Genomic DNA, 129,860 nt, shown 5'->3' with positions numbered 1-129,860 from the left:
AGAGGAGTGCGATTGACAGCAAATGGAGGCAGGGGGTGAGTCCTTAAGCTTTGGTAGAACTAAAAGACAATCTGAGCTAAATTTCATGGAAAGGGAAGGACAAGCTAAGGAAGGTATAGGACCAATTATGGAAGGGCTAAGTTTAGAGGCTAACTCTAGTGTTAGCATAACCTTACGATCAGGTGTAAATTGTTCCCCCCACCCTTGCTCACATAGGGCAACTAATTTACTGATCCCAGCCAAGTATAAAAAGTCTTATTCTAGAACAGTTGCAATTAGGGATCTAATACTTGATGAACCCCAATGCAGTGATGAAAATTTGATGATGTATTCTGGTCTTATTACAGCCCGGTCATCATCAACTAAGGAATCACTAATTATTGATATGCACACAAGGACATGCCCTAGCCCAAATGTTGTTAGAACTGTAACTAAAGAGGGTGCGCAGACTACAGCTTGCTTGACTTCAATGGTGTCGTGGAATCTGGCTGGCATTGGGCCTAAGGCTGCCTCACCATGCTGGCTAGAGTTTATTAATAAATGTGATATTTGTCTCTTCCAGGAGACCTGGTCTGTTGAACCAGTCTTTAATCCAGGTTACTTGAACTTTATTGTCCCGGCAGTGAGAGGAAACAGGGGACGATTTTAACACAACTTTTGAACCGCTTGGTCTGGGAATTGTAAATATGTCGGAAGAGGAGGACATCAGATGGGGTGTTCCTAAACTGGAGGAAAGGCCTTCAGTTAAATGGACTGAGGCTGCATTGTATTTAAATGGGCTTTGCTTAGGTAATCAACTAAGGGCGGCAAATGGTCGGACATTGTCTGATAGCAAGCAAGTAAAAACTTATGACAACGGGATAAGGTCAAGTAATATTGACTATATACTCGTCCATTTGAAGCTCTGGCATACCCTAGTGGACATGGAAGTTAGGTCTCGTATTGAGAGTGATCATAACCCCCTCGTTGCATTGTTTAGGTTTGGGCAGGAGGGAATAGTGATTCCAAGTGAAGATTTACTTGCGCCCCAGTCCATCTTATCAAATGATGAGAGGCACCTTAAGTGGTGCAAAGTGAGCAGACAAGCTGACACACTATCTGCTATTAAAGCTCAGATAGATAAGGTATTACTTAAGATAGGAGATGATGTATACTCTGGGAGGAATCCCTGCCTATTTGAGGATGATCATAATGACTTGTTTATTAATCTCAAAGCCCACTTTTGTAAATCTGGTACCACTAAGATATTGGAGAGTAGAAAACCAGAGAGGTGGTATAATAAATCCTGCAGAGAAGCTCGGGCTGTACTGAGTTTAGCATTAAAATCAAGGAAACTAGAGATAATTAAAGCAGCCTGTTGCAACTACAAGAAAATAATCTGCGGGGCAAAAAGAGATTGGGATGACCAAGTATGGCAGAACCTCAAGGATGCATGTCTCTCAAAGAACCAGGCACTTTTTTGGGACATCTTTAAATGGGAAGGAGGTGGGCTTGTGGATAGACCTCAAAACAATGTGCTCCAGGGTTCTTGGGTTTAATTTTTTAAGCCTCAGTATGCGAACACTGAAGGCAATTTAAGTGGGTCGGCTCCCAATACTAAATTTTATGAAGGTATTGTTTTTAGTTTAGGGGATGTGGATAGGGCATTGAATACTGTAACTGCAGGGTGAGCACCAGGGATGGATTGTATACCTGCTGATTTATACCTTAGCGATAGAGAGAGATGGCGATTATATATTAACCATCTATCTAATGCAATTGTCCAGGGAATGGCCGTCCCTTATACATGGAAAGGAGCAGAAATTGTGCCGATTTATAAAAAAGGTGATAAATCTCTAGCAAGTAACTATAGGCCTATTAGAGCCTGAGCGACTCATTACAAAAAATAATGGGGCGAATGGTCCTGGGAAAGATCCAGGACTGGATGGATGAGGGGGATATCCTCAGCCCGTTTCAGGCTGGATTCCGCCCGAGGACTAGCACAATAGATCAGGTTTTGTAGATTTATTGTCCTATATTGGCGTGTTGTGATTTTGGGTAAAGGTGTATTATACGCAGTTTTTGTAGATTTAAGGGCAGCATTCGATCTTGTCCCGCGGGGGAAGCTCTGGCAAGTACTGGAGGATTTAGGTATGCCTCTGGAACGGTTAACCTTGATTGCACGCCTTCATGAGGATACTTATGCAAGGGTAAGATGGGGAAGTTACAGATGTCTTTCCGGTCAAAAGGGGAATGAGACAGGGTTGTGTGATGGCGCCTACCCTGTTCTCACTCTTTATAAATGGAGTGGTAAGATTCCTTTCCATGATTCCCACTGATGCCCCCGTGCCGGTACTTATGTTCGCCGATGACACTCTAATAATATCTAAAACCCCAAGTGGGTTGCAGAAGGCACTTCAGCGCTTTGTGGAGTTTTGCGACATGCGAGGGCTAGAAGTGAATAGTGAAAAAACAAAATTTATGGTCCTCACTGAACCGAGATGCCAAAAACAAGCAAAACGGTTTAAGGGAAGTATATATATGGGCAATTGTAGGCTAGAGCGGGTTGAAGCCTTTACTTACTTAGGGGTTAACCTCCAGAGTGATATGTGCTGGAATACGCAGTTAAATATAAGCACATTGAGGTTTAAACAACAAGTAGGCGCACTACTGAAAAGGTTTAAGCGTTCCTTCACCAAACCGATTAGATCTGTTTTAGAGATCTACGGAATGAAAGTATTGGGTTCTGTCCTGTACGGGGCTGAGTTGTGGGGATTTTCTAATATTAAGCAGTTGACAATTCTAGAAAATGAGTTTTTGAGGAAAGTCACCTATGCTCCTCAAAGTACGCCTATAGTTCCTCTGTTTTGCGATCTTGGCAAGAAGTTTGTGTATGATCTTGCCTTGCTGCGACCGGTTTTATACTGGCGCAGGATATGGACAACACAGGAACTTTCTCACTATGCAAGGGGTCTTAAGGAATTCATTGAGAAGGATTGCTTCCATAAAATTAAGTGGTTGAAATCAATTAGATCTCTTCTAGTGAGAATGGGGTTGAGGGATCTGTGGGATGACCCAATTAATACTGCTTTTCCTTCTAAGGCAGAAATTAAGAGGATATATTGGGAGATGATTTCTACCGAAAGGTGTTCTGTAAATGTTTCTGCACATCTCACAGAGCGTTTCCTCGAATTTAAATCCTACCCACTATTTGAACCCTACTGGGACGCAATTGAGAAACCACTAGATCGGAAGCTTTACTTTCAATTTAGGATAGGAACCCTTCCTCTTAGGGCATTCACGGCTAGTTGGGCGGGAAACAATGATGGTGACAAATGCCCCAAATGCAAGGATAAGAAAGAAACTATGAGCCACTTTTTGTTTTTTTGCCCATTATATGCAGCACCAAGAAATAAGTGGGTTAAACCACTATGCCGCCTCATTGGCCTAAGGAGACACGAGGAGGCATTAAGAATACTATGCACTGATCCTTGCCGCCCAATAGCACTAGCCATGGCAAAATTTTTGAAATGGGCATGGTTGCTTCGAGCTAAGGAAGATGGCTAGGTATACGAAATCTGACCTGAACTAGGATATGGAGGTAATCCAAAATGGTCGCACACTGCTGACCTACCTGCGTGTTACCCCAAAGAACTGTGGTCCCTGTAGTCAGCGTCGGCGAGTACACCTATGCTCGTGTCGTGAGTGCAAGTGTGAATAGCGTGTACCATCCCTGGACACGTGTTTCGAGGTTGTTGCCTCTCGTCAGCAGGGAGTAGGAAAGAGTGCAGGGTTGCTGTGTAGGCTGCTAAAAACATTATCAGGTATGTACCTCTCGTAGCAATGCAGGTGCGTAACCTAAGCCCGTCGGCTTCCCGGCTCAAAGAGCCACTAAATAACTAATCCAAAATGGTCGCACACTGCTGACCTACCTGCGTGTTACCCCAAAGAACTGTGGTCCCTGTAGTCAGCGTCGGCGAGTACACCTATGCTCGTGTCGTGAGTGCAAGTATGAATAGCGTGTGCCATCCCTGGACACGTGTTTCGAGATTGTTGCCTCTCGTCAGCAGGGAGTAGGAAAGAGTGCAGGGTTGCTATGTAGGCTGCTAAAAACATTATCAGGTATGTACCTCTCGTAGCAACGCAGGTGCGTAACCTAAGCCCGTCGGCTTCCCGGCTCAAAGAGCCACTAAATAACTAATCCAAAATGGTTGCACACTGCTGACCTACCTGCGTGTTACCCCAAAGAACTGTGGTCCCTGTAGTCAGCGTCGGCGAGTACACCTATGCTCGTGTCGTGAGTGCAAGTGTGAATAGCGTGTGCCATCCCTGGACACGTGTTTCGAGGTTGTTGCCTCTCGTCAGCAGGGAGTAGGAAAGAGTGCAGGGTTGCTGTGTAGGCTGCTAAAAACATTATCAGGTATGTACCTCTCGTAGCAACGCAGGTGCGTAACCTAAGCCCGTCGGCTTCCCGGCTCAAAGAGCCACTAAATAACTAATCCAAAATGGTCGCACACTGCTGACCTACCTGCGTGTTACCCCAAAGAACTGTGGTCCCTGTAGTCAGCGTCGGCGAGTACACCTATGCTCGTGTCGTGAGTGCAAGTGTGAATAGCGTGTGCCATCCCTGGACACGTGTTTCGAGGTTGTTGCCTCCCGTCAGCAGGGAGTAGGAAAGAGTGCAGGGTTGCTGTGTAGGCTGCTAAAAACATTATCAGGTATGTACCTCTCGTAGCAACGCAGGTGCGTAACCTAAGCCCGTCGGCTTCCCGGCTCAAAGAGCCACTAAATAACTAATCCAAAATGGTCGCACACTGCTGACCTACCTGCGTGTTACCCCAAAGAACTGTGGTCCCTGTAGTCAGCGTCGGCGAGTACACCTATGCTCGTGTCGCGAGTGCAAGTGTGAATAGCGTGTGCCATCCCTGGACACGTGTTTCGAGGTTGTTGCCTCTCGTCAGCAGGGAGTAGGAAAGAGTGCAGGGTTGCTGTGTAGGCTGCTAAAAACATTATCAGGTATGTACCTCTCGTAGCAACGCAGGTGCGTAACCTAAGCCCGTCGGCTTCCCGGCTCAAAGAGCCACTAAATAACTAATCCAAAATGGTCGCACACTGCTGACCTACCTGCGTGTTACCCCAAAGAACTGTGGTCCCTGTAGTCAGCGTCGGCGAGTACACCTATGCTCGTGTCGTGAGTGCAAGTGTGAATAGCGTGTGCCATCCCTGGACACGTGTTTCGAGGTTGTTGCCTCTCGTCAGCAGGGAGTAGGAAAGAGTGCAGGGTTGCTGTGTAGGCTGCTAAAAACATTATCAGGTATGTACCTCTCGTAGCAACGCAGGTGCGTAACCTAAGCCCGTCGGCTTCCCGGCTCAAAGAGCCACTAAATAACTAATCCAAAATGGTCGCACACTGCTGACCTACCTGCGTGTTACCCCAAAGAACTTTGTTTAGGATATGGAGGTATTGCCCTAGGTTTATAAACTGAGTCATGGTGATCTTCCTTCCATCCCTACTTTTATGAAATATACCTTATTCGACGATAATTATGTGTAGTTTAATCGCTTTTTATGATTTTAGCTATTTATAAACTTGTTTTTATTGATATGTAACATGTTTAATGTATATATGTGATACTTTTATGACTTTTTGTCGAATAAAGTTTATGAAATGAAATGAAAACTACTACAGTTCTGCGTTGCTTTGCAAAGAGACTTGGCAGGAAACCTCCCAAGGAGCTGCTTATTATTTATAAAGCAAAGTGTATGTCAACTGCCATATATAGGGAGGGTGTGTAGGGGCAATACAACTGTCAAGCCTTGCAATTGGTGGAGAACGCCTTTTTACTGTATCTCTTCTCAGTACCCAACAGTGGTTCTTCTAATGTATGCCATGCTGAGATAGGGTTATCCTTTTTGACAAATACAGCTAAGATTCATGCAATTTTACTCTGGCATAAGATTTGGTCCACTGAGCAAACTACTCTTATTCATGAGATCATCACAGACTGCCTCAAATTCCTTTCTTCCCTTCCAATCCAGCGGCTAAACTATATAAAAAAAATGTATGGGTGATCTGGGGCACCCTAATTTTTTCTACCTGCTCGAAACCCTAGAAGGAAGCTTAAAGTGGATTGTTTTAATTTCTTGAGGAATTGAGATTGTCTACCGAACTGTTGAAGCCTAGCGTACTCAAAAAGCAAATGACGTTGGTCATATATGACACGCAACCATATTTAAAATTTGTCCACAATGCTCAACACAGGTTTTCTTAAACTCGTTTCAGGCTGGATACATTTCATTGACTGACTAGTTTTCCTAAGATAAATGATTGGTCGACAAACGTAGCGAATTTTCCTTGTGATCATAAAGTTGTAACACAGAGCACAACACTCATTGTTTATTTTTGTAAATTTTATAACAATCAGATGAACTGCTTGATTTTACAATTGCTGAGACTTGTGTCTTCATACTATACCGACCTGCATACTTGTTTTTACAGTCTCTACCTACTGTCTATATTTGTAATATCATGTCAAGGTTTTTAGGGGCTTTGAGCAAGCGTAGAAAGACTCTGAAAGTCTAATAATGTATCTGACATGAAGTGCTCATTTAAAATTTTTGATGTATAATATGCTTTTTAATGTATGCGTTTAATATTTTGCTGTACATTCTTTCATGATTTTTAAATGAAATCCAATAAAGCTGATTTTGACTGACTTTGAATACTACTGTTATTCACTTGGTAAATTTGTCTGCAAAAAGTGGCAGTAGTGAACAGGCATTAGAACTCAAGTACAGTGTGGCATGGAAATCATACTCGATAAGCTTAGTGTATGAACAAGTTATACCTTTTTCGGATGGCCTGAAGTAGCAAAGGAGTTCAGAATGAAACCTCCAAAACGGCACTCAAATTCATTGCCCGCCTCCTTCCCAAAACACCTCAATGCCTCTGCATGTGCACTGGCTCTATGTGATAAAGTATACTCTAAAAGAGGAACAGAAAGTAGACTACCCTGCAGACAGCTGATATGTGCATTACAAGACAACGTTGTACTAAGGCAGCTCAGTGGGATAATGCACCTGCTAATAAATCTAACTTTAAACTGCAGAATACAGTTTCCAGTCAGTGCAAGATACACCATATGGCTAAGTCCCATGCTACTCAAACCCTTGAATAAAAAGTGATGTTTAAATCTGGAAATTCACCATATTTCATCAGTTGTTTATGAATTTCAAGACTTGCACTTTTCACAAGGGTAAACATACATTTTTGACTAAACCAAAAGGTCAGTTTAGGAGGCATTCACTAGTATAGTTCGTCATCTTAATTATTAGATTCAAGTGCATACATACAAATTCATGCTTCTATGTTTTGAATAATGCTTACATCCAAAGATTTGCAGTTTCATAGAGCTACAAATAAGTGTTTGCGGTTACCAGACCTGGGAGTTATCATTTTATCGACTATAGAAAAACAAAACCTAAGATACCTAGAAAGCAAGAATTCGCAAAGCCAATTGCTTTCACCTTTTTGCTTTTCCAGTGCAGACCTATTGGCTTTGCCAGGGCTTTTTGCCACTGGTGTTCAGTATCAGTAAAAGAAAACAAGCACTGGGAAAGGCAATAGGTTTCACCTGCAGGACGAGAGCTATTGGCTCTTGTCAATGTTTAGGCATATTGTACAACAGTGCAGCTGCCATACAGCATGGCTGAAAGTTTAATTCAATAAAAGGAAGAAGCTATGACACAGCTAGCTTTGGCTGCATTACAGCTCTCTTTTTAAATTGCTGGGAGTGAGGTGGGGTGGTATGCAATATGGAGAGAGGGAGTAGCCAACATGGGCAGCAAAGTGGGGAAGAAAAGTGCTATGATGCAGCCTCGACCCAGTAATTTTTTGTTAGGTGGGAAAGTAATAACACAGGTTGGATGATGAGCAGGAGCAAGCAACAACACAGAAAGGGAGGGAGGGCGAGTGGGGGCAATCAACAACACAAGTGAGGAAGGGCAGATGGGTTCAAGCTAAAAGACGGACAATGAGAGCAAGCAACAACACAGACAAGGGGAGGGGAGAAGTACACAAGGGTGCCAGCTTAAAAAGATGCAATCTGCTACAGTGCTTAAACACAAATAAAAAAGTAGCAACTACAAAATAGGTTGGAAAGGACATAAGTAATGCGTCCATGCTCTAGGTGAGGTACAGACACACGAAGATGAAGGAAGCCTACTGCAGCTGACCAATAAGAAGCAAGCAAAGGAGAGTGGCAATGAAGCCAACCAATGGTAAACAATGGGCAGAGTCTAAGCCCGTTGATAGAAAACAAAAGTTCTCAAAGACACACCACATGTGCTTTGTGGGCAAGACCTAAAAACTGCTAGTTTGCAACTGCCAAACAATTTCTGCAAAAAAACGAAAGAAATAAGTCGATGATGTGTAAACGCACATGCGTCATCAAGCACAGGTGTTTATGCTTTATGATGCTAAAGTGATCCGCCCAGGGAAGGCTTTGTTTCTGGGCTCAGGGAGCGAAGGCTCCCACCCCAAGGGTCCAGAAACATGTCTCGTGATGGCATGCTGGTGTTTACTAGTCAGGGAACCCACCAGAGGCTGGTTGTTTTTTCAGGGGATATTTCTAAGATGCCCTCCGAGTGCCTTGTATAATAAATCCCACACTGGCATCAGCGTGGGTTTATTATGCTGAGAAGTTTGCCCAGAATTTAGTAAAGCCATTATGGTGCTGTGGAGTTCACAATGACGAACTCCCAGACCATAAACTCTTTTATGGCTTTACTGCACTTACAATGTCTAAGAATGGACTTAGACACTGTAGGGGTACAGTGCTCATGCAACTGAACCCTTACCAGTGGTATAGTGCACCTAGCTAGAGGGGTGTCTTACCTATACCATAGTCAGTGGGTAGCATGCATGGCACACACGTATGTGTGCCAAATCTCCCCTACTCTACACAGGTATGTGTGCCATGTCAACTCTTCACTTTTCTCTGCACCAAAACACGCAGCCTGATATGGCAGTGTGTGTGTGTGTGTGTGTGTTAAGGTACTGGACCTCTAAGGGTGGCACAATATGTTCAGCAGCCCTTAGAGGCATTCCCTGGTCACAGTGCCCTTGGTACCCCTGGTACCTTTTACAAGGCACTTACATTTGGCCAGAGAGGTGCCAAGTGGGGTTACAAAGGTACAGTTTTGGGGAAAGAACACAGGCCCTGGAACCTGATTGGCAGATCCGGGGCACATCAAGTCAAAGTGGATCTGAAATCTGTCAAAAAGTGGGGGGTTGCTGCAACAGAAACCCAGGTTCCTACAGGCAATGAATCCCACAAAAAAGGAACAATGTTTCCTTCCTTCATAACGGTCTCCTTGTATATGGTCGGTCAGAAAGTGACATCACAGAAAAAATCCCATACTTTTGGATTCCCAGAAAAAAAATAAAAACACACTGGCCACCATTTTGGAAAGGGTTCACTCAGGAAATCATGGTATTGACCCAGTGAACAAAGAAGCCCAAGTTTGACATCTTCCTTCCTTCCAGCATTCCATTCTGTGTTACAGCTGCTGCCCCAAGTGCAGGAACACCCCTCAGGATAGCCATGAGCATTAAGACATCAGAAGAGTTCTGACTGTGTATGCTCTCAGACACAATCTGAGCATAACCTCATCAGCCTTGCCACTGACATTCATTCATCTTCATCCATCATAGGGCAATTAAGAAGCTTTTAGTTTTAATCCCAGCACAATGCTAGCAAAGTTATTGAAGGATGCCGTAGAACAAGATTGGATCAACGACAGACTAAATTATTTCTCACTACCACAAATTCCCGAAGACCCAAACTATACATGATTCCGAAGACACATAAGGACGCTTTGAATCCACCTTTTTGACCTATAGTATCAGGTTGTGGCTTTATTTTTGATACTATTGTTACATTTTTGGATCATTATTTACAACAATTTCTTCAGGGATGGTGTTCATATCTCAAAGACACCACACATTTTTTGCAGAAATAGGCAATGATCGAAGTAGAGAGTATTGAATCAGCCGTATTATGCACCATAGATGTTACAGCACTATATACATTTATACCTCATGCAGCAGGTTTAGAGGCTGTTGAGTGGGCACTATTCCGAATGGACGACGTTGACAAGATCTTCGTCTTACAACTGTTGAAAATTTGTTTGCATAATAGCTATTTTGAATGGCAAGGAGTTTTGACGGGGACCTCCATGGGATTTCCGGGGGCCCCAGCTTATGCAAACACATTTATGGCCCAGTTTGAGCAGGACAACATCATGTCGAATCCAACCTGGTGGCAAAAGATTATCTTGTACTGCTGGTACATCGATGACATTTTTTTAATATGGACTGATACTGAACAAGCCTTAGTAACTATGATTGAGTCATTGAATAATGTCAACCGGCCAATACAACTGACCTATAACATACAAGACAAATACATACATTGTCTTGATGTACTAGTGAACAAATCTTCAGGGAATAGCAACTTTGATACAGCAATCTACAGCAAACCTACAGATTGGAATAACGCTTTGGTGTAAACTAGTTTTCACCCTAAAAGCTTGATAAACAATTTGCCTTATTCTCAGTTCATACGTATTCGAAGAATTTGTTCTGATCCCAACACAAGTACACAGAATCTACAAGAGTATAAACAACTTTATCAAGCACGGTGCAAGCAAGTCCTCTGGCTTGTATTCATTTAGGTGTATGCCCTCAGACACAATCTGAGCATGACCTCATCAGCCATGTCACTTGCCATTGACATTCGTTCTTCTTCATCTTCATCCATCATAGGGCAATTAAGAAGGTTTTAGTTTTAATCTTAGCACAAATGTAACATTTAAGCCTCTGGTTGACTGGGAGGGTTGCAATATTTGATAGAGAATTAGGACCATGGGTCACTGGAGTCTTTGTGAGCTTTGAAGGACACTTGATTGGGAGACAGTCGGCAGATTTCTTTGCTGGTGTAAGCGCGAAAACAGATGAATTGTTCCTATGAAAAGCCTTGGGCCTCGAGGTTTGATACGAGTTTTTGTGGCAAGTCCAGGGTCAGTGCCGTCTTAATGCATAGGCACGCTGGGTAGTTGCCTGGGGGCCCCACGAGCATAGGGGCCCCATGCAGACCAGAAGTTAACACTAATTTTCCATTAAGCATTTTTATTCCTGTGAGTTGGTGTGTAGGCCGGGCCCAGTTCACTGCTTTGCCGAGGGGCCTATAATGCTGGTAAGACGGTCTTGAGTCCAGCATGGAGACTGTATAGGAAAATACAGAGACCAGGTCAATCTTTGCAGGGAACGAGTAGATGGAGATTCCCCTGATGGATTCACAGAAAATAAAAGATATACTACACAGTGTTCAGACAGTACTGCCAAGCATATCACCTCGAAAAATTATCCTATTTTACAGAGATAAGTACAATATTAGCAAAACATTTACCTCTGGTTTCCCTCTGCCTGCCTGGCAGTGGTAATTGATTGCATAGTTAGCAATAAATTAACACAGACAAGGCAGAAAGGAGGATTGTCAAGAAGCTAGAGCCCAGAGGAGAGCCCATCGTGACTTCTCGTCTTTATTTTGGTTCTTGGTGAATTCAATACAGAATGTGGAATTTCATGAAGGACATCAAATCTAGATCCATGCCAGTTTAGTGATATAACTCAATAAGATGAGCTCTACTCCAGATATCTGTGAGTAACCTGCATTTCTGTACACCTGGCAGAGCAAAGGGATATCCAACTGAACTGAGTGGTTGGAGACGTGCACATACCTTAAGCTTTTGTGCTAAGGACAGCTGGGACACTGTGCCCAACTTTTGCAGGTATCACCGGTGGATTCATCAACTTGCTACTTCTGGATCACTGGTCTAGTATTATATTCAATCTACTGGCATATTTGGCATTGTTGCCCTTTTTTCTTTTCACAAATTGCAGACACTAAACACACAGCAGTAGCTTTCCTAAAGATCCTGAAGAAAGCCTCGACACTTACTAGGTCGTAGGCTGAAACATGTTGATCTAAGCTGTGTATGATCTGATCTAATGGTTCCGGTCATACTTCTTATCTCTTGCTGTTTTTAATCCTAGCACAAGGCAGCCAGAATAAAATGATATGGTAAACCTTGTAGCTAGTTTTAAGTCAATTCCACAAGCACTGCACCCCTCACCATGCTGAACTAGCTCACATTGGGTCTTAGTGAGAACGCCTCTCAAAACAAAACATCCCAAGCTCCTCCCTTGCAGCGAGGGGGTTGTAGCCTGCACCATGACTAGGCATCAGGGTGCGAGGAGGATTCCCTATGATAAAGCATGCCACCTCCAGTGGGTGAGGGAAACTGTTCTTTAAAGGGACACAATTTTTCTAGTCAGCCTCTTCTGCCTTTCTCTTCTTTCTTAACGGACCCAAGGGCTCTTGTGATGTGTGGGAATAGCCAGCTAGTCACATGTTTGACTTCTGTGCAAAGGCTGACTCAGTTATTCATATTTCTCAATTCAGTAAAATCAATACCCTTGAGTAAAGTAACAAACTGGATTTTTAGACAACAATTCAGACTGTGCAGTGCGTTACATAAACATGAATATTACACTTGTAAAAGCACCTTATCTTGTTCTCCAAAATCCCCTTTTAACTATGACTTAAGTTTTGTTCATCAGAACTGAGAAATATTTCTCTCGAATCACTTGCAAGCGAGACAACTGAAAAACAGCGGTCTTATGCGCAACAGGCCACTAGAAAATGGTTTGTCCCAGTGGGAAACACAGATGAAACATTTAATGTCAATATATGGTAGAACAAAAGGATCCTGGGAATTGGTGGTTGCACACATGTTCAGTAATACCACATGTCCAGCTTCAAGCTGTTTTCCCCAAATGCCTCCCCTGTTCAGGTCTGCTTGTAAATTCAATTCAGAATTTGGTCTAAATTTAGAATGGCAAGTCCCAGCTTCTTCTCGTGGTCCCCCGAATAGCTGTCCTTCCTCTGCAGAGGGAATCTTTATTTTTGTCTAGCACGAAGCATTTCGATTCACAGTGATCTGTTACGATTAAATACATTGTATTATAAAATCCAACTATACTCATTTACCTGATGAAAGCTCCATGCATAATTTTGCAAATAAGATAAACCATTGATGCACTGTAAGAGGGGGTCAAAAGTCAAATTAACTTTAACTTATTAAAAAAAGGAGACCTTCGGTCATTACAAAGACTGATTTTAAATGTTTCCCCACTTTCTTCTCACTAAATATGGAATACTTTGTTGGTCACTTTCATTTCTCCTACTTGGCGATCTTAACTCTATCTTTCATATATTTCGGTTTGGATTATCTACGAATTTTGTATCTGAATACTACTGACAAAACACAGCAATAAACTGGGGAGTCCATATAATAATTAGCTTGAGGTTTTTCAGTGATCGAACATCTACAGATTTATTTCATTGGGGAGACCAGACCTCTTTTTTCCCCCGGAATATTGGGGAGACCAGACCTCTTTTTTTCCCCCGGAATCAATAACTGGTAAAGACATTGGTTTGATCAAAGGTATGATGGGAGATTTGTTAAGACTTCAAAGGGAACAAGTAGAACTGGAGAAGTATCATTCTGAGCACACATGTTGGCCCTGAATTATATTTAACTATTGTAAATAAACCTTTTCACCGTTTTCTCTTAACCTGTTTTCGGTTTAACCTGATCCATCTAACCCTTGGTCATTTCCCAACCTGGTGCACTCCCGAAAATGCAATACCGTGTAAATGTGATAATTTTTCGATCCAGAACACATTGCACTTTTTGATGTTCTGTGATCACTTCACGGCATTAAGAAAGAAATACTTGATTCCGATTTTAAAGGATGCTGGGTTTAATCAGGTTAAACCTGCACTTCTGTTTTTACAGCTATTGCAGACCCCTAGGATTATGTTCCATGTTGCTAGCTTTCTAGTGGGTGCTGTTAGGGTTAAGAAGAGGAAGTTGGCTATTAATCCAACTAATATGGTTTTATGAATGGCTAAATTTTTATTTTTCCATATGAAATGGTCCCTCTGTGAAATTAAGAGAATATAAATGTAATATGCTAATGATGTGTTTAGATTTTTTTTAATTAACTGACCTCTTTTAAACATTTTAGTAAGTATGAATTATTGATTGTGTGAAATCATATTGTATTGTTCCTATGTCTTTTTATGATATTTATTTATCGAAATAAAGTATTTTGACTGACTGACTGACTATTTAAATCTTATTATAGCATTAATGTCAAAATAATCAGCATTAGTAAGGCCTGTCGGTCTTGGTTACCTTTACATACATGCGTGGCCGATTGGCATTGCCGTGTTTGTTTAAACAAGTCTTCAGTGTCTGCCAAAATCAATGTTGTATTTCACTTTTCTGTTGCAGTTTTCATAGTGATCACTAGGTGGCAATGAAAGGCTGCAAACTGGTACTTAAACATTGCTTTGTTTGATTTGCTGCATTCAAGCGTGTGTGGGTGGGGGGGGGAGGGGGTAGAGGTGGCTGACTCACCAAGTTGGGCAGGACGGGTGTGACAGCACTGTGCGAGACGTCACAGGAAGCGACATCAGTGTGTGTGACATCACAGTAAGTGACAGCATGGCATCAAAGGAAGTGGCATAATAACCCAAGACCTCACAGAAAGTGCCATTTGATCTTAAGACCTCACATAGGTTTAGCAGGTCTATCATGAGTACATTTGAGTGCATTACAATATTTAACAAATTAGATATTGCATTGGGCTTGTGCCAAAATATTGATGCAACCCAGACACAAAATCTGGACCTCAACTTATACATTTACATTTTTTTAAACCCTGTGACAAAGAAATTGGCAACAAGGAGAAATGTGGCAGTAAATCTTTTCTGCTTAATTGATTGCAATGTCTGTATTTTAAAATATCTTAGAGGGTTAAGGCACCTGATGCAGAGATCTTTGTGTGCCAGCTAAATCTCAGGGAATAATGTTAAGATAACTCCTGAGGATAACGTATTTGCTGGAGAGATCTGTGTTTTGCCTAGTCATAGTTTTAAATCAAATTAGACTCGAGGGTTACTACGTCTCCTGCAAAGCGCAGATGAAAGATTTGTATTTTATGTACATGGGTAACTGGGTTACTACTTTTAAGACAGAAATCCTTTTGTTACTTGGAGTTCATAAATTGTAATCCTTCTCATATAGTACGGAAAGGTATGACGGACATGTGGCTCCCACACCTTGAAACCCTCACTGTCTTATGTAACATCCTTTATATTGATGTACACATATATGATTTATTGTGAATGTATCATCTGTCCGTGTAATGTTAAGCGCGCTGACATCCTGCATTAGGCTGAGTAGTGGCACTGCTTATTCCAGTGCACGGTGTCAGAACGGTTTACATCACACGTACACAAATAATTTAAATAGCACTATTTTGTTTTCTTTTATAGCTCTTTAGCACTACTGTAGTGCTAAAGCGCTATAAAAGAAAAAAAACAAAATCGTGGTATTTAAATTACTTTTGTAAATACTCGGGCGGCCAACATTGCTGACATTCTTACAGTGCATGCATATCTCTTATAAACAGTGACTGCACAAAGTCAAAAGCATGCCTCTCTTAAGTACCTATGTAGTGATCAGCTGTGTGCCTTTGTTTCCCCTCCATTGCATCTAGGTGTGAGGCTCTCAATAGCTCTCAGCCTTAATACTTCAACAAAAAGAGGCCCAATAGCCCATTAACTTCGGCCTTTGTTATGGGCCCAGCTTGCATGTGATAAGCCCCTTCCCCGCCAGCACGTTGGTCAGAACAAAATCAGACAACGTGCAGGCGCTGTTGAAAGGGTCTCAGTGTCAGAAAATTGAACCAGGATGAGTTCAGCATATTTTTGTGTGGCCCAACCTCTTTCTTTTGGAAGGGTAGACAGAGTCTGAACATAGTGGGTAAACGACGTCCATGCTCGACGCGAGCCCTAAATACTGACCCCATGCAGACAGCTAGAACAGTCTGTAGCTATACGGCAACAGAGACCATTTTCACATTTGATTGCCGGTTAACAAGCAGATAACCAATAATACCCAGTGGGTGACCATTACCTCTGCTTGTTAAATTTACAATAAATGTGTGAACTACTTTTGCCTTTGGGACAATCCTTTCTTTTTCATAGTATTTCTTTTCCTGGTCCTAGCCAAGTTATTGGGTTGACTCACTACTGCTGAAATACATCAATACAGGGCAGCTTCAGTTGCCATAGAGAACCTTTAAAACACTGGAAATTATCTTCCTCTAGGCTGCCAAAATTTTTTTCACTTTATAAGCAAACACAACACACATTTCTTTAAAGGGATTTAACAACAAATCCATTTAATTGTCATATAAAACTTGAAACCTTGTAAAAATCATAGCAGGTTCATTGTATTTTGTTGACATTTTTTCTAGTCATATTCTTGCCCACACATACAAATGCCAGTCTCTTTTGTAGGAAGTCGCTATATTTAAGTACGGATACATGTTTATGCGCTGTTAACTACACATTGAGAACACTTCTAAACGTGCAAGATGGCAGGAAGGAAAAAAGGGTAGAGACTCTGATTATTTCAGTTTATCGCGTTGTCTTTGTTCTCTTTAGGTGCTTTCAACAGGACTGATGAGCCATTTGCAAGACACAGAAAGAGCTGCTTGCATTAAAGTCACAGGTTCTATGGGAAAACCATCTTCCGCATTATGTTCTGGCTACTATGGGTCATATAGGTTGTTGGTGGCTTGTCCTCATCAATCATTTTGATGAAAGCATCTGGGACTCTTTTAATGCTCTAGTATGACAAGATCATATTGTAGAATCTTTATCTGTCACATTCTAATGAGTTCATCTAAGAATTGTTCCTGTCCAATAAGACCACATTAAAGAAACCATTTCAGTTTGCTGAGGTTTCATGTGAAAATCTATAAAGGTCTCAGTCTGATATGATCATCTGATGAAGTTATCTGAGAATCTCTTTTTGACAAATTTTGAGAACATGACATTTTATAATTTTCAACTACTCCACTCTGGATTTGGCTGAGGCACTTCAGTTGTTTCAGTCTCTGGAAGTCTCAAATTTTCTCAATCCTATTGATTTTATCTGGAAATCTGGACTACAAGCAGGTGAGTTCAATACTTAGAATTTTTCGTTTTCCTGGTCTGATTAGGTAGCATCCGAGATTCTGTGTTGCAGTAGAATATATTCAGATTTATGAATCTTTGTTTTCATATGATGAAGTTCCATTTGACAATCTTGAATTGTCTCGGCCGAGTAGGTCACTTAAATGTTCACAAATGACACAAGTTAATGAGATCTTCAAGGGAATATGCAGTTCTCTCAAACTGATGTAATTACCGAGGTCCCTTTATTTACTAGATACCTAGTGTGTCAATATAAAATCTCCAGGCACTCCCATCTCTTTGTCACTCTGCCTGATTGTTCTGCTGTAGTCAGGCTAGAACGCACAATAAACACATTCCCCTGGAGAAAATACAACTGATCGCCAGTGTGAGACAACTGATAGCACAGGCAAACAATAGGAAATTCAGAAAAAGAACAAAGTTAAAAAATAAAAATTTGAAAAGAGAAAACACACATTTAAAAAAAAAAAAGTTTTCAAAGATCTTCCAATACATAGATTTTCATCTACAAGCATCCCAGAAATATCTTGGTCTCTGTAAGGTAAACATCTCTACGCTAATGCACATTTTTCTTATAAAGTGCAGCATTATACCTAAAATCTAAAAATATAAGTCTTGGGAAAGACTGTATGATCCAGACTTTTGTGAGGTTACTGAAGAATCAAAATGACAAACCGCATGTGCAAACATCAATTTTGTAAAGAATAGCACTTGAAGTATCTGCTTAGCAGCTGTTGTCGGATTACATTAAAATCTGCACACTCTGGATGATCCTTTTGAATTAGAATATGACCGATTGCTTGAATTTTTTCCATTATTCCTCCAACTTTATTTCCACAGACTTGCACTTTCTTGCTTCAAGCCTGAACATCAAAGTCTTGCTTTTTCACTGAGAACTCAAGCTAACATTGCATTTATCAAAGCGATCAACGGACTTGGAAAGTTAAAAACTACTTCTCATTACATCTGAAATTGACTGATATATCGGATTTTCATCCGAAAGAGGATTAGAACAGTCGTATCTACATAAAAGCATAACATTTTATCCACATTTTCTTGTTGTGGCTGTAGTGTAATCAGCACCTTAAAAAAATGGCCGATGCTTTAAATATCCTAGGTAACAGGTATACCAGAGAGCAGGTAGGTCTCATTTGTCATTCATGATTTAAGAGCAATGTCATGGAATCCTCTTCAGTGTCTAGGATGTTGGAGATGACTTGAATGATCAGTTCATCTTGGTACCACGCACAGCTAGGCGAATGATTTCCAAAGCTGGGGGCATCAGTGCCCATGTAACAATCTAAGGACCAAGTTGTATGGCTAGCTGAGGAATGGTAAGGATGGCATACACTTATTCATAATGACCAGCCTTGAGCCCACTTTCCATTATTTGACTACAGTCTGAAGGCCAGTTCTCATCGAAGACCATATCTGTAAAGTCAACAAGAAAAGAGTTAGTTATTGCAGCTAATGATGGAAGCAGGTAAGAAAATCGCAAATTAACAACCCCGCAAGACATTGCTCAGGCAGCAACTTCTGAAGTGCTGACCTAATCTTTAATTATAGGCCAAGCCCAAAGTGTGCAATATGAATGGATAAGTGCATAGAACCATAGAATAAAAGCCTAGTGCTTTAATATCCTCACCCACGCACACAAAGCACTCCACAACACCGGACCAGCTGAACAGCAGACTCCACTTCTACACCCCCGCCCGCCAGCTCCGCTCCTCCAGCCTCACCCCTGCCGCCGTCCCACGCATCCAACGCACAACCTCTGGCGGAAGATCCTTCTCCTTCCTCGCCGCCAAAACCTCGAACACCCTCTCCACCCATCTGCAACAGACCCAGGACCTGCTCACCTTCAGAACGCTCCTCAAAACCTGGCTCTTCGAACAGTAGCAGCACTCCCCCCCCCCCCCCCCCGCCCCCTCCTCAGCGCCTTGAGACCCTCACGGGTAAGTAGCACGCTCTAAAAATACACTGATTGATTAACTGCCCACATATAAGACAAGGCTGTAAGTCAGAAAGCAGCTTTAACTTGAGTCATGATTGATTTTTACTGTTCTTGAACACCTATGAAATAATTGTGAGAAAATGTTAATGTACATAAAGAACATGCTCTGAAGAACGCTAACACAGAGTTAAAAATTACTGGAGACTTTCGACCAATGATTGCGGGTGACAAGGAATGAGACCATGGAGCTCCAATACATGGCCGTACACATGGTCCGTTACTTTTTATGTGCGTGGGTGCTGTGCCCCTCCCATATTTTCAGCTTTCTGTTTTGTTCAATCAAAAAAATGATCTGTCACTTTGACCCTCAGTCTATGCGAGTGTCAGGCAGCATCAGGGAACTATTTGACATGCAGTACAGCGAGTGTGCTGTGTCGTATATTTTTCATGGCTTGCCTTCTTTCCGCCTTGGACTATGTCACCTCTTAGGACTGTAGGGCGACTACCCTCCGTGACGCGGGGCACCCTCACTGAGGTTTAAGCCCTGTGCTGTATGATACTTAGTAAGGGAGAACAAGGGTACCCCAATATTAGAACCTGGGGTTAACATATGTTTGTGAAAAACAATGGTTCAAAAATGGCCACAGTGGGTCCAGTGTAAGAGGTGAGATCCTCAAGGGGATTCTCGGAGTTAATTATACTCAAAACAGTTTGTCATACTGGGAAGGAAGAGTAGGGTAGCATATGTGTTGTAAAATGAACAGTTTATTTTACACAAGTAATACTTCGTACTGTAAATAGTTTTCAGGCGCTCACAAAAAGTGAAAGGTGGGCGTGTCGTGACAAGGTGATAGTGAAATTAAAAACAAAACATCGCATTGACAACAAGGAATAGAACTCCACAATGGCTTTTTACAATGAAAGGAGTTCTTGTTGTGGGGGTCGACGGCGTTTTGATCTTTACAAAATTAAGATCATCAGCACATATAGTGAGCAACCTGAAACTGAATGGGAAACATTGGAATGTTATGATATGAACCCTACAATATCTAGTAATCATGGTGACTTAGTGCTCCCAGTGTGTATAAATTAAGACTCTATTCACTCAAAAAGGTACAACCAATCAAGAAAGGAGTTTATAACAACCCATGTGAGGCGGGGCGCGCAGGGTGTTGGGTAATCATTTATGAGGATGTATTTAGTAGCGATACCGGGGTGTAGGGAGCACAGCAGTTAATTCACTGAAACGTACTCCCTTTTGATGGTGGGCGGCACTGGACATGAGGTGACGATGTCTACCGGGTTAGAAGAGGATTGCGAGGCTGAGTCTGTCTTGAGTCTGCAAGGATTAGAAAAATCAGGGCTTGCCGGCACATAGGAGGAGGTTATATGTAATGAAGTGCCAAGGGATACTCACTGATAGTGGCCGCTATCCAGAAAGGGACTTAGTGGGACTTTAAGGGCAGGACTGTCGGCTGACAATTACAGCGGTGTGCATCTCACGTGTCGCGTGGTGTGAATAAGTCCTGTTAGAGAACAAACGTTGACAATTACCGGTAAAAGGGTGAAATTGCTGGCAGAAGGATTTAATTAGCAGCATCGTGCAACTCACACATGTGATTAATTAGGAGAGCAGGTCTGTGGATTACCAGTTCCTGCGCTACGGCTACACGTGTTGCTCAGACCGAACGTTCTTTCTGTTAAGGATCAATAATTTCAATAAACAATTTGCAGGTAAAAAACTGGAGATACATATGTCGCGCCGTGTAACTTACACTTAGCTATTGGGCTCACGGCTGAGACGTGGTTAAGGACAAGGTTAATATTTGCAGCCTACGGGAAGGAAAAACAACCAAATACGGGAGTGCTGCAGGCATGGTATTAGCCATAAGGTGAAGCGGAGTACTCACAGTCAGGAAATGTAGGTCTCTTCAGATTCTTTTTTCTACAAAATAACGAAGGCAGGTGATAAGTGTGGTGCCTTGCAAGTCTCGCGGCTAGTGGCGGAAAAGGAGGGCAACGGTGGGGTGGGGGGAAGGGGGGTTGGGCTCACACTAACTTACTATTTAGTAGATCATGGGGTGGGAATGAAACACCTTCCTGGTGGCCGAGCAGCAACTGAATGAGCTGGAACGCACGCTGTTCGGCATAGGGGACGTGGTAAAAAAACCTAGGCTCAGGTGAGGACGCAGTCTACCCAGCTTGGAAGGGCGTGTGCTAATGTGTCGATTGAAACCGGTGTGGGGGTGATTAAGCGCGAACCTTGTTCATAACAGGGAACACATACATATTGAGCGCTGCCGATACCGCCACAGTATTTGTGTGCCTGATTTTCATATTAAAAGTGTCATATCCATATTAAGCATGAAGACTTTACACAACAGGGATCACATTCACAAATTAAGCGCTACAGTTGCAGGTAGTGCAAGAATATTTCCGTGCAAAATATACATATTTAAAAATGACATGACCAGGTTTTAGTTTCAGATAAAGGTACTGGTGAAGGTCAGATACAGGTATTCCATTCATCAATGGAATTTAGTCAGTTTGATAGTCTTGCAGTTGTAAATCCATTTACACTCCAGTCGGTTGAGTATAGTCTGCTGGTCACCTCCCTTTTCGTTGGGATGGAGGCTTTCAACCACTTGCCATAAAATGGCGTTCTCACGGTGTCCGTGCTGTAAAAAATGTTTCACCAGTGGTGCAGTCATCACCTTGCAGCGGATTCTGCTTTTGTGCTGGGAAATCCTGGTCTTGATTTTTCGAGTTGTTTGGCCAATGTAGCACAATTTACACTGACATTCAATGCAGTATATCACATTTTGTGAATTACAGTTAGTGAATGATTTTAAAACATGCTTAGAATTTCCATATTCAAAAACTTTGGTGTTTGCAGTCGATTCGCATGACATGCAGTGGTTGCATTTGAAGTGTCCTAGTACAGGTGGTAGGTTGAAAAAAGGTTGGATTGAATTGTCCTTTCTAATGGGTTGTGTGCCCTCACTAAGTGGTCCTTGATGTACGGCCACGTTTAAATGAGAATAGTGGGGTCCCTACTGTGAAGTTCAGGGAATCAAGTACTGACCAGTGTTTTTTAACTACTTTTGTTAGTTTGTTACTCACTGAGCAGAATGTGGTGACACATGTAATTCTGGAGAGTGGTGTCCTTTCTCTGGACTGCAAGAGATATTCACGGTGTCAGTACCAGGCGCGTTTCATGGCCCGTTTTACTACACGTTTAGGATATCCTCTAGCCATAAGTTTTTTACAGCCTCTTGGAAGAAATCTTCCTTGAATTTACAATTACGCCTTATTCGAAGAAACTGGCCATATGGTAGGCCATCTCTGAGGGCCCTGGGATGAGCGCTCTTATATTGTAGGAGGGTGTTCCTCTCAGTGTGCTATCTTGAGAGGGTGGTATATAGCTCCCCATTCTGATTTTTTATAGTGACGTCTAGGTAATCTATTTGTGCATTGTCGTAGTTGAACGTGAATCTTAAATCTGGCTGTGTGTTGTTAAGCCAGTTACAGAAGATCTTTAGTTCATCTTGATCACCACCCCAGATCATAAGTACATCATCGTTGTATCTTCGCCAAAGGCAGATTTTACTGAGATGTGGATTCTTTGTATGGAGGATGGTGTTAGTCTCCAAGTCGTCAACGAAAAGGATAGCAAAATTTAGAGAAAAAATGGCCCCCATAGAGGTGCCTTTGCACTGCCTGTAGTATTTTTCCTGGAACAGGAAATATTTCTTTGTGAGTGCAATTTCAAGCAGTCCGATAATAAATTCTGTCGGTACTTGGTGGGGGGCCTGATGGTTGTTTAAATGTTTCTTGATGACCTCTATATCTTTCTCTTGGGGGATGTTGGTGTACAGAGACTATGTCAAGAGTGACAATGAGTTCTGTATTCGGGTCAAATGGTTGTAAGTTAATCAAGTGGGTCGTTTCCTTGACATAGGCTAGGGTGTCTAGTACTAAGTCTTTTATGAAAAAGTCGATATATCTTCCCAGGGGCTCTAAAATAAAGCCACAGCCGGAGAGAATTGGTCTGCCTGGTGGGGCTTCTGCATTTTTGTGCACCTTGGGTAATGTATACAGGACAGGTGTGCGTGGTGTTTGTTGTTCAGGAATTCAAATTCTTTTTTACTGATGAAGCCATTTTCTAGGCCATCTTTGGTAATAGCCAGAATCTGGTCACTAATGCCTCGAAACGGATTGTTAGTTAGGAGCTCATAGTGTGAGGTATTGCTTAGTTGTCAGAGAATCTCTGCATTATAAGTGGTTTTGTCCTGTAGGACTATTCCTCCTCCTCTGTCACATGGTTTGATAACAAAGTCGTTTAGCTCTTTGAGGTTTTTAAGGCTATTTTTCTCCTCTAGACTGCCATTGAAGGGGGTGAATCTGTAGTAGTCTTTGAGCTTGGTAAGGTCTCTAAGTACAAGATGTTCAAATGTAGTGATTTCAGGTGGCATAGAGCTACTTGGGGGATTGACTGCTGATACAGGATGAAGTCTAGTGGTGTCAGTCTTTTTGGTTGTTTCTTTGTCCTGAAAGAAGGCATGTAATCTCACTTTTCTAAAACACTGGAAGATGTCAGCTTGTATATTAAACCAGTTGGGTTTTTCTGTAATGACAAAGGAGAGGTCTCTGCTCAATAGAGCGATGTCAGTTGAAGCTAGTTGGTGTTGGGACAGATTGAAGATTGGTATTTGTTCCATGTCTGGGATGGGATGGGTAATGTCAGTGTCGAGTAGTTGTTGTAACCCCACTGGTAGAATCTGTTCCTCGTTTGTCGTTCCCCTGGAGGGAAGTTGTACCTCGCTTTCCCTCTCCCTTTCGGTCTCTCTGTTCCGAATGTCAGCAAGGGTGCACCTCCTAAGTCGTCAAAGGCTGGGTGGGATCCAGAGGCGGCCGGCATGGATGGGGCGGGTTGGGGTTTGAGGAAGAAGGGGAATGTGAAAAACCAACAATAACACCACTTACCTTGTCCCCTCGTTACACATCTCTGCTCAGTCTCTTTTCCGTGGGACTCCTGCTGAACAGGAAGCACACCCAGGCTCCCCTGACTAATCAGAATGCTGCAATGCAGCGTTATGATTGGTAAGCACCCAGGCTCCCCTGATCAATCACATTGTTGCAATGCAGCGTTGTGATTGGTCTGAGCGCTGTGGTTCAGCACTCAGCCAGGGAATGGGGGCCTGGGCATGTTCCATGCAGGCTGTGATGCAGCCGGTCTAGAAAACATGCAAAGTGCACATGAATGCTTGGATGGCCCTCTCGGGCCAGCCAAGCACTCATTCGCACTTGGAGTGGGCAAACCACTCCTCCCGTGCTGTGAGAGTAGAGCAGCCACACCTGCAAAGCAGCTAGAAACAATAAAATGATAATAAAAAGTTATTCTAATTTTTTTTCTTCACACTGCTGAAAAGCAGTGGGGCGATGCTCCTCCGCCTTAGCGGAGGAGCCGCCACTGGTGGGACCAGATTATCCCACGCCAGCCTGTGACAAGTTGGCAAAGAGGGAAGGAGAGAAGGCAGGAGGGCAAACCACAGTGCATGCAACAGGCGTCATTAGTGACAAATGGTCGCACGTTTTAACAAAATGAGTTTGGTATGCTGGTGTTTGGCAAGCTGGCCTGGATTTACTGGTCAAGATCGCGTAGCCAGTTCCTTGGGTGAGTAATGTAGGTGGATCTCATGTAAAGCACTCCAATACCTTCAGGTCGATTTCACACTATATAAAAAAAATATAAAACAATAGGGTACTCCTCTGAAAATGCCCTGATAACTAACTATTCTGAGTGGCTGTGAGCTGGTTAGGGCTTGCAACGAGACCTTCGGGCAGTGAATGGTGCTCTGAACGAGCCGTTATTTCCAATCTCAGCCTTACAAGTTACAAAGCACAGTGTTTGCTCCCCATGACCTGCTGCCTGCCACAGAAACAGCTAATTTGTTATGCTATATTATGTCATTCAGGATATCAAGCTCAAAACATAACCCATAAGAAGTTATGAATCAAGGTGATCTATACAGGGAAGACCAGATATTCACAGTTCGCTGTGCAGGTTAGTTTCTATCATTATAGCAGCGGAAAAATGTGTTTTTCTGCTGCAGTTGATCCCAGGAGTCCGGCAGTTGGAACATCTGAGGTAGGAAGAATTACAGTGAGAGAGACAAAGGGGCGGAAGAAGGTAAGAAGCGGGGGAAGTAGACTGGGGGAGCGATAGCAGCTTAAGGCAGTTGCCTTGCGAAGGAAATGCATACCTAGTAAAAAGAGGAAGAAGTGCAGGTAGGTTGAAAAGGGATCCGAAGAAAGAACCAGAAGGAAATTGTAGACAGCGGAGGGCCAGAGAGCTAAAGATCTACCAAGTGACAAGTGCAGGTAATTCACCAGGTTTTACTTTGCCTTCTGGTATATGTTGTATTCCTTTTTCAACTGTACACCAAAAACTACAAGTAATGGAATGTAAAGAAAATAGGAAGTGATGAACTGCTTACACCTCACATGTGGCCATTTGAAACCACTGAAGTGAGAGATTCAATGGGAAAGAGCCAGAAGATTAGAGACCAGAAGAGGCAGAGGGAAGTAGAGAGAGAAGGATAGAGACAAAGTGGGATAAAGGAATACAGAGGATGTACTGAAGGTTAGAAAGAAGAGAGGCAGGTATCTAAAAAGTTTTGTCAAATCTGGTGCAAGAAGCTCAAACGCTACAGTTGTTTTTGTCCTTGAATTTTGGCATTTGAGGTTTTGCCTTCTAAACATAAATTCACTGCAGACGTGGGATAACTTGAAATTTTGAGGAAAGAGGATTGGAAAAACAACTGGTAAAGGCAAGGCAGAGAGACTGGGTGCAAGAAGGAACATACTGGACAAGGAAAATGGAGGAAATGGAGATGCATGTGGCTGGAGAGGAAAAGGAATGGAATTAACTACAAGGGACATGCCTGGGCGCATAAATTGGCGTTAAGAGACTAATCCTGATCAATACCTTAGTAGAAATGTGGTGTGAAGAGGGGACACCACCACTTGAAGACAGATGGGTTTCAGTTTAATGAAAATATGTTTTTTAGTACAGCCGAGCGGCGAGGTTCAATGGCAGCCTACCACAAACTGATTCCGGAAGGTAAAAGATAACGGGTAACATGGTTGGATGCAAATACCACTCCTCTAGGACACCTCAAGGGTGGTTACTATTTGGCCTTGTTGCAATGCTTATCTTGTTTAATGCAGGTTTTGTAGGAGGGGAACTCTTGCTCTATAATTGCTAATAGAAGGGAGGTAGGAGAAGGAATATTCCAAGATTATGTCCCTCAATGTGAAGAGCCTAAACTCGGCCAATAAACAGCACAGAATGTGGACCCACAAGAGTAGAAAATCTCTAGATTTTTTACGAGAGATGCATTTGGGTATGAAAAACATATTCCAAATGAGTCGTAAGTCTTACCTATACATTTCTGGCAAAATACACGCTACTTGCAGGCGACTATTGCTAAGGTTAAAAATAAATATATAAAAAAAAGGATCTGGAAAGGAGGTTCATCTTGGTCCACTGGACGCGGGAGCCAGGAAGATAATGCTCAACCTCTCCGACCCAAACACAGTGCTATATTGTTTTTTCAATGTCCTTACTGACCTCTTGACAGACTTCTCAGGGAGTTGGTGGTGGGATGCAACGTTAAGTCAAGAAGGGATAATCACAACTCCAATCCGCTCTAACAGTGGGTTTGAAGGTGAATAGCCTCCTAAGGAGCTGGAGCTTATACACACGTCTGTTTCCGCACCCAGAGAGGAGAAACGTTACTTCCTACTATCATGTCTGCTGATTCTTTACATGAATAGATTATCCGTTCATTGATCAGCAATATTTGGGGACCCTGCACACATGCTATATCAGACATTTCCACCTCCGACGATGCTTACATCACAAAATAATAGAGTGGTGGGATTAGCGAGGTGACAGATCCCATTATGACAGAGATTGCAACCAGACCTCTTAAGGGATTCTACACCTGGGAGAGAAACAGGAGAAAGCATAAGAGATGTTTGCAATATCACAGGTGATACAGCCTGGAACACTATTGGGATGCACTAAAAGCATCAGTTAGGGTAGTACATATGGCCCTGACAGGTAGAGGGAAGAGAGATTGGTAGAAGACCATTTAACAAAATAACTTACTTCTCTCCAGCCACCCAAAATAAAGGAATTTTCGTGAAATAGACAGACTAGACTACTAAACACAGAGGCCAACTCATCAGACTGTGAATGTGGGGGGTTCTAAGACATTCAACAAACCTTTGACGAGAAGGGGGACCGGGCTGATATGCTTTGCGGCTCCGTTCTGTTTCCAAAGCAGTTCAAAACATTCATAGCCCAATTTTTTTGTTTTAAGGAACACCTTGTGATTGATTAAGCAAGCAAACAGCAGCTTTTCTGCTCCATCAAAACTTACAAAAATTGGCGATGGAGACCACCACGCCCAGTAATGGTAACATGGCTTGTATGCTTGCTGCTGAGGGCACACAATATCAATACATGTACAGAATACTGAGTTTAGGCTCAATGGGGCCTTACATTGTGGGCAACTTACAAAGGCCAATTAAAAGGTTTCCTTTTTTCTTAAAGATTTTGGCAACAACCAGATCTACCCCCTTCTATTTTGAACACCTAGAAGAAACTACTGGGACAGAGTGGGTAAGGGTCATACCCAGAACAAGCAACCTACACCAGATAAATAAGGCCTGAAATCGAAGGTGCAGGTGTACTGAAACGAGGATCTATGTTACCGCAAGGTTCATGGTGAATATGCCCCTTAAAACGTTCCTTTTAAGCAGGGAATTTCTGAATCGACTGGGAGCCCAGATGGTGACCACATACCCTGTGGACTCAGTAAAGTAAGGGCTAAAGGAAATGCATGGGTGTGATCCAGTTCCCTCACGGAAAGGAATAAGGGACCCAATTGGCCCTAGTGTCAAGTACTCCAAACCCCCAGACCATCACAGGGTCATCTGTTTTCTGAGAGGTGCTTCTGCGCCACCCAGATGACTTGTTGAATATTTATGGTTGCTCACCAAACCATCACCTGCCAGGATCAAGCTGCATAGTTTTTGTAACCACCCAAAGGCTTCCCATTATTTGTAGCCATGTGAAGATTTTTTTTTAAAGGCTCCTCCTCTTACATATATGGATGGATGAATGAATGAATACACTTTCCAGGAAAACACTGATGCGTATTGGAAATTGCGGCCTCAGTAACCCGTAGCAGTTTACTGGTTTTTTTTGTGTAAACTCGCCTCATGAGTTTGTTGAGGCAGTTTGCACTAAAAATACAAATATTTCTATATAAAAAGTGTTACTCCAAATTGCTGTGAAATCTCCGAGATCTGTGATGCCAAAGGTAAGACGACAGCATAAGGGCAGACGCTATGAGCTGTCTGCGTGCATAAGCACAAGGTGGCATTAAACAGCAGAACGTGGATGGCTTTTGCAACAAATGTTTCAGTTTCCCTAAATTTAGGACGCCATTTTAAAAAAAATAATAATCTATACATATTTTTCTAACAACAGCGCTCTCGTCTGCAGCCAGAGCCAGGCACACCCAAACCACGCGTATATCATTAGGTCTTTGTTTAACTCAGCACCTCCTCTGTGACCCAAAGCCCCCATTGCGTCCCTGCAGGAAAAACGCCTGTAATCTGTACGTCCATTCTTCGACTGTCCTTTCATCATGCTTTCCTATCACAACCACAATGGAATTTTACAATAATTAACCTTAAACCTATTTATTTTACGAGATGGATTCAAGGGGCATCAACACAAAGTGATGCCACGAAGCCGGTGTCTTTACTGTTCGAGGAATAAGAGGCGATACGTACCTGTAGAGACTCCGACACGGGAAACACATTAAGAATAGCAGGACAACTTTATAAAACGTGTAATTTGTATTGTGAAGTACCAACAAGAACTGATATTAGCATGGAACAATATAAAGCGGAGTATTTTTATCATTCGATCAAAGTCTAACGTCACGTGGCAGGCGTTGCTGCAACTGCTCTCCAGCGCGTGCCGCTGGCCTCTCTCGCGCCCTTCTGTCGCCAGCCTCTTCCATCCCGAGGGAGCGTGGGGGAGGCACTCAGGTGAGCTCAGGAACTGATAAGCGGGCAAGGTGGAAATCAGGGTGCCACTCACCAGTCCCACAACATATATTTAGTACATGCTTAATTAGTCCATAATGGGCTTTCGGGAGGCCTGACGTTCCAGCGAGGACCACTGGAGACACTAGAGGGAATAGGCGAAGGACTGGCTGAGGAGAATGAGAAGAGCTATGATAAAGAATGAGCTAGTCGCATGGACGTCATTTAGGGGCCATCAGGGTTCGCAGTCGGGACTCTTGCACTGCCTTTACCACCCCTGCCCTGAGAGCAGGCAAAATCAGTGCCAGGAACACAGAGGTGGCTCTGCATTCCTCATTTTCCCCATACCTGCCAACTCACATGGTGCCACCTCGTGACAAACTATATCGGCTCTCGTGACAAACTATATCGGCTCCCATCACATGGACTCCTGGTGAACAGCCGATATCACACAGCGGCAGTGAAAACCACTGTCAATAGAGGTTTTCCATCTCGTTTTCTGAGGCTTTGGACTGCAGACGCCCATTATGAGGTGTTAAAACACCAAAGATCATCGGCAGCAGCCTCAGCACATTTTTTTGGTGGGGGGGGATGGGGCTTGGGGGCGGGGTGACATTGAAAAGTGCCTCGAAGTGGGGCAAATGTAAGTCGTTGTTCTACATTCTGTCCATCAATTGTTCTTTTCACATTTGTCACCCTGAGTGGGACAGGTATGTCCAGACGTGGGTCCCGTGCTCTCTATGCCACTGTAGTCAAGCTATCCTGGATGATGAGGGGTGAAACAACGAAACCGGGCCTAGGAGGCTTGTTTCCAGTCCAGGGAGGACCTGGCCTGGCAGTTCGGGCTGGACTGTTCCCACTGGGCGCATGATCAAGATTGATTTGCATATGGCTGGGTTCAAACTGTAATGGTATTGAGAGTAAAAAAGAAGATGGATTTAGGCCCAGATCTCTGTACTGGGGTGAATGTAAGACATTGTTCTGCATTCTGTCCATCAATTGTTCTTTTTGCATTCGTAGGTACTTCTCAGCACAAGGCCTCAACACCTCCTCACACAGTGAGATTGTTCTTCAAGTAGGCAGGTATCTTCTCCCCTTTTTTTCAATATACTAATAGTGAAGAATATTTTATGAATCATGACACTGCAGCAGCCATTTTTTAAGTTTAACATTCCAAGATGGTGGGATATCCATCTTGGGGCAATAAATAATAATTAAAAAAATGGTATATATTTGATCAAGAAAAGAGTAGTCCGTGATAAACTGCTGCTGTTGGGCTCTCCAAACAAGAAAACTAACAATGCAATGGAAAAGGGTGCGGGACAAACAGAGGAGGGGGTTTGGCGGTTGAGCAACTCAAGGCTACCAACCGCCAGGAGTAACGGGGGAGCTTCTGAATAATTGGGGGAGAGTAAGGAAGGAGGAGCAGTAGGAAAAAAAAGCCAAGTGTGACAAGAAGGACAGCAACAACCAAGGTGGGGAGGTAACATGGACAGTGCAGGTGCAGCAATGAGAAAGGCAAGCAGCACACAGGAGATAAAGCAGATGCACACGCACTCTTATGAAGTGCTGAAAACCAAAGAAGAAATTAGTTCTCCGAGGTTAGCCCTGGATGGATAAAAATCATCAAAATCAAAAGAATGGTATAGAAACTATGCTCGAGGATGGGAAAATACAAGAAGAAGAAAAGTTATCAAAAAAAGAAGCAAATGAAATGAAGAAAGCCAACCAATTATAAGCAAGGGCTGACCCAAAGCCCACTTTAAGTATTGTTATTGTACACAAGATTAATTTTAACAACTGACAGCTCAAAACAGTCTGAAGGCAAAACCTAAGGACAGGATTTCTTTCTAGACCGAGAACTATGCTTGATCTTTGTATAAAAAACTTGTCACTGAGTCAGAGGAAATATGTTTTTTGAGAGTCAACACCAAGAGTGAGGATGTAGATGTACAAAAACAAATACATTCAGGTTCTTTTTAGCATTAGATATGAATAATAACACTGTTTTTAAATAGCTCTTCACACTTGTTTGTAAGTGCTGTAAATAACCTGTGTTACTAATATTTCATGGCACGCAATTCACTAACCTCGGGAGGGTGAGTTGGCTTTGCCAGTGCTCACGAGCAGAAAGTCACAAAATGTCTACACTGAGCATTAACTTAATTGGCCATGTTGTCAAAATGAAGGAGTAGTATTTGGTTAGGTGTGGCTGTGATTCTTCAATATTACTAAAGGTAAAGAAATTCAGAATTATTTTTCCCTGAGTGTTCATCTAAAGTTTGCACTGTGTGAGATATCAGAAAACAGATGAGATGCAAAATGGAGCATTGCTCTTCAATAAGTGCCATCCCATGGTACCAGATACACATAGTCTGCACCTGAGACCCAAGGGAGGCTGATAAGAGGTTACTGGAGGAAAGTTAGTGTTACAGAGTAAGTGGTATACCCAGACTTGGCCCCATGCTCCCTATGCCACCGGATTCAATCTAGCTTGGCTGATGAAGGGTGACACCCCAAAACCAGTACTAGGATGCTAGTTTCTGGTCCAGGGAGGACCTCGTCTGGCAGTTTGCTGGACTGTTCGCACGGGGAGCAGGGTCAAGACTGATTTGCATATGGCTGGGCCCAAACTGGAATTTAACCCAGATCTGTGACTGCGGGTTAATGTTTGATGTGTTCAGCATTCTGTCCATCATCTGTTCTTTTTGCAATTTTTAACCTAAGTGGGAAGGGTATACCCAGACATGGGTCCCATGCTCACTATGCAACCAGATTCAAGCTGGCCTGGCTGATGAGGGGTGATACCCTGAAACTGGTCCGTGCTGGTTTCTGGTCCAGAGAGGACCTGGCCTGGCAGTTTGGGTGGACTGTTCCCATGAGGAGTAAGGTCAAGACTGTGTCCATATGGCTGTGTCCAGACTGGAATGGCGTGGTGGGCAAAAAAACATTGGATTTAACCCTGGTCTGTGACTGTGGGAAAACAGTTGATTTGTTCATTATTCTGTCCGTCGTATGTACTTTTTGCAGCAGGCTTTATGTAAAGGCGTGGGATCGCAGTCTTGGTTTCCTACCAAAACATTCAGGTGATGCACCAGTGGCGCTGTATAGAGAGTCTCTAACCATAGAGTTTGACAAAGGATCTCAGATATGGGTGATTGAGTGGCCTATGCAATTTGGAATGCATCAGTTAGCATAGATATTTCTGTCTCAACTATTTACTTGGGGCTAAAAAGGCATTATCTTCCGGCATTCAAAGCTTAGGCACATTGCAAAAAATCACTGAATTAACTCCTATTGAATGTGTATCCAGTGTCCAGTTTCATCAGTGAAGATGTGGCAAATGTGGAAAAGACCTTAAGAACGAGGGTAACCACATTGACCGTGGTATTGGAGACAGTAGCAGCTCCTTGAAAAGATGAGCAGTCATTTATTACAAGCAGATGCTGTCCATGGAAATAGACCCAAAGAATACAATTGCTCCTTCATCCAAGATGTGTTTTGGAAGTTCCAACATCTGTTGTTTTTCCGGAGTATTATTTTTCCCCAGCGCTTGACAAACATGGCACTCTCCCACCATCTTTTAAATAGGAGTCAAGGGGAAAGGAACCCGACATTTCGACAAAGTAACTAGTGGATACTGTACCAAATAAGCCAGGCTCACTACTTGATTTTGCAGAGCACAAGGAATGACTTAAACTCCCCCAAGTATGAGCCCTGTACATGTCACAATGGTCTTTTACATGGCTGTCCCTGTGCATCTTGTTACCGTGTTCCGAAGTCTTTACACCTTTGGGGACCATGAGATCAGATATTGCATTTCGAGTGGGGTCCTGGAGAGACAGATAGACAGACAGACAGACAGACACCTTCAACCAGCGTTGGCTTTCATTCACAGGAAGCAATGAGAAACCTGGAGACAAAGTCAGTACACCAGCCTAGGAGTGACCAAACCCATGCTATTTTCAATTTGTGGTGCTGTAAGCAGAGACCTCATGATTCAGGGAACCATTTTGCCTTTGAATGGCCAAAGATGATGAGCAAAGCTGATGATCCGAATAATAGTAGCTGGCTTTCAATAACGAAGACATGGAAGTGGTCTCAGTCACACACAACTCCCAGGTTTGGCTTTTCTGCCAGTACGCAGGCCTGCTCAGTGCTACTTAGACACTACTTGTAATAGAAAAATGCGCAGTCAATTGAATAGGGATAATGAGTGAGTTGTGAATGAAAAAACTCCTAGGTATGCGAGGGTCCTTCTGAGCGGTCATGTTATATCTAGCATAATGTAGTTCCGTTGATGTAGTTGTATTACTTTAAATGTATGGAAGTTAGTGTAGAATGGTATCGTGGTACCTAAAAACAGCACAAAGATTCTATGTAGATCACGTGTTGTCCGACAGATTCTGGTGTTGTGCGTCCTAACTTGTGCCATCTACTACACATCATCAACTTCTTCTGAGCTAGTATTCCAGTTGTGTCTAGGATAGCAGTGATGGGATCACATCACGATATAACTTCGAATGTCGGCAGGAAACAGTTACCACAGGATGAACATAAAAGCCTTGATTACCAGATGTACCAAAGTCATGTATGACGGAATCCTGCATGCGTTTAGCGTGCATGGCTTCACTATGCCGGCATTAAAACAAACAAATCATTACGAAGCATTCCTTTAACACAAATGTCGTTACAAGGACTTACTTGGGGGCGCTGGACTTTGGAATAGCATCATTTACTCCAACTCCAGTCTGCACAACAGTAGGGAAGGTGTTGGACGTAAAATCCAACACCACTCCCACCCACACCCCTAAAGCAAGTCGTAACGACTTGCATGCTAAACGAATGCGTTAAAACAACCCGTTCATTCTATTGCCGGAGCTGTAATGGCACAGCTTGATTCCGGCTTCATTTTAAAGGATGTTTCCCGTAACAAATTAGTCCGATCTTCACCCTGACCCGATTGCCACCTATCACGTTCACACCAACAAGCCGTTGACAAGGTGGAAATCTATTGATTCCAGTTTGAGAGCTGGCAGTGACTGCACATTCAACAGAGATAGACAGGCCAGTGGAGACTGAGCCTGTCTGAAAAATAGTGCCATTCACTGCACCAGGCATCAACCCAGTGCCAGGAAGTACAACACTTGAGCTGCAATAAAGCTGTCAGGCAGTAAAGAAAATTGGTCTGCATAATTGTTACACGAAGCATCAAAAAGTACACGCTGATGCTAGATTGAACTCAGTTATGGTGAGGAGGTAGTTCTTCCTAAACTCAAATTATTACTTTTGAAACACGACTTAGGAGTGGGAAGGCAGGAATTTACACTTAGCAGAGAAAATAAGGAGAATGAAGATCATTATGGCCTGCATAGACATGTACGCCATGTGTGCTCTAGAAGAAAATTATAAAGCTAAAGTAACTTTAGTGGTGGAACATCACAGGTTTTTCTCCGCAGATCCCCAATTTGCAGAAATAATTGAGAAGTATGTATCAGTCCTATGCACTCCTGCCTCCACCAGTACATTCATGGACAAGCATGAGGAGATCAGCAGGGACCTACTTATTAATAATAGAAGTAATCTTACAATCAAGAGAAATTAAGTGGTATTAGTATTGGTTTGTGTGTGTGAACGAAGAAAATGTGTGTAATGAGACAGCAGCATATTGTCAACTGAACTTAAACATAAGAGTATTAGAAGTTGAATTAGAAATATGGCCAGATTCCGGTTTGCCCTAGTGCATAATTTATTAAACTACTTTGTGTAATCTGTTTGGTATGATGCTGGTATGCATTAAGATAACCCTAGAGGGAAAACTGTGCAGTACAACCTTAATTAGTGGATGTTCTGGGGCTAAATTAGGGTATAAAGAGAAAGACGCCTCTGAAGAAAACAGGTAAGTATATTTGTATTTTCTCTAATGCAGTAATGTTATCCTATGGAGGACGGACAAACTGCATACTTAGCAGCGACCTACAGACCAAACTTCTAGAGTTATAGTATGTACAGGGCAAGATCCAAGGCAGCACCAACAAGTCACCTCCGGAGGCTTTGGGGCGTCTGGGTAAAGAGGTGCTTTTTGGCACTGGGTGCCCCAGTGATTTCAATGGGAAACGGTCTTGGGACAAAGAGACTGTATGTAGGGACTGAAGGGCCAGTCGGGCTAAACCAACAGAGGGGCTCAGGTCGTACAATGTTTTGGAATGAAGGGACACCGTCGGTCTACTTCTCCTTGGGCTGAAGGGCTCGGGTGCAGTGCTGTCTTGAGGCATTGGGTTTTCAATACCAGAGACACTGGCAGTAGAGGCGGCCTGCACAAAGAGGCTGCAGGCGGGAACTGGGCGTCTTGTCTGGGCAGACCCAAGGTGGGGTTTGACTTTGGAGGGTCTCTGGACCTTGCTTGCACCGTTGGCCCACTTCGACTAGGGCTAGGGGGCACTGGTGGCTTTTTTTGAAGTACTGGCAGTCCTCCCAGGCTTTTGGAGGCAGAGCAGCCGCAGGACGAGTAGTCTTTGGTACAATTGTTATGGATAGCAGCCAGGCCAGCAGGGTTGGCGCTAAGTAAGTTGCGGCTCCCGAGTTCTTGCTATTCGCTGCTCTTCAGTGTCCTTCACTTCAGGTTGGTAGAATCTGCTTTCCTGGTGCCAGGAGCTTCCCCAAATAGAACATTTAGGGGCATTAAGGGGAGGGAGGAGTGGTAGTCAATGGGCTACTTACCCTTGGAGTCACTACACCCCCTATATGACCTTGTCCTGTGGGAAGTGGGCATAACCCTGTCCCACAGTTGCTAATTCTGCCATCATAAAGATAGCGGAATTTCCCTCAAGTTGGGCACATCAGGCAGCTCTCGGTGGGGGTGTGACTGTCCTCGTAGTGCACCACGCCTTCCTGCATATCTAATTTCTCACCTGTCCTGGTGCCTAAAGGGCCCAGGGCAGAGGGTTAGCATTTCCCCCGTCTGGGGAAGTCGTATCATATATCAAAGGGAGCAGAGGCCTTTGAAGCCACCTGCCATGATATGCTGATTACTGAGCCATCCTGCTTGGAGGAGGTGACAACCTCTAGTTAAGGCAGGCATTGTTTCTGCCCTCAGAGCGTGTAGGCTCACCTGCAGGTGATCAGAAACCGGTCTATGATGGCAGGCTGGTCTACACCAGTCAGCTAGCACAGTAAGAGGATGTTAGTTTTTCAGGCAGCACCTCTAAGGTGCATGCATTAATACATCCACTACTGTAATCAGTGTGGGTTTACTAATACAAGGTGCTCGATACCAAAGTAAAGTAATCATGTAGCTGGGGAACTCTTTTTTTACCAGTGTCCAGCACATGTACTACAAACGGCTTCCCTGTTCACTTGTGACATCTAAGAATTGGTTGACACATCAAAGGGGCATATCTGCTCATGCAGATATGTCCATTCATGCGGTATAGTTCACCCTGTCTTGGGGTTGTAAGGCCTGCTGTAGGCGTGATATACCTACACTGCATGCAGTGTCTGTTGGCATGGCACACAGGGATGTCTGCCATGACGTGTTTTCACGTTTATCTGCACCAAGGCTTGCATGCTTGAAATAGCAGTCTGCATGGGTTAGGTGGGTGACCCTTAGGGTGGCACAATAAATGCTACAGCCCTTTGGCACCCTTTTTAGTACACATGCCGTTGGTACTCACTGTACCATTTACTAGGGACTTACAGGGGTGCTAAAGTTATGGCAATTGGGGGAACAATTGTACAGTTTTAGGGAAAGCTCTGGCACTGGGTACCTGGATAGCAGGAACCCAGTGCACTTTGTCAAAATTGCATCAAATAAAACGCAAAAAGTGGGGGTGACCATGTCAAAAGGGGCACTTCCCTACAACCCCACCTATATAAGATGCAGCATCACAATATAAAGGGGTGCAATTGTAAATAAGGCTTTCCCGTGGAGTCACCACATTAATAAAATCAGCCCCGAATCATGTTTAAACTTGACACCATCATTTAAATCAATAGAAACAATATTAACAGTCATGAGCATTCATTATAGTGGTGAATATTCATTGTTCACTATCCAGGTTGTCAATAAAGCATGTGAATTCAAAACACGTGTAAGACTCACTATCAACAGCCCATAAAATACAATCATAGGACCAACCATAGAGAGTACCCACACACCAGAGACAAAGAGTAAAACATCCAGTTCTACGAGTGCTTGCAAATGTTGTTCTTCCATGGGGCCCTGCAGAGAAACAATGCACATTGTCACCCCCCTCACTGAGCATTATGGGACCCTCATCCCCACATTCTTGAATATTTTATGAGCAGGTTTCCTCCCCACTTTTTCCAGCCTGCAGCCTCATGCCAAGTGACTTTGGCTGTTTTTTCCTTTCCTTTTGTAGACGTGTGCCCCGATCCCACCCAGAGCACTCACTGGCAGTCTGCCTGGTTAGGTCTCGCCTGACCCAGCGCATGCGCTGGTCTGGCGAGACTTATTGAGAGGGCTCCAAAAAGTGCTACCAGGCCAGCCTAGAGCTACAGTGCATGTGCTCGCGCGCCACTTTTACCGGGATTACTTTCACTTTAGCGGCCGCAGGGCCGCTTTGATGTTTGATCGCTATCGCGATCACTTTCACTTTTGCAGCCCCACGGCCGCTTGGCATAGCCAATAGGTCTCGCTTTTGGGACCTTATAAGTGTTTAGTTATGCAACTGTTGCATGGCTAAACACTTATAAGGTCCCAAAGGCGAGACCTATTGGCTATGCCAATGCTTGTGTTTATTTTGTTAAGGCCAATGCGTGGAGCCCACTTTAGCACTGCCGACCTGGCTCTTCTGCCCCTCCCCACGCTCTCTCCTTCTCCAGCGGGAGGGGAGGACCTTGTGAACGTTCACCACCCGATGCTGCACCTGCAGGCCCTCAGCTCCCTCACCCCCAGAGAGATACGGGGGGGGGGGATGGAAAAGATAGCCGACCTTGCTTTCAGAGTTTTGGCCTCCCTGGGAGACAAATGAAGAGCGTGGCAGTGCACCAATGCTGGCCACCATTGTTCTCTGTGTCCCAGGAGGATGGAGTCCCCCGGGACGCCATAAATTGTGCCAGGAACTGGGGATCAGGTCCCGAGGGCTGTACGAGAATTTGACGGGGCACCCCCCAAGCACATCCCTCACCCCTGGTATGAAATAATGCTGCACTGACCTGCCTGGGTCCTGGCCCACCTTGAGATTTTCAAAGCAATCGACGGAGCGCCACATGCTAATTTTCCTAGTTCTTTTTTAAAAGGCCGATCTTTAAAGTGGCATATCACTGGCCCTGTTGGAATGATTCTCTTCATCTGTCGCTCATTTTGCTCTTGGTGGCCAGGACACCTGGCCTATAAACAAGCACATTTTGAGGAGAGCTGGATTTTATGGCTCCCAGCACCATCCGTTTCTTCCTTCTGGATCCCGGTGCTCCTCTCCTGATGCTGGTGATATCTTGTACAGCCCCTCTACAACCAGCCAGCATAACACCTTTCTTGCCACACTCAGTGGCAGCTTCTCTGCTAAGGCGGAGGACGGTCGCTCCACTGAATGCAGGAGTGAAATAAAGAAAACATAAAATGATAACTTATTATAATTTTATGTTTTCCTGCTGAGATAGCTTTGTGGGCGGGCGGGGATGCTCTGCTTACAGGTGGACTCCCAACCTCCGCATGAATGTTCTCCATTCAGGCTGCATTACATCCGGCATGGAGAACATGCCCAGGTCCCATCCCCTAGCTGAACGCCAATCCACAGCACTCAGACCAATCACAACGCTGCATTGCAGCACTATGATTGGCTCAGGGGTGCCTGGGAGCCGGGTGGTTCCTGCTTCCCTGTTCCGGCTGGAGGGACCACAGAGGGACGGTAATCAGTTCAGTTTTGTTCTTATTTTTAACCCCTTCACACCTCTCTCGGCTGCCACTGGCCACACTCCCCTGTTCCCAGACCCTCAAAACCTCTTGAGTTCCGCCTGGGTGGCAGTGGAGTCCAGGTCCTTTCCCCATATGCTCTTGAGGAGGCCATAAAGGGTCCTGCACCACAGGCCCTGAAGAGAGTAGCTCTGGACCTTGGGGTTAGCTGGTGTCCATCCTTGCAAGTAATCCGGGGTCTTCTCCTTCCAGCTGGGCATCCTGTTGTCCATCAACGCCTCCAAGCAAAGAGTCGTCTCAAAAGACTCTGTGTTGTGCAAGGGTTTTTAAGTGGGAGTGGAAGGTTTTTGGGGCCAGGCCATCATGGCCAATCCTAGGATGCCACATCATCCCTCCACCACCGTTCCAACTTTTCTGCACAGCATTCTGGGCCAATCCAAAATTGGGACTTCAAATTTTCTCTGGTAAGAGCGCCACTTAGTGCCCCAGCTCTACCTCTAGTACATACCATGGCCTGATCCCTTAAGACCAAAACTTCAAAGGGGAGCCCCTCCTTTGTTGGCTCTAGAAGTCTGGGCTGTCCAGCCCAGGTGCTGCGTGACAAGCTAATTATCAGGTGCAGAGTATCGCCCTATCCCTTCCTTTCCCAGGAACTGAGTCAATCACGGTTGATTGTCATTTTGTTAGGGGAAGCCTTTGATCCAGCAGCAGGGGAGCAAAGCAATTAATCTGGCACAGTAGGGCGGGGGGGGGGGGAACACAAAGGTCTGAAATCAGATTAGGAGCTGGGCCAGAGAAAACAACAAATCCTGAAGTATACCAGAATGTAAATGTGGGTTATTGGGTACTGCAAATTTGGTGTCTTGCTGGATCCTGTAGGCCAAAGTGGGGCTAAACTCACTTTAGCACAGATTTAGTCTATATGTGCAATACAGTCAAAACACCACTGTAGGCACTGTAGGCACTACAGACCTACACTACGAATGCACACTCATATTATAAGGGCTACCGCTGGTCAGCACTAATCCTTGAAGAGTACCTTCTTTGACAGGCTATCTGCACAGATACCAGGTGGCACATGACCGTAGTCTCACACATAGAACCCAAACACGTGTGTGCTCACATGTAACCAGACCCTTGCCTCTTACAATAGCTGTGCAAAAGCAGCCTTATCTTAAAATGTGGACACTGACTTAACACGCTCAGTCCGATTACCATGAATTTACAGTAAGACTCACTCACAGTAAAAAAGAACAAGCATTGGCATAGCCAATAGGTCTCGCCTTTGGGGACTTATAAGTGTTTAGGCAGAGATATTGACTTTGCCAATGTGTTTAAGCTGTGCTGTAGAGAAGTGTGGCTGCTGAGCAGCATGCTGAAAAGTTGTAATAGAAAAAGTTCCAGAAGCATTTTTGTTACCTTATATATGACCAAGAAGGCATTATGTCCAACAGAATGACCATATTAAAAATGTATGTACAATAAAAAGTTTCCTCATTTTTCTTTTGTTCTTGCAATGCTTGTAAAAGTTTTTTTTTGAGGGGGCATAAACAATTGGAGGTTGAAGGTTGTGAACTAGTACATATATTATAACACTAGCAGCGGCCAGATGCTAGGGGAGAATCAACAGATGGCAGATTCCGAGAGCAGGCTGAGGTGGTGTTGAGGTGGTAGTGGTGGCGACTGGTGCCGAGACGATGCTGAGGTGATGCTGACTGATACTTCGATCTTGCTGAGTGATGATGATGATGTGGTGGTGTACTATTGCAAAGGCAATGCGGAGTGACGCTGTGGTGGCGCTGAGTGACGCTGTGGTGGCGCTGAGTCAGTGAGAGTGAGTGTGAGTGTGAGTCAGTGAGAGTGAGTGTGAGTGTGAGTCAGTGAGAGTGAGTGTGAGTGTGAGTCAGTGAGAGTGAGTGTGAGTGTGAGTCAGTGAGAGTGAGTGTGAGTGTGAGTCAGTGAGAGCGAGTGTGAGTGTGAGTCAGTGAGAGCGAGTGTGAGTGTGAGTCAGTGAGAGCGAGTGTGAGTGTGAGTCAGTGAGCGAGTGTGAGTGTGAGTCAGTGAGAGCGAGTGTGAGTGTGAGTCAGTGAGCGAGTGTGAGTGTGAGTCAGTGAGAGCGAGTGTGAGTGTGAGTCAGTGAGAGCGAGTGTGAGTGTGAGTCAGTGAGAGCGAGTGTGAGTGTGAGTCAGTGAGAGCGAGTGTGAGTGTGAGTCAGTGAGAGCGAGTGTGAGTGTGAGTCTGTGAGTCTGAGTCTGTGAGTCTGAGTCTGTGAGTCTGAGTCTGTGAGTCTGAGTCTGTGAGTGTGAGTCTGTGAGTGTGAGTCTGTGAGTCTGAGTCTGTGAGTCTGAGTCTGTGAGTCTGAGTCTGTGAGTCTGAGTCTGTGAGTCTGAGTCTGTGAGTCTGAGTCTGTGAGTCTGTGAGTCTGAGTCTGTGAGTCTGAGTCTGTGAGTCTGTGAGTCTGAGTCTGTGAGTCTGAGTCTGTGAGTCTGAGTCTGTGAGTCTGAGTCTGTGAGTGTGAGTCTGTGAGTGTGAGTCTGTGAGTGTGAGTCTGTGAGTGTGAGTCTGTGAGTGTGAGTCTGTGAGTGTGAGTCTGTGAGTGTGAGTGTGAGTGTGTGAGTCTGTGAGTGTGAGTGTGTGAGTGTGAGTGTGAGTCTGTGAGTGTGAGTCTGTGAGTGTGAGTCTGTGAGTGTGAGTCTGTGAGTGTGAGTCTGTGAGTGTGAGTCTGTGAGTGTGAGTCTGTGAGTGTGAGTCTGTGAGTCTGAGTCTGTGAGTCTGAGTCTGTGAGTCTGAGTCTGTGAGTCTGAGTCTGTGAGTGTGAGTCTGTGAGTCTGAGTCTGTGAGTCTGAGTCTGTGAGTCTGAGTCTGTGAGTCTGAGTCTGTGAGTCTGAGTCTGTGAGTCTGAGTCTGTGAGTCTGTGAGTCTGAGTCTGTGAGTCTGAGTCTGTGAGTCTGTGAGTCTGAGTCTGTGAGTCTGAGTCTGTGAGTCTGAGTCTGTGAGTCTGAGTCTGTGAGTCTGAGTCTGTGAGTGTGAGTCTGTGAGTGTGAGTCTGTGAGTGTGAGTCTGTGAGTGTGAGTCTGTGAGTGTGAGTCTGTGAGTGTGAGTCTGTGAGTGTGAGTGTGAGTGTGTGAGTCTGTGAGTGTGAGTGTGAGAGTGTGAGTGTGAGTCTGAGTGTGAGTCTGAGTGTGAGTCTGAGTGTGAGTCTGAGTGTGAGTGTGAGTGTGTCTGTGAGTGTGAGTCTGTGAGTGTGAGTCTGTGAGTGTGAGTCTGTGAGTGTGAGTCTGTGAGTCTGAGTCTGAGTCTGAGTGTGAGTCTGAGTGTGAGTCTGAGTGTGAGTCTGAGTGTGAGTCTGAGTGTGAGTCTGAGTGTGAGTCTGAGTGTGAGTCTGAGTGTGAGTCTGAGTGTGAGTCTGAGTCTGAGTCTGAGTCTGAGTGTGAGTCTGAGTGTGAGTCTGAGTGTGAGTCTGAGTGTGAGTGTGAGTGTGTCTGTGAGTGTGAGTCTGTGAGTGTGAGTCTGTGAGTGTGAGTCTGTGAGTGTGAGTCTGTGAGTGTGAGTCTGTGAGTGTGAGTCTGTGTCTGAGTCTGAGTCTGAGTCTGAGTCTGAGTCTGAGTCTGAGTCTGAGTCTGAGTCTGAGTCTGAGTCTGAGTCTGAGTCTGAGTCTGAGTCTGAGTCTGAGTCTGAGTCTGAGTCTGAGTCTGAGTCTGAGTCTGAGTCTGAGTCTGAGTCTGAGTCTGAGTCTGAGTCTGAGTCTGAGTGTGAGTCTGAGTCTGAGTCTGAGTCTGAGTCTGAGTCTGAGTCTGAGTGTGAGTGTGAGTCTGAGTGTGAGTCTGAGTCTGAGTCTGAGTGTGAGTCTGAGTGTGAGTGTGAGTCTGAGTGTGAGTCTGAGTCTGAGTGTGAGTGTGAGTGTGAGTCTGAGTCTGAGTGTGAGTCTGAGTCTGAGTCTGAGTCTGAGTCTGAGTCTGAGTCTGAGTCTGAGTGTGAGTGTGAGTGTGAGTGTGAGTCTGAGTGTGAGTGTGAGTCTGAGTCTGAGTGTGAGTCTGAGTGTGAGTGTGAGTGTGAGTGTGAGTCTGAGTCTGAGTGTGAGTGTGAGTGTGAGTGTGAGTGTGAGTGTGAGTGTGAGTGTGAGTGTGAGTGTGAGTGTGAGTCTGAGTCTGAGTCTGAGTCTGAGTCTGAGTCTGAGTCTGAGTCTGAGTCTGAGTGTGAGTCTGAGTGTGAGTCTGAGTGTGAGTCTGAGTGTGAGTCTGAGTGTGAGTCTGAGTGTGAGTGTGAGTCTGAGTCTGAGTGTGAGTGTGAGTCTGAGTCTGAGTCTGAGTCTGAGTGTGAGTCTGAGTGTGAGTCTGAGTCTGAGTCTGAGTGTGAGTCTGAGTCTGAGTCTGAGTGTGAGTCTGAGTGTGAGTCTGAGTGTGAGTCTGAGTGTGAGTCTGAGTGTGAGTGTGAGTGTGAGTGTGAGTGTGAGTGTGAGTGTGAGTCTGAGTGTGAGTGTGAGTCTGAGTGTGAGTCTGAGTGTGAGTCTGAGTGTGAGTCTGAGTGTGAGTCTGAGTGTGAGTCTGAGTGTGAGTCTGAGTGTGAGTCTGAGTGTGAGTCTGAGTGTGAGTCTGAGTGTGAGTCTGAGTGTGAGTCTGAGTGTGAGTCTGAGTGTGAGTCTGAGTGTGAGTCTGAGTGTGAGTCTGAGTGTGAGTCTGAGTGTGAGTCTGAGTGTGAGTCTGAGTGTGAGTCTGAGTGTGAGTCTGAGTGTGAGTCTGAGTGTGAGTCTGAGTGTGAGTCTGAGTGTGAGTCTGAGTGTGAGTCTGAGTGTGAGTCTGAGTGTGAGTCTGAGTGTGAGTCTGAGTGTGAGTCTGAGTGTGAGTCTGAGTGTGAGTCTGAGTGTGAGTCTGAGTGTGAGTCTGAGTGTGAGTCTGAGTGTGAGTCTGAGTGTGAGTCTGAGTGTGAGTCTGAGTGTGAGTGTGAGTGTGAGTGTGAGTGTGAGTGTGAGTCTGAGTGTGAGTGTGAGTGTGAGTGTGAGTGTGAGTCTGAGTGTGAGTGTGAGTGTGAGTGTGAGTCTGAGTCTGAGTCTGAGTGTGAGTCTGAGTCTGAGTCTGAGTCTGAGTCTGAGTCTGAGTGTGAGTGTGAGTGTGAGTCTGAGTGTGAGTGTGAGTGTGAGTGTGAGTGTGAGTGTGAGTCTGAGTGTGAGTCTGAGTGTGAGTCTGAGTGTGAGTCTGAGTGTGAGTGTGAGTGTGAGTGTGAGTGTGAGTGTGAGTCTGAGTCTGAGTCTGAGTCTGAGTCTGAGTCTGAGTCTGAGTCTGAGTCTGAGTCTGAGTCTGAGTCTGAGTCTGAGTCTGAGTGTGAGTGTGAGTGTGAGTGTGAGTGTGAGTGTGAGTCTGAGTGTGAGTCTGAGTGTGAGTCTGAGTGTGAGTGTGAGTGTGAGTGTGAGTGTGAGTGTGAGTGTGAGTGTGAGTGTGAGTGTGAGTCTGAGTGTGAGTCTGAGTGTGAGTGTGAGTGTGAGTGTGAGTGTGAGTCTGAGTCTGAGTCTGAGTCTGAGTCTGAGTGTGAGTGTGAGTGTGAGTGTGAGTGTGAGTGTGAGTGTGAGTCTGAGTGTGAGTGTGAGTGTGAGTCTGAGTGTGAGTGTGAGTCTGAGTGTGAGTCTGAGTGTGAGTCTGAGTGTGAGTCTGAGTGTGAGTCTGAGTGTGAGTCTGAGTCTGAGTCTGAGTCTGAGTCTGAGTCTGAGTGTGAGTCTGAGTCTGAGTCTGAGTCTGAGTCTGAGTCTGAGTCTGAGTCTGAGTCTGAGTCTGAGTCTGAGTGTGAGTCTGAGTGTGAGTGTGAGTGTGAGTGTGAGTCTGAGTGTGAGTCTGAGTGTGAGTCTGAGTGTGAGTCTGAGTGTGAGTCTGAGTCTGAGTGTGAGTCTGAGTCTGAGTGTGAGTGTGAGTCTGAGTCTGAGTGTGAGTCTGAGTGTGAGTCTGAGTGTGAGTCTGAGTGTGAGTCTGAGTCTGAGAGTGAGAGTGAGTGAGAGTGAGTGAGAGTGAGTGAGTGAGAGTGAGTGAGAGTGAGTGAGTGAGAGTGTGAGAGTGAGAGTGAGTGAGAGTGAGTGAGTGAGAGTGAGTAAGTGAGAGTGAGTAAGTGAGAGTGAGTGAGTGAGAGTGAGTGAGTGAGAGTGAGTAAGTGAGAGTGAGTGAGTGAGAGTGAGTGAGTGAGAGTGAGTAAGTGAGAGTGAGTGAGTGAGAGTGAGTGAGAGTGTGAGAGTGAGTGAGTGAGAGTGAGTGAGAGTGAGTGAGTGAGAGTGAGTGACTGAGAGTGAGTGAGTGACTGAGAGTGAGTGACTGAGAGTGAGTGAGTGAGAGTGAGTGAGTGAGAGTGAGTGAGAGTGAGTGAGTGAGAGTGAGTGAGTGAGAGTGAGTGAGTGAGTGTGAGTGAGTGTGAGTGAGTCTGTGAGTGAGTGTGAGTGAGTCTGTGAGTGAGTGTGAGTGAGTGTGAGTGAGTCTGTGAGTGAGTCTGTGAGTGTGAGTGTGTCTGTGAGTGAGAGTGTGTCTGTGAGTGAGTGCGCGTGAGTGAGTGCGCGTGAGTGTGCGCGTGAGTGAGTGCGCGTGAGTGAGTGCGCGTGAGTGAGTGCGCGTGAGTGAGTGCGCGTGAGTGAGTGCGCGTGAGTGAGTGCGCGTGAGTGAGTGCGCGTGAGTGAGTGCGCGTGAGTGAGTGCGCGTGAGTGAGTGCGCGTGAGTGAGTGTCTGTGTGAGTGAGTGTCTGTGTGAGTGAGTGTCTGTGTGAGTGAGTGTCTGTGTGAGTGAGTGTCTGTGTGAGTGAGTGTCTGTGTGAGTGAGTGTCTGTGTGAGAGAGTGTCTGTGAGAGAGTGTCTGTGAGAGAGTGTCTGTGAGAGAGTGTCTGTGAGAGAGTGTCTGTGAGAGAGTGTCTGTGAGAGAGTGTCTGTGAGAGAGTGTCTGTGAGAGAGTGTCTGTGAGAGAGTGTCTGTGAGAGAGTGAGTGTCTGTGAGAGAGTGAGTGTCTGTGAGAGAGTGAGTGTCTGTGAGAGAGTGAGTGTCTGTGAGAGAGTGAGTGTCTGTGAGAGAGTGAGTGTCTGTGAGAGAGTGTCTGTGAGAGAGTGTCTGTGAGAGAGTGTCTGTGAGAGGTGCCTGTGAGAGGTGCCTGTGAGTGAGTGCCTGTGAGTGAGTGCCTGTGAGTGAGTGCCTGTGAGTGAGTGCCTGTGAGTGCCTGTGAGTGAGTGCCTGTGAGTGAGTGCCTGTGAGTGAGCGCCTGTGAGTGAGCGCCTGTGAGTGAGTGTCTGTGTGAGTGAGTGTCTGTGTGAGTGAGTGTCTGTGTGAGTGAGTGTCTGTGTGAGTGAGTGTGTGTGAGTGAGAGTGTGTGAGACAGAGTGTGAGAGTCTGAGTGTGTGAGAGTCTGAGTGAGTGAGTGTCTGAGTGAGTGAGTGTCTGAGTGAGTGAGTGTCTGAGTAAGTGTCTTTGAGAGAGTATGAGTGTGTGAGAGAGTGTGAGTGTCTGAGTGAGTGTCTGAGAGAGAGAGTGTTTGAGAGAGTGTGTGTGAGAGAGTCTGTGAGAGAGTGTGAGAGTGTCTGAGTGAGTGTCTGAGTGAGTGTCTGTGAGCGAGTGTCTGAGTGAGTGTCTGAGAGAGTGTCTGAGAGAGTGTCTGAGTGAGTGTCTGAGAGAGTGTCTGAGAGAGTGTCTGAGAGAGTGTCTGAGAGAGTGTCTGTGAGAGTGTCTGTGAGAGAGTGAAAGAGTCTGTGAGAGTGTGAAAGAGTCTGTGAGAGAGTGGTTGAGAGTCTGTGAGAGAGTGTCTGTGAGAGAGTATCTGTGAGAGAGTGAAAGAGTCTGTGAGAGTGTGAAAGTCTGTGAGAGAGTGGTTGAGAGTCTGTGAGAGAGTGTCTGTGAGAGAGTGTCAGAGAGGGTCTGTGAGAGAGGGTTTGTGAGAGAGGGTTTGTGAGAGAGGGTCTGTGAGAGAGGGTCTGTGAGAGAGAGTGTCTGTGAGACAGAGTGTCTGTGAGACAGAGTGTCCGTGAGACAGAGTGTCCGTGAGACAGAGTGTCCGTGAGACAGAGTGTCCGTGAGACAGAGTGTCCGTGAGACAGAGTGTCCGTGAGAGAGAGTGTCCGTGAGAGAGAGTGTCCGAGAGACAGAGTATCCGTGAGACAGAGTATCCGTGAGAGAGAGTGTCCGTGAGAGAGTGTCCGTGAGAGAGTGTCCGTGAGAGAGTGTCCGTGAGAGAGTGTCCGTGAGAGAGTGTCCGTGAGAGAGTGTCCATGAGAGAGTGTCCATGAGAGAGTGTCCGTGAGAGAGAGTGTCCGTGAGAGAGAGTGTCCGTGAGAGAGTGTCCGTGAGAGAGTGTCCATGAGTCTGTGAAAGTGTCCGTGAGAGACAGTCTGTGAGAGAGTGTCTGCAAGTCTGTGAGAGAGTGTGAGAGTCTGTGAGAGAGTGTGAGAGTCTGTGAGAGAGTGTCTGTGAGAGAGTCTGTGAGAGTCTGTGAGAGAGTGTCTGTGAGAGAGTGTAAGAGAGTGGGGTAAAGAGAGGTAGAGAGGTAGTGTAGCGGTAGAGCGGTAGAAGAGAGGTAGGGATATATAGGCAAATGAAAAGGAAGCTATCGACTTCAGGAATGTGAAAGAAAGCTCTCCTATCTTGAAAGCTGATTACAAGCATCTCCTGAGAAACGCGGCGAAACTTTCAAACCACGGAGTCGTTTGAAAGTTTCGCCGCGTTTCTCAGGAGATGCTTGTAAACACGAATAACCGGATTCATTTAATTTAACAGTTGGCTCCGCCCAGGATTGCTTAGTAACATAAATGACAAGGAAGCTATCGACTTCGGGAATGTGAAAGAAAGCTCTCGTATCTTGAAAGCTGATGACCCATGACGAGAGAGGAAAGCCATATGGCGCCTCTGCTCGTAAGCACGCGCCCGCGCATGTAACCGCAAGCTCTAGGCCACAGTGGTAGCATTTTCTGAAGCCCTTACTAAAAGTCTCGCCAGACCTAAAAACGGGTAATCAATTGTGAAAAATCCTGGTGGACTCACTGGGCAGAACCCAATTGCTACACTTAACACCAAATTAAGTTGCACCTTTCATCCAAACATCATCTGACATAATAAAAGAAGTTAGGAGTGTATAGATGCACTGAGAATGCCATTTCAGCTTCCACCCGTTTCTGCATTATTTCAACTAGTAATCCCAAAGTTGATTGGCAGGATGAGACCAGTCACAGATTTTCAAGACGATATCCTGGTGTGCTTTAGGATTCGAACGGATGACTATGAGGAAGTTTCAGATATTTTATGCAAGGCAGGATTGACCATTTGCTTTAACAAAAATTCCTTTGTGGTGGAGGAAGTTAAGTTGTTATCAGGAAAGGGAATTAGACCCAAGCTCAAGCTAGTGAGAGTCATCGAAGAAGCACCATGTCCAAGAAATAAAGAAATTCTGCTCGTGCAGGACTGAATATCACATGAGGTAGCCAACCGATGAGGCTAAATTTGTGTGCCGTTCTGGATCTAGATCCGCTGATTGAACCATTTTGACAAGGCAAATATTTTTCCTCAGCATACAGAATTGATACAAGGGGCCCGAGGCTAAATTTATACCCGAATGAAAGAAAGAATACATATGATGCAGATAGTCATAATGATACGTATGTTACACATTGAACTTAAAGTTTTTCTGTGGAATTTAAGCTGAAGTTGGAACATGTTCCGTGTCAAATGAGGCTTTGCTCCTTCCTACATTCAAAGCCTACTCACACTTTATGTTCCGGCATGAGAGCTGCGCTCATCCAGCCTTTCATTGTTTTCAGTTCCCAGGTTTTTGCTGGTCCGTATGAGGGGTCGCTCCTTCTCCTGTCTTGGCCACTGGCTCTGGAATGCCCTTCCGATGGACCTTAGGAACTGTCAGTCCTTGTTGGCCTTCCGTAAGAACTTAAAGTCGTTGCTGTTTAGTGACTCGCTCTGATCTCTCTTTTTCTTCCTCTAGATTTCCACCCTTTTATCTCTGCTCAGCTGTTTTGGCCCCCACATGTCCAGTGTCGGGAGACCCTGTCGGGCAGCTGTGAGCTTTATAAATGTAAATACCAATAGTTTTTTCCAACTCTGAGTAAGCTGGTGGTCATCCTCGTGAAACATGTATTGGCTTGTACAATGAATTTACACGACATGGAGAAGTATTGTTTCAATATGCATGAAGATTTGGAATTTGAGTGAGTTTAACACTAAGAGGATTTTGAGACCAGTGACAAAACTGACAGTCCCAGTGAAATCATGAAACATGGTGATGTAGTTTAACTATTCATAAAGGTTTAAGCAAGAGGATTTTGGAACCCTCAAGTAAATTAATGAAGTGGATTATGAGAAAAAACTTTCAAACATTCTGGATGGATTCTCAATAATATGAACAATCATTTTAATCAACAATAAGATGTTTATGAATGTGTATGCATATTTGAGGTATTGTTTAAATAAATGGTGTTATAGAAAATAATTATTTGTGTTAAATGCTAAGTTTTAAACAACATAATGTAGGTCTAGCTCTCTGCCACACAACGTGCTGAGTGACACAAAATGAATAATAAATGTGTGAAGTTTAATACATTTCAGACTGGACACAGGAATGGAGAGCATTGACGAAGTAGGACACTAGTTTATGTAGACTGTTGGGAGAAAGCTTTTCAACAGACCAAGAAGCGCATAATTGAAGCATTATGCTTGAAACCATATAATGTGAGGGAAACCCAATCATAATCACTAAAGCTAGCGCATATGTCTTAGGGGCATATTGATTTATTTAGAGGGTGAAGTTGAAAGGGTTGTGGCACTTGCATCATATAACTTTAACCCCTTCCCTGCTCATGACGGAACCACTCCGTCATGAGCCACAGGTGCCGTGTGCTCATGACGGAGTGGTTCCGTCATGCTGGGGCCGTTGGCGGCCGCTCCGCCCACGCGGCGCTAATTCCCCACCTGTGCGGGCGATTAGCACCGTGGGCGGAGTCATGACGGAACCACTCCGTCATGAGCACAGCTCAACCGTGACTCATGATGGAGTGGTTCCGTCATGAGCACGGCGCCACCGCAGTGCCCCCAAACCCCCCCCCAGCACCGCGGCGGAATTCCCGCCGCGGCGAAGGGGTTAAGCGTGTGGAGTGATCATACAGAACAAAGAAAAAGGAACATCAGCATGCTGGTGGGCTGTAAAGCATGAAGACATTTGTGTGGGGGTAAGACCTTCGAGTTACGGACTGATCACAAACTGCTGATGGACATATTTTCAACAATGTGCAGTGGAAAAACTATGCCACATTTAGCTAAATGGGTGCACTAAATGCAGGAGTTTTCATTTAACAAAATATGTGCATGGTTGTCACATGCCAATGCTGACTGTTTATGCCATTCATCGCTGGACAGCAGGAGACTGAGGAGAAGTTGGACCAAGAAGTCTGGTTGATAGGCAGCGTGGATGACTGTTCTAAAGGGAGCCATCAGAGAATATGAGTGGAGAACAAATGCAGAAGATGAAGAACTTAAAGGGGGATATAGATTGCATTTGGTGGGTTGGCCCAAAGGACAAGAAAGTGTTTTGGAGCTACAAAAAAAATGAAATAACACAACTGACTGTACTAAATGGAATAGCATTACAAGGAACTAAATAAGTGGTCATTAGTGGGGTGAAGAAAAGCCTTAAGGAACTTTCATGTGAAGGTCATGATGGTATTTCAGCCAAGAATCAAAAGGCCTGATGGGAATTTTGGTAGCTGGGGATGGATTGACAATTAGAGGTGTTTATCTGTAATTCTTTACCTTATTACCATTAGCAAAATTGTAGTGTAGTTCCTATATCCCTGATAGGCTCTGCGCATTGGAATAACATACTGTGGGAGCCAGCCTCGTGGCGTGGTCCTGTTTCCCCGCGCTAAGCCGCACGAGGTCCCATGCACCTCGGGGCTCCTCCATTTTGGACTATACGTCACTCCACGTGACCACCTGTGTGACCCCGCTTCACCCGGCCTCTGTCCCAGCGAGGCCCGACATCGAGGCGCCAACCCCTGGTCCGGGGGATACCACGTGAACCCTTCCCACTCCCGGCGGAGGGCAGTATCGATGGGACCCCCAACCGTCCTTCCACACCTAGGTGCGATCGCCCCACAGCTCTCTGGGGCCTGGCGCCTCTCCTGCTGGGCGTCTGGCCGCTCCCTACCCGGCCTTTCCGCCCCCTCCGGGTGCAAGGGTCCGGACATCAAAGGGCTCCAGTCCTATATCTGGGGCGACCCGACAACAGGACAGTAGTTGTATCCTGGAGTCAAGAGCCCTGATGATCGGATCGCGGCTGACCCTACGGAAGAAGACTCATCCTGAACCCCCACTCTGAGCCCTGCTGACGACGTCGTGGCTCCACCGTGCTTAAAGACCTTCACGAACCTTTGGGGCCCTGCTGACGCTGTCGCGGCCCGACCTTGTTGAACCTTACCATCAGAGCCCAGCTGACCACGTCGCGGCTCGACCGAAGCGGACCTACTACCGGAGCCCTGCTGACTGTGTCGCGGCTCGACCCAAGCGGAACTACCACCCGAGCCCTGCAGACGCCGTCGCGGCTCCCCACGTCCGAGCTGCTCTGAGATCAGCACTCAAGGTCGGGCGCAGAGCCCTCCCGTACCTGGTTGGTACTAAGACTGTCCCGCTGCCCTATCCCTCTAACCGACATTGAGACTCTTACTGGATCCCTCGATCCCACTGTAAATATTGAACGTACTACTTCTGATAAAGAACCAGTCAAGCAACTGATATTGAGTCCTGTGTGGTGGTGTTACTGGGCCTAGTACGATCCTAGGAGAAGGACCTCCCCGAAGGGGGCTTCTCAGCGGCGCTCGGCTATACTTTTGCGGTAGGAAGGTGCCCCGGAATAGTCTCCCCGACTCCCCGGTGGTACTCCCTCCAACACATACACTATAGATTTGACATAGAACTAAGGTCAGTATGTCTCTATCGAGTATATTAAACTTAATTACGTGTGTGCGCCAGCTAACTCAGAGGTCACTAGAAACTTTTCGAATATACAAGAAGGGATTAGTTTCTGACAACCGCATAAACATGACAACTTTGTTTCCTTTTAGAATCGTAACAGTCTCAGAATCATGGAAACAATAGATAACAGTCTCACTCACTCAATCGTGCATGCTTCGTTTCTACAGAGTTGCACAGAAATAGAGAGACGGGCATTTCAATAAAAGGGTTTATTGAACAGTCTTATTTCTCATGCAAGAGATATGAATTGCTACAATCATATGACAGACTGCGAAGTTCAATATGTAAGTTAGTGGTAAGATAAAATAATACTGCAATAGCATGGTTTGTAGCTGTGACATATATTAATCAAAATACATACATAAATAACATAAGCTAAAATGTGATACTCATCTGATGCTTCTAAATTGTTCTACCCCAGTCTACCTAACCTAAGTGCAGTACGAGGTTTGAAGTAGTTGCCATTTCTAAAGTATAGCTAGCTATATTTTAGTTTAGCCAAGAGTTGCCAAAAGTTTCTCCAAGTTCTAGTCAGCTCCATACCTTGGAATGAGAGAGGTTGGTATCTCTTTTCTGGACTCGATAGTCTAACCCCCCACAGGGGAAGTCAGAGAGCACTGGAGCTGGATTCTCTGCGAGGAGGATGGCAGCGTCAGGTCAGTGCATCAGGCTGGAACTCGATCTCCTTCTGAACTTGCCGTGGCGAACCGCGAATCCTCCGGGAACCGCAATTTGCCAGGGCAAGTGCTGGTATATTTATACCTTGAAGGTGTCTAGGAACGCCAGTATTGACGTAAAAGTCGGGCAGAGGAATGTCATGAATGAACCCCTAAGGAATAGATGTTCATGTATACTTAATGAGTTCTTGGAGAAATCAATATTCAAGCTGAGGGAAATTCCTAAAGGCTTAAGGAACTGGTTTTCCAATAATTCGTTGAGACGTGGATGGACGCATGGAGGTGGCCATGCCTGTATTTGTTTTGAACGGACAAAGTCTAAATAAGGGCCGGATTTCTATGTCCAAATAAGGGAATGTGAATTGCACCTATACAAGGGCATAAATCGGAAAACCTATATACGGAATCTAAATCTGCACACAACACCCATTCCAGTTTCGTATGAATGACGTTACTAAATCCTAAACGTTCTAAACATATCTTAAAACAGAGTATCGCATGGGTTTGCTAAAAGCAGCTAAAAACATATCTAAAACATATGTTCTAAAAATAGATTACAAAACCATTGCTATGCATAAAGTGTTGTACATATTAAAGGCAATGTTCCATTCTAAGCATAGGATCACATTGGAATGCTAAATGAATGAACCAAAATATATACATGTGATGAAATGGCTCGTAATTACAGAAGAAAAAAGGGGCCGAAACCATTTCATATCAGGTTACAAAAGTCAATTGTTATTCATGACAAGGTGGCATACTGTCCCTGGAAGTGTTATCAAAGAATTCTGTTCTCTATGAATAGTTCTACTATAAGCAGATTACTGTGCCAAAAAATGAAAATTACGATTTTGGGACGGGAAGAAGAAAAAATATAACCATAGAAACAAGTTCCAAAGTCAGTATTACGTTTGAAAAAGAATGAAGGCAAAATTCAGAGTCTCTCCAGAATACTGTGTGCTTGAATCAAAAGTCAGTGTGTGGGGATGGAGAAAACATAACATTTTCTACTCCTGTAGACAACAAGTCATCTACCGTTGTGGGTGAGAGTTGGAATACCTTGTGGTAGAAGATCAACAGCACATAGATGCTAACTATCGCCTTCAGCATGAGAAGCATCAGCAATGTCCGGATTGGATGTTACCTGCGCGCCTGGTGTTTCCTCTCGTACCTCAGCAGTAGCATGTTGAGTCTGTGAGATCTCAATGAATGCCGCCATCAGGATTGGTAGCCGCTGGGGACAACACATAGCATGGGCCGTTATTGGGTCCAGCAGAGTATCGATATCCATAGGCATGACTGATGGGAGTGTCAGACAAATGTCCAGCACGCATTCTTCACCACATAGCAGGCAGTGTAGAACAGGTAAGATGCAATCTTGCCAGATTGGTCGGAATGACAGAAACCAAGTGGTGTTTAATTCTCGTATACTAGGTAAACCCAGAATTTGGACGATGCGCTCACGACACTTCATCTTCAATAGAGTTCTTTCCATGGTGAACAGGGTGTCGCTGGTGATTTGGCTTGCCTTATCGTACCAGTAGGAGCAAAAATAGTATCCCTGCAACGAGTGCTAAAAGGAGCGGCAGTCCGCCAAACACAGGGTGCACGAAGTTTGGAAACATTTCGAGGACTGCTTGAAAAGGTGCTAACAGTCCTGCACACGCGGTCTTAAATACATGTACAATACCGCTCGTATCAGACATGTTTAAGATACGACCAAACATTTCTGAGAAATGCGCAAGCCAGTTTGTATACAAAAGGGTATGTATCTCCGCAGAAGTCCTTGCGACTCGGAGATCATAGGTTTCTTTGGCAGAGGTCAAAAGCACAATTTTTTGTAAAAGAATGGCTTTCATTCTGCTTAGAGTATCAATTCGCATAGAAGAGATATTCAGTGAAGGCCATAAAGGCGACTCCCTGACTATGACTATTTGTGGAAACAAGACTTGCATACAGCAAGTGACCCTGGATGTAACCGTTACTAGATATGGGATACCTGGCAGCATGCCACAGCAGCTGTGATCATTCAACATAATGTAACTCCCATTTGAAAGTTGACCAAAGATTGGATTAATCACTGCTGCCGGTGAACCGTGCAGGTAGCAGGATAAGTTTGTATTGCAACCATCACAGGCCCCGTGTAAGTTAATATCCTGACAAAGGAGAGAACCGCTTAGTGCGTGTTCACAGTTTTCACCGCTAAGAAACAATTCACGTCCCCCACTCCAACATCTGTATGTGTAAGGTAAATCCCAGGATGTCTTCATGTATTCTTTACCCAACCTTTCATATTTGCCTGCTGGTATATTTTTTAGGCAATACTGAAAATGGAAAGTCGTAACAGGTAGAGTAATCTTACCATGTATGATCCACTAAGTAGCTGGTTTTTTTGCCACTGTGAATGGTAATTTTTTTAGTTTTTCAATGCTCAGCACCGTATAGTCTGCTCCCCTTTGTGCTATTTTGTTCTGTCTATCAGTGAGATTGAATTCTGCAAACAGTGACTTAGTATTGATTAAAAGCCAAGGCACATAGCCAGAACACAGGTTTTGAAGCGTCCAGCCTAAGAGCATGATAGAACGTAGCTGTGACTGACCATGTTGCAACATGACCAAGCCTTGTTCCATGATGTCTATGACAGAGGATACAATGCTGTCCAAAGAATATATCCTGAACGACAGAGTCGTTAACCCATTGTCTACTACAGAGAGTGATTTCTCTAAATTAATAAGATCAATTTCACGAATTCATTCTGCAGTCTCTGCTTGGGTGACCTTCCATGCTTCATTATAAGCAGCGTAGATACCAGCATTTATGAAATATTTTTGATGCGGTTTTCTTGGTCCTAGCAAGAATTCCCCAAGGTCTGCGTCTTCTTGAAGTAAAGTTAAGTGTTGTTTTACATCCTCTAGTGTAGCTTTCTGTAGCCAATCAAGGCAAAGTTTCCCTACACTAAGTTGTTACTACCCCCGGAAGCTGTCTTTAGACAAAACATGGGTCTGGCCTATGAAAGGTAAAACCTTGTGTTTTGTTCAGGAATCTATCTTGAGAGTTGTTTGTGTCTAAGGGCCAGAGTAACCATTTTTTCCATTCAGGATCTGATCTGTTATTTTTCAAAATAGTATGTACGTCGACCTACCCCTGTGTAGTGCTTTCACTTGTAGGTGCAGGTATAGATGGAGTGTTCATGTCTTATCTTGGCTGATCCGAGGCATGATGTTTGTTGGACAGTGTTGTTCAAAAACATAATTTGCTCAGGGATGATACAGGCTCTAAACAAAGCTTCTATTCCCTGTACTTGCCAATCTTTAGTACCCCAGACAGTTTTCGTCTCAATGTTGTCTTTCTAAAAGTCATAACCCTGTCTAGACAGTTGGGCAATAAAGGCTGTAGAATAAATCTGTTTGGTATTCGTTAACATATTTTTCATTCCTGTCTTGTTGACATTCTTAAAGTAAAATGTCTCTGCATTCGGGATATTAAACCCTGAAAAATACGGAAATTTCATTGCTAATGCTTTCGAGCTACCCTTTGGTGATGTAGGACAATGTTTCCATTGGTTATACATAAATACATTTCTAGGTGTTGCAGATTTATGCAAGAAATGATCACCATAGTGGTTATAACAATGCAGTTGTTCATAGTCTGATGAACCTTGTAAATATTCATTATTAGTGAATGCAGTTGACCTCTCTAGATCAGACGCGAAGTCCCAATCATCAGAAAAGGTAATGGAGGTAATAAAGTCACTTAATGAAATTTTAAATAAGTGTGGAATCTTCAAAAGCTCCGACGGCCAAGAATGTCATATTCGGTTTTGTCCCAAACTATACCATCAGGTATAGGAATCGCTGTGATGTTCACTGCTGACAAGTCTTTTGGTTCACAATGGGATGATTTGTGTGGCTGGAGAAGTAAGTTCACTCTTTTACTTGCTGTGTCCATTTGAATATATCTTCCATTAATCAGCATACCCAGAGTTATTACAAGAACTAACCAAAGTAGAAAGAAGAATATTGCCAAAACAATCCATAGTTCGGTCCATGGTGAAACCAGATAAGTTTTTTCTAGTAGATGAAAAAAGTCTGTTGCTTGTTCTTTGAAAGTTCTTTGTACTGGCGTCGTTTCAGGCTCGCTGGGATCCTCAGAAAACGTATCAAAGTTCATGAAATAGCCAGAAGCAGTTCTGTCAATGGTTGGAATTGCATCCGTATTTGATGAAATTGCTGGAACCAGTTGATCACTTGTTACTTCGTGGTAAACAGGTGTATCTGAACGAACTGTTATTTGGGTCTCATGAGGTACAAGGTCCATAGCATTGTTGCTTAGTCCTCTATTTCTTACTGTCGAATCTTCAAAGGTGATGAGTCTCTCAGTTTGAACCTCTTGGATTGTAGCTAGAGGAGTGCATCTGCTACATTGGCAGAGTCCACTTGGCCTACTGTTCAGTATCGGCCACATAGTGTGGTCTGATCAGGTCGATAGACACAAATCTCTCCTTTCTACCAGCAAGGGGCGGCAAAAGTACGGTTCTAGATCCGTGGATTGCTAGGACAGGTACTGGTTGTCTGTATGAAGGCCCAAATTCCTTCTTATCCACGATCTTTTCTCTGACTAGATCCCCAAGCTTTGGGATCCAGACAGGCCTTGTTGGGCCGGCCGGATTTTTCTCAGTGGTGGTTGGCTTCAGGACTACGTTGCTTTGTTGCTTTCTTAATTCATTTAAGTCCTGTAAAACAGCCAAATGATCTTTTATATCAAATTGTTTGTTATCCACCACTGTGCCTTTCATATCTAAGTCCAGAACCAACATTCTAGTCCCAAACAGGACCTCATATGGAGTGACACCCCCTACAGAACTTCTTGGCAAGTTGTTTATTGCGCGCTGGACCCCATATAAATGTTTGACCCACCCATCACCCGAACCGAATACCGAAGCTGTTATAGACTGCTTTTTGTCCCGGGGTTTTCTTTCCACAACAGAATTTCCCTCAGGATGGAATGGAGAAGAATACCGCAATGCTACGCCCAGACTGGCCATGGCTTCTTTGTAAGCCCTGGAGCTAAACGCAGGACCCTGGTCAGAATGTAGTGTGCTTATTGCTTATGTGCCGATAAAGACTCGCAAATCTTTTATAACAGTTCGAGCATCAACCAAGCACTGAGGCCACATCCATAGGAACCTAGACTTAGTGTTTCTGAGATTGCATTCGTCCAAGAGGCCTAATGCTGTCTAATAATGGTGTCTGTACTGGGCAGGCTATGTTGTAGTCAGGTATATGGTGAAGTTCTGTACTGCGATCTCTATTGCTGTCTTTGCAGTTATTAATGAAAATATGAATGAAAGTATTCATCCCTGGCCACCAGTACATCTCTTTTAGTTCTAAAATTGTCTTTGAGATCCCCCTATGTATCAGTCCCTCTCCCAGATGCGCTTCATAAACCAAAGCAGCTCTACATTCCCTGTTTGGAATTACTCTATCCCCCACTCCAGGGATTCGAGCAAACGGAACGCCATTCACATCAATTATATATGAGTATTTGAGTGGAAACCTTTTAGGTACTGCCGCACCGCTGCCTTTGCTCGATGCATTGACAGACAGCATTATTTTGCGGTCTATTTTCTTTTTTGAACGAGTGATTGCACCTACGGATGCCGTTTGCACAGCCCCTTTCGCGGCTTCATCAGCCAATGAATTCCCCTCAATGTGAACGCCATCACGTTGGTGACTCAGCGTGTGTATCACATGTGTGTTCTGTAGTCAGTTTTGCAACAGATCTACTTGTTCCCAAAGCAATTTGTGCTGGATTGTGCCAACTTTTGCATCTTTGAAACCTTTTTGAATCCAATATTGTAAATATTCATTGTAAGATTGAACACAGAAAAAAGAATCGCACACTATCAGTGTGGGGAATTCGCGATCTGTATTTTCAAGTGCCATCTTAAATGCTTGTAGTTCAGCTCGCTGAGCTGTACAATCTCATAGAAATTGGGTTTTTGTGACCATTGGTCTGAATTTGCCATCTCGCATGCGACCTTTAACGATACCACACGCTGCACTGAAAACTTGTTTACTCCCCATAGCGGGTTGCGCAGATCCGTCAGTATAAATTATAAATTCGTACTGGTCAAGAGGGAGAATTTCAGTAGGCAGAGAACATTCATGTTCATATTGCAGGAATGCTTGTGTTTTTAAATATGGATCAAAAACGTATTCAACATCAGTTGCAACAAGAGAATTAACCCATTGTATCCATCTCGGATGCAAAGCTTTTGCATTTGGAATGCTAGCCTTTGTAACTGCCTCTAGGGCTGGTACAGGAGTCACAACCATAATGCGCTTTCCCTGTGCCAGGGCTCTTTCTTTTGCTACAGCGGTTTGAACTGCTGGCAGAATTTTTTCTGTAGAAGTGAATTTCATTTCTGCTTGTGTATACAAGTGGGATTTGTATGCAATTGGTACTTTTTCACCTTCGTTAAAAGTTAAGTAGGTGAATCCGCATTGACCAGGAATTATTCGGATCACTAAGTTGCGTACGTTTACGCGGGTTTGCAAGTATTTTGTTGCTAACATGTCTGTTTTGAGTGAACGCAAAATTTGTGTGTTTGTGTCCAATGTGTGATTTTAAAATCAGGCTTGATTAATTCGTATAGAGGTTTAACCCTTTCTGCGTAATTTAGAATGTAAGTTCTTCCAAAATTCAGGAAACCTAGAATCGACTGTACATTTTTCAGCGTTTTCGACGGTTGGAGCAGCGCACACTTTTCTAAAAAGTTGGCTGCCAGGCTTTTGCCTTCACTTGATAGTTCATATCCTAGGAAAAGGACGTTGAGGTGGGCAATTCTTGACTTTTGAAAGTTGAATTTGTAACCCTCTGAGGCGAAGCCCAATATTATGCTGCTCACCCTGTTCAAGTGCCTATCCAGGTCATCGTCGGTCAGATATACATCATCGACATATGACAATGCCTCGTCATCATAAGTTTGTAGTAACTCCGTTACCCTTGCTGAGAATAACCACGGGCTGTTTTTGAATCCCTGGGGCAGTCAACAACATTGACGCTGGGTCCCCATTATTGAGAAAGCGGTGAAATATCTGCTTTTTGGTGCAATATTTTGACAAAAGAAACCATTTGAAATGTCTAATGTGGTTTTATATTTTTTACGCACAATGTTATTCATTATTGATGTACTGTGTGCCTTTTGCACTGCAAATGTTTTGCAACAAGAATTTAAAGTGTCTGTAATCCAAAACTAGACAATATGTATTGTCTGGTTTGGAGACAGGAAACAAAGGATTGTTCATTGATGAGGTGCATGTTTCAATCACCCCCTGATATTCAAGTTGATTTAAAATCTCCCTGACCTGTTTTTAGGTCGAGGGACCGTCCGGTCTGCCGAAGGCAGAACCGGAAGTCCGGAGATCTTAGGATTCTTAGAGTGGCTATTTAGCCCGCCTCTCTTTTTGCCTCTCCTCCATTGGCTGGCTTCCTAAACGGAGGCCAGCCATTGGAGGAGAGAGCCGTCGCTCCAAATAGGCTGAGTCTTTTTCAGATTCGGGGGCGTGTTCCGTGCACTTCTTTCCACTTTTTAGCCACGCCCTTTTTTAGGCGTGTTTTTCTCTCCTCCAGCCAATGGCAAGAGGAGAGAAAAGAAAAACACGCCCCCGAATCTGAAACCGGCGCTGCGTTTCTCCGAGGCATTGCTGCTTCACCTCGGAGAAAGGCAGTGGTTTTAATGGCGTCCTCTCCCCCTGCTCTTGGCTCCCGTGTTCGGCACATATCTTGTTTAATCCATTTGCATGTAGTCAGGCTGAACCGCTGCCCCAGGGATGAATGAGGTCTGGCTGTCTGAAACCTGAGCCCCACTCAGCCTGGCATTGAGGGAGGAAGGCTTTGCCGCTACCTGTGCGTGACTCGCTCCTGTGCTGGCAGCATGGACCGAGCTGTGTGGGTCCCCCTGCTGCTGCTCGCCTGCCTCCAGCTACCGGGCACCGGCTCCGTCCCTAAAGGTAACGTAACCTGGGCAATGCACCGGAGATATAGAAAGCGTATAATACTAGTGTTGCAACCGGTTTCCTCTGTCTCCCTTGTTTTGCGTACGTGGGAGCTAAAGCCCACAGTGAGAAAGCCATTTGCCCAGGATCACACAGTGCATAGCCTGGATTACAACCCATGTAAACTGGTTCTACATCGATCTGTTAGGCAGTTTGCTTTGACCTACTCGCGCGCTGCGAATGATTGTTTTAGTGTTTTATAGAGAACGATGTACACTTAGCGGTTTTTAGCTGCCATAGGAGTAAAGTAAATGATTTACGTTATTTATTTTGCATAGAGCTAAACAGGGCTGGAAGACGTGTCAAAGCACTTTCTGGGCGTGGCAGCGCCGAGAGAACAAATACACGGATACATATTTTGAGGTGAATGCGTATATCTTCCTTGGTTGCAGAGTAATTTATTCGAGCAAAACATTGTATTTTTTATTAAAAGGAATACTGCTATTTCGACCAGTAAGTTTCCAACAAACAACATTATTATCGGCAATCTCTAGAGAGGGGCCTGTAACTTTAACTCCCGAGGAGGAGAGAGCGACACCTGGTTCCTGCATGCGGTGCCCACTGGTTCCTGCAGTTGTGCATTCCATCCCTTCACTTCTGCACCCAGGCTCCCTGCTTCTCAGCATCCTGCGCCCCTGCCCCCACATCACTCTGTGTTCGAGGTGTCTAACTCGGTCCTTGGTCCCTGCATGGGGGCCCCAGTGGTCCCTGCAGCTGTGCATCCCGTCCCTGCACTTATGCAACCCCGGCTCCCTGCTTCTCAGCATTCTCACACACACACTCTGCTTTCGAGCTGTTCAACTCGGTCCTTGCTCCCTGCATGGGGTGCCCACTAGTTTCTGCAGCACCCCTGCACTTTGCAAACACGCCCTCTGGTCCCGTTTGCTTCCCCCTCCCACTGCCTTGGTTTCGAGGTGTCCCCACCGTCTCTTGGTCCTTGCATGGGGTGCCCACTGGTTCCGGCAGCATTGAACCCCTGCCCTCTTCACCCACGCCTCCTGGTTCCTCTGCCACCCGTTACCCCTCCGGTCCTGCTTGTTTCCGCTTCTAGCTCCCCGTTTTCGATGTGATCTAGTCCTTGCTCCCTGCATGGGGTGCCCACTGGTTCCTGCAGCATTGAACCCCTGCCCCCACTTCCCCTGGTCCTTCCTGCTCTCCCTCCCTTGTTTTCGAGGTGCCCTGCTCGCCCCCCCTCCACCTGCACTTCCGAAGGGGCTGAGTCCACCCCTTCCCCTCGGCCAGTTGGCCGGTGCCCCGAGGCTGGCTTGGCTGCACTTGGAGGGGGTGAGGCGGTGTGTGCCTTCCAGCGCCCTCCGGATCCCTGGACTGCGGGTCTCACTCACGTGTTGTCTGTCTCCGGGGAGGGGGTGGCGGTGGCTCCCGAACGACGGGGGCTAGGGGGTGTGTCTGTGGACGACTAGGATTTGGGGGTGAGTACCGGGATCCCCCGCTGGTGTCATTTAACCAAAAAGACTCGGATTACAGGATGTTTTAAAGGCTGAACCGGGGAGTCCCTCTACCCTTTAAACATATTTTAGAAATCTCTGGTTAGTAAATAACAGCCCTTTACATTGTCCCTCCGCTGGCTAAGAGGGTTGGAAGAACTTCAAACAAACAAATCTGAGCATTTGGCGTTATATGGTCTGTAAAGCTTGCGTGATCTGTCTTCACCAAAATGCATCACGATCTGCAACAAAATAATCACCTAACCCCACCCCCACACTCTGGGATTTTTGTATCCGAACTGTGCTTTTTTGTTAATTGCGTACTACCTTCATCATAGGAAGTCGCAAGGTTTTCTTTGGTTGTACTATTTGTTGCCATATTTTTGCAGTTGGTGTTGGTAGCTCTATTTTGAATGCTGTGTTAGTTATTGACTGTCTGTCGCCTATAATACAGAAACAGTGTTTCCCTCACCCCCTAATATCTGTGTGTATGTGGCTCTGTGTATTTATGTGTGGCTCTGTGTGTGTGGCTCTGTGTGTGTGTGGGTGGCTCTGTGTGTGTGTGGGTGGCTCTGTGTGTGTGTGTGGGTGGCTGTGTGTGTGTGTGGGAGGCTCCATGTATGTGTGTGCCTCTGTGTGTGCCCCTCTGTGTGTGTGGCTTTTTGTAGGTGGCCCTATGCGTGGGTGGCTCTGTCTGTCTGTGGGTAACTCTGTGTGTGTGTAGGTTGCTCTGTGTGGGTGGCTCTGTGGGTGGCTTTGTGTGTGTGGCTCTGTGTGTGGGTGCAAATGCAATAGGTCTCGCATTTGAGAGATTAAGCTATTGACATTGTAAATAACAATGCTGTTTCTTTAAATGTTTAAAAAACAAAAACAAAAATAATGTCATGAGCAATGCCAATAGCTCTAACTTTAACAATGCCGAGACCATTGCATTGTAAATGCTTGTTTAGCTTCTTTCTTAACTGGGTACTGCCTTTGTGAAGTCGGTTGATTTTTTAACTGGATTTTATGTTTTATGGTGAGGTGAGTCCTCATCCCATCCTACATTATTTTTATGCAGTGCTGGGGCTTGGGCTACTGCCCATTTCCTGGCTAGTGTGCATTTTAAATGAACTGCATCATGGTTGGAGAAGGCAGGCATAATGATGGCCTCGCCATGTGGGCACTCCCTGACGAATTTTGGTGGCCAGTCCTGTTCTGCTAGAAGTATATCATAACCCCTTGAAATATGCTCCCAAAAGAGTGCTTTCACTTTTCTTGGTATGTCTCCCTCCATCCGAAGTGTTATTTCATATAACCTATGTGGAGAACTAACCCTGGTGTCTACAGTCTCAACTTGTATGCCTTCATTCAAGTCCACTGTCTCCAGAAGTCCCTTCAGGTTCTGGCGAGCTATTGTAACTTCTGCTGCACTGTCCAGCATTGTCTGGGCCCATTCTCCGTTGGGTTCTCAGTATTCTCGGCATGTCTGATCTTCAGACCTGCTACCTTTCTCTTGGTGAATTGAGATTTTGCTTTATTTTTCTGAACGTGTTGATAGTCTTTGGATTTCATGCGTTCTTCCTTGTTTTCTGACCGTCCTCTTCTTTCGGATGTCTGTGACGATATATGAAAGGTACGAGAGGAACGTGCATCATCTTGATATCTGTCAGGTTTTCTCAAATTATCCCTATTCCTGAGGTTGTACTTCCTTTCAGAGGGCTCCTTCTGTGGAGGAGACCTGCCTCTGGAATGAGAACGCTTCTCTTTGGAATTCTGTTTGCTATTTTCCCACTTCTTTTTAGAAGAGGTAGGAGTGTTTTTAGGAAAGACCTTATCAGGAATTTCAGACAGTTGTGGTTTAACTGTATATTTCTATTAGCTTTTGTATGTTATTAAGTAATTCCTCGTCCGACATTGATTCAATGTCAGGGTCAGGTGTGTAGCCGGCTAAAATCCACCATGCTGCTCCTGGTCTACCTAGTGGACCGAGCCTGGTAATGTGATTGTAATGTTTTAGGGCACCTTTAAACCAGAGCTCATGCTCCTGGTATGCGAGTGGAATTTCAATATCCTCGAAAGGAATATATTCCTCAGGTGGTTCATCTTCTTTGTAGAAGTGAAACATATGTGTTACTGGATTTGATTCTGGGAATACTATCCATAGATAGAATACCTCTGTCTGGTGAGATTCATGTGCCTCTATCACAAAAACTGCTCTACCACCTCTTGGTGTCAGACCATGTTTTATAAGTTTTAGAGTGATGGCTCTCCTTAAATTTGGTGGGATGTGTATAACACCCACCTAGTCTTCATTAAGACCTGTAAGGTCAGCCGCAGCTGTACCGTTGTCGACGACAACATCTCCGTGGGCGGACATTATTTAATGAGAAATTGCAGAGCAAGTTTCAAGGAAACAAAGATAAGGTGCACAATATTTTGGAACACAGTATTCTTCAACGTTGAACAAAATCAAACAGCTAATACATAGGACATTCATCCTACTCAGCTACGGCAGATATTATCCCTACCCACTCCAGACGTCTTATGGAGTTTTAGGAGTAGAGGGTCTCTGAGAAAATCATGACTGAGTTACTTCAGTATCTAGCGTTAAATTAGTGCCTTACCAAACCGTCGGGCACCATGTAGTGTAGTTCCTATATCCCGGATAGGCTCTGCGCATTGGAATAACATACACTATAGATTTGACATAGGACTAAGGTCAGTATGACTCTCGAGTATATTAAACTTAATTACTTGTGTGTGCCAGCTAACTCAGAGGTCACTAGAAACTTCTCAAATATACAAGAGGGGATTAGTCTCTGACAACTGCATAAACAGGACAACTTGGTTTCCTTTTAGAATCGGAAGAGTCTCGGAATCGTGGAAACAATAGATAACAGTTTCACTCAGTCAATCGTGAATGCTTCATTTCTACAGAGTTGCACAGAAATAGAGAGACGAGCGTTTCAATAAAAAGGGTTTATTGAACAGTCTTATTTCTCATGCAAGAGATATGAATTGCTACAATCGTAAGACAGACTGAAGTACAATATGTACGAGGTTAGCAGGAAGATAAAATAATACTGCAATATCATGGTTTGTAGCTATGACATATTAATCAAAATACATACGTAAATAACAAACTAAAATGCGATACTCATCTGATGCTTCTAAATTGTTCTACCCCAGTGTACCTAACCTAAGTGCAGTACGAGGTTTGAAGTAGGTGCCATTTCTAAAGTATAGTTAGCTATATTTTAGTTTAGCCAAGAGTTGCCAAAAGTTTCTCAGTTCTAGTCCGCTCCATACCTTGGAATGAGAGAGGGTGGAATCTCTTTTCTGGACTCTATAGTCTAACCCCCCACAAGGGAAGTCAGAGAGCACTGGAGCTGGATTCTCTGCGAGGAGGATGGCAGCGTCAGGTCAGTGCATCAGGCTGGAACTCGATCTCCTTCCGAACTTGCCGTGGCGAACCGCGTATGCTGGGTTGAATCGAATCCTCCAAGAACCGCAATTTGCCAGGGCAAGTGCTGGTATATTTATACCTTGAAGGTGTCCAGGAATGCCAGTATTGACGTAAAAGTCGGGCAGAGGAACGTCATGAACGAACCCCTAAGGAATAGATGTTCATGCATTCTTGGAGTGCATGCATGAGTTCTTGGAGAAATCAATATTCAAGCTGAGGGATATTCCTAAAGGCTTAAGGGTCTGGTTTTCCAAGAATTCGTTGCGACCCGGATGGACGGATGTAGGTGGCCATGCCTGTATTTGGTTTGTACGGACAATGTCTAAATAAGGGCCAGATTTCTATGTCCAAATAAGGGCAATGTGAATTGTACCTATACAAGGGCATAAATCTGGAAACCTATATACGGATTCTAAATCTGCACACAACCATTTACAAAATGTTGCATTGGGTACAAAAAGTACCAATTGTTCCCAGTCAACCTTTTACGGATGCCTGGAAAAGGGTTGGAGTAGATATATGTGGTTCATTTTTGGAGACAGGACTAGTAGAAAGATTTACCATCATCATAGTTGGCCTTTGCTCGAAGTGGCCAGAGGTAAAGTTACACAAAAGATTAGGTCTGTGAAGCAATTAATCATGTTTTTTTTTGTTAGAGAAGGTTGTACTGAAGAAGCACTGATGGATAATGGTCCTCACTTTATTACATGTCAGATACAGTCATAAAAGATTACACACCAACTTACTTCTTTGTATCATTCTCAAGCAAAGGGTTTCGTGGAGAGGTTCAATCAACTTCTGGGTGAAAGTGGGCAAATGATAACACAGAGCGGGTTTGAGTCGAGAGACACAAGGAATAGGATTTTGTGGAACTTTAGGAATACCCCACATTCAACTACAGGTAATGTTCTATTTATGTTGCCATGCAGAATAATTTGGTATCTATGTATGCCCTAGATAAAATGGCAAGAAATGGTGACAACAGTGTAATATAAAGTGGATAAAGGACAAAGTGAGTCGGATGCCCTAGTTCAGTAGCAGCAAGGTGGCCACTCCTTGAACGTGGTTGAGAATTGGCGAGTAAATCAGGTGCCACCAAAGCAGTAGAGGGAGCATTTTGTAATCCCTCATGTGGAAATCGCTCTGGATCAGACTTGCTCTCCAACACAGGGTTCCTTGTCACAAAACAAAGCTGAAGGAAGCAGACTCTTTACATGATATTCCAAAATGAGATATATCATGTAGAGTGTCCAGGAGTTCGATTTCAGATTGGACAGGGGTATGCTATGGCAATCCCAATGTCTGCTAGGGTGTAGTGTGGTTGAGCAGCCCATTCTTAACACGGGAGTGTAAGACATCTGAAAATGCACACAATGGTCAATAAATTAGACACGACTCAAAAAGGAGATTCAAACCAATTTATAAAAAATAGCAAGTATCTGGATATAGGTGTAGGCATCGGCATCAGAAGGAAATCGTTCAGGTAAGTATGTTTTTAAATAGGAATTCTTTTAAGTTCAAAAAGTCAGCAGTGTCATTTCTGGAGGCTGCAATGTCATCCTTTGGCGGATTGGGAGTCTGCAGATTCCTTTCTGTGGAGTTTCTGCAGGATGCAGGGAACAGTTCCGCTGTTCAATGGGAGATCTTGGTTCTTTTTTTAAGGCAGGCAGTCCGCTTAAGTTTTTGGGGCACAACAGCAGCAGGACAAGATGCGTTTGGCGCAGTTTCGATGAGGAACCACAGATGGGCCCAGCCCTGCTGGCCTCAAGTCAGTTGATCTCTTCATTCTTCTGCTTTAGCGGCTGTTCAGTGTCCTTCTTCGTAGGTCAATAGGATCTGCTCTTCTGGTGCTAGGGGCTCCCCTAAATACTGAATGTAGCTGTATTAAGAGAGTGTAGGGTAGTAGCCAATGGATCACTGACCCTTAGGGTCACTGTGCCCCCCTATATGCTCACTACCTGTTGGAAGGGAGCATAGCCCGGTCCCAGAATTCCTACGTATTCCATCATAAAGATGGCTACTTCTGAAAAATCATGTTCACCTCAGTTTAGCCCTCCTTATGGCTGTTACTAGCCTGAGGGTGACAAGCCTACTTGACTAGCTAATTTTACCCTAGGAGGTCTGGTGTGCAGGGGACGGTGTGGATGACATGCCGTGGTTATAGAGCATTGACGGAGCGAGTGGAAGGCAGGAGACAGTTGGGATCGATGGTCTGATTCTGGGCTCTTTATGGATATGTTTAAAGCTTGTCTTGGAAAACTTTAATAATTGAGGTATTCTACAATGAATCTGTTGACACATATGTTACCGTTTAAAAAAATGTTGGAGTCTTACTGTGATTTTGAAAATTTCACATCACAGCTTATTAGGGATCAGATTGTGGCCAAATGTAGTTCCATGAAGATCTAGGCTATTAGCGTGCAATCATCCAACATTAGATGAAGCAGTTGACATAGCCAAGAGTATGGAGTCTTCTCATGAGGATTCAAAATGATTGGACACCAATACTCAACAGATTGCCAGTGTAAATAAATCAGGGTACTAGTAAAGGACATACCAACAAAGGTCAACAGTTTGGCAGTGCAAAGAAATGGCAAGGTATGTCCAAGACTTCAGGTGTGGTTCACAATACCATGTATCGTCTTTTAAAAATTGTCCAGCTGCATCACAAGAGTTTTGGATGTGCAACAGAATAGGGCATTTTGGTAAGGTATGTAGGGCTAGGAGACTTTTTGCTAGCAATAGAGGTAATTCAAGAGGGAAGCAGATTCAGGCTGCACAGAACCAGGATCCAGAGGATGACTTTCAACACAGAGAAAAGAAGTTTAAAGAATTAGTTTTGGTTGTGAATGTGGTGGAAACGAAAGGGGAAGATCATACGAAGTGTTATAGTGATCCGTTGGTGGAATTTACCATCAATGGTTCACCTATTTCCTTACTGGTTGATTCAGGAGCTAGAATAACAAATTACTGACGTTTCTAAATTCAATGCAAAATGGTCTAATCAGGTGTTGTTACCTCCTGATGTAGTCACCTCCTGATGTAGTCACTACTGCTTTTGAAGGTAGTAGGATATGTTTGGGCAACTATTGCGTTTTCCAACAAAACCATCAAGGGAAAGCTTTAGTAACAAAAAAAAGGTATCAATGTATTGGAATGGTGGCTCCAAGCTGATTTTGGCAGTGTCATAAGACCAGGAGAAGAACCACCTTTCATGCTTGAGGAACGTAATTTTAAAGGAAACTGTTCATTGGTTGTAAGGATTTCCGAAAGTTTTTAAGGATGAGGTGGGTCAAATTAAGGGTTTCAAACATATCATTAAACTCAAAGATGGATGTGTACCTATCAAGCACACATTACTTACAGTTCCTCTCAGTGTGAGAGGTGATTTAAATAAAGGTTTGATTCAAATGCATCAGGATGACATTATTGAACCAGTGGATTTCACCTTATGTTATCTCCAGTGATTTTAGCTAAGAAGAGCTCAGGTGAGATACGACTTTGTATTAACTTAAGAAGTGTAAATAGTGCCATCTGGGTAGAAACTTTTCCGCTGCACATGTAGAGGATTTGATCTCAATGGTTAGGTTTTCCACATGGTATACTAAGTTGGATTTTAACAGAGCATATCACCAGGTGTTATTAGATGCTGAGCCATGTCATCTTATGGCCTTTGCTACACCTGATGTGCTTTCCAGTTCTGTAGAAGGCCTGGCGTCTGCTGCTTCTGTTTTTCAGAAGATTATGAGAAGGATGTTTCAAGGGATCAAGAATGTTTTGGCATTCCAAGATGATATTCTTATGTTTGCCAAGACTTTGGCGGAACAGGACAGCACTCTCAGAAGGGTATTGAATGCATTGTGTGAGAATGTATCACTTTAAGGAAAAGTAAATGTGTCTTTGCAGTCAAGGAGATAGAATATGACCAAGGTATTCTTTCTTCTGAAGGGGTCAAACCAAACCCAAGGATAAGGATCAACTAAGGTCTTCAGTTCTATTCTAAATTTGTCAGGAATTATTCCGATTTAACTTAGCGCTTCAGACACTTGTTAAAGAAGAATACAGATTGCACTTGGTCAACTGTTTGTCAAAGAAATGTTGATATGATCAAAGAACGAATGGTATCAGCACCTGCACTACAATCATATGTGGCTGGCCATAGGACTTGTGTACTGTGGATGCAAGTGCATATGGATTTAGAGCTGTACTTTCGCAGCATGATGGGGCAACAAAATCCAACATAGGTTTTGCATCTAAAAGATTATCAACTGTAGAGACTAGATACTCTGTGATCGAAAAAGATGTTGGCCTGTACTTGGGGATTTGAAAAATTCATGCTATGTTTGTGGGGAAGATCATTTTATCTTCAAACTGACCATCGCCCTTTAGTGGATATTCTCAATGCGCACAAGGTTAAAAAAGCTACTGCTAAACTTGCCAAGCTATCAGTCAAATTGCTGGAGTTCAATTTTGACGTGTTATATATTCCTGGTGGCAAGTACTGTAAAGCGGACTGTTTGTCAAGACTACCTGTGGTTGGCCAAGGGGAATCTAAAGAGGAAGAAGAAACTGAAGAGTGCATAATAGCAATGATTGAGGATCATGTGGTTTGTGGCAGTGTGCAGGAATGGTGTGGTGCAGTCAATAAGGATGCAAATCTTATAGCTGTGATAAAATATGTATTCGAAGGCTAGACTAAGGAAAAAAAGTTTTAAATCTTCTTTACAACCATATTGGAAAGTGTCTGATGAATAGTCCATCGAGAGTAGTGTTCTGATCAGAGGATAAAAATTGATTCCTTAGGGAAATATTAGAAATACGATTATTGAAATGGCACATGCTGGTCATTTTGGCATGACAACTACCAAAAGATGCATTAGATTAATAGACTGGTGGCCATCCATGGACAGAAGTTGATGAGGTTGTTAGGGATTGTGTTCAGTGTTGTATCAGTGATAAGCATTTGGTGACTTAAATTCCTGAACCTAGGTTGGTCTTGAGTCGGACAGAGTTTGGAAGAAAGTGTTGATTGATTTTCTGTGTCCTTTCCTACCTTTACAGATGAGATATTTCATTTTGTTGACAGACCAGTTATCCAGATGGGTTGAGTCAAATGTGTGGCCAAGCCCAACACTGCCAGTGTTCTTCAAGGAGGTATTTTACAGAGAAAGGATGCTAGCAGAGGTTTTATTGGATAACGAGATACAATTTACTACAACATCCATGCAGGTATTATTTTCTAAAAATGGCATTAAACATGTTCGTACACCATTGTATTGTCCTAAATTTAGCAGAAAAGTTGAAAGGTTTAACACAGTATTGGTGGAGTGCATGCAAAGCGCACTTGTGTCTGGATTGGATTGTGCTGATGTGATTAGGGACACTATTTGGGCATGTCACACTACACCACACTTGGTTACGGGTCAGGGCCCCTTCGAATTGATGAGAAGAAGTCATCTCAGCTCTGGACTATGTCCGGATTGGATCTCTGGAGTGACTAGCAAAGATGTGGATGTAAAGATATTGGCTGAAAAAGCCAGAGCAGCAGGTGAGGACGCTAGTAGGGTTAAGGTGAATGAAATGGAGGACATGAGAAACGCAGAAATGCTGTAGTGGTGCAGGTTGGTGATTGGGTTTCGTATCAAGGACCCTCTACTAGTGAGAAAGGGTTTGTCTTCTGAATTTAGAGAACTCATTCAGGTAAAAAGAGTGTCTGGGAATTCTTTACCGATTGCCAATGGACAGTGATGGAGCTTGTCTTGTGTGGGGAGAGTGGATAAGAACATGGAGGAGGTTGGTGGTGAAAACTTTGCCCTTGAGGAAACTGGAGGATCCAAGAGGGTTTTCAATATGAGCAAGAACTTGGTTGTTATACCTAGGAGGAGTTCTCGCATCAAGAGGTTGCCTAGGAGGTTTATTGACTAAGTGTTGTTGTTATTGTGTGTGTGTGTGTGTCACTTTTGTTTGTTTACATTTTGAATGTTTGGGATGAGGAAGATATGTGGCGTAGTCTGGTCTGGTCTGCAGATGACTGTGTGGATGACATGCCGTGGTTCTAGAGTGTTGACAGAATAAGGAGCGAGAAGAAGGCAGGAGACGGTTGGGAATGATGGTCTACTTTTTGGCTCTTTATGGATATGTTTAAAGCCTGTTTTGGAGAACTTTAATAAAGAGGCTTAGTTAAATGAAGTTCGACATCTCAGTTTTCTACTTTACAGAGCCTGATATATAGGAAGACATTTACCAAAGATGAGATTGCACAAGCTATAGCAGATTTATTTGCATGCAAGTCGCCAGGAGAAGACAGTTACCTCAGAGAAGTTTATAAAACGGGAAAAGATTTGTTGGTACTTCTACTGTATGAGGCATTCAAAGAAGCGGACGTATATATAACAATTCAATCATAGTTCTTATCCCAAAAGAGTGAAAAGATCCACTAGAATGCATCAGCATCTACTGAGAAATCTCTGGCCTCTGAATGGACATCAAAATCCTGACTAATGTAGTAGTCACAAGACTAAGCAGTGTTATACCAAACTTGGTGTATGAATCAGAAGTAGGCTTTTTACCGGGCTGAACATCTAGGAACCATTTGAGGGCACTGGCACACCTATTGTGGCAAACAGAGAAAAGCCCATGGGCAACACATGTGGTCTTCCCTAGATGCTGGGAAGGTGTTACACGGAGTAGAATGGGACAATCTCTTCTGTATCCCAGACTGAATGGGCTAGAAAAGGACTATATTAAAAGTCAATTGGCAATACACAAATCCAACTACACAGGTCTGTTGTGGAGGGTTTTGGTCTGAAACATAACAGATTACAGCGCTTAGCTGCTGCAACGCTCCCAAACGCATGTATGCGCCATTGATGGATGTGAAGCCCTGATGCCGCCACCACATTCAGTCCCAAGTGTGGAGAAGGCAGTAAGCCTTGTTCTGGATCTGAAGCGTGAGCCAGCCAAAAGTCAGGATCAGATTAATTGAATACTACAGTATCCACCAGTGTTTAGTCTGGGTGAGAGATCTGTATACCCCAATCCCACCCACAAAAAAGCTGAAATAGTGCGTTCAGGAGAGAACATATTTGGATTAAAGGATCATCATTTCAAATTTAAATATATTTCAAATTCAGGGTTAGTATGGAGGATCAAGTTAGCTTTGCAATTACAATAAGGGCTGTGTTTTCTAGTCGGTTAAGGGGTTAAGTACGGGGCTCGGGTACAACGGAGGCTTAAGATTATCTTTTGTGTTCGAGTTATGCTAAAGGTTAGATTTAGGGCTATGGCTTGGGTTAGTACAAGGGTTATGGCTGCGTTATGGCACATGGTCATAGATAGGACCAGGTTTGTTGGGTCAGGGAGTTTCATCATTTTGGCATTCTTAATGGTTTCTTCATAATAATCATCACTACAGTGTAAATGCATTTTATTTGGTGCTTATTTTGTAATACAGAATGAATGCAGGGGCTCAAAACTCTGCTCAGAAACCCGCTGCTGGTGCTTTTAAGTGTTGGCGCACCGATAGGGCTGCATATGTTTGAATTGCCCTCATGGCTCTTTCATCCACTATCAGACGCTCCCTTCCCCTTTATCTCGCTCACACAGGTTCCTGGTTTCTCCTTTTGTGACAGTTTTTCCATCTTTCTCTTCCTAGTTCTTTCCCCTATGTGTTTTTTCTTCCCTTGCTCTCAGTCAATGTCTGATGAGGAAAAATAAGGATCGGTCCTCAAAAGTGAGTGAGGATGGGCACTACCAGCAACAATTAAGCACTCATTTTACTTACATAATGGGTCCTTCATAATCAATTTGCCATAAATGTAGTTTATCATTTTCTATTTATCCTTATGCAACAGACCACCCTGTGCCTCCAGCTTGTTACACGTTTTAATTTGAGTAAAATTGCTCAGAGAGTTCAGGACCTGCTGCAGAGAGATGTGTTCATCATCATCAAAAAAGAAAGAGAAGAAAACAGAGCTGTGTAAGCCCAGTGTGCATAGGTACATTGTGTTAAAAACTGTACCAACCACTGAACCATATCTTTTAGGGCTTAAAAGCATTCATTATCACTTTTTATTGAATAGATTTCGGCTTGATCTTTTCCACTATCTCCTGGCACAACCAAGTGGCGCTCATGGAGGTCAGTGCCTCATGCCCTGTGGCTGTGACGGTCAGTCTTCTCAGGACATAATGCACTTTTTAATGTTTTGTAGTTTTTACGTGGCTCCCAGAAAGTTATTATCCCTATTCTTAAAAAGGCTTGTTTTAGGAGGGTAATACCAGCTTTTATCTTTTTACAACTCCTCTCTAATGATACCATTTTGTACACGGTTAACTTTTTACAGGTTGCTGTTAGACTCCGGTCAAGTTGTGATTAATCTTGGCATTGGGATTCATCAATCTCTACCCTGTAATTAGACTACCCTGGTTGAACTGTATTGCGAATTTGTAATCTGGTGACGTTTTATTGATGGTTGTATAACTTTTTGGTTTTATTTGTAATACCGAAAATAGCCTTTGGTGATGAGAGGGATGTGTTCATATCTCGCTAGTTTCAATACTAATAAAATAATAATGCACCATTGTTAGAAATGGGATTTTTGGTAGGCTAGGGCATGTGCCAAAGCCAGGCAGAAACCACAACTCTAGTCAGGATAAGGGAGTTACTCTCCTAAAATAACCCTTGCTCACCCCCCTTGGTAGCTTGGCAGGAGCAGTCAGGCTTATCTTAGAGGCAGTGTGTAAAGCATTTGCACATAACCAACAGTAATACAGTGTAAGCACTATAAAAGGACACCACACAAGTTAAAAAAAAATATCCAATATTTTTATATACTTAAGACAAGACCAAAAACGATAAAACTCCACAACACAGTACTTAAAAATCTTTGGTTATCAAAATATGCTTGAAAGACAGTTCCTGGATGTCGATAGCTCCGTCCGGGGCTATCACAGCGTCATGAGCAAACAGATCCAAACAGTTCTGGCTGACCGCAGTGTTGCGTGCCAGCTACGGTGTCAGGAAGACCCGCAAACAGGACCTTTTAGAAATGCAGGGCATCGACGGCCACTCATTGAGCTTCTGAAAGCACAGCGTCCGCAGGAGTCTGTTCTGGTGGTTGGTGCAAAAATCATCAGGGCCCTCAAGATCCCACGTGTTGCAGATCGAACGCCTCTATGTTGAAGTCAGAAGCACTGGCGTCAGCAGGCGTCGGGTGCTGCGGTGCGGCGTGCGGTGCGAGCAACGGCTCGGTGGCGGCGTCAGATGGCGTCGGTGAGACCAGGGTCACAGTGCGAAGTTAATGCAGTGCTAGTCGAGGTGCTGGCAGGTCGCGGTGCAAGCTGAGGTGTGTTCGTTGCTGAAGCGCTGTTGTCTGAGTCGATGGCGCCGGTGTTGGTAGGCCAAGGTTGCGGTGCGGGATGAGGGTGGTGTGTCATGTAACTTTACGAGCGGTGCCCCCGAACCACGGTGCAAGCAGTGGTGTAGATTTTGGCGTGGAGCGTCGTTGTCTGGGATACCAAAGAGTCGTCGAGAAGCGAGGCGGTGCAGAGTGCAGTGCCCACAGGCTGCAGTGTGAGCAGCAGCTCGGTGGCGGCGTCAGCAGATGTCGGTGAGACTAGGGTCGCGGTGCGGCATTGCGGTGGTGCCCTCTGCAGTGCCTTCAGGACACGAAGTCGGCAGCGTCGTCGTAGACGGCGTTGGGTTGCTTTTTCTCCTGTTGCAGCACAAAACACAGAGTCCCCAGGGCTGAGGGCAGAAGAGCTTGAAGTCTTTGCTGTTCCTGAGACTTCTTGAACAGGGGGCAAGCTCTACCTCAAGCCCTTGAAGAAACTCAAAAGTAGATTGCAGAATGTTCAGTCCAGTCGTTTCACTGCCCAAGACAGAAGCAGCCACTGCCGGCCAACACAACAAAGCACACAGCAAAGTGGTAGTTCCTCCTCACAGCTTCTCCAGCTCTTCTTCTTGGCAGTCCTTCTTGGTCCAAAAGAGTTCTAAAGTTCATGGGTCTGGGCCCCAGTATTTATATCCCAAAACCCTTTGATCTCTTAGGCAGAGAGTGTCTGTGCCCAGCCAGAACCAGTTCTGCCTTCTCTGGTGTGACTTCCTGGCAGGAGGTGGAGAGGGCATGGTCAGAGGCAGACGAGGCCCTTTGAAGTGCAAGGAAATCTCCTCCCCCTTCGCCAATTGCAGCTCAGGTCTATTCAGCCCTTTCCCGACTCACCTATACTATCTGGAGCCACTCCTGCTCCCCAGCCTTTTGTCATCCAAAACCCAGACAGGCAATCCACATTCCAGCAGAGGCACACAGGATGACTGAGCAAGAAAATATCTACTTTCTAAAATGGTATTTTCAAACACAGAATGCAAAAATCACCTTCACTTAAAGATGCATCTTTAGATTCGGAGTTAATGCATACTAAACTTTATTTTCCTAACTAGCTTCCCAGGCCAATTATGTTTATAAGAGGTTATAAACAAACTCCCCATTCTGTCCTGTGGGGAACAGGTAGCCTTGCAATAGCGAAAAACGAAATTGGACGTAATTCACTATCAGGACATGCCACACACACCAGGGCATGTCCTACCTTTCACATACACTGCACCAGGCCCACAGGGGTACCTTGGGCCTACCTTTACCTTAGGGGTGGTTGACATGTAAGAAAAGGGAAGGTGAGGGACTGGCAAGTGTGTGCACTGGCCAAGTCGACATGGCAGTTACAAACTGCTCGCAGACTCTGCAATGGCGGGTCCGAGTTACCTTTTCAGGACTACTCATTTGGGTGGCACAATCAGTGCTGCAAGCCCGCTAGTAGCATTTGATTTACAGGCCCTGGTACACTCAGCGCACTTTACTAGGGACTAACAAGTAAATCAAATATCCAATCATGGAAACACCAATCCATGACACAATTTACCACAGGAGCACTTGCACTTTACCACTGATCAGCAGTGAGAAAAGTGCGCAGAAACACTACGCCAGCAGAAACAGAGTTAAAACCGGGAGGTCAGAAAGCGAAAACTCAGGGGAAACACGCCAAAAGATAGCAAGTCTAACAACCATGGTGACCCGTGTGCAATCTACATGTCATGTTTCAAATCCTTTCATCCCTCTGAAGTGAATAAAATGAGTTGCACGGAGTGATTTATAATAGCCTCAAACACACAAAAGGTGATGGGAGGAATGCTGCAATAAGTCTACCTCTAACATTCACGCTGGGTACCATTCCAACCCATCTTTTTTACACCATGCCACTTCAATTTGGACCCCACCATATGTAAATCAGCCTTGACCCTGCTCTAAAAGAAGACAGACCAGCGTGAACTTCCATGCCAGGTCCTCCCTGAACCAGAATACAGGCAACCCAAGACCAGTTTCACTTGTATTGCGGCTCATCAGGTGAGTAAATCTTGGTTTCATTTGCACAGTGAGCACAGGACCCACGGCTCGGCATACCCGGTCACTTAGGGCAGTACATGAAACACACAAAAGCTGATATGAGCTCTGCTTGCAATAAGTCTAACCACTGGCGATCACTCGGGGTAGCACTGCAACCTCTCGTTCTTTTGAGTTATACTACCAACCACTATTAAGGTGGGTAATGGTTGTTCTCGACAATATTTAGGAGTAATTTACTGGCAAATAAAGCATTTAGAAGTACATTAAGTGTGAAGGATGTAAATACCACTTTACATGATAGCTGGGTAGCAATGTAATCTCACAATATAGGATGAAGTCTAAATGTACACTATATGAAAGTAGCTCTGGGTGCAGAACTGTTCAGGAACACTTCATGAGTGGGATTTGCAGTTGTGCAGACTTTCAAAAGACTGACAGCGTGCAGCCAATATAGTTATATCACTTGTGACAATAATACAATACTGCTACTACCTTGCATGGATGTCAGGGCACTAAATACATTTTAATGAATGATGCACACCAACTCAGGGAGAATATTTCAGTGGCACGTTTGGCTACACTGCAGTTATGCCCTGTTGGTAACCTGTCACTTTGTAGCCTTTTCTTTTCCATTTGTTTTAGCCCTGTAACGACAGATTTTACTATGACTGCTGCGTAGGTTAAAGCAGGTGTAAGTGGACTCCTTTGTTCCCCCACTTCTTAGATTTAGTGTGCCACAATGCCCATAATCTTTTGACTGTATAGATGCTCTGAAGAGGACCTCAGTACTAAGATGCTGTGCAGACATGTGCAGGTCTGTTGAGTTTGTCAGTCCTACAATATGCACCCCTGTCGATGGATTCACCAGATGTGAGATTTCTGGGTCTGATCAAAGCAGACTCATGCAGCCTTTGCAGCCCTTCGCGCTTGTGGCACGTTAGGGGTGCCCATAGCTACTAGTGCCAGGGGCAACAGAGACCTTTAAAGGCATGTGCAAAGTAGGCGATTCTAATGGGCCTCCACCTTCCAATGGGTCCCAAGAAGGTGAACACTTGATAAGACCTCTCTCTGTCTTCTTTTACCTCTGACTAAGTGTCATCTTAAGGATTTTTGGAGCACTGGAAAAGCGATATTTCAGCTGCTAATGTATAATCTTGTTTCTGAAATTGTAACCTATATTCAGTATTGTTTGGCATCATGCAGGCTTAAAATAGCGGCAAAAGGTAATACAATAAAAATGTATTCTGGATAGGGGTCCCCAAAATATGTTTTGCCCAGGACCCCCAATATCCTTAAGAAGACACAACCTAGCAAGCCTAGGAGACCAACTGTACAGGTTTAGAGCGCCTTTTTCACCATCTAAGATCCTTGTCTCTGCGTTTTGATAGTTTCAGAGTTCTGCAAACCTAGATCTTCTTAGGTTTTTGGGTGGCCATGGGGACTACAATGTGTCATTTCATGCTATGGGTTTCTGCAATAGAATTTGCCTCATGCATGTTTTATGATTACATTTACATTTTGAGGTTGGTTTACAGTTTTATTCCAAAATGCCTAGTGGGTGCCAAAGGCCCGGTCGAACCAAAGAAAAATGGGCCCCAGTCCTAATTACTGGATTGTAAAACACAGCCATAGTTTGGGTGCAGTGGGCCCCTAATGCCCCTAGGCCCAGGTGCCACTGCACCTGGTACACTATTAATAGGTACGCCCCTGCATTAGTCTCCAAAACCAGTTTAATCAAATACCACCTTTGTTCACTTACCAATTACTTCACAAGTTTTGTTTTTTAAACTTTAGGAACTTTGTTATTTCATACCCAAGCATAAACTCCATTGCGAGTGATACTAAACATCAATGGAACGGTGAGTGAAAATGGAAGCAACCAACTGTTGGAATGTGCAGTGAAAATCCCCTCTCCCTATAACAGTCAAAACCTCGATCTGCCCCCATGCCTCTAAGATTATATGGCATAGCCTCAGGATCTGGTTTCTTGTTCGCATGAAGATAGGCTGCCTTCCTGCTAAGTTGTAGCTGCACCACTAGATGTGGCCTACCATTCAGGTGGGTCGAGGAGGAAGGAGCAAAATGTGCCGGTGACTTTATATGCCCTATGTGCCGAGAGGGTGCTGTGCCAATCTTTTAGATGCACATAGAAGTTATGGTGCCAAACACTTTTATACGTCCAGGCAGGGCCGGACTGGGAACCAAAACCCGCCCTGGCAAAGTGCTGGACACCCCCCTCCCCCCCGCGTTGGGTTGGGGTGCCGCCGAGCTCTTTGCCAGGGCCGGTTTTCGGCTGATTTTGTTACAGGGACGATTTTGCAGCTATGCGGCAATAACGGCCCTGTAACAAAAACGGCCCCCAGGGGCCCAAAACCAGCCCCCACCCGTGCGGCGCACCGGGGGATTGCCCGGTGCCCGCTACGGCCAGTCCGGCCCTGCGCGTGAGGGGGAAGCACATAGAAGTTATGGTGCCAAACACTTTTATACGTCAAGTGAGGGGGAACACTCATCACAACCCTTAAGCACAGAGTGAGTGTTTTGAAAGGACATGGAATCCACCCATTATGGGCCTCGGATGTGTTATGTTAATTTAATTTATAATGCGCACAAATCACCCCAGGAGGAGCATCTTGGTATGTGCATCGAGTGGTCATGGTCCCCGCCTGGCATACTCCCAGTGCAAGGCCATGAAACCCACCATGTACTACATGTCTGCTGTATATGCACATTATAGGAATGGCAAATAGAGAGGTGAAGAGGAGCTACCTGCTGAGCAGGAAAAAAGGTAGACACGCCTTTTATTATATGTTCGAGGGATGTGTCGGGCGGAAGGGGTCGTGGAGGGCCACACATGCTTCGCACCTATCATCTGGTTGGTGTGCAGCAGCAGCACAGTGCCCGCCCCCCTCCGCCATGCGAGCCTATGTGCATGGAAGGCTTTACATAAATACCTATGGGCAGAAAAGCATCCACCCTTAAAATGCCCTGGGGTAGCTCTGTGCCACACCTTCTCAGTGCCCCGAGAGATACTATTGGACCTACCTGCTAGAGGCCAGTGTCTGAAGAATCCATCATTTTCTCCATCACTGTCTCCTTCTCTTTGCTGCAATCAAACAAAAGACAAGGTAAACTCAATGAGAGGCAGTCACTGGCAGTAGAGTCTGCTGGGATGAATGTGAATGGCCATATGGTCAAGGAACCAAAAGTGTTTCCTTGGGTTTCCACAAGGATGGTAAGAGGGGGTCGTGGTGAGTTGGCGAGCACTGCTACTTTAATGTGATGTCCCAGCAGTGGTAAGTGTGTGACAAGGCAGTGCAAAACCCTAGTACCAAGCTGTTACTACTAGGGCCTACTATGGCTAGCATCCTCTTTTGTACCTGGTTACTTCATGCTTTTCCCCTTTAGCTTCATACCCACTTCCAAAAATTGGTACCAGCATCCAGAGGTTAACACCCCTTTCACAGCTAGTACCCACCTACCATTGTATAGGACCCACATCCAACATGTAAGCCACCGAGTCCACTATGTGCTACCCTCTTACAGTGAACACTGTGGACAAGAGGCAGGCTGCCTGACCATCCCCGCCAGGCCTTGTGATGCAGGGCAGCAAGTCCAGCAGGAAGTGTCAGCAGCATCAAGCAGGATGCATGACCCTCTCAGCGACCCTTAGGGCATCGGGCAACGAGTCCTGCAGGGGGCGCTCCTCTCTCACCAGGGGTAGACTGAGTGACCATCCGAGATAGGGCTTAGGGTGTAGGACATGAAATCAAGCAGGAGGCGCGTTGTACTCACTTCTCGGTCATGGATATCTCGGTGCTCCTTTTTCTACTCTTCATCCGATATCTGGTCAGCACCACCACCAGCACCAGTATGATGATAAAGACACAAGCCCCGCCCACTGCCAATGCCAAGGTGTACATTTCTGACCAGGTGACTGAGAAGAAAGAGGAAAGGGCACTGGTGACTTTACGTAGAAACCTCAATATCATTTCCTAGCATTTATCATGTACCCGGCTAACCCTCCAATGGCTTCCCATTGAAGCTCGGGCCCAATTCAGAACCGCCTGTATTACCCACAGAGCACTGCACTCTTCTTCACCCTCCTATCTAAGTGATAATCTGAAAATCTGTGGAGCAAATAGGGGTTCCATAAATGCCGAATCAGTGCTCCTGAAACCCCCCCACCTTCAGTCGAGAACGGTACATGAGCCAGTCATTCTCAATTAGTGCCACAATACTCTAGAACTCCTCATCTCCCTCCCTTCGTCTAACAACCTGCATAGTCACCTTCAAAAAGGACCTCAATCTCCTCCTATTTGACAGACATCTGCGTTAATCACCCTGGACCATACCTACGTACTCTACCCAAGAGACAAACTACCTTCATGGTGTGTCCCCCACCATCTTAATCAATGCTTGAACCGTGTATATCCCTGTACAATGCCTGGTCGCAGCTACCAATCCAATATGTCTGAACACAATTATTGTAACTAATTTGCTGTACCCTTGAATCATGCTACTATTGTAAAGTGCTCTGATGCCTTTGGGCCATGTCCACTCTATATAAAATTGCAAAAATAAAATAAAAGCATTTCAAGCGGTCCACCTATTGGACAAGATGAAAGAGAAAGATGGACTGACCACCTTAACTGCATCCGGCCAGCCTCTACCCATCTTCTTGAGAGTCCCAATTTAAAACGTGAAAGATGACAATTTTTCCCCCAAATTATGCAAAATGACAGGAAAATAAGCGTAAATTATATGCAATGCACTTTGGGGTATCTTTAGTGACTACTGAACACGTGGGCATTCCTCACATTCAAAAGACACTTGAGATGCCGGCAACACGAATGGTTCACTGAGAAAATCTCTCCTGACACATTTTTACCTCAAACATGAGACATTTTCTGCATAAACTAGTCTCCTGCAGCTAAAAAGATGTACAACATTAGAGGCTGGTGCAGTTTCTCCCATTTGGCATAATTTGCATGAATCCAATTTGCACAAATGACAGGTCTAATGGAAAATTTTGCACAGGCCTACTCAATCAACACATGGAAATAGTCATAAAATATACTATATTAAATACATTACTCCTACTTGAACCATACATACCTCTAATCATAGTGAGCTTACAAAGCAAACAAACAACCCTTGTTAGATGATCCTTTCACCCTTCCATATTTTCATCTATTGAGCTGTCCTTTTCCATTATTTCACTAGTTCACCCATCAATACATCCATGTATCCATCCATCTTTTCTCCCTGCCATCCTGCCTTTCACATTTTCCTCCATATTTACTTCAAGGTTTCCTTCCTTTCACACTTTATTTCTTCTCATGTTATTTATTTCCTCTTTCTGTCTGCACATCTTTAGTTTTGCATCCTTACTTTCTCTTCATCTTCCTTGTACTCACTTTTGAGGTCGAGCATTTGAGACCACTTGCATATATTTGAGTATATAGACACACTTCTTTTGTAGGCTTAAAGCCACCCCTTGCTTCTCATTTGTTTATTTCAGTGTCCTTTATAAATCCTTGCTTGCTAGTGGTCAATCCTCCTTCTTTGTCCCTCCTTTTGGTCTTTAGTTTACTCCCACAGAGCAGGGGCTAAGTACTGTATTCTGTTGTTTGGGGGAACTATTTTTTGTTTGTTTCCCCACTTGTATTATACTGTGGGTGTGTGTCCAGCTTCGGCGCCAATATTTATTGCATCTTCCCTCCATTCCACACCCTCCTCCTTCTGTTGTTGCTATCATCCTTCCTGCACCTCCCGCTCCGTAGCTGAGGGCTGAAGCACTGCACCTCTACTACAAATATACAAATACTGCATCACACCTCAACTGCAGCCCCTGAAGAGTGTATTGCACAAATACTATACAATTCATAGCAGGACCTCTACTTAGGTATGCATTGCTGATCCTGCCATGACAGTATTGCTAAACCTCACTCCCTGAATCAACATTACAGCAAAACTAGATGTACCATTTATTACAAAACGCAGTACACGTCAACTGCAGTACTTCCGATGGTATACCCTGAGAGGTTTACTGTACCGCCACTATCGGAACCCATTGTGATACTGATCACACTACCCAGTGCAATCGCAGCAGCCGCATTGTAGAACTGATACAGCAGCATTCACTACACTATCCACAGAATGACTCACTGCAGCCCCACAACTCCACCTACCACCACCATCTGCTACACATTTACTGTCATCTTTCTCCTATGCCGATGTCTTATGGGAGCCATGTTCCTCAATACCAGGGTCCCATTCGCATACCATTGTCTTTGATTGTATCACAAGCTCTGAATAGAGTTTGAGAATTTCAATTTTTAACCTCAGTTTGGAACTTGCATCAAGTTTCCTGGGTTATGACATCTCCTTTTGGAACAGAGTCAACCCTTGTCTCTTCCTGTGATCTGAAAACCAGTGTGGTTAATAAAGTACTAATGGGGATGCACTCTAAATGGAGATATTGTACTTTAAAAGGTGATGTTTATCCCACAAACCACCTAAAGCCAGCGACAGCACTCAGCAGCCAGTTGCCGCTGTAATACATCATTATTCCAAAATTGCAACAATGCCATTTTCTGCTCATATCAATCTCCCCTGAATGTCATATTCCACGTTTTATTAGCCCATGGATGCTGTTTCTTGTCACATCTAAGATCAATGGAGGTCCCCTTAGTCCTTTGCCCCACGGACGTTGTATTTCTCTCACCAGTTATTTATGCATGCCATCTGCCTCCTATTCCAATGCCCTATGGGCACCATCGTCCTCAATACCAGTGACCCATGGATGGTCTTTTTTCCACCCAATATTAATGTCCATGGATGTCGTCTTCATCATACCTGTGCTCCATGGACCTAATCTTCATTACATACCAGAGTGTCTTGAGTGCCATCTTTGTCTAAAACTATTTTCCCAGGGCTAGCATTATGTCTAACTCCAGTGTCCAAAGGAAGCCACCTCCTCCCATACATATGCTGCATCACACTCTCGTAAAGCTTTCTCATGAAAGACATCACATTCTTATACCAATATCCGGGGTTGATGAAACTATGGCTGCAGACCATTTAGTACTCGGCAGCTAGATTCACTCGCGGCTTCCCACGCAGCACTCACCTAACACCACACCTGAATGATCTCCACTGGCTCCCCATTGACAAAGGAGCACAATTCAGACTCCTCACTCATACCGAAGGCCCTGCATAACAGGTCAAGCATACTTTAACTATTGCATCTGCTTTCACAAAACCTTCCACACACATCCACTTCCCTGGACTTTTACTTGCACCAATTCCACGCATATGGAAAACCAGATCTGGCGGTTGAACCTTCTCCTACATCGCTTCTTAAGTGTGGAATAACCTGGCAGTACACATCAGAGCATCCTCCTCTCTTCTTTAATTCTGCACAAAGCTGAAGGCCTGGCTTTTCGAGTAGTCCCACTAGGCCCTAAGTTGCCTTTACTCACAGCTGCCCACCAATATGACATCGTCTTGTGTGGTAGTGTGCTATACAAATCTGCATAACATAACATGCAGTACCGCAGGGCCAAATTATGTGGCAGGGTTGACAAATTTAAACAGAAAAAGGGCAAATTAGGGGGTATAATGCTGTGCAATGTGTGACAGTATTCTTGTGTTATTTTGTCATTTCGACGCCTATTAATACGGTTTGGGCAAAGTTGCACTTCATTAGTACCCATTTCACCCCCAACTACAGCAATTAGCAACGGAAACTTCTTCAGTTAACCTTTTCAAAGGGTCTGCAAAGGAACAGGCGTCCTTGACTATGTTCCAGCTATTAAGTCAACCATTGTCATTTCTCATCTAACAGCTAAACATTAATTCGCATCCGTAAAGTTTTAATGGCATTTAAAATTGTTGATGTCTCCTTATCACCGAAGGGCCACCGTGAAGATTTTATACACTAACCACCACTGCAGTGTGTGGTATTTAGGTTTCTTATGAGGGAAGAATATGTTGAAGCGTAATCCAAATACCGGTCTATGTTTGTAATATACAAATGCGGACCAGGATGGTCCTGGTTGTCATGCGAATAAAACATTCTAATTATTGCTCAGTGGAGTGTGTAGTTAACTAATTTTGCATAATATTTTTATTCTTAAGTGTTATAAATTGAAATATAATGAATTGGAGTACTTGGGTGTCTAACTAGTTTCATTTTTTTCAAACTGAATCATCAATTTATATATAAAGTTTGCAACAGCATGCCCTCCCCCACCTACCCCCAGCTTCGCTGTTTACATCATTTATGCGCGTTAAGCACTTGAAGGTTTTCAAGCGATTTCTTCTCGTGCCCGTTTTCTTTGCAGCGTGCACTCTTGCATAGCGCTTTTTTATTTACTTAAAGCACTAAAAACATCTAAAAACACATTTGCCAATAAGTGGTATTTACGTGTTGTAGGGTGCTGCATGTCTAAACACGTATAAGGTTCAAAAGGCGAGACCTATTGGCTATGCTAATGCTTGTTCTATTTGTCGCATTGTCTGTGCTTTCCTTTATTTTCATAATTTCTCTTTCCCGGTTGTGCAGATCAGTCCCCCGCCCATGCCTTGAAATTCTAATAGTGGTATTTATGATACATTTATCTGCAGATAAAAGAGGCTAACAAACAACAAATTAAAAGTTTTAGTGGGGGGGGGGGGGGAAGGGCTCCCTGTGCCACAAAATAAACACATACCCCTCTTCAGACTTGGTCTGTGATTCACTGCTCACTACTCATACCTTGGCCTCCCAAGCTTTACGCTCCCAAGTTTACCACTTGGATCTTTGTCTCCCACTCCTCAGTGTTCAAAACTACTTGGAACTCCAGTTCCTCACTCACCTTTATTCACCACTCGCAGCTGGATCTCTCCGGCCAGCCCGGACACATCTGGAGCGTTCCGTACCTGGCACATGAAGGTGCCGCTGTCTGAGTGCTGCAGGTCTCGGATCATGATGGACACATCATTTCTGTTAACATTTCCATCCCAAACAGCACGTCCCCGAAAGGTGCCACTTTCAGGGGGGAATGGCTGCTCCTGGTAGTGGAATACCTAAATGATCAAGAAACACACAGTATTTTAGCTCTTCTCTAGGCACACTGCACATACACATAGCACACCAGAACTGTAGGAAGAGACTAGCAGTGGTTGCACGAGTTCTTGAGTCAGTAACTGGGCCCCGCTTCAGTCCTTTTGAACAATGTGTAGTGCTCGGAAGAAAAAAAATCCAACATCGAAATATTTCCTTAGTATATTTGTGACAGAATGCCAGATATGTGCCTGGCTATGGCCCCAATCAATATTATTGCATTATTCCCTTCAAATGAAGTAAGGACTTCCATTACTTCGGCCACCTTTATTTACCCATACCCTTACTTCATCCACCAATTCATAGCACTATTACCTTCACTACTTCCCAACTTTAAATTGTATCATAATACTAAGCATTTCCCTAATCTTAATCCTCTAACCTTTATGGAAGCAGAAATTACATTAAATTACTTTGATTCATTAAAATAAGTTCTTAGTCTAACACTAATCCTAACAATAATTTAAAATAGTTTTCTTTATAATAAATACTAAGTCAAGCCCTTTTAAAAAAATCTATGTAAGTAAAATATTTAAGAACTATATTTGATGGTAAAGCTTACCAACTCATTTTAATATAAATCAAAGTAACTTTTTTAAAATAATCTTACCAAACCCTAGATCAAAGATTTCAATAAAGTGAATTCTGACCAACTACAACTTTATACTTCCTTAAATACTTTGAACGTAATTGTATTCAGTCAATTTAATATTATAAACTAACTCAGGGTCGTAGCTATTAATAGTGTAGTGGCACCCGGCGTCCCAAATATGACTGCCTTTCACTACCACACTGTGACTAGGACATCCATTTCTATTGTGTGCTTTAGGATACAAGGATCCTTGCTGCGCCACTATTGACTTATATGATATGTAATATAAGTACAGTAATACATATTGTTACTAACACTACAATTAAACATTAATTTTAATTACATTTTTCAATTAACCTAAACTAAAAGGTGTATGATAATGTAAAATGTTTTTTTTTAATATTTAGTTATTGGTTTTGTGTTGATGCTAGGTTATGCACACTTTCCAGTAACCGGGATCACTGAGGAAAGAAGGATTCCAAGTAAAGCTAAAGAACACTGCGAATGGTTAGTTTTCCCTGAGCACATTTTATCAGGGAAACCCTGTTGGTAGGGGAGTAGCCAGCATTAAAGGGAGAGAAGGGGCGCAATATAAATGTGTCATGGTGCTGTTGGGTATGTGGGTGGTACAGGCAGATGGTGAACTTAAATCGGGAGGAGTTGGTATTAATGGAGTGACAAATTGAGTTTGTAAGCACTGTATATAGATCAAAACATGCTAAAATATAGTGACCAGTCAAATGGATGGTGCATTTAGCCTAATATAATTGAAATACCATTTAACATAAGAACTTAAGCTCTTCTAAATAATTTCATGAGACGAAAACAAAGAATATATCACTCGAGAGCAAAGTACAGAAAATAGAATCTGGTTCTTTTGCGAGAAAGAGGGCTCTCAAAAGAGGATATCTATTTTTCAATACATGCATACAAAAAGGAATTGTGTAATGGTACAGTTAAGAGTAAGTTCAGTCTCAACTAAATGTATAGGGATTCTGTCCAGTCATTACATGTCATATTTATACATAAATGTACAGATTGGTTTGGGTTAAAATATAAATATATAAAACCTCTAAAACATCTGGCAAGTCCGAAAGATACCCCACTAAAAGATTCAGTGGCCTTTTATGCTGTAAAATAACTTTTTTTTTTTTAACTATAATTGACAAGAAGTCGCCATTAAAAGTAAAGTCCTACAACACGTTCTATAAATACAAGAATGATCAGATGCCTCCTTGGATTATCTAAGTCCAGCGCGTTTACTTTTGTTGTTTTATTACTCTTACAGGGTAAGGTGCACATTTTAAATATCGATTAGCCTGCCCATTTTGAGCGACAGTGCTCTCTGGCTGCATGGCTGCCTATGTATCTTCGTAAAAGGTCTGATATACTACAACTGGTGCTTGGCTGCTCTGGTTTATTGTCATGAAGAAATTAACAAGCATTGGCATAGCCAATAGATCTTGCCTTTGGGACCTTATAAGTATTTAATTATGCAGCACAATATCCTTGGCGCAATATCAACTGTTGCATGGCTAAACACTTATAATGTCCCAAAGGCCAGACCTATTGGCTATGCCAATTCTTGTTGAAATTAAGTTATAACTACTCACAAAGAAAACGAATCTGAAAAAAAGGCAGGTTGTCGACGAACGGCAAGTAGCGTAGAGATCGCAGAATTATTGTCAGAACACTTTCTGTATCTGCTACATGTATAACTTTTTGAAAAAAAACAATAAAGAATGGAGACATAAAAAAATAAAAGAAAGGCAAGTAGCGGAATATGGCAAAATACAACGTATTAATAGCCAGTTCGGAAGGTGAAGCTCATATTTCTAGTTATAACAAGCAATTTTAAGTAAAGCATATCATATTTCTAGAGAACCTCATGTCTATGGGAATGCCACTCACCACAGTAACCTCTGACATGGCCTTGTGAAGTTGGTGACCAACCAAGGTGTTACAATGTTGTTAGCTACAAAAGGGAGCGTTGGGGTGTAAATCACCAGCGTGAGGGTGGAGGTAGTTTCAAGGGAGTGAGAACGACAAACCGAGAGGCTGAAGTTACAAACCAAATACTGCGTGCGGGAAAACTGGAAGAAACATGAATGGAAAAACACGCGTTTTAACTTGTAAGACGAGGAGTACCAGTCATCGTGCTAATATCGGACAGAGCAAAAAAATAAGTAAGCCTGACTACGTTATGGCAGTCGATGCGGCTTTGCGCATTGCAGCCCCAGTGAGATGGGATTATTATAATATGACGAAATCCATTGACGTAACTGGAAGTGGACTAGAGGAAGGTTCCAGTTTGTGCTGCGGTGATCCCAGGATGAAGGGAAAAGAGGAAAAGGAGGTCGGGCCAGAAAAAAGCCAGAGCGTGCAGGAGTTGAAAGAGCAAGGCAACCAGCTCTTCACAAGTACCAAGAGGCGGCTGCCTGTTATGGCAGATCAATTAAGAGTTACGCTGTTCGCGGATGTAGAGTGGTACTACGGGGAGTCCTCCACGTCTATTGGAGGAGTCATGGTTGCCAAGAATTGCGCGACCACAACGGCAGGATTGTTTCCGTTTTTGAAAATACAAATTAGCATGGTGGTGTCGTTGCGCACTGGCACATACTTTGTTAAATTAATCTGGCAACAGCTGGCATTCAAGCTTAGTTAACCTCACATTCCAGCCAGTTCCGACAGTGTTGCACAAAAATTGCCCATCTCCATGGGCTGTTTGCCCACAGTCCAAACAAACAACAGCACACAAACAGGAGAAGCAGTATAGAAACAAATTGCATTTACTGTCCAAAATCAGTTTTTCTACCAGTCCATAAGAAAATATTTTAAGGTTGTACCCATATAAGTAATTTTTTTATTCCGTAGCCAACATCCTGAACATCTGCTGAATTAACAGCCAATGCAAATGTAGACAAGGAGGTGCTGCTCGCTCCTGCAGGCAAAACGCCGTAGGATGAGAGGAATGCAGCTGATGGGGGGGGGGGGGGGTGGGGGGGGTGAAGGGAGTGCGGCCAAGAGCACACAAAGCGTTTCCCTTGTGGGAGCGAGCAGGGGCACCATCTGGATGTAAGTTAATTACAAACATATGGTTTCAAAGCTCGCTCCCGCAAGGGAATCGCCAAACGTGCACGCGTTGCCTTTGAAAGCAATGCAAAGCGTGCACGTTTTCGGCCCAAAAAGTGAATCGATTCCTAAAGGTCTCCTCCTATGTAGCGCATGCGCGCTGCATAGGCGAGACCTAAAAAGGGATGGTGGGATGCTTGAATTAACCTCTACCACGAGTCTTTACTCTGACCACTTCCCAGTCCATTGTTTTTTTTGCCCACTACGCAATCTCAAACAGGAACCAGTGATCAGCAAATCAGACTTTGTCTGCTCTAATGTAACTGGTCCAGCTCAAACTAACGGCCTAGGTCCACTCTGAATGAAAACACAAGTTCCACAGTGGGTCCCATGTTAACTGTGCCACTGGAACCAAGTTGCATCCTAATGAATAGGCCAAACTAGGTTGAAGCTGGTCTGGGGTTTCTTGTGATCCAGTTTAGAGGGGACCTGGGCTGGCAGTTTTGGCGAGACTGTTCCTATTGGATTGGGACCATGAGTGATTTGCACATGACTGGTTCTGGTCTTGGGTGGCACGGTGGACAAACAAATACAAATATGATGGGCTGGGATGCAGCCTCAAGTAATTACCAGTAGCGTAGATTAATTTTAGCATTCCATCCATTAGTTTTATGTTTTGTCAGTGTTACACCCAATTCTATCTTCCAACACATCTATCCCAATCAAACTAGCCATGGGTTGAAATAAAAGATATATATCTTTCCATCCTTTCTATATATTTTATATTATAGCATGCTTGCTGCTCATGTGTGCTGCTAATCAGTCTCTCCTGGCGGTTCCGATGCTACAGGCTTAAAAAGATGTTTCCTTAAACCACTGAAATTGCTTTTAAATACCTGTCGCCGTGAGCGCCATCAGTACATATGTAGAGGGCTATTAAAACACCAAAGTGCGGCCTATAAAAAAACACGTAAAAAAGAAAACCTTTAAAACAGTAAAATATATACCTTTACGTACCTATTTACCTTAACAGGGCATCCTAAAAATAACAGAATGAAATTACTGACAGTTATTCACCACACCTACCACAAGACTAAAAAAAAAATTACAGGCTTGGAAGCCTAGTCTCCAACCTTGCCCATCTACCAATAAGTGCAAAGCTTCAATGTTGAAAAGCAGTCTTGTAACAACAGTATGACCAACAGAGGGTGGACGTATCACATGTTGATTCTATAAAGTACTGAGGGAATCAGGATTTTTTTATTAAACTGGCAACAATCGTTAGCAAGGACATAGCCGGATTATTTAGAACGTAGGTGGCGCAGCCCATTCCAAAGAGCATTCTGCTTGGCTTTGGACCAGTTTGCCTGACCAGGAACAGCACAAGGATGTTTGGCGCTGCGGCAAGACCCTGTTGGCTGCAGGAGTGCTTCCCACACACATAGTAATCAGCCACTTACTTGTTTTGTTATTTGATTCTTGGTATAGCGCACGGCTCATCCCCATAGTGACTTCCCGGCGCTGTAGGGCAGGTAGGTTGGAAAGAGTTAGAACAGCCAGGTTTGCAGGCGTTTCTTGAATTCCACCAAGCTTGGGCACGTTCGAAAGGAAAGAGTCATACAGCAACCTTGTTAAGATCTGTTGAGGTGTCTAACCTGAACCTGGCATCTCAAACCACCAGCAATTTCAATAGTATGATCCCTCCATTACTTAGTTTAAACCAGCTGTAAGCTGCTCTTAAAAGGTACTAGGTTTCACTTTTCGGATTTCAAAAGGATTAAACGTATGCAAGTTCGCACAGGTGACATTTAACATTACCACTTTCTCTAACGGAAGAAAAAAATAAAAAAACAGCGCTCAGTCTGACAGCTGCATCAAAAACAGCACAACAGAGGCGTGGAGAGAAACCAACCCTTGCTCTCTGCCTCTCACAAACACTGCTGTATCTATTGCTCAAGTAGATCTGTTCTGCCCCAACGTACACACCTGGCAGCCGCCAGATACAGCACAACAAAGCACAGCACATCTACAACAACCGGATATCTCTGGGTGAGGAGACAGAATTGCAAAGACATACCAAATCCGAAGTCAGTTACCCATCCAGTATGTTTTTTTAGGCAAATGCATGTGCAGTCCATCAGTTTTTAATTTAGTTTCACCTTAAACGTATGTCCTAAAAACCTTGCGTGCCATGTGTTCTTGGCAAACAAATAAAACGAGGACGGCCTGAAGTGGTCACTTGGCAAGTTCCCATAAAGCAGCTTAGACACACAACGCGGTCATGTAGATGTTATTTGGGAGAGGGAGATTTAGTTGTTCGTTTCCATATTGACCTGCATTACAGTCGAGGAGGTTTCATGAGGGAGAAAGCTTTAAAAAAGTCATAATATTTTTAGCTTAAAGAACACGGTGCCCCCCTAAATTGGAGTTGTTGGCAGGCATGAGGTGCCATATCTACCAGACCACCAGAAAAGCCAATTTATTATTTTCATTATTTTTTTTTAAATGGAAGGTGTAGACTTGCCATTTATGAAAATGAGAAAATATGGGTCTGCCCTGCAATGCTTTAAGTTGCGCACACAAATCTAATCTGACAAATGTAACTAGTCTATAGATGAACTCTGTGTCCACGCTGTGATATTCAGATAAGATTGAGGGGAGAAAAAAGCAGAGATTCATTCCACTTTCAGATGGCAAAAGTCTATTAATAAAAAAAGGAGGGAGAATGAACTACATATGTCGAAATAAGAGAGTATCAGTGAAGATTGTTTCCGAGACCCTCAACCACACATTCACAGTTTTCGGTGCATATTATCACTGCTCGTATGAATTGGTGAATAGTGTCATCATTGGGTCTGTCACTTGAGTGTTCTGTTCTCCAACTGACCCACCGTCCTCCACCAAGAGGGAAACAGTCTGCATCTTGACAGTGGTGGGAGGTTAAAATTATCTTCTACACTGTATGGAAAAGCTTATTGAACAAACAGAATCAGCATAGGGATAAGATTAGAAGTAGGAGTATGGTTTCAGTGGATAAGTAAATCGACCACAACACCTAGTGGTCGGGGGGACATATTTCGGTCGAGAATTCTATCTGTGGGTCTTATGGCCTTCGTCAGGACCCGAGAGAGTGAAGGGCCTGAAGTTTTCAGCGTTCCACACACAATGTAGGAAGTACACTTGCTCACCAATTTTCATCATGGAGCAAGTTCTGCTCATGGATGTTCGGTGTTATGGATGCAGATTTTGGCCCATAACTAACGAAAACAGGAAAGTTAATAGCAACAGCACACTCGGTCTAGTATTATTTTAAACCAATTCCCAATGCACTCAGTGAGACACTAAGGAAAAATAATTAATAATATTACTGGTAGTGACATGTATATATTATTAAGCATATGTAGCTAGTAGCGAAAAAGTGAAGCATTGCCCGAGGCTGCATAACACTAAAGCAGCACTTTAGTTTGAGCGGTATCTTGATAAATCTAAGGAGTATGTGCCTAGTAGTAAATTGACAGAAAAAGGTATTGAAAAGTAGTGAAGTGTACAAGTAATTTAGTATTGAGAACGTATCAGGTTTGCCCTTGTCAGAGTACCACTAATGTAACCTTCATATTGTAACGATATCTGGATAATTCTAGGCAGTGTGTGCCTTAGTAGGTACAATATATGGTGTGGAAACAAGTGCACCAATAAATTATTCACAAACTGTTGCAAAACGTGTTTCCACTTTGAAATGGTTAAGAAAAGTTTGTAAAAAGCTGGTTTCCTTTAAGAGAAGTTCACATTACCCCATGGAATGCGAAAGGATTAAGACAGAGTGCTTTAGCCTAGGAGTAAAGAAAGATCCAAATGAGGCTAGAGAATAAATATTCTATGCTGCATGGTAACTCAAAAGCCATCCCAAACAGTTACCTCACTTGGAGCAGTCTCAAGCAGAAATGCTGCGTGTCCCTCTCATCCTGAATCTTAGAGGTGTTTGGGCGGAATGTGCTTATATACTTTCCAAGTTAATGTTATGTTAAAGAGGGATTTATAGAGCGCACAGCTACTCGATAAGAGTGTCCCGGCGCTATGACAGTAAAGACAGAGGCAAAGGCTATGCACCCAAAACAATTGAAATAGAGGGGAAGCGGATTAGATTAGCTGTTGGAACATCCAGGTTTTTAATTTTCTAAACTCCAAAAGGGAGGTAGTCTGTCTTAGGGGGAGAGGCAGAGTATTCCAAGCACGAGCTACTTGTACCTGGAAAGACCGTCCTCCACAGCGTGCTCTGCAGAACCTTGGCGCTGAGATCAAATGTTGACGGGCTGATCTAAGTGATCTGCACGGGGTGTAATAAAGAACTCTTATGCAAGTAATGAGCCCCTAAGCCGTGCAAAGCTTTAAAAGCAAGAGTTAGTGCTTTGAAGAGAATCCTACAGCGAACCGGGAGCCAGTGTAATTTCTTCAAGTGGAGCGAAATCCGTTCTCTGACTCCCAGCTGCAGAACTGCTCTGGCCGCAGAGTTCTGCACGACCTGAAGTCTGCTCAAGTTACCTTAAATGAGTATAGTTAACCTTCAGTGGTTGTAGGGGTGTTTTGAACTTAGTGAGCTCATTTCAAGTAATTGTGTGCTACATCTAATATGCCAAGATACCGCTCAAACTAGAAGGCTACTTTAGTGTTACGCAGCCTAGGGCAATGTTTCACTACTAGCTACATAATAAGTACATCACTACCAGGGATATTATTAGTTATTTTTCCTTAGTGTCTCACTGGGTGCATTGAGAATCATTTTTAAATAATACTATCCCAAGTGTGCTGTTGCTATTACATTTCCCGATTTCCTTACAGTTTTGGGCCAATGTCTGTGTCTAACACCGACCACTCACTAGCAGAATGTGCTCAATGACAGATTGAGGAGTGACTATACTTACCTACATTGTGTGTGGAGAGCTCAAAACTTCAAGTCCTTCACTCTCTCGGTCCTGATGAAGGCCATAAGACCCATAGGGGCAATTCTCAGATGAAACAGGTCTACCCGACAACTAGGTTTTTTGTGACTAGTTACATATCCAGTGAAAACCGACTCCTTTAAATCCTATCCTGATTCTCTTTGTTCAATAAACTTTTCTGTATAGGATAGGAGATAATTTTAACTTCTTATTGCTTTCAACATCCAGACAGTCTCTCTCCTTGTGGAGGATGGTGGTTCACTTGGAGAATTGAACACACTCAAGTGACAGACCCAATAATGACACTATCCACCAAGCCACACGAGTGGAGATAATATACACCGCAAACTGTGAATGTGTGGTTGAGGTTCTCCAAAGCGATCATCCCTGAGATTCTGGTAGATCGACATATGTGGTTCATTCTGCCCTTTCTCCTTTTTTTTGTTTAATACACACACTTAAATATTCCTCTAGGAAATTAAATAACATAGCAGACATACTGAAAAATATCTCTGAAGCAAGTAGGAGTCTTTATTACGTTACAACCATCAGAATTCTCCCAGTCTTGCCAACTGATCCGTTACCTCTCCTGACAGTACCCCAATATTCCAAGCGAACTCTATCTGAAGGTTCCAAGGCAAGGACAAAGGTAGATTATGAGGAGGGAGAAACTGCCACCTTGTTTATGTACATTACAACACATCTCTTTCCTTTAATAATCAAAATAATAATGCTTCAACACAGAGATACAGCAACATAGCACAACCTGCATGGAAGAACAAGGTAAATCCCCCAAATTACTATCATAATGTGGAAGAAAAATACAAACTATTGTCCAAAGAATAAAGATTGATAGTCCACATCCTGGGAGGAATAAACAATGTATAACATAATACAATAACAAACATTAATTTACATGGTAGTCTCTGCGCCACCCCAGGGGGCATTTGACCCTTTTCTCTCTTTAAGTGTCTCTCTCTCTTCCGGTCTTTATGTGGTTGCCAGTTTATCCTCTTATTCTACAGCACCTTCAGTAGGAAGCATTCTTCTAAGGCCTGGTGTTAAACTGTCCATACTCCACATAGTACCAACACTACAACTTTTTTACTTATTTTATTCTTGCCGAGTTATGATATTTGTCAAACCTGTTCTGACCACTTTTAGGGTTATTTTTTACCAATACCCACTGTGCCACTCTCCAATCTTGGTTCCACACTCCTCTTTTTGCCATACCACTTTTTGTTCTGATGGTTTATAACCGTCTCCCTCACTTGCTCTTTATTTATGGAAATATCTCTTTTTTAAATAGCCAAATTCAGTGATAATTTCGTCCCAGGTTTCCTACTTCTGAGCATACCAAATGGAGATAGACCTGGGACACTAATGGGTGTGGTATGATAAGACCAAAGCATATCCTTAATTGCTTCTATAATCATTCTATAAGCCCTTTGCAAATCCCATTGGCTTTGGGACAGTACAGGGGAGTTTATACGTTTGATAGACAGATGTAACATGAAATCCTTCATTTCTTCTGATTCACATTGGAATCCATTACCGGTAATCAAAGTGATGGTGATATTTTCCGAAGTGAATATATATCGGTGAAGAAATTGATGAGTGTCGTTGTATTAATTGTGCTTACAAATTTCATGGAAATCTAATGAAAAAAATAATCAATGAGTACAAGAATATATTAGTCTTGCAAACCCCATACATGAATGGGACCTACACTATCCATTTGTAATTTGTCCCATGGACTATAAGGTACTATAATAGGGATCAAAGGAGATTTACAGGGGTTTTTCAATTTGACACTCAGGCTGCAAGCCTGACAATCCTTTACTGTCTCCTCAATCATTGAGAACATGTAGGGGAACTAGTAATTTGCTTTCACTTTGGTGAGATTTCTTCCCAAATTACCCTAATGGACAATGTTAGAAATGTATTCCCTTAAACTTGCTGGGGGTATGATTTTACCTGATCTCCAAATAAGATTCCCCACTAGGGACAATTCGTCCCTCACACTCCAGAATGGTTGAAGTCATTAGGACGTTCATTACATTTTTTAGGCCAATGTTCTATTATGTGTTTAACTGAATTCAAAGTGTCATCTGTTTGTATGCAATCTGCCCATTTGGTTTCTAAAAATGTCAAGGGACTGATATGAGGAGTACAGGCAATTCCAGATCTTTGATGTACTCTATTTTTAATTGGTAATCTGGAGCAAAAAAAAGCTGCACAATCATTTTGCCCTCTGTATGCATTCAATCTTATAGTTCTATCCTTGGAGATCCATAATCCATCTAGAAATACTGAGTGTTTTTTTCTAGATCCTTCTCGAATAACATACAGTAATCCATCCTTAACACAAAAGGTAGACCGAAAGGTAGAACTTGAAGTGATTGGTGCCCAATAACATGCTAGAGCTTTCTCTACTGTTGAATAGATCCTTTCTGAAATATTCAATGTTCTTGATTCAATGTAATCTGTTCTTTCCTTGCCCTCAAATATTTGTGATAGTGTGGTCCCTATACCTTTGTTGCTCACATCTGTGGTTAATACGGTTTTGTGGTTCACATTGAAATTACCAATGTATGGATCGGTGGCAATGGCTTTTTCATGATGGTGAAAGCATAGGTATGTTTCTCATTCCAAACAAATGGTGTACCATTTTTTAAGAAGTCCCTGATGAATTGGATTAAATCGGCAAAGCTTCTAATGAATTTGGACATGTATTCTGCCAATCCCATCTATCTTGGGTGTTATGCCTCTATTTGAAATAGTGTGTCCAAGAAGGTCCACCGATGTGACTCCTATCTTGCATTTACTTTCTTTTATACTGAATCCTACATTTCTTAGCTTACTTAATACACCCCTAAAATTATTATCTTCATTAGACCCATATCAGTATAACATCTTGGAAACTCAAAGTTTTCTCTGAAACGTATAATATGTGTTGCATTATCCTCTGAAATGATGCAGCTGCTAAAGCCACTCGAAATGGCATTCTGGGGAATTTATACATACCAAAAGGTGTGGTAAAGGCTGTAAGTACTTGTGACTCAGGTTGGAGTGCAACCTGATATTATGCGAACGATCGATCTAGAACCCTCAAAAATTTAGCCTCATGTATGGTATCAACATTTCATGTATTCTGGGCAGGGGATGGTGATCCACCCATACGTTGCCATTAAAATCCCTTAAATCCACCCAAAGGCGAATCTTTTTTTCCCTATCTTTAGTTGTGATGACTGTGGGGGCCAATCATTCGGAACTCTATCTCTTCGATGCCCCCTTTTCTTACTAACGACTGCAAATCCTCTTTTAGAAGTTCTCCGATGGGCAGCAGGACGGATCTTGTTTTGTGTACCACCAGAATGGCATTTGTTTTTAACTTTATTTTGTCAATATAGTGGTTTAGCATTCCCAAATTGGCTTTAAAAAAAAAAAAAAAATCAGGAAATTCTTTAAATAGGTTTGTACACACTAAAGACTTGTCCACTAGTACTTGATCCTCATAGTTTAAATCAAGGGTTATTCCTAAATTCTTCTGGCGTTTCAACACCCACAAGACTAGACCCTTGTTTGGTAATTTAAATTTTGCCTACAGTATGTCGGTCATTGAATGAAATATGGATTCTTATCATTTCTTCAATTGGAATGAGATCGCAGTTATACCCCCCTGGATGAATGTCTGGGACCTCTAATTTGTACTCTGGAAATGTTTGTGAAACGTGTCTCTGTCTATTAGAGTGTATGGAGAACATGAGTCTGCATAAGCTTTCATGCTTACACCATCTAATGATATATCACATGTGGGATATCAAATTGTGTCTCCTTTTACATAAGTGTTTATTAGGAATATCAATTCTTTTTTCCTCCCTCACTAATACCTTCTACATCGTTTATCAGATATACGTTTCTCTCAGGAAATTTTTATGCTTTGGCGAAATGCCCTCTTTTGTTGCATTTTCAACATATAACCCCTAATTCATGACACTTGGAACTGTTGGCTAGATGATTGTGGTTTCCACATCTAAAACATTTTAGCATCTCATTTTTGAACTAAGGTTTCACAGTTACATTTTTATTAATGTTACATACACTTTTCTCATTGAGGAGGGTTTTTACCTCCTCCTAATTCCTTATGCATTTCCTTAAATAACTTCACCTCTTTAATACATAAAACAGTATCTTCAATACCATTTGCTATATTAACGGCTTTTGAGAGATCAGAGTTTTGCGTGAATACAGTTTCCTGAATTTTTAGGTAGTCTCTAATTAAGTAATTTGTGAGAGCCCCGAAATCAAAAGTCCACTTGCCTGTTTGCCTGCTGCCTGTTGCCGTTGTTGCTGCCCTGGAGGGTACAAGCCGCACCGCCGCCACCAACACGCTGCTGCCACCCACGCGCTAGCGCTGCTGGCGCCACTTGCCTGTTTGCCGCCGACATCCCACGGCAGAGAGCGGGGACTACAGCCCCCAAGCACCCCTGCGGCCGCTGACGCTGCAAACGCGCCCGGAGGCGCTTTAAAATCTCGCGCCATTCACGGAGGAGCGGGGGATCTCTTCAGAGTCCACTTGCCTGTTTGCCTGCTGCCTGTTGCCGTTGTTGCTGCCCTGGAGGGTACAAGCCGCACCGCCGCCACCAACACGCTGCTGCCACCCACGCGCTAGCGCTGCTGGCGCCACTTGCCTGTTTGCCGTCGACATCCCACGGCAGAGAGCGGGGAATACAGCCCCCAAGCACCCCTGCGGCCGCTGACGCTGCAAACGCGCCCGGAGGCGCTTTAAAATCTCGCGCCTTTCTCCGCGTCGCGGGACGCGCGCGGGCGGCGCCGGGCTGAGCCCGGGCAGAGGGCGGGCCGTCTGTGGCCGTCAGAGGCAGGAGGAGGCAGGGCAGGGCCACGGATCTGTGATCGTCGCTTAATTTGTAAGTGAACAGTCCTATAAAAAATACCTGTTTTTAAAGTTACTGTATATGTCCACACTCATGTCGAAACCCAAGTCATCCAATCAACTTGGTGCAGGGGATAAGAGGACAATGGACAACTATCTGGTAAAAGTTGTAAATAAGATCAATAATGATCGGAGACTTTCATTGGGCAGATCTAACCTAGAAACTTCCCTAACGGACACATTAGCACTCAATACCGAAATACCCGTCGAAAGTAGTACGGTTACTACAGACAATGCTGATGGGAATGCTGATGTACTCTCTGTCACGGATACTGTTGGAAGTATTGATGAACTCACTTCCCAATTGAACTCTTCTATCATATCGACTACAGTATCTGGTTCTAAAACCACCCTAACCCCCTCCCCGATGCAGAGGAAAACACGGGCATGTAGGAAAGCACCAGCAAAGAGAGCGGTGACCTATAAGCCAAAAAAACAGGGCTCTCTTCAACAAGGAAGGGGGGTTTTGCCGGAGTTGTCCAAAGAAATATCAGGGACTAATGATAATACAGAGGGGGTCTCTCTGCATGCAGCCACTATCGGACATTTGGTCTCAATTTTTGAGACCAAATTAGAGTCTATAATTAGTCCTTTGATGGCAAAATTAGACATAATCTCGGCAGAAGTAGACAATTTAAAGGGCCTCTTGGCCTCTTATGAAAAACGATCCTCCCTCGCGTTAACCTCCGTTTTTGCCGGTTCAGCCCCCACCCGCCATAAGCCCGCAGAGGGTGCCATGGAACCTACTTTGCATTTGCCTGGTACCCATAACACGGGAGCTCCCCAGGGATTGGGGGACAGTGTTCAGTTGAGTCGACCTATGGATGTATCATCCACTGCAATATCAGTTTTTGCGCCACCCACAATAGCCACTTCAGCAGGAAAAGTAATTTCTACACATACATGCTCAAGTAATATTCAGAAGCCTGTAGCCAGGGGAGATGTTGGGCATATTAAACACAAGAGAAATCATATTGTTAACCTCCCACCACAGTGTGCCCCTTATACAGTAGTATTGATTAATGTCCCGGAGGTAGACTCTAGTATGCCTAACTCTAGCCAGGAATCTCATGATTCTTTAAAAAATAAATCACTTGCCTGGCTTAACAAAAATTGTGGATTTCCGCTGGCATTGTCGCAAGACATCTTATCTACTCGCCGAGTCAGCTGGATAGGAGAAGGCAGGAAAACTACTACAGGGGACTGTATTCTTGTTAACTTTAAATACCCACAACACGTGGCAACTGTCCTCTTAAGAGCCGCCTCCCTACCCAACCAAGTTAACTTGGTTTCTGCTAGGCCTTTAGGCTATTTTTACAGCTATTTAGATGGCCCACAATTGTTAAGGTCCCAACAGATTGAGCTGTATGAACCCGGTTTAATCAGGGGTGGGGTTAGCTATCCTCCCTTTTTGCCACCAAGAGCCCCGCAGTATTTTAATAGAGGGAATACACAGTTTAATGAGGAATCCGGTAGGCAAAGGGACTATACCATTCCCCTTTTCAACCGTTACTCTGCCCTGTCCTCATTGGAGGAAAATGACTGACTGTCCGATATTATTATGAACACGAATGAGAAATCAGTTAGTGGTATCTGCTCTGATATTGTAGTGACTGTTCCCCCCTCGCCTTTATCTGAACCTAACAGGGCGGAAGCTGTTCTGGAGAACATAGGAATCAATAAGACTCAGAATTGTTGTACCATTGCAGATCCTTCTTTAAATTCTGACCTTCCCTTGGTAGACCCAGTAAATGATCACATAGGGGCTAAGTGTGATCCTGATACAGGTTACCGCATTGTTACGTGGAATATTGCTGGTCTGAAGAGGAAGTTAGAGTCCCCTTGGTGGAAGGATTTTATTAATATAGGGTACGATATAATATGTCTTCAGGAAACGTGGTGTGAGGAACCTATCTTTATTGAGGGATACTTAGCATACAGCTTGAATGCAGTGAGTTCAATTGCAGGAAGAGCTAAAGGTGGTCTCTTGCTTTTAATATCCACTAAACTAAAATCCTGCAAAGTCAAAAGTTGTGTCTCAGTGGATGCCCATTCTCAGGTGTTATGTCTAGAGTTTGACAAAGGGAAAGATTTGTTGCTGATAAATTTTTATAATAATGTATTCACTGCGACAGAGGTAATATCCTGACTCAGCTGGAAAAAGAAATTGAGAGGACACAGGCAGTTACAGGTCACCAATCTATAGTTCTTTGGTTGGGTGACTTTAATATAAGTCCCTGTCCTCATGCCTCGAGTAATTCATGTGGCTTAACAAGGGAAAGTGGTAACATGGAGGGAAATGATGGTTTACACTTCCCACACTGTATGTATGGCACTATCCTTAACACGATGTTAGCAAAGTTTGATTTGGATATGTTAAATTGCACGAAGAATAGTAACAACGTTAACTGTCCAACATTTACCGGAAGAGGAGCTAACTCATATTGACCACATTTTACTGTCCAACGATTGTGCATACTCCCAACTTGTGTGTCAATGAGCAAATTTTAAGTGATCATAACAGCATCTCCGTATCATTGCACTGTTGGGGTCCCAAAAACCTGGATGCTAACAATCGTATTAACTTTATCGAGGCTGTAAGACCTAATGGGTTTAGGATCAAATGGACAACGGTTGTTCCCCATGAGTTGTTGGAGGAGGTTTTAAGAAAGTGTACCTTGGAGATAACCTATTGTATTAGCGACGAGGTACATTCGCAAGTTATATTGAACCACCTACGTACTATTAGTGAAACAATTGATAATTTACTCACAAAACCGCATAAGGGGAAAAGAGTAATTAACACTGGTTGGTTCGATAAAAGTTGTACACATGCTCTTCATGCCCTAAAACAGGCGATGAGCATTAAACCACGTGACTGTACAGCAATTCAATCTTGTCATTTTGCCTATAAAACATCGCTTACTAAAAGGAAAAGAGCTCTCCAAGAAGAGGCTTGGTACAATCTTAGCTGCGCGGCTGAAACAAATGATAGCAAGTTATACTGGCAGACCATAAACAGTCCCTTCTTAAAAAATGACTCAGTGCCTGAAATTACCTCTCATGTCGACTGTCAATCATGGATGCACCACTTTTTAAATATTTTTAATCCGGATAGGTTAATTTTAGATCCCCATATGGACAATGAGTATACTTGGCCTAGACTGCCTTTAGATATTGGTCTTGATGAGGTTTACGAAGGCCTACGCAATAGTAAGGGCGGAAAGGCACCTGGCCCTGATGGAGTCCCGCTGGATTTGTATAAATCCGAGTTAGATCTGTGGGCACCGATCCTGACCAGGTTCTTTAATGCAATAACGGAGGGTCAGATGCCAACTTCCTGGGGCCAGTCAATAATTATTCCTCTTTTTAAGAAGGGATCAAGGTCTGAGGCAAGTAATTATCGTCCCATCTCTCTATTAGACGCTTCGATAAAAATATTGAGTAGAATAATCTTAAAGAGACTTGAGACATGGGCTGAAGATAACACGATAATTTCTAAGGCGCAATACGGATTTAGGAAAGGTCTGGGGACGCAGGAACAGTGTATTAATTTAGATCTCCTAATACATAAATATACTGTTGCAAAGGATGGGAATCTTTTCCTTTGTTTCGCGGACCTAAGTAGCGCCTTTGATCTTGTAGACCACAACATCCTTTGGGACACCTTGTTAGATCTCGGAGCTCCCAAAGAGTGTGTTTTCTTTCTGGCCCGGTTATATTCCGGCCTTTCATGTAAAGTACGCTATGGTCCTATGGGAGAATGTACACCTTTTTTTAAAGTTGCAAGAGGGATTCGTCAAGGGTGCGTTTTGGCCCCGTTTTTATTCTCTTTATTTATAAATGAAATTGATTCGATTTTAAGCAAATTATCCTCAGACGCCCCCTTGATCAACGGTAGCGTTACCCCTATTTTATTATACGCAGATGATGCAGTTCTTATATCACGAACACAGAATGGTTTGCAACGCCTCATAGATAGATTTGTGCTATTTACCAAAGAGAGGAAACTGATCATTAATAAAAGTAAGACTTTTGTTATGACCTGTGGAAAGAGGGCGAAATCCAATTCCTCCTTCTTTATCGATAAAGTAAAGATTCAACCGGTTAATAGTTTTTGTTATTTAGGGATAACATTCGCAGGCAACGGGAAATGGACGAACGAAGACGAGAACGTAAGGTTAAAGATGAACAGAAACACCAGTAGTATTTTCAGATTTGCAGCTAAGCTAGGACAAAGGAGTGTGAAAGACATGCTAGCTATCTACAAAGCTAGGTGTATTTCATCTGCTTTGTATGGGGCAGGAGTTTGGGGCCATCATTCTGTTAATGGTTTACAGAATGATGAAAATAAGTTCCTGAAGAAACTGTTATGCGCCCCGTCCTCGGCTCCCAACATCTTAACTCATTTGGAGGCTGGCATTGACTTCATTGCGGATTTAGCCGCATTACGTCCATTACTTCTTTGGCGTTCTATCTGGTCCAAATATGAGACTGTATTCACACAAACAATCATCAAGGATTGCTTGAAACTTGATAATCTTTCTCGTATTCCTTGGTTGAGTTATATTTACCACTGGTTTAATCTTTTGTTTGAATGTAATATCCGTCTGAACCCCGAAGCTGCAGCACTGATACCAAAGAAAGACATAAAATCTAAGTTCCTAGCATTCAAGAATTTGGCTAGAGAAAATCAGTCCAAAAATCTAACAACAGTTGCTTCTTACCTTGATTTGAATTTAAGGGTAGGTTTTCAGACATACCTTGCGACCGTGACTTATAACTCACACAGATTTGTCCTAACCCGTTTAAGGCTTGGGATTGTGCACCATCTAGTCTCCTTCCCAGATATTAAGATCAAATCTAATATGCTGTGTCCCTGTGACAATATGTCAAAACAAAGCTGCTGTCACTTTTTATTGTTTTGCAAATTTTACTGTCATTTTAGGAAATTTTACTTAAAACCTATCCTTTTAAAAAATAATATACGTTCCACTAAATCAGCAATGAAGTTCCTAACAACTCTAGAAAGCCCTGATACTTGTTTTTTTGTGGCATCCTATGTGCTAAAATGCATGAATATTAGGAAGTCTATAGTCTGCACCGATTAATTTTATCTGGTCACGTACCTTGTATATAGAGACATTGTCCAGACTTTGATATGAAATTTGTAACTTGAAGCAAAATTATGACGAATTATGTATCATAGGATTGTTACCATATCTAGCACTTTTTGTATATTTGCACATACTGGATAATTTTCCTGGAACCTACATTTCGTTACAAATATAATGTGGATCCTTTGTTGGAAGATTAATAAGTCTAATTGTGTATTATCTAAGGAAGCATTATGCACTTTAACAAGGTGTAAATATGGTCTTTTGTTTTGTCCTGTGTATAAGACATTTTAGTCTTATATGTATTTTTAAATGTTTGTTCTGCTTATATGGTTGTATTTTTACATACCGAATAAAGCTTTTGAACTGAACTGACAAACCTCTTAAAACTACAACTTAAGAAGCAGACACCTTTTCCCTGTACTCTATTACAGAACTTTGGTCTTTCAAGTACTGCATTTATCTTTTCTTTAAAGTGACTCTCTAATTTCCTTAATGTGAACTAAAAAAACATCTTCATCCCTTTCTTCTTCACCACTAGCTTCATTAGACTCATTCTGTAATATCGTCATACACTTGCCTTCCTAGCATACCTAAATTATGTAATAGAATATGCAGTTTACATATTCAAGAAAATGTATCACCCCCAATTGCTATCAAATATGAATTCAATATTCTAATCCATCTGTCCCATGGTTTTTCAGGTTCACCGGTTTCATTTAGGAAGGGAGGTGGTTGGTTCATACTGAAATTGGAAGAAAAGCTAAAATGCCCTGAGCACTACAATAAGGATTACACCTATAAAGGTTTTTCTGTGAATTAACTGGAAGATTATAGCTTCTATTTTTAAACCCACATTTATACAGTAGGTACTTCACAGTAAATAGTCTTGTCTCAAACTTTGACTTAACAGTAAACCTAAACTGGAAATACTCAACTCGCCAGAGATTAGTCTTCTCTTCATATCTTTGCTCAAAGGAGAAGGGGAGGAGATTTCTTTAGTTTCAGCCAGGGAACTTGCTAGGTGCGATTGTGGAAATATCTTGCCTGTACTCACTCCATTCACTCTAGTAAGCCTTTTTATTGTTTTCTATTTGTTTATTATGCAGCACTTGCTTCACATCCCTTGTGTATCTGCAGCATATTTTGTTGCTGCCACCGCCGCAACGTGAATGCTGACACCGAGCGTCAAACACCACCAACAGCCTCATAATTCCCTACTCCACCTCAAAATTCCTATCAATGCTGCACTGAGTTCACTCCGTAGATGACAGAGTCTGAGTCATGGGAGTCGTACAACACACTCCAGCACTGTAATGAACCATTAAGCAATTGCAGTCAGTCGCACGGAGGTCCTCAACATGCAGCCATGGAGTCGCTGAGCAATAGAGTCACGCTCTCCATGAACCTTCACAGAACTAGCCCGCAAGGTGCATTCCGACAGCTGATGTAGAGTTTTAGGATATAGACAATGTCCGCAGCCGATTCTTACCCTGTCACAGCAACCTTTGATTCACCCGATGCAACTGCCAAGTGTCACTATGCTAACAGAAACCAATCAGGCGTTCTGAGTCATAGTTTAAGTTTACTGCTTAACTGTAATGTTTCACTGCAAGAGGGGGGGCAAAATATATCGCCACAAATCAATTAAGTCTGCAGAATGTCTTAAGCCAACAGCCGGTTATACCTTTGGAACTGCGCTGATCAGATTGGCTCCCACTCATTCCAAAACATCTCGAGCAATGTAGGAGAATGATAGATGCATGAATCAGCTATAAGAGCCACTTCTGTCAATAAACAGTTATGCCGAAGCAAATTAAATCTTGCTCTCAAACAGATGTTAGAAGGCGATCAACACAGTGCTGGAGACTAGGAGAGGCAATGGCGTAATAATAGTCCCCGCAGTGCAGGGGGCCACAGCTCCAGGGGGCCCCCTCCAGCATTGTGCAGGGTTGGGCTTGAATGCTCCTGACTGGGTCTAGAGCATGGAGGGCCCCCTGCATGCACTTTGGAGGGGGCCCCACAAGTTTCGGTACAACACTGAGGAGAGGGCAGAACTTGCACAAATACTGTTGTCTCTAGTAGCCAATGTCAATGAAAGTCAACACTTCTAGAATTTTGTAGCAGCTTCATCTCTCACCATTAAGCAGGGAGTGGAGTCCTCCTTGTCACAAGTAAATCCGTGTACTGTTGCAGCAAAATTCAAAATGCAAACTCTTCCCTTCAGCAATAATAATTTCATTGGGGGAAGAGACATGTTGCTGTCCCCTGCACAGCATCCCATCCACGCCGCCATTTGAAAAGAGATATCTGAAGCAGGTATGATGAGTCTTTATTAACTTAAAACCATCAAACGTCTCCCAGACTTGCCAACCGATCCCTCACCTCTGCTTCTGACAGAACCCCAACATTCCAAACAAGCGCTACCTGAAGGTTCCAAGTTAAGGACCACTGTAGATTATGAGGAGGGGGGGGGGGGGACACACTGGTACCGGATATATACACCAGGATTATGTGCATTACAACACATACCCCAGAAAAGAAAAGATGGAGATTCCAGGTAGCAGGGCTTCCACACAATACTGCCAATGGAGAGTGAAACAGAAATGCCCTAGCTTCAGCGGGGCCTAGCTCAGAGATGCATTTGGAACAGTTATTTGATAACATGTTCTTTGTTAGCACAGCACCAGGCGTGGGGAAAGGGAAGATTGAACCCTTGATGTCCTACTGAATCTAGAAATGAGTCTCAGACCGGATGTGATGAGGCTTTAGGGCTGGAGAAAGATTATCAGCTGCTTGTCCCTTATAAGTGCCTTGCTACACACACTAATAACTGGTCCTAAAACCACGTAATTCTTCCCAGAGCAAGGCTCAACAACTACAAACTGGCTCTCAAGTCACCTCCAGATAGCCGTTAGAGACGATCATCTCACTATCACAAGCCTTTGCCTGTATTTGATTGACTCGGTTGGTCCTACAGAATTCCGTGGCACTTAGACCGAGTCTCTTGTCATCTGACACACCCAGAAGGCATTCAAAGACCCTCAGCCATGCCACAAAGAGAATTTGCCAAGTTTCAGGCACTCCAGCCAACTCTCAAGCACCTGAGGACTCCTCTCAGACACTCTGGAACAACTCTTAGAGATCCTTAGCATATCCTTAAAGACCTGAAGGTTCAACCAGCCTTCAGACACCCCTATTTGGTCATCAGATACATCAGCCAGTTCCAAGAAATGTTCACAATCACCCTGCCACTCATTAGACTAGATGTCTCACAACACTGCATACATTTAGGTACTGCCAGCAGGCCTATGGAGATTTGTGTTCAGTATTCCGACTACCTCAGTCTGCCCTTCAACAGGCATAAAAAAAATATCAGTGTTTAATTTATTTTTCTTTTTTAAATGCTGGTGCCAGAGTTTTTTTCTTCACAAATAGAATGGGGAGGTAGTGTGGGCTAAGGACGCAGACTTCACCTTCCTCACTTTGTAATCATGTCCTTGCAGCAGCTGTAGTGCCACCATCAGCCGAAGCCCCCCCCCCCACCCCGACGAACATCTCTAAAAGCTGTCCCTCCATCAACTATAAAATCAGCCTGGCTGTGGAGCAGCGTGCACTCCATCCAAGAGTGTGAATAGTCCTCTTTTTATTTCCTCTGTGGATTGTGGAAGTAGAGAAAGGGCTGCCAGTACGCTTAATGTTGAATGATCACGGTCTTGGATGACCTGTTTCTAACACCTTCATGGAAATAAAATAGGGATAGATCTGCCATCTCATGCTACCTCTGAAATTGAAGGCAGATATAGATGAGGCTTCAGACACCCTCAGTCTGCCAGAAGATATCCTTACTCTCCGAAACACATGCCAGCCACTCAAAACCACCCAACCACCAGGTGTACTTGGACTCTAGGTATGCCCTCAAACAGATGGAGCATGCCCTTAAAACACTTGAGTGGGTTTGCATAGACCTTAAATGTGCCTACTTGGCCCAGTGGGACTTTTGTTGTGCCATCACATACCTCCAGGACATCCTTAAGAGACCCAGATACTGTAATTAGTCTCTCCAGGTAGTCCCGACAGCCCCCTGCCTGCCCTCAGACACCTCCAACAGGCCAATGAGTAAGGAAAGACCCTTATTGCACCTTCAGAAACAGTAATCTGGACCTCAGAGCTTACCAACAGACACAGCCAGCCGTTCTTGTTCTTCAAAGAGTGCTATTCACCTTTCAGACAGCCCCTCTTTATCATTCAGACACCAGTCCACCCTGAGCTTTTGTCCTCTGAGAGAACCAGTACTGAACTGGCCAAACATATCCTGGTCTGCAAAGACGGGGTGGGCTCCCCTGCCCCCCTCCTCCCTTATTCCTTGAAAAGTGTGGGAAAAACAGGCCAAAAGATAAGGATTAAATCTGCAAAACCATTGCAGAAATACTGATATCAGACATTCTCCATTTCTAAACCGCTTATTTGTGAAAGCCCAGTATTCCAGCTTCCCAGAAGTGCTGATTAATACTGTGTGCAGGAACAATAATCCTGGCCCTCTTATATACCTCTGTAAAAAGATTGCTGTCCAGATATTTTCATTTTTGAAATTTACTTTCGGATCATTAGAGAGGTAATTTAGCTTGGGCGCACATTGCTAATACAGACCGAATATTTCTGGACAACATTTAAAAAAAATGTCAGATGTATTGCAGTAATGATGTAATATTAAAAAGAAATAAAACAAATCATAATGGTTTTTAATCCTTTTATGTATACACTAAACAAGGTTTATAAACTGAACATGAAAATGTTTATCACTCCCGTTTGACACATTTCATAGTTCACTTTGTTTCAGCAACCACGTGTGGTACATTTGCAGAATGTTGAACATTTGAGAAGAACATATCGAAAGAGACATATTTTTGTAGCACAGATTTTGCAAGTAGATGTACGTGTATGTTCTGTGGGCAGAGGCTTACATTTATTTTTTTAGACTTTAGCACCCCATCAATATCTTAACAACCAAATTCACCTGGCTCTTTCTCCACACATGCAGGATTCAAAACATTTACACATCTTCTGATCAAGACCAACGCTCTTTTAATGTGTCCAGGCACAGAATAGGTTGTCGTGGAAGGTCACTTAGAGGGACTGATCTTTTGAACTCATTGTACCGAAGATAGTCAAATGTGTGACAGTCGGGGCACATTTTACATACATGTCAAAGGTATGTTTCAACGTCTTTAAAGTCACCTTCTTCTGTGTCCACAAAGAATATGTGCCCTGATAAGAACAAGCAATAGAGTGACCCAATTTAACCCAAAAGTCCTGGGTAATGTATGATGCAAACAAACAATGGTTCGATCGGGATGATAGTAATGCATTAATTTTCTGTCACCTGAACTAATTCATATAGTGCTAAGATAAAGTGATACTATCACGTTCTGTTTTTGGTGTGGTTACTTCTCCCGATTGGACCACTGTTTGCATCATTGATAAGAACACTGGGCATCTCAGTGTTAAATTTTTTGTACAGAGTGTGAAGCTGGACTAAGTGCCTTTTCTCACCTGTCCCTTAATGTATCCATAACTCTGACAATTATTGAGTTATGAACATTGCAACATATCTAAGTAGCACAAAAATCACGTGTCATTTGACAGTACAATGACTCAATTGGAACCATTTCCAACAGCTCACCCAACATGCGGCACAACACGAAGGTCAGCTTCCTCCAAATTGCTGTTAAGTTCGTGAACAATATGGACCACACCATTTGAATCTCTCTCTGCAGGCACCAATTCCTCATTGAAAATCATTCCACTTGCAATAATTGGAAATTCAGTGTCACATAAGCATCAGCAATGTTTGGGAGAGTTAACATCTCCAAGTTTATCTTGTTTGATGTGGATGACCAGAATTGAATCAAGTTGCATAGGTACAGGTGTCAAATTTTTGATGCAGGCAAGGTCAATTGTTCCACTTGTAGACATGTGTCCGATTCTCTCACATTCTTTGATTGGTAGCTCAAGATAACTGTCACAGACAATGTGCAGTTTTTGCAAGGTGACATTGCTATCAGAGGAACAGCCTGAATGACCGCTCCAAAGTTTTGCATGGATGAAATCTTGACTATTTGCATTTGTGACATAGTCCACAACAGCAGCATTTTTCAATAAGGGCACCTTTGCGAATTGAAATTCTTCAGGTGAAAGTTTTTTTTTCCCGCTCTTATACGAATTTGTGCTTCACTGGTTTGGCGGCAGCCTCTCCATCAAATGTGTTTGTTGGAAGAAGATCACGCAATAAAATGTCTTTGATAAAGTCACCCCTTTCTTTTGCTACATCCATCTCTCTATGTGCTTGCGTTAGTTGTTATTTTGTAACCAGTTTTGTAGTGGATGGTTGAACAAAACTCTTACCATGGCAAAGCATGTAAGTTTAGCTTTAGTGATTATGTCAAACAACTTTAACTCTTTCAATACAAATTTCTCCTGCTTCAGTTCTGCATATAGTTTTGATTCCAGGAATTCTAATACACATTTCTTTATATCGTTATCCACATATTGTTTAGTCACGAAGTTGTGTAGTTGCACAGGCTCAGTCATTTCAAAGGGGTTTCCTTGCTGCTGCATGAAATGTAGACTGTCAACATGTTAATTAAAACATTCCCCTCTCTTTCCCACATGTTTGTGGTGAAGAACAGTTTCACGATGAGCCATTAATTTTGAATTTGTCATCTCTCTGAAAACATTGCAAATAGAGAAGACTTGCATGGTAAACTAGCTGCCATTGAGCAACATATTCACTTTTTACGTTTCTGACCAATAATTCCCTTGGAGCTTTTCTGTGATCTCTGGACTGTCTCTTCCAGTTTCATATCTGGAGCCGCAGCATTGAATCTTCCTGCTCTTTCACCACAAAATGTCTTTGGATTAAATTTTCTGCTGCGGTATGGGTTTTCCACGTCTAGCTTCTTCGTTCTTTCCAAATACCAGGACCCATAACCCAGGTAGTTTATGGAATCAAATTTGCAAAACACAGTAAAAAGCGACTCCACAGTCTTTTTTAGTACAGCTCCCAATTACCTTCCCGATCGCATGTACTATGTTTTTCACTAGAGCTATCATGCGTGAAACATTTCCCCAGTACTTGCAAAGTTCTGAGTTTTTTTCACATTCTTTGAGAAACTCTACGAACTTGCTTTCCAGGTTTTCCGTTTCTGAAGTGAGTGTATTGAACATTGCCTGATTTTTCATTATATCTTTTGAATGAAGTGCACCATGTGGCTTGTTCATGTGCCTTCTTAGATAAGATATGCAAAACCAAAATGTTCATCCTTGTTGTAGAAAGCATTCCAACGCAATGCTTCTATAGCCTCAGATATGATGAGCATACCTTGTAACAAACAAAAATAATGAGTTCCGCTAAATGCTGACTGGACAGTTTTGCTTCCAAAGATTTCAGCCTCAATAAGTGCACGGTCTATGCCACATCCACTGAGAACTTCCTGTATACCGCAATGCAACTTTCGTCATGTGGAAAACACCCATAATTGCATGAAGATAATCAAACTCTATTGGATTGCTCATAAAAATTTCAGCTACAATTCGGAAAACACCTTCATCGTACAAAATTGGCAGGATAGGCTGGTCTTCAGGCTGAGCACGCACATTTTGGATATATTTTTAGAACTGTGTATACTGGTGCACAGATTGTGACTGGAGATGGCATTACTGGTAAAAATCGAACCTTCTTCAGTGGGACAGTATTCTGGGAGATCAGAGCATTAATTTGAGCCCATGGAGGAAGAGGTTTTTATTCATCCTTCAGTCAGCACCGAATAAGCGACCTGAAATTCAGATTTGCAAACCGCAGCATCATGTAGAATGTCTTCAGACATTTTTTAAAACTTTCTTGTAGACTGAGATGTGTTGATGGCTTATAGTGATTTTGCACACATGGATAAGGCAGTCGGGTTACAAGTTTGCAGCTTCGTTTGTTTAGGCCTACAGCTGGCACAGTTTGTTTTTCAGCAGCTACTTCATTGGTACATTCTTGGAAAACCACCATGGCAGTATCGTGTGCTGGGTGTTACAGACAAAGAATAGCGGTCTTAAAAATCAAAATTATCAAGAGCAGCAATTGTAAATCCTTTCCTGGAAAAGTGACTTGGAAGTGGTATGCTGGTGGATTCACAAGATTTTACAGCATGAGCTTCTAACACATTCCTGCTCTGTACGAAGTCATAACTTGTTAATACACCAATCGTATTCATTGGTGATTAGCCCTCTACTTTTGCACTTGTCACGGATTGCGTGGGCAGTCATGTGTAGCGGAGATTTCTTTTTGCTGTGATGTAATTCATAAAACATCATTTAGAAGAGACAGTAAATTTGCACAGCATAAACCTGTTGGTTCATGGGATTGTCTTCCGAGTCTTCGCTTAGATCTTCAAAGCCATCAATGTTGTCGGTTTCTGTTGTGAACTAAAGAACTTTAGTTTGTAATAGTTTTGCTGCGCTTATATTGAACAATGAGGTAAAAAAATTTAAGACAACATTGAGCATTCTTGTTGATTCCCACAATTTGCGGAGTTCTGGGGCATCACAAAATGTGTCATTAAGTCCAAATCTAAATCTTTCCGGACATTTCTTAAAATGGTTCCTGCAGAAGTTACTGCATCCTGCGATCTTATTTTGGCAGCAAGAATTTCAGTTCAATCTGCTGAGAACACCTTAAGTGGCTCATTCTTTTTTTTATGACCAACAAAAATACCGTCATTGTCCATTCTCAACAGAAAAATCTTAATTTCATTATTATGGATCAATTCAGTTTCATCAATGTGGACCATTATTTCTCTGATCTCATTGACTGTGACCCCGTAGCCAGCACTCAAGAGTGGCTTTACAATAATCTGCTTTTTCACAGAGTGTAACCTTAACTGAAGGCTGGCTGTTATGTTGGTGCTGGGAGCTCATTGTACATTCCTATTTTCATATGTATGCATGCATGCAGTTCGGGTGGGCATACAAATCCATTCACCTCGCTGTTTAGACCAGCTATTCAGCTGAAAACGTCACCATGGAAGAAACTTGCTGAAGATAAAAACAGGTTTGCCCTTTGAGACTCACATACTCCTCTTGTCAATCCCTTTGGCCCTTGTTCTAGTTAAACCACAGATGAACACATTGAAGATCCTGCGCTTTCTGATGAGTTGATGGACGAGGGGTAGCAATCGGTCCAAGTAGATGGGCATTGGGTTAGGGTGTCATTGCTTTCTCAGGACACAGGAATGCTTGTTGTGATTCATTGGTTTTTGAGAATTGTTTTCAAGGTTTTTTTTCCCCGTAGTATATGACTTTTAGCACTTGCTGTTACAACGATAAAATATGTGATCCTCTTCATCCATCAGTTTCAATCTTTTCCAAACTTTGTCTTGCTGTATTTTAGCAGCATCTCAAACTCTGTTCTGTCCAGCCACAGTGGATGTTAGCTTTTCTTTCGGATTAGTTTGACAGGACACATTTTTCTTTGTTTCAAGAAATCGTCAGATTTTGTAGTTAGTAACACTCTGTCAGGAGGTAAAGATCCTCTGCTACCACCTGCTTCGCTCATGTTTACTAATTTGAATCAACGGAAAACCTGAAACAAAAATCATATCATCATAAAATTACCAAAAAGATGGCTAAAACACATTATAGAGCCGCCATTTGGTAAAATGTTGGAAGGGTTGCTCAGAGGAGTTTTTTTTATGTCTATAGAAAACTATTTGACCTGCAAAACCTATGTTTTGGACACCAAAACGAAGTATATAGGTCTCATGGTTCCTGAAATATTACATCTTCACTGCAACACATCCTCTATTTTTAAAAATGCTGTCCAGAATAATTTGGCCTAATCAGCAATGTCTACCCAAGCTAAATTACTTCTCTAATGATACAAAAACACAAATCAAAAATGAAAATTTATGGATAATTTTTTTTTCTTTTTTCACAGAGGTACATCAGGGGCCAGGACTACAAAGATGCAGGGTCCCGCTTCTGACCTCAAATGGTGAAAGTAGGCCTAAATTTGGTTGTTTCAAGATGTGTGTGCCTTTAAGAGAGTCAGTGCTGTAATGTGGCCTTGCCTCAGGTGTTAAATGGTATTTGATGCTATGGCAGTGGGACTCGTGTCTATGTGAGTAGACATTCTGAGTCTCTTTTTACAAACATTCTGGTACTTGTTTTCCTTTTCACAGTATTGCAGAAATAGACGCTATCAGCCCAAAACACTGGACAACTTGAGATCTAAAAGTACGCATTTCTGTGTTCCCTACTCATGTCTAACATGGGAAAGCTTGGGTTCTTCAATGATCTGGCACTTGACATGGACCTATTTGAGGTCTAGAAAAGGGATATCTGAAACCTGGATACCCTCTCTGGTGTTTAGTGCACTATACAAATCAATATAACAAAACCAGTGCTTGAAATGGAAAAATAGAAGTGCAGGTACTCTGTAACCAGAGTACCTGCTTGTTTCTGAGAAGTGCTGGTACCCTCCAATGAAAAGTATTACGTTTCCATCGAGAAGTGCAGGTACTCAAATCAAATTAAAAAAGTGCTGGTACTCAGTATCGGCCCATTTAAAGCACTGAACATAACATAACCTTCTCACATCTGATAATGGTCGATTTGTGATCTAGAAAAAAACGCACAGGTTTGGCAAAGCTATTCACCCGAGACATGATCATCTCTAGAAATATAAAAACATGTCCGATTGAACAAGCCACAAACACAGGACAACTTGAGATCTCGAAAGTAGCAGGTCTTATCACACTACTCACTTCTAACAGGGATCAAGGACAGAGCTAATAAAACAGTCCTGGGTAAAGTACCCACAACTACTACGGGGAAACTAGAGATCTAGAAGAACAGGTCTGGCTGGACTGCTGCCAGCTGACAAGGGAGCGCTCGAGACGCCTCGAGCTTCACCTGTGAAAAAGTAACCTGACAGAGAGCACCTGGTCTCAGCTGGGAATCATGGGAGGAGGTCCGCAAAGGAGGGCGGGAGAGTACCGCATTGGAGTGCCAATGTGCTCATATAGCATCCTTTCTGATATCCACGCCCTGTCCGGGCATCATCGCTTTTGCAACTGCAGCCCCAGAGCGGTTCAGGAAGAGGCGTATGCAAACGCTCCATATTGGCATTTGGTCGCCGCCACAAGCCTGGACTTGTGCCTTAATTGACAAACAAATCTACCAGGTCTAGGCACGCAGATAAAAAACAAAGGGAAGCCGCTGTTGTGACTCAGACACACGCAGCCTGCATGCCAACTTGCCTGTCCACTTTCAGAATAAAATTGCAGAGACAATGTTAGGAAGAAAGAAAAAAACGCGGATATTGTGTATAAAAAGTCTCAAAAGTGACATTAATCTGGATAGGGTGAAGTAAAGTAGCATTTCAGGCCGTTACAAATAAAATGGAAATATTTTGCCCCAAGATGTGACTGTCCATTAAACAAGCATTGGCAAACTGAGCATGTTTGGCTTGCTCTTGGAGTCCTAGACCAGTGCTTTAAATGGACAGGTACTGTCCAGTACTGAGTACCTGCACTTTTTTTTTTTTTTTAATTTGAAAGGGAGAGTACCGGCACTTTTCAGAAGTTCTGCAATACATTTAATTGGGGAGTCCTGGCACCTCCCAGGAGCAAGCAGGTACTCTAAATACCTGCCCATCCATAGTTCCATTAAAAGCACTGTCCTAAACCTTTACAGAGTAAAAGCACAAATGATTACTTTCCGCATACAATGCATCTACCCGATAAACTATGACAAATCTGGTGATTCGGTGTAATTTTGTGACGTAAAATAGTGCGTTATACATTACAATCCAAGTGCTCAATATGAGAATGCTACACCGAACAGGCATTAATTAACACGAGCGAGAGAAAATTACTCCACCAAATCTGAAGTATTTTACTACACTGCTGCCAAGCCGGTCTATAGCATGCAAAATAGTCCCTCTTCCGTTACAGTGCAGTCTATACGAGGCAGAATGATATACTAACCCAGCCACTAGCATTAGAAGGGAGCGGCTAATACTCCTCTGGGCGCAGTCAAACCCATCCTCTGGGTGTGTTAAAGTTTAGTTAACAATGATAGACAGCTTTAATGTCAAACCAGCGCTAAATGCTAGGAAGGTGGCAATGGCCGTGAAGGAGAGGCCATGCCGGTGAGCCTCGCATAGGGTCGGCAAGTTCTAGCCAGGGCCCTCGTCTTGACACTAAATAGGGTTATAAATGAAAAAGTATGTATTCATTTGTAATGTGACTTTTCTGTCTTTGTTCCCGTTAATTATCAGTCATTGATCATTCAGGCAGCCCTAGAACTCAGTTAAAAGTGCTTTCTATTTATATTAGCTGTTTGAAGTGCTGAAGTGCTGAAAATACGGCTTTAGGTGAGTGCTTATATTTGTACCGTCTGGGACATCAAAATAATGAGCTGGCAACCCTAATCATAGGACTGGAAGTTTGTTGCAGGATCAGCACATTTATTTCCTCCACCCTCAATCCCTGATTAATGCCATAATAGCAATAGTTTAACTTATATCTGAAACCCTACACCGCCGTCAGTAGCATGCTGAGTTACTTCAAGTGTCTGGGAATGCACCCTGCATTCAACAACTCACTCCTCATTCTCCACTTTCACACTCACCCTGCACTCACAAAGATCACAGTGCACTCACACTGATCACCATGCACTCACACCATTCATCTGCGCACCCTGCAGCCACAGTGATCACTTTGCACTCACAATGCACTTGTGCTGTTCACCCTGGACCTCACCCTGCAGTCACAGGAGCACTCTACTCACCCTGAACTCATGTGACACTTCACTCACCTGTTCCCTTCCCTGCTAAATCTGCCCATCACTAACCATGCATTCATTCGTCCCACTCTGCACTTACATCTGCACCCAAATTCATATGGTCATCTCACGCACCCTGCAGTCACTCGTCTTACCCTATTGTCACACTGTTGCAGCACTCACCATGCACTCACATGGGCACTTCTGCCACCCACACAGCGCAAAGGGTTAATGTGTCTGATACAAAGAACGTGTACCATGCAGATCACAGAATTGAGTGCGAGTAAACTATGAGAAGCGCTATAAAAAAATGAAATGTTTGTCAGAAAGGTGCTATAGAGAGATGAGGTGCATTGTAGGTGAGTGGTAGTGAGGGAATTCATGGAGAAGGAGGAAATGGGGGAGGGAGTGCCAAAAAGAGTGTTGCACAGTGTGCAACTAGTGCAAGGGCCAGCCCTGACTGGGAGTGTTAGCCCCCCCAGAAGTGTGGGTCTAGTTGTGCCCCTGGTACGTGCCCATTTAAAGCACTGGTTTTAGTTGAAAGCAGGTCTCATGTGCTGCTTCTTGGGGCCAGACGTTGGGGGGAGGGGGGTGGGCAAGGGCTGGGAGTTCTGGTGTGCAGACGTCAAGGGAGAGTACATGCCAATATAATGAAGAGGGCTTCTCTGGGTGGCACGGATGGGGACAGGGCAGAATAGTCAGACAAGCGTGACTGGAATACCCACAGGGAAAAACAAATTGCGTATAGGAGGGCAGACTTGAAGAGCGCCTTAGACCAGTGTACCCAGAGAGCTGTGCCCAGGGTCACCACACAGACCGGAAGTGTGAGGTGCTGGAGAGAGGCTGCCATACACCTGAGCGGAGGGCACACAACCGGCACGCGCGTAGCAGGTATTTACTCACTGGCACGCTGGCGCCCCCTGCCTCTGGGGTGAACGTCCATTCCACGTAGAGCTTGTCATAGACGGGCACCGAGGAAGAGAAAGTGCACTTGAGGCGGGTGTCGGTCCCGTTGGCAGCCTTCAACTCCCCCGGGGTGTGGACCTCAATGGCCGCAGCCAGCAGGGCGCCTAGAAGGAGGAAGGGGAGATGGGCATGAGCTGAGCCCCAACACTTACCCCCCACCGCCCTGAAAGCACCGCCACCTGGGATTTAAAAAACAGCTTCAATTTGTAATACCACGAGTTATTTTCAATATGATGATGGTCTTAATTCACCAACCCCAGAAGGATGAAAATCCACACCTGCCCTGCTGTGATTCAACGGTAAAATAAATTTCGGCGGAGCTCACCAGTAAGTACTTAAACTAGTGGTTCCCAATCTGTGCGCCGTGGCACCCTGGTGCGCCATCAAATCAAGCTAGGGGCGCCGCAAACAGATTGGGAACCACTGAAACAAGAGCATAAATCACAGGCCTGAATCCTCCAGCACTGACTCTTAGAAGCCAGCTGGCTGCCTAACTTAACAGTTTTGTAAGCACAAAGGTCTGACTGGCAGAAAATGCAACACTCAAACCATTTTTTTATGTGGGGAAATTGTGAAAACAGTTGCTGTACTCACGGTTAAATTAAAGGTTATCCTCCAGAATGACAGAGCTGGTTGCACGCATCATTAGGATATATGTTTTACCTTTTTAGGGGGCACCACCGAACAAGGTTTAATATGGTTACTATGCCATTTCCTTACTTTTGAATTGTTAGTATTTCCTTTCAAACTTTAAATACCACACAAGACCCTGGGCTTGCAGGTTTTTGTATGCCTCAACATTTCCAGTTCCTGGTAGCTATTTAAAGCTAAAGATGTAAAGCCGTGCTTTTTGGATTTATTATTTGTAACCACAGCTTTACCAAAGTGTCTTGGTGACAAACATGCAGAGGGGCAGAGTTCACACGAGTTAATAACAAAGGTTAAACAAGTTTGCTTATGAGTATTGCAAATGGGATAAGATCTATAGTAGAGGATTGTTCTTTCATGAGATTATTCCATTCCCTGACCAAAATATATTGAACCGGTTTTGTAAATGGGAACAGAGTGGCACTTCAAATTTCAGTACATTCTGGATTGTCACAATAGGGAAGTAGAGTTGGTTCATATGTCTGTAATAATTAGACAGCTTGTCAATTTATTAAAACAGTTTCTACATGCTTTTGGGCAGTATTTAAAAAATTAATTTAAGGCGCATATACAGAAAGTTAAAAAGCTACAACCATTTCGTTTTTGTCTTTTTCAGGACAAAAAAAGAAAAATTGTTAATGAAGATGCGGCTATTCTATATTATTGCTAACTAGTGCCTTTAGCTTTTTAAGTGTATCCATCATGTCCACTTGAATGCTTGCATTGAACTGCATGACTAATTAATAGTTAACTATACAACTTTATGTTCACTCTACTCCAGCTGGGATGCATTGGCACATTAACGTGATCTTGCGAAAGGTGCCAATGATAAGTTTTTTTTAGTCCCCTGTCCAACTCCTTCTCCACTTGGTTTCTAGGAGTGAGCCCCTCTCTCTAAAGGCATTTTTTTTTTTAACAAAAAATTGTTTACAAAAATTCCATATGCAGACCCCACAAAAGTATTGTTTCGGACATAACCAATTAAAGGTTTTTTTTAATTAAATAATGGTTATATATATTTTTAAAACCTTTTTATTATTACAATTAGAAAGGCACATACAATTCCGACAAATGACGTTATAAGTGCATTCCAGCGACATACAGTTCTACAACATTTTGCCTGCCATCACTATTAAGACCATAACCTTTGACAATACCTCACATATGAATCTTACATTTCCCTACCATTCTCTTCCTCTGAAGCCTCGTCCGACTGCACCCTAGGAGGTACACATATGTATCCCCGGAATTTATTCCAAGCCCCCACACTTTATTCCATTTTCGCGGACAGCCTCGGTTAATGTATACTGCTTTTTTTTCGGTCACCATGGCTGTGTCCATATCTGTACACCAAGCTTTGAGTGTCGGTATCTCCTCCGAGCCCCACTTTTGTGCGAGGTTACGCTTTGCAACCATTATTCCTAAAGTAGTCCATTCCTGTGCCGGGTGTGTAAGATCGTTTGGCTCCCACACATTTAACAAACACCTCTTGGGCTCCGGCAACTGTGACACTTCCTCTACTTGTGATATTGTCCTCACCACCTTAACCCAGTATTCTGCGATTCTCGGACACTGCCATAGTGTATGGTAGAATGTCCCCTCCACCCCACAGCGCTTCAAGCGATACGGGTGTAAAGCTTTCCCTATCCTGCAGAGGGTGAGTCTAGTATAATAAGTATGGTGCAATATTACGGTGAGTGGACCACGCTGAATAGGGGTAGCGATTGAGCGCCGCCATTACTGTGTATTACTCGAGGTTCTTGGACTTACCATGGGTGTGGACTCAAACACATAGAAGGACAACTTTTTGATTTTGAAAGATTGGGCGATTGAGCGTATTCACTTATTGGTGTGGTAGTAGGACCCGCTGAATTGGAAAGAGGAACGTGGACCAGAATATGTACCTACAGTAACTCTGATACTAAATTATAAAGGTGTATATCCTAAAATTTGAAAGTGTCTAGAATGAGTATCGGGAAACTCAGAGCCGAAGACTCTGCGAAACATTATAGTTGCCCTGAAGAAGCCTGAAAGGGTGAAACGCGTTGGCTGTTTTGCTGCTATACATACAAAACTGAAATAAAAAAAGACTAGGAACATTTCCGGCTACAGAAATCATTTATTCTGTCATCGTCTGTGATGAATGAAAGAGGTTAACTGATTGGTCATTATAACAGTGCCTCTCCCTTCTTTCTGTACATCTGTTTTATATTTGAAACCAAATTGGTGGCTGGTTTCGGGAGGTGGGCATTTGTTGGACCACTACTGGTTGAAATAACTAATATGTATTAGATATTGTACAAGAACACAAGTAATTGGTGCAGGATCTTAACTCTGCCACTGTTCTCACTGTGTATGTAGCAAACCCCTTACTGTTCTTGAGCCGTCCCAACCGTTTGTTATCCCATAGTGGAGTAAGTTGGGTTATGACTCCCCGCCATCCCAATCTCGCGTGCACCTTGTGCCATAAACTGATTGTGTGTTTTGTAGAATGTGGGGGGTCGTTTCTCATTATACAGTGCTGACATCATACCTTCTGCCCCTAGTTCATGTCTGTCTGCCTTAAATGCGGGGTATGTATAAATAATTGTTATATTTTTAATTTGTTACATCATCTATGATTATAATACCTGCATCGGCTTCTTCCCAAATATTTTCAGGGTGAAAAATGTAAGAACTTCCGCAGCTGGGCATCAAAAAAAGGTAAATATGGGGAGTCACGGCCAATCGGTCAAGGGAGACGTGGGTCAAAGAAGTTTGGGAACCACTGGGGCTACCTTAGCTGTATTCGGCGTGCGAAGCCAGCAGCCTGGTTAAACTGAATCGCCCCTTAAAGCTGTCAGATTAGGTGCTGAAGAATCGATGGAGGTGGGTCAGTTTTAATCATGTCAGGTCGGTAGCGCTGGGGAAGTGTCAGTCGCTTCCATTTGTTGACTAAAACAGCCCGGTCTGCTTGAAGGTATGAGGTGACACAGAACCACTTGGCATCCATTGCAATGAAGAAGTGCCATGTGTTTCACACCGAATAAATGTGTACTACACTGAAAGGAGTACTAGTAACACAAAACCGAAGGACCTTAATCCACAGTAAGGGGCGGGAAGATGTGCAGTTGGTAACCTGAACATCCTTCCCACACCCATACCTGTTCTGCAGACTCCCACGAGGCGCCTTTCTCACGCCAGGCACTTGTCCGGGGTGCCCCGGGCTATGTGGAGATCAGGAGACGCAGCGTTCACCTCGGAACTAGAGGCAGACGTGGAGGGAAGAGTCGTGTGTACTGTACAGCTCGGAAGAGCCGAGGTCAGGCCAATCTACCGGATACGGGGCAGTGACGTAATACAAAATGATGGAGCCTGCCACCAGAATGTGGCCAGGGGCCTCAGACTCCCAGAGCTAACAGATGCTCATAGCTTTTGGTCGAAAGGAGTGGGGGCTGAGCCGTAGAGGTGCACAGCTGCGAACTGCCCCACGGTCTGTGCGGCGCCTACGCTTTACATCCTGGAATGGTCAGCCCCAATTTAAGAGTATTAACTACAAGTCCCAAAATGCAACGTACCACTGGTTTAAAAAGGAAGGGATGGACATAAGTCGTCACTCAAGATGCCGGGCGTCAGGTGTGCTTGTGACGTCTGAACGTTGAATAGGGCTGAGACTCAGTAAACCGCATACAGACCAGTTTATCTCAAAGACCGCCACGCAAAGACTAGTGTAATGTCAGCTGGAGATAATCAAGTCAGGTGGAAGCGGCGTGTCCGGAACCTGATAGGTCGAGTCAGAGTTGTTCATGCAGAGTCGGTCTTAAAGTGGCCCAGTCAATTACGCGGTGCTAGGTTTGTTTGGGACAGATGCCATCTCGGGTCTGCTTTCACCCTCTTCTCTTCCCCCAGCTGCAGCCTCGAGTTTAGGTGCGTCCCGCTAAAGTCCAAGATCCCAGAAGGACGGGGGCAGACCCATACACCCCCTTACCTAGAGTTTGAAGCGCCAGCAGCAGCCCCCAGCGCCGAGGATCCATCGGGGGAAGGAGTTCCGGGACCGGGGGAGGTTTCACTGCACTTGCAGTCAGAGAGGCCGAGTGCTAAAATCAAGGGAGGAGGGAGTGAACGGGAGCCGGCCTCTTCCTGCTATCCGGGAGGAGGGGCCAGGCAGCTCACCTGGAGCAAGCAAGGCAGTCCTGCGAGCTAGCGCAGCGGGTCAGCGCGCCTGCTGCGCAGATGTGTGTGTACCCCGCGAGGCTCAGGCTGCGGGGTTCAATTGGTTCATTAACACTACTCCTAACTTCCTAATATCCTGGTCCCGTTAAACAGTTGCAAGTGCCAGAAAGGTGCATTTTCAGTACTTCTCCAAAGAAACACCCTTCCCTCCCTGCCTATGTTAGTAACAATTGTCGGTGAAACGTGCTCATTCTGTTTGTTACCTGGAGGGTATGTGTTCCGTCTTGTGCTCTTCTTACGGTAATTGGTGTGATATTTATTACGCGTGTTGATAAAATCAGACTCTGCCGAATCGGAGTTTGTCAGATGCAATAAATACCACCCACTAACCAGCCCTCTAGTAACGATTGTCTTAGAGATTCGTATACACTGACTCAGCAGGAATTTCTTGTACATAACCGCAGACCATGTTTCTACTTCATCTACTAATAAGAAGAGTGCTTCTTTGTATACTCAATGCTATCATGAGGAGTTTTGGGGACCGGGGAAGAACTGTTTTTGGGGCGCTATACAAAAGAGCTGTGAGTTTATTTTTGTTTTTTTTAGCTAATTCAAGCACTCGTAATGCCAGCCAATAGTGAATTATTATTATATAACTGTCAGAAAAGTGAAATAAAAAAACCAGAAAGCTCTAGTGACCTAACGTCTGTCAGCCACATAGTACCAAAAGAAAGCTTAACCAAGCATGGAAAAAGCGGTTTCGTTTTCAGGTTGAAGCCTGCGCTCTCTGGTTTGCTAAAGACTTGCCCCTCCGCTACACACAATGCCACTTCACTCTAGGCCACTCTAGGCCACTCTACGCCCCTCCACTCTACTACGCCCCACGTCACTTTATTCCACTGTATGACACACCACACTACGCCACTCCACTCTATGGTACTTTATTCCACTCTACTCCATTCCACAGAACTTGATTCTAAGCCACTACACTCTACTCCACTCTTAAACACTTTATTCCACTCAATGGTACGCAGGGCCGGACTTGCCTTAACGGGCATCAAGCGTTTCCCGTGGGGGGCTGGAAGAGTGGGGGCTGGTTTTGGAGTGGTGGGGATAGTTTTTGTTACTGGGGGTCGGTTTTGGAGCAGTGCTGCAATATCGGCCCTCAGTAACAAAAGAAGCCGTTGTGGGGGCGGTTTAGTTAAGCAGCAGTGCTTCACACTAGCACCTTCGTCCACGCCTTGACCCTCCCTGACCCCCACCGCTGGTCCGATGGAATTGCCAGGGCTGCTTTGTGTTCTCAGTCCAGCCCTGACGGTATTCCACTCCACTCCACTCTATACCTCTTCACTCCACTCTACTCTATGCCACTCCATTCTATTACACTCTACTCTACTTTGTGACACTTTACGACACTCTATACTGCTCTCACTCAATGCTGCCTAACTCTAGGACACTCAACTCCACTCTAAACCACTCCGCTCTACAACACTATATTCCACTCTACTCTACAACTCTTTACTTTACTCCACTCTTCACCCCTCCACTCTAGGCCCCTCCACTCTACGACCCTCCACTCTACACTCTACATCACTCCGTTCTACAAGCCTCTGCTCTACAAATTCCACTTTCTACCCATCCACTCTATGAACCACCACTCTACAACACTCTATTCTACTCTACGACATTCTACAACACTTCTCTCCTCTCTATGTCCCTCTACTTTACTCCTCTCCACTCTACGACCCTCCACTTTACGACCCTCCTCTCTGCAACACTCCACTCTACCACACTCCACGCCACTCTACGATACTCTGCTCCAGTGGCTGCCGGTAAGTTTTGAAGGGAGGGGGCCAGCTGGGGCACACGCACACATAACACTCACAGCCATGCTTTCACATGCGTGCACACACACACAGTAAACACATCCATTCACAACACTCTTTACCAAACATTCATACATACACGCACGGACCAAACATTAACTTAAAAGAAAACACACACTTACCCGCAGCCAGCTCTGTCTCCAAGGTTGCAGGAGGCGTGGGACTGCTGCCTTCCCTTGGTCAGCCAATGAGGGAAGGCAGCAGTCCCAATGTCATCACAGAGTGGGGTGGGGTCAGTGAGACTGCTAACCCCACCCTACTCTGTGAGGAAGTGTCACTGATTGACACTCGACCCTGGGCACTTCAGGGCTTAAAACTGAAGCACCCAGGTGCAAGGCGATCAGTGACGCTACCCCTCACCACTGAGGGGAGGGCCTCAGGGACCTTTGCTGAGCTGAGGAGGTCACGCCCACAGGAGCTGTATCTTCCTCATCCCAGCAAAGTTCAGCTCAAGCATCCAGGAGCCTGACCTGAAATGAACAGTGTTTTGTCAGGCTGATCTTTGTAGCCTGACAGACACTGTTCCTGAGAGGCAAAAGGTGGATGGGCGTGGCCCTTCAGCCCCAATGAACCAGCCGCTCCTGCTCTGCTCTATGCCACTCTACTATATGCCATTCTACGATACTCCATGCTACTCTACCAAACTCCACAGCACTCTATGCCACTCAACTCTGTGCCACTCTACTCTGCGCCACTCTACTCCACTCTCTAATGCTTTACTCTATCCCACTCCACTCTATCCACTCCACACCACTCCACATTATGACATTCCATGACACACTACTCTATGACACTCCATGACACTCTACTCAATGACACTCCACTCTACAACACTTCACGACACTCTACTCTTTGATTTGATACTCTACGACAATCCACTCTACAACACTCCACTCTCTGCTACCCTACTCTATGCCTCTCTACTCCACTCTGTGACTGCCTACTCTACTCCATTCCACTCTATGCCACTCAACTTCACTCTTCATCACAATATGCCATTCCACTCTAGGCCACTTTAATCGACTCAACTCTATGCCACTCTACTCCACTTTTTGCCACTCTGCTCCAGTCCTTGACACTGTATGTCCCTCCATTATGTGACCCTCCACTCTGCACCACTCCACAACACACTGCTCCACTCTACAACACTCTTCTTCACCTCTATGCCACTCCACTCTTCAACATTCTACTCCACTCCTCCACTCTATTCCCCTCTACTGTGCGCACTATACTTTTCTCCATGCCACTCTACGACACTCTATTCCACTCTATGCAACTCCCTCTATGCCACTCCACACCACTTTATTCCACTCTAAACGACCACTCCACTATACTCTACTCCACTCTACAACACACTACTCCACTTTACTCCACTACGACACTCTACACAAGCCCACTCTACGTCATTTTGTGCCACCAGTCTACAACACTCTATGCCACTTCACTCTATAAAACTCTATTCCACTCTATGCCCCTCCAGTCTACATCACTCTACACTGCTCCACTCACCTCTTTACCACTTTACTCCATGACACTCCACTCCGTGAAACTCCACGACACTCCACTCTAATCGATGACCCTCCACTCTATTCCACTCCAGAGCACTCTCCTCTAAGCCACTAACCTTCAGCATCGCTGAACAGCAGCCATGCTGGTGTACAACATGGCTACAACACATTGGCAAAGTCAACAGTTCTTGCATAGTCGAGACCCATTGGCTTTGCCAATGCATGTGTGTGCTTGTATCTAGAATTTTCTTGAAACAAAAAGATTTTCTCAGGAGCTCAATGTCCACCCAGCATGCTTCTTTCTCTCAGTGTGGGAAAGACATAGTGGTGGTGACTTGCTGGATATGTAGTAGACTAGTGCCTGCTAATAAAAGAAGCCACAAGCACATAGATCTTGAAACTGTAGCTTTCGTTGCTGTATATTCACAATCTCAACTAAATCCCCCTCCACAACTGTCAGTCTCAACGCATAATGAGGAACAAAGTACAGCTCCGAGGAGTTTCACCTTTTTCTTGGGTGAAATCTGATCATTTTCTCTTCTCCTTCCTTGTCCCACCTCTTCTCTGTCTTCGTGGACACTTCTTTGGCTAGAATGTGACTTCTGGCTCCACCGAGTAAGAGGAATAGTAAGAGATGGGAGACAGGAGCAGGGTCAAAAGGTCAAACGTACAGTACAGTGAGAGAAGTGAAGTAGAGGAAGATGCGGGTTGGAGAGCGTGAGAAGCAGGAGTTAGATGGATTAGCTAGGGAGAGAAAAAAGGCAAAGAGACATATGAAAGGAGTCCGAAAGAAAGATAATAAGAGGTAGAAAGTGGTGGAGGCATAGGGGAGGGTTTAGAGTGAGGTAGAAAGAGTTAGACATAGGGAGATTGAATTGTAGAGACAGGGAGAGGTAAAGAGAGGCTGAGACGGGGGTAGTGAGAGAAGTACAGCGAAATGCAGGATAGAGTAGTGAGATAGAAAAAGAAGCAAATGATAAGAGGTATTCAGGTGAAAAGAGAAATGAGGCGGAGAGAAAGAGAGCGGCTTTGAAACGTAGGAAGAAAGGCAGTTTAGAGAAAAGCAATGAGGGAGAGAGACAGGTGCAGCAGAGAAAGAGGTGAGATAGACAGAGAGAGAGGAAGGGTGCAAAGTTGTGAGGCGGAGAGAGGTAGAGAGAAAGAGAAGTAGAGAGAAAGAGAAAGGTAGAGAGAAAGTAGATTGATGTAGAAAGAGAGTTGATGGATGGGGTAAGTTGAAACAGAGAAGGTGTATGGAGAGATATAAATTGTAATTTAATTGCCACTAAATGCATCAGAGGACAGGTTTAAAGTTGGACATACTGAGCTGTCAAATTTGAGAAAAAATCTTCTATGCACACCATTAACAGTTACCAGTGGGTCCCTTCGAATGTGGGTTAGTGTCCTGAGCAATGGCCTTCTTAAAACGGGGGGGTGTATGGTGAATATTATGTTCTAGACTCCGCTTGTTTTCACGAACATACTCAATAGAAAATGTCGTAAATGTCCAGATAAATCTCGCTTTTATAAAAAATTGAATTATAGAAAGAAACACCCAAAAAGTAATTTTACTAAAGAGTTGGTTTTTTTTTGAATCATTGAAATTGAATAGAGGGCAGAGATCTGTGTGTGCTGACCAGGCCACGGGTTTCAGGTCGAAGGGAGACAGCTGGGCGGGTAATCCGCCTCTTAATTCTACGTGTATTTTGCACGTCAAATATTGCATTCTGCGTATGACAGGTGTGTGGTTAATGGGCTGTTGCAGAGTTCTGCGCGTCATAGAAATACTAGTCATTAAGTTAATTCAGGTGCTGCAGAGTGTGTGTGTGTGTCTGTCTGTCTGTGTCTGCAGGTCAAGGAATCAGGATCTTTTAAGATGCAGTGTCAACATTTCAACAGCCACGCATTCTCAATGAGAAGATAAAGGAGACACACTATCATTCATGCAATGGCCGGGAGGGGGCAGGGTTGGATGTGAAACGACTTTTCTATTAATACGGTCACTGCAAAGGTTTCTCCTCATCAGTACCAGTTAACACCTGAGAGGTGGCAACCTAACCTATGCTTAGAATCCGACACTGCGGTGCCCCACGCGGTGCGCACTTTATTTTTTGTAAAGTTAAATTAATGTTTTTGTCGAAGTCAGAAAATTATGTGGCAATTAATGAATGCAGTATCACACAGTAACTCTGGACATGCTTATGCTAGAGGTGGAGAAGACTATTTAGTAATATTATAATTCTGAATTTCATCATCACTAGCGGTTGTGTGAGAGTCATGTGATTGTTATTGATGTTGGTATCATCGATATTTACATGGTGGTTGTTTCTATCATCTTTGTATCATTATTAGTTAGCACTATTTTCCTTAGCGTCACTCTCTGTTTTTTTTTTTAATAACGCTGTGACGCCCCCTTTTGGCCCCTTGAAATTGCAGATAAGAGATATTTCTTATATGTAAGAATAAGCCTGTGATATTTAATATTTTCACCACAGACCAGAGTCGGTTTTGGTTGGTGGAAATGGGTGATTAGTAAGTGAGAGACATTATTATTATTATTATTATTTTGTTTTGTAGAGCGCGTAGTCACCCGGAGGTATCCCAGCGCTAAAAGATCCTATCTCCTAAGTTCAGTGGGAAAAGGGAGAGAAAGAGGGAGAGGGAAGAGGAGGGGGAGGGGGGCACAGAGGATCAGGGTTAAGGACAAGCATGATTCACTGAGGGAAGAGGTGAGTTTTGAGCCGTTTCCTGAAGCGGAGATATTGTGGTTCGAGTCGCAGGACGCGGGGGAGTGAGTTCCAGAGTCGTGCAGTATGGACTGAGAAACGTCTTCCTCCTGACCGGGCTTTCTTGAATCTGGGGGTAGCGATGAAGTTTTCCGTGTCCGAGCGGAGGGGTCTTGAGGATTTGTAGGATGTGATGAGTTCCTTAAGAACAGGGGGGCCTTGATTTTGTAGTA

At 43.9% G+C, this 129,860-nt stretch overlaps 1 protein-coding gene across 1 annotated transcript; it reads right to left on the bottom strand.

Moving 5' to 3' along the window:
- Positions 1-16,332: 16,332 nt before the first annotated feature.
- Positions 16,333-123,477, bottom strand: MPZL2 (myelin protein zero like 2). Its single transcript, XM_085647408.1, has 6 exons — positions 123,323-123,477; positions 118,645-118,811; positions 85,985-86,195; positions 80,916-81,057; positions 80,166-80,226; positions 16,333-18,593 (listed from the first exon to the last, which is right to left on the bottom strand). Exons 1-5 carry the CDS (start codon positions 123,366-123,368, stop codon positions 80,169-80,171), a joined length of 624 nt encoding a protein of 207 aa, XP_085503534.1. The 5' UTR covers positions 123,369-123,477; the 3' UTR covers positions 16,333-18,593; positions 80,166-80,168.
- Positions 123,478-129,860: the final 6,383 nt, after the last annotated feature.

The sequence above is a fragment of the Triturus cristatus genome, chromosome 3_2, assembly GCF_964204655.1.
Source record: "Triturus cristatus chromosome 3_2, aTriCri1.1, whole genome shotgun sequence".
NCBI lineage: Eukaryota > Metazoa > Chordata > Amphibia > Caudata > Salamandridae > Triturus > Triturus cristatus.
Note: the sequence above shows the minus strand (reverse complement) of the source record. Positions and strands in the feature narration are given on the sequence as shown.

What these genes read in the sequence shown, in the direction of transcription:
- MPZL2 (XM_085647408.1), bottom strand. Translation starts at nt 123,368, where the DNA reads ATGGATCCTCGGCGCTGGGGGCTGCTGCTGGCGCTTCAAACTCTAG. An exon ending in GCTGGCGCTTCAAACTCTAG is followed by an intron (nt 118,812 to 123,322) that starts GTAAGGGGGTGT and finishes TCCTCCTTCTAG; the next exon opens with GCGCCCTGCTGGCTGCGGCC. An exon ending in GCTGCGAGTGGTGAATAAAG is followed by an intron (nt 81,058 to 85,984) that starts GTGAGTGAGGAA and finishes CTTTCTTCTCAG; the next exon opens with TCACCTGGTCAGAAATGTAC.